This window comes from Helianthus annuus, chromosome 8 (genome assembly GCF_002127325.2).
Source record: "Helianthus annuus cultivar XRQ/B chromosome 8, HanXRQr2.0-SUNRISE, whole genome shotgun sequence".
Classification (NCBI taxonomy): domain Eukaryota; kingdom Viridiplantae; phylum Streptophyta; class Magnoliopsida; order Asterales; family Asteraceae; genus Helianthus; species Helianthus annuus.
This window is the reverse complement of record NC_035440.2, coordinates 19,682,615-19,826,793: the sequence shown is the minus strand read 5'-3', so window position 1 is coordinate 19,826,793 and position 144,179 is coordinate 19,682,615. Positions and strand designations below refer to the sequence as shown.

The 144,179-nt window shown below is 38.8% G+C and overlaps 3 protein-coding genes across 5 annotated transcripts; 1 reads left to right on the top strand and 2 right to left on the bottom strand.

The window, feature by feature from the left end:
• Window positions 1–51,991: 51,991 nt before the first annotated feature.
• On the bottom strand, window positions 51,992–54,248 carry LOC118481196 (1,4-alpha-glucan-branching enzyme 1, chloroplastic/amyloplastic-like). The gene is made up of 6 exons (XM_035976487.1): window positions 54,186–54,248; window positions 53,996–54,103; window positions 53,747–53,916; window positions 52,943–53,024; window positions 52,447–52,563; window positions 51,992–52,359 (listed from the first exon to the last, which is right to left on the bottom strand). Exons 1-6 carry the CDS (start codon window positions 54,246–54,248, stop codon window positions 52,192–52,194), a joined length of 708 nt encoding a protein of 235 aa, XP_035832380.1. The 3' UTR covers window positions 51,992–52,191.
• Window positions 54,249–75,645: 21,397 nt separating this feature from the next.
• LOC110899111 (1,4-alpha-glucan-branching enzyme 1, chloroplastic/amyloplastic) lies at window positions 75,646–107,449 on the bottom strand. Of its 3 annotated transcripts, none has more exons than XM_022145989.2 (13): window positions 107,106–107,293; window positions 106,332–106,454; window positions 105,889–106,090; window positions 104,989–105,058; window positions 104,619–104,888; window positions 103,133–104,039; window positions 102,542–102,658; window positions 101,649–101,711; window positions 77,734–77,841; window positions 77,485–77,654; window positions 76,663–76,744; window positions 76,167–76,283; window positions 75,646–76,094 (listed from the first exon to the last, which is right to left on the bottom strand). In XM_022145989.2, exons 1-13 carry the CDS (start codon window positions 107,175–107,177, stop codon window positions 75,924–75,926), a joined length of 2,472 nt encoding a protein of 823 aa, XP_022001681.2. In that variant the 5' UTR covers window positions 107,178–107,293; the 3' UTR covers window positions 75,646–75,923. The 3 variants fall into 3 exon arrangements, with proteins under 3 accessions (XP_022001681.2, XP_022001682.1, XP_022001680.1); XM_022145990.2 differs by lacking the exons at window positions 75,646–76,094; window positions 76,167–76,283; window positions 76,663–76,744; window positions 77,485–77,654; window positions 77,734–77,841 and adding exons at window positions 99,371–99,819; window positions 99,892–100,008; window positions 100,388–100,469; window positions 101,210–101,379; window positions 101,459–101,566 and having other exon boundaries at window positions 107,288–107,449; XM_022145988.2 differs by lacking the exons at window positions 75,646–76,094; window positions 76,167–76,283; window positions 76,663–76,744; window positions 77,485–77,654; window positions 77,734–77,841 and adding exons at window positions 99,371–99,819; window positions 99,892–100,008; window positions 100,388–100,469; window positions 101,210–101,379; window positions 101,459–101,566.
• A 20,193-nt stretch (window positions 107,450–127,642) lies between these two features.
• On the top strand, window positions 127,643–132,398 carry LOC110899112 (small nuclear ribonucleoprotein SmD3b). The gene is made up of 5 exons (XM_022145991.2): window positions 127,643–127,888; window positions 129,271–129,323; window positions 129,767–129,833; window positions 129,914–129,970; window positions 132,177–132,398. Exons 1-5 carry the CDS (start codon window positions 127,730–127,732, stop codon window positions 132,222–132,224), a joined length of 384 nt encoding a protein of 127 aa, XP_022001683.1. The 5' UTR covers window positions 127,643–127,729; the 3' UTR covers window positions 132,225–132,398.
• Window positions 132,399–144,179: the final 11,781 nt, after the last annotated feature.

The following is a 144,179-nucleotide window of genomic DNA, read 5'->3' as shown; positions in this document are numbered from 1 at the left end:
CTACCACGTATGGGTCGGCATCATAGTTATAGTTGTAGTGCGTGTGAGTCGGCTGCTCAAATGGATTGTACGCGGTTGATGTGTGTAAAATGCAACATATAAATAACATCAATTAAGGCATAAAACTAACCCTTTTTAAGTACTAATGTTGGAAAAAGAGTGTTTTTGTCTTCCTTTTGTATTTTCAGGATGAAATGAGCTCAAATTCACAAAAGAAGCAAAAAGACAGCTAATTCTAACAAAAAAACAAGAAAAGGAATAAAAGTAGACTGCCCGAACCCTCAACGGCATCTTCCCAAGCAAAGAAGAGAAAACAGAAGCCTGAACACGCCCCGTGCTCAGCCAGCACGGGGCCGTGCCCAAGAAGCAGCAGAAAAGACAAACCTGTAGAAGCTTCTATTGCCCACCACGGGGCCGTGTCCAGTGAGCACGGGGGCGTGGCGAAAGTACAGCAGGCGCATTAATTGTAATTGCGAATTACAATTAATGAAGAGAGAGAGTGTCAGACGGGCACGGGGGCGTGTCCAGCGGACACGGGGCCGTGCCCAGCCTTCTGTTCAGCCTATAAATAGGAGTGCTTGGTTTCATTCCAATCCATCCCTTGGCACACCACCTCTCTCAGACTTCATCCACCACCCACCACCACCATAACACCATCATCCACCACCATCATCCATTGTCCATCGTAGAGTGTGTGAGTCGTCTCGGGATCCAAGATTGATAGTAAGAGTTCTTGACAATCAAGGCCATGTTTGCCTAAGTCTCTTACATCACTTGGTGAAGACAAGTGTTTAGTATAATACTTTTTATTTTTAATCTTTTGCACTTTTTATTTGGTTTTGTATTAATGACTTTAATAACTAGTTGCTTATGTTGAAGGTGATCTTTCCTTATCGTTTGTCCGTGGTGTCTTGGCATTATTTTACTGTCTATATAAAATAAAAGATTTTCACCATTCATATCTCCACGGTCTATATGGAGGTATGTTGGCTACCTGGTCGGGGGTTAAGGGAACGGTTTGGTAAGGGTCTTGCCCTTGTTCAGCGTTTAGAGGTCCTGCAAGGGACCTGGGTCAAATTTAGTAGGATCTCCTTCAATGCCCATAGGTATTGGATGGCGGGGATCCAAACTCTTTGACCCCCTCATAAGTTAACTACTATTAATACTATAACCCGGCTATTTAGGACTGTGTCCCTGCTGACTCAGACTACTTAGCCGAGGGTAACGTCACCGCCAAAAGCGGGGCCTACCACAATTTGCATTAATAACTTAATTCATTATCTTCCAATAATCCAACCCTTTAGGATTGTATCCTTGCTGACTCAAACTACTGGGTTGAGGGTAACGTCGCCTTCAAAAGAGGGGCCTACTACAATAACTAAGATAATCTCTTAAACAAGTGCAAAAGTGCGAAAATAATCAAAGGTTATGCTAATACACGAGTCGGATCCAAGTGATTCATCTTGTCTATCTGTTTTTATTTTATTTTTATTTTTCAGCATTTAGTTAGTTTTTATTTTCTTAGTTTAAAAAAACATTTTTCTAACTTTTTGATTTGATTAGACGTTGAGGATAAACCGGTACTAAAAGCTCTTGTGTCCTTGGACGACCTCGGTATCTTACCAACACTATACTACGTCCACGATGGGTGCACTTGCCCATATGTGTGTTTAGTGTTAGTAAATATCGTGTTTTATAAATTTAAAACTTGGCTAAAGGTGTAAAAAGGGCTTAATAATATATCTAAATTATATACACACTACACACGCATCAAGTTTTTGGCGCCGTTTCCGGGGACACAAGGATTTTAAGAAAGATTAAAATCAACGGCCTAATCAGTTTTTCAAAACCTTTTCAAAACGCGCGCAAATTTTTCTGCATTTTAGCTTAGTTTGCATTTACAGTAGCCTGAACACGGGGCCGTGCTCGCTGAACACGCCCCCGTGCTGCATATTTTTAGTTAGATACCCAGATACAGAGTCTGAACACGGGGCCGTGCTCACTCAACACGCCCTCGTGTCCAACGTGACCAGTAACTTTAATTAAAACGCCCAGATACAGACCCTGACCACGGGGCCGTGTTCACCAGACACGGGGCCTTGTCCAGCTTCTGTTTCCGTCTTTATTTTATTTTCTGGTCCCGAGACTCAGTTGTGGTCTGCTGAGTGATTCTTATGGATCAATACTCAGGAGGTTACAACTGCACCTATGATGAGGATGATTATAGGAGTAATTATTGCACTAATTGTCGTAACGCACGCTCGGTTCAATATAATAACTCATATCAACCATCCAATTCATACAACTATTATGAGGAGCCCAGGTACGAGCCATCAACTTCATACACACCCTATGAAGACCAAAGGTATGAACCTCCTCCCTCATACTCATATTTTGATGAACCAAGGTATGAACCTTCATACTCATACTTTGAAGATTCAAGATATGAGCCACCACCTTCATACTCTTATTATGAGGAACCATGGCGTGAACAACCCACCTCATATGAGTACTATGAAGAATAAAGTTTCGACCCTTATCCATCATATACTTACAATGAAGAACAATGGTGTGAACCATCTACTTCATATGAGTACTATGAGGAGCCAAGGATCGAACAACCGGATTCAAGCTTTGAGGATCCAAATTCGTTTTCTCTCACCGAAGTGACCAATAGGATATTAGAACACATTAAAACTATCGAACGTTACATGAAAGAATCTCGCGCAAGGGAAGAGGAGTCCCGCGCAAGAGAAGAATTAAATTGTAATAATAACGTAGAGATAGTTGAAAATGTAAAAATGGAAGAACAAGAAAGTGAAAAACCGACACATGAGTTAAACAATGAAAAAGGTGAGTCCAATAACGTTAAATTACAAGAAGAGTCTAATTTTGAAGAAATTAATCTCTTGTCACCTACTTTCGAGAATCATTGTTTAGTAACCCCTCATGCCAAGTTTTTAAAAGAGTTAAACACTAGTGCTAAAATCAAAGAAATAGTGAGTGTTAAGTTAACTAATGATCAAACTTCGCTAATAAAAGAAGATCCTTTTGAAATTAACATTACACCGGTTCCATGTTTCTTTCAAAATTCATTTATTAGTAATATCACCATTGATAAAGATCTTTGTGTTAACATAATGCCTAACTACATTTTTGAAAAATTAAGTATTAGTGACTTTACTCCACTTCAAATACCCATTTTTCTATCCGATCGAAAAGTAATAAAATCAATCGGTGTAGTTGAGGATGTTTTGGTTCAAACAAATCAAATGGTAATCCCAACCGACTTTGTCATCCTTGATGACGCCCCTCTAGTCTTGGGAAAACCTTTTGTACAAACTCATAAGGCTTTGAAAAACCGGAAATTCAACAATCTACCTGTTTTGGTCAAAAATCACACAAGGATAATGTAACCAAACTTTATGTAAACGGGGTATGATGCTTGGTTAATTATAAAAGTAAAGGATCACTTTCGTGATAGAGATGCAAAGACACAATGATTTATACGAGGAAAAAGCCCTTGATCAATATATGATCTCCGGCATAAAAAACCTCGGGTGATGGCAACTACCGATCACCAAACTTCAATATAAGAACAAAATGGTTACAACTTCGGATGATAATGAGCTGAGTACAAGGATCACTATTGTTTCGAGTGTCTAAGTGGGTGAGAGTTGCGTTGTATGTCGTGTGTTCTTCCAAATGAGGAAGATTGGTATTTATACAAGTGTAGGTGACCTGTTTTAGGTAAAAAGACTAATAATCAGCTCATTACCCCTTTAGAAATAAAAGACAATCTAGCCTAAATTTCCGCCCTTAAATCAAGCTAAGTTTCCATATCCTTTGCAACGTCTATCTTTGATTAAGCTCGTGCTATAATTGTGAAGACGCGTCCCTTGATTATGATGCTAAGAGCGTATCCTGCTAGATGTTCCTGCAAAATAATGTTGTATTACACGAAGGTAACTATTAGCATGAGGATCCTTTCAATGGTCCATGATCCTGATCCTGAAGTCCTGCTGAGGATCACTGTCTGCCAAAGAAACAAGGATCACTGGTTAGGATCACGTATAAGGATCACATATGATAAAAATCCAGCCCTAACAATTGCCCCCAAAATATAAGGAGTTTGTTGTAAATAAACGAATTATATTTTGCTCTGATCTTTATCTTCAACGGACTACTCGGATAACTAGCCGTTAATATCGAACTAGCCGTTGCAACCCTTACGTCATAGATGTGACAATCCCTGCAAATCATGATTATAAATAGGAGATAGGGTTAGGATCACTCTGCATTTAAATTCGAGATATCTTCCCTTTATAATCGCTACCGAAGATTGATCAGGTATTCTCCTCTTCTCTCTTTTCTTTCTTTCTTCTCTTGCTCTGTTTTCTGCTTTTATTCTGTTTCTGTTCCGTCACAAGCATGTTGCTCCGGAATTCTCCACACAAGGATTCCAAGAAGAGTAGTCCCCTAAAAAGCCAAGGGATCATCAAGGATTCTCCTACGGAGAGGTGTTGCTTTACTGACGCTCACGTAGACAGAATTCGTCATTGCTTTCCGGCGAACGCAGTTTTCAAATCCTTCACACCTACCGCTTTGAGCGACTTTGTTTCAGACGTCAGGGTGGCTTTTCCTGCTACTCCGTTTGCCATAGGGTACTCGTATCCTTTTCCAACCTTCACCCAATCTTTCTTTTCCTTAACCGGCATCTCCTATATCCAAGCCATGCCGATGATCTGGAGGGTCCTGTATACCTTCGAGAGGATCATCGAGCAGAAGGGAATTGATTTGGGGATGGCAGAGTTGGCTGCACTTTATGATCTTACCACGTTTGGTTCTTGCCGATATCTGCTAAAACGGAAAGCTGGGGAGGATCACCCTGTCTTCAAGGTTACTAAGAATGACACAAACTGGAAGCGTCGCTTTTTCTTTGTTAGAAGGGATACCATCCCAGATGGGAAGGATCTGCCCAAGGAATGGGCCACTCATGGTAGGGTAGAGGATCCTGGAAGGATCACTATCAGACTTGTCTCATACGATGAGGATCACTAACGTCTTTTTTTTTATTTTTTGTGCAGCTATATCCATTGCTTATCTTAAGTTAACCCCTGCTACAAGAGAAAGAGTCTTAGCTTTTAAAAAGCTTAATCCTGAGGTCAGAAGTTTCCAAGTCTCCGTCCAAGATTCACAGGAAGTATCCTCCGCATCTGCCACTATGTCAAGTAAGTATCCTTGTAAAAAGTAAGTTATATGCTAGATTGTTTAATTAGTAAGGGAACTTATCTTGTTTTGATTGTGTAGGTGTTGGGAAGTCTGCCAAATCTGCCAAGTCTGCCTCCAAGTTCGGGATTGATGAACTTGCCAACGTCAAGTCTTCACGAAAGAAGGCTTCTGTTGCCAGTCCCTCTGCTTCAGCTCCTAAAGCACCTGTTAGAGGTAAGGGGAAAAAGAGGAAGGCTCCTGAGGATCTTCAAGGATTTCCCCTGATCCGCCAACAGTTTCTTGACTATGTCAATGAGGTAAGGATCGTTGCCCCTGTTGGTTATCCTTCTTGAATATCCTGCTTGTATATCCTGCTTTTTTGAGGATCACCTGATCCTGAAGTTACCTTTTTTCTCTTTTGCAGAAACTTGCTGAGATTGAGACCTACCTTGGCCACGTCGAGGATCAGGAGAGCCAAATCGCCGACCTCCAACAAATGGGCGTGTTAAAGGATCTCAAGATAGCCGACCTTGAGAAGGAGCTCCGGGCTACAAAGGATGAGGCTGCTCAAAGGCTAATTGACATGGATGGCGAGAAGCAGGAGATTATCCAGGATGCCAAGGTCTCTGCCGCAACTGCTATGTACAAGATACAACTACAAATGGCTGCGGAGGCTCAGGATCCTGCCTTTGACAAGAGCTCATGGGACGTGGAGGGTTGGAAGGCAAGATTGGCGGAGCTGGAGGATGAGGATGAGGCTGATGAGATCCCCATGCTGGAAGGTGGTGATGCTGAGAAGGATCAGGATGGAGAAGCTGGTGGTGATGGAGCAGCAAAGGTGTGAGCTGCTGGATTGGGCGATGATGGATATTTCGAGACTAGGCCGGAGCCCAATTTTTTAGGATTGGTAGTGGTTTTTTTGTGGTTGTTGATGGTTTGTGAACAATTTCTGGTCTGTAATCTTTGAACAATAGTTTTTAGGGTAAAGGATCCTGGATCCTTCGAACAATAGGTAGGATTACGAAAGGTGGAGGGATCCTCTGTTTGGGGGATGAAGCCTTTGTGATCCTGCCGCTTTTACTTTCCTGTACCTGCTAAGACCGCATAGACAATGGACACCTTTTGCCAACCCATGTGGACGGGCTACGTTTTGCTGGTAGAAACGTGGGTTGGCAATTTTGACAACTTTTGAAGGGGTTAAAGATCCTTCTGTTAATAATATAACCTTCATTTTTCTGGCTTATCTCGTGTTGTTATCCTTTAATTATCTTCTTATTTTCCAGTTTGTTTTAGAAACATATTTGTTAGAGTAACGAGAGTTGAGCAAACCATGTTCAAGAAATTTAGGATATGATCCTGGATCAAATATCCTATAATCGAAAATTTTCAAGGTAGTTTATTTTAAGGATCATAGGTTCAGTTGTCAAGGTCTAAGGGTTACTCAAATGAATAATGAAATTAAAAAATAGTTAAGGATCATACCTGAGGATCCAAGTTAGGATCCTAACCTTTAATCGGGACAACCATAAGTAAGACTTTAACGGATAATAAGGATTAAGGATCCTTAATTGTTTAATCTACGAAAACCTGAAAAATGGAACATATCTTGGGACTAAGCCAATGTAAAAGATAAATTAGTAGCTGGGGACATGCCCAAAGGATAACTGAGGATGATCCCGGAGGATCACTGGGGACAAGCCCAAAGGATAACTGGGGACAAGCCCAAAGGATCGTATGTAAACTGGAGTATGGCCCTTACTGGCGACTATCCAAACTTAGTGACATGAAAATGTCAAAACCTTAGCTAACGTGAAAACGTTAGAAACCTTAGGAACGGATGTATGGTACGTCTACCATTATACGTAGGATCCTAGATATAGCCAGTACGATGAGGTTGTCAGCCCCGGAAGTGGGTACTGGTCCCAAAGACGTGAACTATATCAGGATCATCGTGCGCTGCTGGCGGAAACTGGGGATAATCCCAAGGATAACTGGGGTTGGACCCAAGGATCTGCGGTGCTTTTGAAGATCTTTGACGATATGCTGAAGATACCTGAACTATCATAACTCAAATGGTTTGTGAGTAGAGGACGAAGGATACATGATCCTTATCCTTGGGTAAAAAGTAAGAAAATGTAATAGTTGTAGGATAAGCACGTTACCAGAGTAAGGATCACTGATATCACGGGGATCCTTTAAGGATACTTCAATATATGGGTCACATGCCTGAAGGATCATGGTCACATGAAATATTTCTTTAAGTGAACAGCATTCCAGGCTCTTGGTAACAAGTTTCCTTCCATGGTTAACAACCTGTATGCCCCCTTTCCTGCTTCAGCTTCAATCAAGTAGGGGCCTTCCCATTTTGGTGCTAACTTCCCGTCAGCAGGATTGATAGTATTTTGAAATGCTTTTCTCAACACCATATCTCCGACTTGGAACTTCCTGATTCTTACATTTTTGTTGTAAGCACCAGCCATTCTTTGTTGGTAGCTTGCCATCCTTATCCTAGCCAGATCCCTGATTTCCTCAATAGTATCCAAATCCTGAGCCAGGATTGTAGCATTTTCTTCAGGATCACGTGCACTTGTTCTAGCAGTTGGGATCACCATTTCTGTTGGGATCACTGCTTCTGCCCCAAATACTAAAGAAAAGGTGTTTGACCAGTGGCATTCTTAGGAGTTGTTCTATCAGCCCATAGCACATAAGGTAATTCCTCTGCCCATTTTCCTTTCTTGGATCCCAGCTTCTTCTTCAGATTGTTGATGATGATCTTGTTGGATGATTCTGCTTGGCCATTGGCTTGTGGATGAACTGGTGTTGATGTTATCATCTTGATTCCCCAACTGTCACAAAAGTTAGTAGTTCTGCTTCCAATGAATTGGGAACCATTATCACATACAATTTCAGAGGGAATGCCAAATCTAGTTATAATGTTTCTTTTGATAAAGGATATAACTTCTTTTTCTCTGACTTGAGCAAAAGCTTCAGCTTCTATCCACTTAGAGAAGTAGTCAGTCATAGCAAGCATAAACACTTTTCCACCAGGTGCTTTAGGGAGCTTGCCAACTATATCCATCCCCCATCTCATGAATGGCCAAGAGGATGGTATAGGGTGTAGCAGTTCAGCTGGTTGATGAAGGATATTGCTGTGTCTTTGACAAGGATCACATTTCCTAGCATATTCTATAGCATCCCTTTTCATGGTTGGCCAGTAGTATCCTGTTCTAAGGATCCTTGAGAACAATGCCCTGCCCCCAGTGTGGTTTCCACAATCTCCTTCATGGAAGTCTCTCAATACTTCTTTAATTTCAGGATCCTCGATACATCTTAAATATGGTCCTGCAAGAGATCGTTTATACAATACATTATTTAAGATTGTGAATTGAGATACCTTAATCCTGAAAGCTTTAGGATTTTCTCCCATCGGAATCTCCCCGTATTGCAAGTATCTCATGATTGGTGAGATCCATGATCCTGAATAAGATTGAGCTTCTTCACTAGGGATTACTGCAGTATCCTCTTCTATTTCCATGGCCACCTGATTTTCAATAGCAGGAGCCAGGACATGGATGATAGGGATACTTATGTCTTCTGGAATTTTTAAGGATGATCCTAAGTTGGCCAATGCATCAGCTTCCGTGTTATCCTCCCTTGGTACCTGTGTTAAGCTGAAAGAAACAAAAGAGAGTGCCAATTCTTTGACTATCTCTAAATATTTGGTTAGTTTTTCACCTTTAACAGCATAGGATCCATTAAAGTGATTGGTGATCAATAATGAGTCTACATATACTTTAAGATATTTTACCCCCATATCCTTAGCAATTTGCAAGCCAGCAATTAAGGCTTCATATTCAGCCTCATTGTTAGTTGCTTGGAATTCACAGGCTATGGAGTGGGGTATTATGTCCCCCTGTGGCGATTTTAGTAGTATCCCGAGCCCTGTGCCCTTGACATTTGAGGATCCATCAGTGTGTAGTATCCAAGGATCCTTGGTCTCATCCAGCTGTTGGACCTCCAATTCTGCTTCTTTTTGTAGATCACTACTGAAATCAGCCACAAAGTCAGCTAGTGCTTGGGATTTAATGGCTGTTCTTGGCTCATATCTTATATCATGGGCACTAAGCTTTACTGCCCACTTAGCCATTCTTCCTGACATCTCTGGTTTCCTGAGGACATTCTTAATTGGAAAGTTAGTTCTAACAACAATAGTATGGGTTTCAAAATAATGCCTTAGCTTAGTTGATGCCATGATTAATGCAAGAATAAGTTTTTCGAGGTGTGAGTACCTGGATTCGGCATCAAGTAAACTCTTACTTACGTAGTAGATAGGATATTGTGTACCTTCATGATCCTTAATAAGGACAGCACTTACAGCGGTTGAGGATACCGCCAAATATAAGGATAACACATCTCCTTTTTCAGGCTTTGTTAATGCTGGTGCTGAGGACATATATTCTTTAAGGGCTTGTAAGGCATTCTCATGTTTCTCAGTCCATTCAAACTTCTTGTTCTTCCTTAGGATATCGTAAAATTCTTTACATTTTTCTGAGGATTTTGATATGAACCTGTTCAGAGCTGCTATCCTGCCTGTTAGCCTTTGCACATCCTTAGCATTGGCAGGGGACTTGATGTTCACTAGTGCTTTAATTTGCTCCGGACTTGCTTCAATGCCTCTCTGAGTTACCATATATCCTAGGAATTTTCCTGCCTTAACACCAAAGTGGCATTTTGAAGGATTAAGCTTCATGTTATATTTATCAAGGATATCAAATGCTTCTTCCAAATCCCTTAGGTGATCCTCAGCTTTCTTTGATTTGACTACCATATCATCTATGTATACTTCCATAGTTTGTCCAATTTGATCTTTGAACATCATATTCACCAGCCTTTGATATGTTGCACCTGCATTTCTTAATCCAAAAGGCATGGCAATATAACAATACAAACATGTTGGGGTCATAAAGGTTGTATCCTCTTGGTCAGATGGTTCCATCTGAATTTGTTGGAATCCAGATGATGCATCCATAAAGGTTAACAGTTCATGCCCCGCTGTTGCATCCACCATGGAGTCAATGTGGGGTAATGGGAAAGGATCCTTGGGACATGCCTTATTCAGATCGGTGAAATCGACACATACCCTCCACTTTCCATTTTTCTTTTGGACAACAACCACATTGGCTAACCATTTTGGATATTTTACCTCTCTAATCATACCTGTTTTGGTCAAAAATCACACAAGGATAATGTAACCAAACTTTATGTAAACGGGGTATGATGCTTGGTTAATTATGAAAGTAAAGGATCACTTCTGTGATAAAAGATGCAAAGACACGATGATTTATACGAGGAAAAAGCCCTTGATCAATGTATGATCTCCGGCATAAAAAACCTCGGGTGATGGCAACTACCGATCACCAACTTCAATATATGAAAAATATGATTACAACTTTGGATGATAATGAGCTGAGTACAAGGATCGCTATTGCTTTTGGTGTCTAAGTGTGTGAGAGTTGCGTCGTATGTCGTGTGTGTCCTTCCGAATGAGGAAGAGGGGTATTTATACAAGTGTAGGTGACTTATTTTAGGTAAAATGACTAATTATCAGCTCATTACCCCTTTAGAAATAAAGACAATCTAGCCTAAATTGCTGCCCATGAATCAAGCCATGTTTCCATATCCTGTGCAACGTCTTTCTTCAATTAAGCTCTTGCCATAATTGTGAAGACGCGTCCCTGGATCATGATGCCTAGAGCATATCCTGCTAGATATTCCTGCAAAAATAACATTGCATTAAGCGAAGATGATCGTTAGTATGAGGATCCTATAATGTCCCATGATCCTGATCCTGAAGTCCTGCTGAGGATCACTGTCTGCCAAAGAAACAAGGATCACTGGTTAGGATCACGTATAAGGATCACCTATAATGAAAATCCAGCCCTAACAATTGCCCCCAAAATATAAGGAGTTAATTGTAAATAGACGAGTTATATTTTGTTTTGATCTTATCTCTAACGGGCGATTCCGAATAACTAGCCGTTACACATGGACTAGCCGTTGTGATAATTACGTCACAGATGTGACAATCCCTGCAAATCATGATTATAAATAGGAGATAGGGTGAGGATCAGTTTGTATTTAAATTCGAGATACACTCCCTTTATATTCTACACCGAAGATCGATCAGGTACTCTCCTCTTCTCTTTTTCTTCTCTCTACTCTCTTTGCTCTGTTTTCCGTTTCTACTTTGTTTCTGTTCCAAACATGTTGCTCCGGAATTCTCCGCACAAGGATTCCAAGAAGGATAGTCCCTTAAAAAGCCAGGGGATTATCAAGGATTCTCCTACGGAGAGGTGTTGCTTTACTGATGCTCACGTAGACAGAATTCGTCATTGCTTTCCGGCGAATGCCGTTTTTAAATCCTTTGATCCTACTGCTCTGAGTGACTCTGTTTCGAATACCTGGGTGGCTTTTCCTGCTACTCCATTCACTGTAGGGTATTCATATCCTTTTCCATCGTTCACCCAATCTTTCTTTTCCTTAACCGGCATTTCTTATATCCAAGCTATGCCGATGATCTGGAGGGTTCTGTATACTTTTGAGAGGATCATCGAGCAGGAAGGGATTGATCTGGGGATGGCGGAGTTAGCTGAGTTTTACGATCTTACCACCTTCGGTTCTCACCGATATTTGTTGAAACGGAAAGCTGGGGAGGATCACCCAATCTTCAAAGTTACTAAGAATGATACAAACTGGAAACGTCGGTTTTTCTTTGTTAAGAGGGATTCCATCCCGGATGGGAAGGATCTGCCCAAGGAATGGGCCACTCATGGTAGGGTAGAGGATCCTCGAAGGATCACTATCAGTCCTGTCTCATATGATGAGGATCACTGATGTCTTTTTTCCTTTGTCTTTTATGCAGCTATTTCCATTGCTCGTCTGAAATTAACCCCCGCTGCAAAAGAGAGAGTGTTAGCTTTTAAAAAGCTTGATCCTGAAGTTAGAAGCTTCCAAATCACTATCCAAGATTCTCAAGAGATATCCTCTGCATCTGCCACAATGTCAAGTAAGTATCCTCATAGAAAGTAAGTTTTATGTAAAAGTATTTAATTTAACAAGGGAACTTATCTTGTTTTTGAATTGTGTAGGTGCTGGAAAATCTGCCAGGTCTGTTAAATCTGCCTCCAAATTTGGGATAAGTGATCTTGCCAATGTCACGTCTTCAAAGAAGAAGGCTCCTGCTGCCAGTCCTTCAGCATCAGCTCCTAAAGCGTCTATCCGGGGCAAGGGAAAAAAGAGGAAAACCTCTGAAGATCTCCAAGGATTTCCCCTCCTCCGTCAGCAATTCCTTGACTACGTGAATGAGGTAAGGATCACTGCCCCTGTTGGTCATCCGTTTCGAATATCCTGTTTGTGTATCCTGTTTCTTCGAGGATCATCCGGTTCTGAACTTACCTTATTTCCCTCTTTGCAGAAACTTGCCGAGATCGAGACCTATCTTGGCCATGTTGAGGATCAAGAGAGCCAGATTGCTGACCTTCAACAAATGGGCGTGCTTAAGGATCTCAAGATAGCAGATCTTGAGAAGGAACTCCGGGCCACGAAGGCTGAGGCTGCTCAGAGGTTGATTGATATGGATAACGAGAAGCAGGAGATCACCCAAGATGCCAAGGTCTCCGCGGCAATTGCTATGTACAAGATACAACTTCAGATGGCCGAGGAGGCTCAGGATCCTACCTTTGACAAAAGCTCGTGGGACGTTGAAGGTTGGAAGGCAAGGCTGGCAGACCTGGAGGACGAGGATGAGGCTGAGGAGATCCCCATGCTGGAAGGTGGTGATGCTGACAAGGATCAAGGTGGAGCAGCCGGTGGTGATGGAGCAGCAAAGGAGTAGGCTGCATGATTGGGCAATGATGGATATTGTTGACTAGGCCGGAGCCCAATTTTTTTAGGTTTGGTGGTAGTTTTTGTGGTTGTTGATGGTTTGAGACAATTATGGTTTGTAATCTTCGAACAATAGTCTTTAGGGTTAAGGATCCTGGATCCTTAGAACAATAGGTAGGATTGCAAAAGGTGGAGGGATCCTCTGTTTGGGGGATGAAGCCTTTGTGATCCTGCCGCTTTTAATTTCCTGCAAAATGCTAAGACCGCATAGACAATGGACACCCTTTGCCAACCCATGTGGACGGGCCACGTTTTGCTGGTAGAAATGTGGGTTGGCAATTTTGACAATTTTCTTGAAAGGGTTAATGATCCTTTTGTTTAATAATATAACTTTAACTTTCTGGCTTATCTTGTGTTGTTATCCTTTAGTTATCTTCTTATTTCTCAATCTTTTGTAGTGTATTTTAAAGTAGCAAGAGTTGAAAATATGTTATCCAAACTTAGGATATGATCCTAGATCAAATATCCTGATATTGAAAGTTTTCCAAGTACTTTAGTTCAAGGATCATAGGTTTGGTTGTCAAAGTATAAGGGTCGGTTAGGATAATGAATATAATCAAAATAGTCAAGGATCATACCTGAGGACCCAAGTTAGGATCCTTACCTTCAATCAAGGCAATCATAGATAAGACTTTGATAATTAATAAGGATTAAGGACCCTTATGTGTTTAGACTTCCAAAACCTGAAAAGTGAGATATAACTTGGGACTAAGCCAATGTAAAAGATAAATTAGTAACTGGGGACATGCCCAAAGGATAACCGAGAATGATCCCGGAGGATCACTGGGGACAAGCCCAAAGGATAACTGGGGATGATCCCGGAGGATCACTGGGGACAAGCCCAAAGGATCGTATGTAAACTGGAGTATGGCCCTTACTGGCGACTATCCAAACTTAGTGACATGAAAATGTCAAAACCTTGGCTAACGTGAAAACGTTAGAAACCTTAGGAACGGATGTATGGTACGTCTACCATTATACGGAGGATCCTAAATATAGCCAGTACGATGAGGTTGTCAGCCCCGAAAGTGGGTACTGGTCCCAAAGACGTGAACTATACCAGGATCATCGTGCGCTGCTGGCGGAAACTGGGGATAATCCCAAGGATAACTGGGGTTGGACCCAAGGATCTGTGGTGCTTTTGGAGATCTTTGACGATTTGCTGAAGATACCTGAACTATCATAACTCAAATGGTTTGTGAGTAGAGGATGAAGGATACATGATCCTTATCCTTAGGTAAAAAGTAAGAAAGTGCAATAGTTTTAGGATAAGCATATTACCAGAGTAAGGATCACTGATATCTCCGGGATCCTTCAAGGATACTTCAATGTAAGGATCACATGCATGAAGGATCATGTTCACATGAAATATTTCTTTAAGTGAACAGCATTCCAGGCTCTTGGTAACAAGTTTCCTTCCATGGTTAGCAACCTGTATGCCCCCTTTCCTGCTTCAGCTTCAATCAAGTAGGGACCTTCCCATTTTGGTGCTAGCTTCCCGTCAGCAGGATTGATAGTATTTTGAAATGCTTTTCTCAACACCATATCTCCGACTTGGAACTTCCTTATCCTGACATTTTTGTTGTAGGTACCAGCCATTCTTTGTTGGTAGCTTGCCATCCTTATTCTAGCTAGATCCCTGATTTCCTCAATAGTATCCAAATCCTGAGCTAGGATAGCAGCATTTTCTTCAGGATTACGAGCGATTGTTCTAGCAGTTGGGATCACCATCTCTGTTGGGATCACTGCTTCTGCCCCAAATACTAAAGAGAAAGGTGTTTGACCAGTGGCATTCTTGGGAGTTGTTCTATCAGCCCATAGCACATAAGGTAACTCCTCTGCCCATTTCCCCTTCTTGGATCCTAGCTTCTTCTTCAGATTGTTGATGATGATCTTGTTGGATGATTCTGCTTGACCATTGGCTTGTGGATGAACTGGTGTTGATGTTATCATCTTGATTCCCCAACTGTCACAAAAGTTAGTTGTTCTGCTTCCAATGAATTGGGAGCCATTATCACATACAATTTCAGAGGGAATGCCAAATCTAGTTATAATGTTTCTTTTAATGAAGGATATGACTTCCTTTTCTCTGACTTGAGCGAAGGCTTCAGCTTCTATCCACTTGGAAAAATAGTCAGTCATGGCAAGCATAAATACTTTTCCACCAGGTGCTTTAGGGAGCTTGCCAACTATATCCATTCCCCATCTCATGAATGGCCAAGAGGATGGTATTGGGTGTAAAAATTCAGCTGGCTGATGGAGGATATTGCTATGCCTTTGGCAAGGATAACATTTCTTAGCATACTCTACAGCATCCCTTTTCATGGTTGGCCAGTAGTATCCTGTTCTAAGGATCCTTGAGAATAATGCCCTGCCCCCAGTGTGGTTTCCGCAATCTCCTTCATGGAAATCTTTCAACACTTCCTCGATTTCAGGATCCTCGATACATCTCAAATATGGTCCTGCAAGAGATCGCTTATATAATACATTATTCAAAGTTGTAAATTGAGATACCTTAATCCTGAAAGCTCTAGGATTTTCTCCCGTCGGAATCTCCCCATGTTGCAAGTATCTCATGATTGGTGAGATCCATGATCCTGAATAAGATTGGGCTTCTTCACTAGGGATCATTGCAGTATCCTCTTCTATTTCCATGGCCACCTGATTTTCAATAGCAGGAGCCAGGATATGGATGATAGGGATACTTATATCTTCTGGAATCTTCAAGGATGATCCTAGGTTGGCCAATGCATCAGCCCCTGTGTTCTCCTCCCTTGGTACCTGTGTCAAGCTGAAGGAAACAAAAGAGAGTGCCAATTCTTTGACTATCTCTAAATATTTGGTTAGTTTTTCACTTTTAACAGCATAGGATCCGTTAAAGTGATTAGTGATCAATAATGAGTCTACATATACTTTAAGATACTTTACCCCCATATCCTTAGCAATTTGTAAGCCAGCAATTAAGGCTTCATATTCAGCCTCATTGTTAGTTGCTTGGAACTCACAGGCTATGGAGTGGGGTATTATGTCCCCCTGTGGCGATTTTAGTAGGATTCCTAGCCCTGTGCCTTTGATATTTGAGGATCCGTCAGTGTGTAGTATCCAAGGATCCTTGGTCTCATCCAGCTGCTGGACCTCCAGTTCCGCTTCTTTTTGTAGATCACTACTGAAATCAGCCACAAAGTCAGCTAGTGCTTGAGATTTAATGGCTGTTCTTGGTTCATATCTTATATCATGGGCACTAAGCTTCACTGCCCACTTAGCCATCCTCCCTGACATCTCCGGTTTCCTGAGGACATTCTTAATTGGAAAATTAGTTTTAACAACAATAGTATGGGTTTCAAAATAATGCCTTAACTTAGTGGATGCCATGATCAATGCAAGAATAAGTTTTTCGAGGTGTGAGTACCTGGATTCGGCATCAAGCAAACTTTTACTTACATAGTAGATAGGATATTGTGTACCTTCATGATCCTTGACAAGGACTGCACTTACAGCGGTTGAGGATACCGCCAGGTATAAGGATAACACATCTCCTTTTTCCGGTTTTGCTAATGCTGGTGCTGAGGACATATATTCTTTAAGGGCTTGTAAAGCGTTCTCATGCTTCTCAGTCCATTCAAACTTCTTATTCTTCCTTAGGATATCGTAGAATTCTTTGCATTTTTCTGAGGATTTCGATATGAACCTGTTCAAAGCTGCTATCCTGCCTGTCAGTCTTTGAACATCCTTGGCATTGGCAGGAGATTTGATATTTATTAATGCTTTGATTTGTTCCGGGCTTGCTTCAATGCCCCTCTGGGTTACCATGTATCCTAAGAACTTTCCTGCCTTAACACCAAAATGGCATTTTGAAGGATTAAGTTTCATGTTGTAATTATCAAGGATATCGAATGCTTCTTCTAAGTCCCTTAGGTGATCCTCAGCTTTCTTTGACTTGACCACCATATCATCTATGTACACCTCCATAGTTTTTCCAATTTGATCTTTGAACATCATATTTACCAACCTTTGATATGTTGCACCTGCATTTCTTAGTCCAAAAGGCATGGCAATATAACAATATAAACCGGTTGGGGTCATAAAGGCTGTATCCTCTTGGTCAGATGGTTCCATCTGGATTTGTTGGAACCCAGATGATGCATCCATAAAGGTCAACAGTTCATGCCCCACTGTTGCATCCACCATGGAGTCAATGTGGGGTAATGGGAAAGGATCCTTGGGACATGCCTTGTTCAGATCAGTGAAGTCGACACATACCCTCCACTTTCCGTTTTTCTTTTGGACAACAACCACATTGGCTAACCATTTTGGATACTTTACCTCTCTGATCATACCTGCTCGAAGTAGTCTCTCTACTTCTTCTTGGATAATTGTATTCCTTTCTGGTGCAAACTTCCTCCTTTTTTGATGGATTGGTTTAATAGACCTGTCAATGCCAAGTTTGTGAGTAATAATATCCTTAGATATACCTGTCATGTCTTCATGTTTCCAAGCAAAGGTAGATTTTCTTCTTTTGAGGAAGGATATCATGTCTTCTTTCATCTTGCCAAGGATCCCTGATCCGATATAGATTTTTGATTCAGGATCACTAGGATCCAAGAGGATTTCATCTACATCTTGTTCCCTTGCCTCCAAGACATTCCTTAGAGGATACTGTAATTGCTATTGCTCCCTTGGCTTCGAGGTTGGCTTCATAGATGAGGTATAACAATCCTTAGCCTCCTGCTGGTCACTATCGATCTTGATTATTCCCCATGGGCTAGGGAGCTTCACACATTGATGGTAGGTAGATGGGACTGCTTTCATATCATGTATCCAAGGCCTGCCAAGGATAACGTTGCAACAAGATAAACAGTCAATAACACAAAATTTTTGGTAATTATGTAATCCTTCCACGTAGATTGGGAGTTTGATGTCCCCCAGAGTTTTCTTCGTTTCCCCACTGAATCCTACAAGCACGGAGGATCTTGGTGTGATGTCTGATTCTGGGATTCCCATCTTCTTCAAGACATCAAGCTGGATAATGTTCACTGAGCTCCCTCCGTCAATAAGGATCCTGCGGACAAAATGGTTAGAGATAAAGAGAGTGATAACTAAACTATCATGGTGAGGATCCTGAATGTTAATGCGGTCATCCTCATCAAATGTTATCATCTTCCCTTCTGAGACACTTGAGGTTCTAATAGGCCTTTCTCCATTATCCATTTTTGATTCTTTTGCATGTCTTTTGGCCGCTGAAAAGGATGTACCACAGATGTCTGATCCTCCGGATATAAAGTTAATCACTTGTGCGTTTGCCGGAGGTGCTGGAGCCTTTTCAGGGATCCTTTCAGGATCCTGGGTCCTTTGCTTTTTTCTCCCCAACAATTCTTTTAGATGCCCCTTGCTTAGCAGGTATCCAATTTCTTTTCTTAAGGCTATGCAATCTTCAGTTAGATGCCCGAAATCCTCATGGTATGCACACCATTTGGACTTGTCTTTAGTCCCGGATGGTTTATCATTCTTCCTGGGCCACCTAGCTTTTTCACCGAGATTCTGCATTGCAAGGATTAGTTCATGATTATCAACGGAAAAACAATATTCTGAGATTGGAGGATATTCTTCATCATCCTCTTCTTGGTCAACAGCATGCACATTCTTGTTCTCATTTCTATGGTAGGATTTGAACTTGTTGCTTTTGAAGGAGGATCCTTGCTTGTCTTGTTTTGAGGATCCTACTTGTCTTTCCTGGATCCTCTTGTCATCCTCTAGCCGGATAAACCTGAGTGCTCGAGTTCTTACTTCATCTAAATTCCTGCATGGTGTCATAACAAGATCATCATAGAATAATGAATCCTTAAGCAGTCCCATTTTGAAGGCTTCAACAGCCGTAGCCATATCCAAGTTGGGAATGTCCAAGGATTCTTTACTAAATTTAGTTATATAATCCCTTAATGATTCATTATGATTTTGAGTTATCCTGTACAAATCACTAGTTAATTTTTCAAATTTTCTACTACAAGAGAATTGGTTATTGAATAAATTAACTAAATTGGCAAATGAAGTAATAGAGTAAGGGGGAAGACTTAGCAGCCACTTAAGAGCTGATCCAGTAAGAGTGGATCCAAATCCTTTACATAGGCATGCTTCCTTCAACTTTTCTGGGATAGGATTGATTTCCATCCTTTCCCTGTATTGTGCTATATGCTCCTCTGGATCCGTTGTGCCATCATACAGCTTCATGGTAGGGATATGGAACCTTTTGGGTACCTCTGCATCACAAATTGGTGGCGCAAAGCGAGATACCTTGTGGCTTCCATCTGCAATCTCTGGGATAGGCTTGACTACCCCTGGAACACTTGAGATCATGTCCTTTAGTTTCTGTAATTCCCTGGCCATAGTATGATTGGTACCTGCATCCTGCATGAATCCATGGTTAGTGGTAGGATAATTATTTAAAGTGTTACCTCCCATTGGGTTCAAGTTAGGGAATCCATATTGCTGGGTTTCTAGAATAACGGAGTCTGGGATGATCCTGGAACAAAGGAGGATCTGTGAACCTGGGATGATCCTGGAACAAAGGAGGATCCTTGGCCCTGGAATGATCCTGGAACAAAGTAGGATCCTCGAAACTGCTGTGCCCCCGGATAGGCTTGCGGATTCATGAAGGATCCCATGTATTGAGGATAGGATCCTACAGGCTGAAAATGTGAGTCTGATGTCTGAGTCATTGCTGCCGAGTTGAGATGTGATCCTCTTGACTCCCCTATGATTTGCACGTCCGGGATCCCTGATGGCTGGGAAGTGATCATTGGAGTATCAAAGCTCAAGGATTTGGGCATCAGTGGAGAATGATCCTCTGCCGCTTTCTTTTGTCTTTTGAGATCTCCAATTTCCCTGAGGATCCTTTCGTTAGTTTCATCTTGCCGCTGCATACGATCCTTCATCTGCAAAATTAAAGCAAATACATCACTAGTACTGGGAATAGAAGAATTCATAGCAGAAGAAGATAGAGGTTTAGAGAAAGTGGGAGTTGATCTCTTCTCAGTATTTTTCTCAGATCCTGCCGGTGGAGGAGGCAAGGTGATCTGTGATGAAGTGACCGCAGACATCGCCGTGGACGTGTTCTTCAATGATGAAGCCATGTAACTCTTTGAAGTGATTTCGAACAAAAGGTTTTCTTATGAATGAAGCACCAATTGCCCCACGGTGGGCGCCAAACTGTTTTGGTCAAAAATCACACAAGGATAATGTAACCAAACTTTATGTAAACGGGGTATGATGCTTGGTTAATTATGAAAGTAAAGGATCACTTCTGTGATAAAAGATGCAAAGACACGATGATTTATACGAGGAAAAAGCCCTTGATCAATGTATGATCTCCGGCATAAAAAACCTCGGGTGATGGCAACTACCGATCACCAACTTCAATATATGAAAAATATGATTACAACTTTGGATGATAATGAGCTGAGTACAAGGATCGCTATTGCTTTTGGTGTCTAAGTGTGTGAGAGTTGCGTCGTATGTCGTGTGTGTCCTTCCGAATGAGGAAGAGGGGTATTTATACAAGTGTAGGTGACTTATTTTAGGTAAAATGACTAATTATCAGCTCATTACCCCTTTAGAAATAAAGACAATCTAGCCTAAATTGCTGCCCATGAATCAAGCCATGTTTCCATATCCTGTGCAACGTCTTTCTTCAATTAAGCTCTTGCCATAATTGTGAAGACGCGTCCCTGGATCATGATGCCTAGAGCATATCCTGCTAGATATTCCTGCAAAAATAACATTGCATTAAGCGAAGATGATCGTTAGTATGAGGATCCTATAATGTCCCATGATCCTGATCCTGAAGTCCTGCTGAGGATCACTGTCTGCCAAAGAAACAAGGATCACTGGTTAGGATCACGTATAAGGATCACCTATAATGAAAATCCAGCCCTAACAATACCTGCTCGAAGTAGTCTCTCTACTTCTTCTTGGATAATGGCATTCCTCTCTGGTGCAAACTTCCTCCTTTTTTGATGGATTGGTTTGATGGACCTGTCAATGCCGAGTTTATGAGTTATGATATCCTTAGATATACCTGTCATATCTTCGTGCTTCCATGCAAAGGTAGACTTTCTTCTCTTGAGGAAGGATATCATGTCTTCTTTCATCTTGCCAAGGATCCCTGATCCGATATAGATTTTTGATTCAGGATCACTAGGATCCAAGAGGATTTCGTCCACATCTTGTTCCCTTGCCTCCAAGACATTCCTCGGAGGATACTGTAATTGCTATTGCTCCCTTGGCTTCGAGGTTGGCTTCATGGATGAGGTATAACAATCCTTAGCCTCCTGCTGATCACTGTCGATCTTGATTATTCCCCATGGGCTAGGGAGCTTCACACATTGATGGTAGGTGGATGGGACTGCTTTCATATCATGTATCCAAGGCCTGCCAAGGATAACATTGCAACAAGACAAACAGTCAATAACGCAAAATTTCTGGTAATTATGTAATTCTTCCACGTAGATTGGGAGTTTGATGTCCCCCAGAGTTTTCTTCGTTTCCCCACTGAATCCTACAAGCACGGAGGATCTTGGTGTGATGTCTGATTCTGGGATTCCCATCTTCTTCAGAACATCAAGCTGGATAATGTTCACTGAGCTTCCTCCATCAATAAGGATCCTGCGGACAAAATGGTTAGAGATAAAGAGAGTGATAACTAAACTATCATGATGAGGATCCTGAATGTTAATGCGATCATCCTCATCAAACGTTATCATCTTCCCTTCTGAGACACTTGATGTTCTAATAGGCTTTTCTCCATTATCCATTTTTGACTCCTTTGCATGTCTTTTGGCCGCCGAGAAGGATGTACCACAGATGTCTGATCCTCCGGAAATAAAGTTGATCACTTGTGCATTTGCCGGAGGTGCTGGAGCCTTTTCAGGGATCCTTTCAGGATCCTGAGTCCTTTGCTTTTTTCTTCCCAACAATTCTTTTAGGTGCCCCTTGCTTAGCAGATATCCAATCTCTTTTCTTAAAGCTATGCATTCTTCAGTTAGATGCCCGAAATCCTCATGGTATGCACACCATTTTGACTTGTCTTTAGTCCCGGATGGTTTATCGTTCTTCCTGGGCCATCTAGCCTTTTCACCTAGATTCTGCATTGCAAGGATCAGTTCATGATTATCAACGGAAAAACAGTATTCTGAGATTGGAGGATAATCTTCATCATCCTCTTCTTGGTCAACAGCATGCACATTCTGGTTATCGTTTCTATGGTAGGATTTGAACTTATTGCTCTTGAAGGAGGATCCATGCTTCTCCTGTTTTGAGGATCCTACTTGTCTCTCCTGGATCCTCTTGTCATCCTCTAGCCGGATGAACCTGAGTGCTCGAGTTCTTACTTCATCTAGATTCCTGCATGGTGTCATAACAAGATCATCATAGAATAATGAATCCTTAAGCAGTCCCATTTTGAAGGCTTCAACAGCCGTAGCCATATCCACGTTGGGGATGTCCAAGGATTCCTTACTAAATTTAGTTATATAATCCCTTAATGATTCATTATGATTTTGAGTTATTCTGTACAAATCACTAGTTAATCTTTCAAATTTTCTACTACAAGAGAATTGGTTATTGAATAAATTAACTAAATTAGCAAATGAAGTAATAGAGTAAGGGGGAAGACTTAGCAGCCACTTAAGAGCTGATCCAGTAAGAGTGGATCCAAATCCTTTACATAGGCATGCTTCCTTCAACTTTTCTGGGATAGGGTTGATCTCCATCCTTTCCCTGTATTGTGCTATGTGTTCCTCTGGATCCGTTGTACCATCATACAGCTTCATAGTAGGGATATGGAACCTTCCATCTGCAATCTCTGGGATAGGTTTGACTACCCCTGGAACACTTGAGATCATATCTTTTAGCTTCTGCAACTCCCTGGCCATAGCATGATTGGTACCTGTATCCTGCATGAATCCATGGTTAGTGGTAGGATAATTATTTAAAGTGTTACCTCCCATTGGGTTCAAGTTAGGGAATCCATATTGCTGGGATTCTGGAACAACGGAGGGACCAGTGGAAGCAATGGTCTGCATTGGAATGAAGTCCCCTTGATGGACATCTAGACTTCCTGTTTGCAAACTTTTTAGGGATCCTGGCATCTGGAAGGATCCTGGTGTCTGGGATGATCCTGGAACGAAGGAGGATCCTTGAACCTGGGATGATCCTGGAACAAAGGAGGATCCTTGGCCCTGGAATGATCCTGGAACAAAGTAGGATCCTTGAAACTGCTGTGCCCCCGGATAGGCTCCCGGATTCATGAAGGATCCCAAATGCTGGGGGTAGGATCCTGCCGGCTGGAAGTGTGAGCCTAATGCCTGAGTCATTGCTGTCGATCCGTGGTGCAATCCTCTTGATTCTCCCATGATTTGCACGTGTGGAATTCCTGATGGCTGAGAAGTAATCATTGGAGTATCAAAGCTCAAGGATTTGGGCATCAGTGGAGAATGATCCTCTGCCGTTTTCTTCTGTCTTTTGAGATCTCCAATTTCCCTGAGGATCCTTTCATTAGTTTCATCCTGCCGCTGCATACGATCCTTCATCTGCAAAATCAAAGTAAATACATCACTAGTACTGGGAATATAAGAATTCATAGCAGAAGGAGATGGAGTTTTAGAAGTAGTAGGAGTTTGTCTCTTCTCAGCATTCTTCTGGGATCCTGCCGGTGGTGGAGGCAGAATGTTCTGGGACGAGGTGACTGCAGACATTGCCGTGGACATGTTTTTCAATGATGAAGCCATGTAGTTCTTTGAAATGATTTCGAACAAAAGGTTTTCTTATGAATGAAGCACCAATTGCCCCACGGTGGGCGCCAAACTGTTTTGGTCAAAAATCACACAAGGATAATGTAACCAAACTTTATGTAAACGGGGTATGATGCTTGGTTAATTATAAAAGTAAAGGATCACTTTCGTGATAGAGATGCAAAGACACAATGATTTATACGAGGAAAAAGCCCTTGATCAATATATGATCTCCGGCATAAAAAACCTCGGGTGATGGCAACTACCGATCACCAAACTTCAATATAAGAACAAAATGGTTACAACTTCGGATGATAATGAGCTGAGTACAAGGATCACTATTGTTTCGAGTGTCTAAGTGTGTGAGAGTTGCGTTGTATGTCGTGTGTTCTTCCAAATGAGGAAGAGTGGTATTTATACAAGTGTAGGTGACCTATTTTAGGTAAAAAGACTAATAATCAGCTCATTACCCCTTTAGAAATAAAAGACAATCTAGCCTAAATTGCCGCCCTTAAATCAAGCTAAGTTTCCATATCCTTTGCAACGTCTATCTTTGATTAAGCTCGTGCTATAATTGTGAAGACGCGTCCCTTGATTATGATGCTAAGAGCGTATCCTGCTAGATGTTCCTGCAAAATAATGTTGTATTACACGAAGGTAACTATTAGCATGAGGATCCTTTCAATGGTCCATGATCCTGATCCTGAAGTCCTGCTGAGGATCACTGTCTGCCAAAGAAACAAGGATCACTGGTTAGGATCACGTATAAGGATCACATATGATAAAAATCCAACCCTAACACTACCTCTTCAGTTAGGGGCAATCAAAAGGAGCATAGATCTTGAGCGTTCAATGAAATATCCTTTTGGCAATAATTACCCCCTAATTGAAGATGAAGCTGAACCACCCGGTACAACTAAAGAAGATGACCACTTTGTCGAAGAAGAGATCGCCATAGAACAAACCTTTAAGGTTCTTGATCTAGATGAGCCACAAAATAAGGTGTCTTCTAAAGACCCACCAATTGAGCTCAAAGAACTTCCTAAAGGTTTGGAATATGCTTTTCTAGACAAAGATGGTGGTTTACCTGTAATTATTTCTTCTAAATTAAGTAACATAGAAAAAGAGAAATTAGTTAATCTCCTTAAAAAACACAAAAACGCGATCGCTTGGAAGCTTGTAGATATTAAAGGAATAAGTCCTTCCATGTGCACGCACAAAATTTTAATGAATGATGACTACAAAACAGTAATTCAACCACAACGAAGAGTGAATCCTAATGTTCAAGAAGTGGTTAAAAATGAAGTCATCAAGCTGCTTGACGCCGGACTAATCTACCCTATCTCCGATAGTCCGTGGGTAAGTCCCGTCCAAGTAGTCCCAAAGAAAGGAGGTATGACAGTAATAACTAATGAGAAAAATGAATTAATACCAACAAGAACCGTCACAGGATGGAGAGTTTATATAGATTATAGGCGATTAAATGAAGCGACAAGGAAAGACCACTTTCCTTTGCCTTTCATTGATCAAATGTTAGAACGACTATCCGATCATAAATTTTATTGTTTCTTAGATGGTTTTTCAGGTTACTTTCAAATACCGATAGCACCAGAAGACCAAGAGAAAACAACTTTCACATGCCCCTACGGAACTTTCGCATATCGTCGCATGCCATTCGGTCTATGTAATGCACCTGCAACATTCCAACGTTGTATGGTAGCCATTTTCCATGATATGATAGAAAAGACAATGGAAGTCTTCATGGACGACTTTTCCATCTTTGGAGACTCATATGACCAATGCCTCGATAATCTTGAACGAATGCTATCCCGATGTGAGGAAACAAACCTCGCCCTTAACTGGGAAAAATGCCATTTCATGGTAACAGAGGGAATAGTACTCGGTCACAAAATCTCAAGCGAAGAAATGGAAGTTGATCGAGCAAAAATAGAAACTATTTCTCGATTACCTCCACCATCCTCCGTAAGAGCAATCAGAAGTTTCTTAGGGCATGCTGGATTTTATAGAAGATTTATCAAGGACTTTTCAAAAATTTCAAGACCTCTAACAAAATTACTTGAAAAAGATGCACCTTTCATCTTTGACAAGGAATGCAATCAAGCATTTCTAACCCTCAAAGAAATGCTAGTCAATGCACCTATCACGATAGCGCCCGATTGGAAATTTCCTTTCGAAATCATGTGTGATGCAAGTGACTTTGCCGTTGGAGCAGTCTTGGGACAAAGAAAAGAAAAGCATTTCCACCCAATCTATTATGCTAGTAAAACGCTTAATGATGCACAAGAAAATTATACAACTACAGAAAAAGAATTACTAGCAGTGGTATTTGCTTTTGATAAATTCCGTTCTTATCTTGTTCTTTCTAAAACTGTAGTCTATACAGACCATGCAGCCATCAGGTACCTCTTCAAGAAACAAGATGCAAAACCCCGTTTGATCAGATGGATTCTACTCCTCCAAGAATTCGACATCGAAATCAAGGACAAAAGAGGAGCAGAAAACACTGCTGCAGATCATCTCTCACGCCTAGAAGACCCAGCTTTGGAAGCGACCAGGGATGAGCAAATCAATGAAAAATTTCCCACCGAGTCCTTGGAAATGATGGAGAGTAGACAAGAGCCATGGTATGCCGATTATGCTAATTATCTAGCTAGCGGTATAGTCACCAAAGGGTGGCCGCATCATCAAAGAAAGAAATTCTTTGCTGATGTAAAGCATTACTTTTGGGAAGACCCTTATCTTGTCAAAATGTGTGCCGACCAGCTCATCCAAAGGTGTGTCCATGGTAATGAAGCACGAAGAATTCTCCGTCACTGTCATGAAGGTCCATACGGAGGACATCATGGTGCCGCGAGTACCGCACGAAAGGTATTTGATTCAGGGTTTTATTGGCCAACCATTTACAAGGATGCACAAAACCTTGTAAAGACATGTGATGCTTGCCAAAGATCAAGTAATATTTCTTCCAAAAACGAAATGCCTCAAAATGGCATTCTCGTTTGTGAAATCTTTGATGTGTGGGGACTCGATTTCATGGGACCTTTCCTACTGTCAAGAGGAAACAAATATATACTTGTGGCAGTCGATTATTTGTCTAAATGGGCGGAGGCTGAAGCTCTTCCAACAAATGATGGAAGAGTAGTGGTAAAATTTCTGAAAAAATTATTTTCTCGTTTCGGGACACCAAAAGCTTTGATAAGTGATAGAGGTACCCATTTTTGCAATCATCAACTCGAAAAAAATATTAACAAGGTATGGGGTCTATCACCGGGTCTCAACAGCATATCACCCTCAAACAAATGGGCAAGCCAAAGTGACTAATCGAGGTTTAAAACGAATACTTGAAAAAACCGTAGGACTAAATAAAAAGGAATGGGCCGACAAATTAGACGATGCTTTATGGGCCTTTCGAACTGCTTATAAAACCACTATAGGCACGACCCCATATAAGCTCGTCTATGGAAAAAGTTGTCACTTGCCAGTAGAAATAGCTCACAGAGCCTACTGGGCAATAAAAAATGTAAACTTAGACTTAGAAACTGCCGGTAAAAATCGATTTTGTCAAATGAATGAATTAGACGAACTAAGGAATTATGCATATTCTAACTCCGAAATTTATAAGGAAAGAATGAAAAATTTACATGATAAATATATTAAGTCTAATGAATTTCGGGTAGGAGATCAAGTTCTATTGTTTAATTCACGACTTCGATTATTTCCTGGTAACCTAAAATCTAGGTGGTCAGGACCTTTTTCCGTCACCCATGTTTTTCCTCACGGTGCTTGTAACACCTCGAATTTTTGTGTCCAATGATGTGTTAACACGTGTCATTTGTTTACACGTGGCACCTATAATAAATAAAGGACTAATTTTGACAAACCTTGAAAATATATAAATTCGAGGGTTATAAATGTCAACAAGGGTAATATACTGTATAGCAACCCTAAATAAATGCTTGTACCTTCAAACGAATAAATCATAAAACGTACGGAAGCGAAACGCGGAAGAAAGTGAGAGATTACGAACTACAGGGGTTAACTGTGTCAACATGTTTAATATTACCTCTGAGTGACCCTTTAACGTTCCCAAGACTTCGTAACAATATTATACGCTCACTAGAATATACCGTATAAATTCCGCGAAGTTCTGTTTTAAAACGAAAGAGTTATACTCAAATTCGTATAAGAAGGGTTAAAAGCGTCAACAGTGAAAGTTAAGGCTTTCCAATATAATTAATAAATAAACCGGGGACTTAATAATGCGGGTAAATAACACGAGGCCCCTATCGGTAAATAACCGAGGGCCAAACCGCAAAGTTACCCCTTCAAACCCGAAAGGTCAGGTAAATCATTACGAAAGATTTCGTTATTAATGGCCAGATTCTGTAATCATAACAAAAGATTTAAAAATTCTGAAATCTTAACCTCTCGCGACCCGCGTGAAGGTTATGTTTAAGTTGAGGCGGGCCGCGAGCCACCTCAATTACGCATCTGATTTATTAAACTCAGGCGACCCGCGTTATAGTGCATGGGAACTCCCATGCGGGCCGCGTAAAGTGCCCAGATGCAGAATGTTGATGTTTTCTTGACTTTTGGAGCCTTGAACGATCAATAACCAACAAATGGGGCATGGGCACCCTATGCTCAACCCATAACACTTAGGGGACACCTACCATCACCTCTGGTCTGATTGTAAGTGTTGTAATGATCATGTTTGCTTGGCATTGGCTATAAATAGCATGCCTTAAGCTCATAACAATTCACACAACTCAAACTCACATCCTTGATCATTCTAAGTGCTCTCAAGTCCTCATCTCTGCTCCATAAGCAAGAACACAACCTCTGTAAGTGATCTAACCCTTTGTGGTTCCACATTTGCTTAGTATTTAGCTAAAAACCGAACCGTCGTAAATACGGTTTGACATTTAAATAACTCAGTGATGGTTCAGTCTTATGACGAATCAAAAGTGGTTATGAGTTGGTATTTATGTGGGTAATAAACCTCTAAAATGGTTCCCCCTGATCACCACTCTAACTATGTCAAATGTCGAGTCAAACGTGCGGTTAAAAAAGTCAACAGAAAGCTATTTTAGCGATTTATGCATAATCTGTAATGTATATGTTATGGAACCTGTTTTGACAATCATAAAACATGATAATAAGCATGTAAACTTGTTTGCGCTCGTTTGAATCGATCATTTACTATATTGAACCGGTTCAGAGCCGAAAGTCGCAAAAGTTTGACTTTTGCTTTGACTTCAGTTCTGACCCGTTTTAGTGAGGTATAAATATACCTTAGGACTCTCTTAGGACCAGGTCACATGTTGGTATAAACCTCTGTGGTCGGTTCATGAGTTATCCGAGTCTTTTGCGCAATTCCGTCATTTACCTAAAAGTGACCGTAACGGCCTTTTAAAATTAAAACGAGTATTTCGGACACGTGAATGGACCAAAACCTTGCTTATTAAATTATAAGCATGTCCGTAAAGTTTCACGTCAATCCGAGGTCTAGAATGAGAGTTATGCTAAAAGGCGCACCTGTAAGAAAGTTTTGTAATTAACGGCGCAATTAGCAAAACGCCCATCTAACCCAAGTTTTCGTCACCAAAACTTTTACCCACTGTGGTAAAATAATATTTTGGGAATTTTAAAGATTTTTAATAACTTTTACCTTGCTCATAACCTGCGGTTATGGCTACGGTTCGGTAAATACCGAATATGCCCTTTTTGGCCAAAACGGGAGTTCTACAAGGTCTTTTGACCCGATTCCAGTTGCCACTGGTTTTAAATAATAAATAAAGTATTTTAAGCTTTATAAGCTGTTCGGGAAACTCAGATTTCCTGTAGAACTCGAAAAGCCCTTATAAAGTCTTTAAAATGACCGAAAAGCCCCTACGGGGCATAATATAAACTTAAACTCGTTACGGGCATTACGGAAGGTATCCTACTGATACCAAAATACTTTTAAGGCATATTGACTTAGGAAATAAGCGTAGGACACTTATGGTTAACCGTTTCGCCTATTTGCGCACACGGTACGGCTCATGGAACTAGTTTTCGTGCAATAGCCGATATGGGTCAAATTATATCATTTGAACCCCAAAATCCAGAGTATGAACTATAAACCCTTATAAAACAAGTCTCTGAACTTGTTGGGTCCAAATCATACTCCATTCTCGGTTTTCGCCTTTTTCGTGCGAATTAACCATATCTATGTATCGGAACCAACCGGTCTAGGCTACGGCCATTATAACGACCCGTAGGATTCTAAGAGGTTAATTAAAACCTTCGTTCCAGATTAGGAGCCCCAGTAAAAGCTATCGGTGACTTGATCTAAATTAAGGATTTATACTTGCAAAGGTAAATACTTTAACTTATTTCCCCTATATGGGCTTGGGTTACGGTATACTAATACCGCTTGATTGAGCATTATATAATTCCATCGCTTAGGTGGTAAATTGATTAAATATGATCGGCTCATTTAAACAGTTTTGTTGCTTATAAGCCTTTGGGGGGTTTAATGACCGTTGTCCCGGATATCCTTGGCATCATTTTACGAAATGGCCACGACCATCGACATCCCGGTGTAGGCGTACACCCGGTATAAAGTGTCGACATTAAAATTAAAAGACGTAGCCGTTGGTTTTTATACTACGGTTTTACGCAAACGTGGTGTGTCTATAAATCTTTAACCCGGCACGACCCGGGCTACTGAACGCATAAAAGAACATGTAAAACGTTCACAAGATCATTATGAATTTTCCCAAGTTATAAAAGAGTTTGTGCCTTGTGCATTCAAATCAATTTTAATAAACATTTTCAAATGTGTCAGTTGAATGTATTTACCAGTGTAAACTGACGTATTTTCCCCAAAAAGATTAAGTGCAGGTACCTAAACGTAAATTGGCTGGTATTAGCTCCCTAGCGTCGGGATAAGTCTCGCAAGCTTGATTGCAGTATCTGATGGAACAATACTTTATGTTTATTTACGATCCACTGTGGATATATCCAACCCCTGTAATACATTTTGATATTACAATCAGAGGTTGAAATTATATATTTATCTTATGCTTCCGCTGTGCATTATATAATTGTGTGGTTTGACTATATTGTTGCCAACATCGTCACGGTAATCCCCCACCGGGCCCACCGGTGAGACACGTGGAAATCGGGGTGTGACAGGTTGGTATCAGAGCCAACATTGAGTGAATTAAACACTATCCTATTGTGTTTAATCTCAATGACACAATTGCACATACTTGAGTCTAGACAAGAACTTAGGACAAATTCGGATTATTACTCCTTTTTGTCTTTATTTTCGATTTGATTTTTAATAAGTTTTGGAGCAGGAAAATGCCACCTGTTATCTTCCGAGGAAGAGGAAGGGGAAGAAGAGGCCGAGGAGAAATCGTGACACATCACGATACCGAAGCTGGACCATCTGGTACAAGACATCCTTCGATGACAAGGAGCGAAGAGCCACAACGACGAAGAGATCTTTACGAACCCGCGAGGCATTCCACTTCGCACAGCTCGACGCCATCCTACCGGCACTCCTTTGGGCCAGATTCAGAAAATGATCCCAACAACCCACAACCTTCCTTCATACCTCTACAACGTTCGGTATCGCACCGAAATTACGACGACCCTACTCCATACTACATAGGTCAGTTTAATCCGGCTGACTACATACAGGAACCTTCAGGTTTTGTTCCACTAGGGCCACAAGACCATTTTTCTGAAGATCCCATGGAGGAGGATGAGGATCCTACTGAACCAGCTCGTGGTACGCCCACGCATCCGATAGAAGTTTCTGATGGGTCATCCTTCCATGGAACGCCCTATCAAGGACCTGACAGTTTCCAAGCGATGTTTGACCGACATGAATGGTACTACACGCCATCTCGACAGACATCTCAACAACCGAGACATCCACAGGATCCCTCTGAGGATTCACGCTTTGAGGCAGTTACGCCACCACCTCCGCCACCGGCACAACCAGTAATACCTGATCCGCCAAGGCGTAGGAGGACAAATGCTCGTATGTCTACACGAGGAGGAGGGGGTATCCACTTCAGCACTCCTCGACACTCTAGTAGTAGCCACTATCCGCCACTACAAGAAGAAAGACCTTCAAGTCCTATACAGGAGGCGAACTCCGCACCAGCTGCACCAAATTCGCCACCATTTGGGTATGACCAACCCATACCTGCTTATACGGGTCCGACGGCTTACAACCCGTTCGAACCGTCACAAGCACAATACAACTACGGCTATGAGCGCGACCCATATGTGGTGTCGGCAAGATATAATGCGCGCTACCCTGACGGAGCACATGGAAACATGGGACCACCGGACTACTCAACTCATGGGTATCCAATACCTCCCAGACCTCCAGTTCCGCATCAAGCGCCACAACCACGTTTCTCTCCTCCTGAACAGGAAGAAATACTCCATCGACTAGATCGTGTGGAGAGAGAGTTCGAGGAAGAGAAGAAAAGCCACCGAGGATTTCTCAAAGGCTTGGCGAATCTACTAAAGGGCAAAAAGAAGAAACGTGACCATTAGCCCTTAATAGTTGTACGAATGTAATTTCTACTATAGAATAAGTCCCTGTGTGGACAACCTATCATATTTCGGTCCCTACGTGGACTTATCTTTAGTCCTTGCATGGACACCCACCTTGTATTAGTCCCTGCGTGGACTTGTCACTTATTTTAAAAACCTCTATGGAGGTATGTACTATTTGAAAGACCCGTTTAGGGCAATATGTAATTGTATTTGAGATTTTGGAATGTATGTTATGAGTTTTGTTTTAATATATAAAAATAAATCAAAACCATTCCTTTTATATTGATCTGCCTAAATAAAGAATCTTAAAAGGTGAAACCTAGCTTGGTGTCTGTTAAGATCCAGCCAAGATGGTACGGCCTAATTGAAAAGATTCTGATTCCCTGTTAACCTCTGTACGCATGTTAACATTCATGGCAGATGTGATTCGTTAAAATCACGCACGTCATTCTTATACAATAATCCTTTAAGGATTTCAAACCCCACTAAATGATTATAAATCGTGGGTTAAATCACCAATAAAGGTGATCAATACTATTAAAACATCCGTTAGCGATGCAGTGCCTACGGGCCAGTATTATAAAGACATCCATTAGTGATGCAGTGCCTACGGGCCAGTATTATAAAGACATCCATTAGTGATGCAGTGCCTACGGGCCAGTATTATAAAGACATCCATTAGTGATGCAGTGCCTACGGGCCAATATTATTAAAACATCCATTAGTGATGTAGTGCCTACGGGCCAGTATTATAAAGACATCCATTAGTGATGCAGTGCCTACGGGCCAATATTATTAAAACATCCGTTAGTGATGTAGTGCCTACGGGCCAACCTTATTAAACACATCCAATTGAGATGTAGTGCCTACGGGCCAATATTATTAAAACATCCATTAAGAGATGTAGTGTCTACGGGCCAACCATACTAAAACATCCATTAGAGGTGTAGCGCCTATGGGCCGAAATAATTGTCTTATAACGACAAAAGACAGTGGTGGTCTATGACTCCCTGTCAAGAAGAGATAAAAGAACTACGGTTCAATTCTCTATGCCTTGGATTCTCTGAAATCTCGGCTAATATTATAAAACATCATCATGATTAGGCTTTATGCCGCCAATATTATCTATATAGCTGAAATAGGATATATTCAGATCCTAATATTTAATGACATAAAAAGTTAACCAAATATGGTCTCTGTACCATGGTTGACGAATTGTCATAAAAGACAATTATATAATAATCTTCTAAATAAAATTTTGTTATCTTCTGTAACAGAATCAAGTTACAATGGCGGATCCCAATGGAGAGAACAGCCACACAAATGAAGATGACTATGACAATGCGTCAGTGCATTTGACAGGCGCACAACTGAAGGCTCTGATTGACAATGCTGTCCAGGCAGCTATTGATCGTCAACATACTGAGTCTCAAGGCAGAACTGTGTCAAAACCACCCTTTAAACCAAAGACACACTCCAAACCACCCTCTGAACCCAAGAAAGATGACGACAAACATTCGTCTACTGAGCACAGCGTTCATCGCGATAGAGAATATACTGATGCGTCCAGTGCTAAGGGTTGCACCTACAAATACTTTGTATCATGTAAGCCCCGTGAATTTACAGGGGAGAAAGGTGCGGTTGACTGTATCACCTGGCTAGACGAGATGGACACGATTGTGGACATCAGCGGGTGCGCTGAGAGGGACGTGGTTAAGTTTGTGTCCCAGTCATTCAAGGGCGAGGCCCTGGCATGGTGGAGAGCTCTGGTGCAGGCTTCAGGTAAGTCTGCCTTATACAAAATGTCATGGGGGGAGTTTATTACCCTCATAAAAGAAAACTACTGCCCTCAACACGAGGTTGAGAAGATTGAGGCGGATTTTGTCTCACTGGTGATGACAAACCTGGATTGTCAAGCATATCTGACAAGTTTTAACACTATGTCACGCCTGGTGCCATATCTTGTGACACCAGAACCTCGAAGGATTGCCCGTTTCATTGGGGGCTTAGAGCCGGCGATCAAGGCCAGTGTGAAGGCCTCTAGGCCGACGACCTTCAGGTCAGTTACTGACCTCTCCTTGTCTCTTACACTTGATGCTGTCCGTCTGAGGGCACAAAGGAGCAAGGAGGCTGAAAAGCGAAAACGTGAGGATGATACCTCATGAAAGTCTGGGAAAAAGCACCGTGGAAACGGTGAGGGCAAGAGAGGGTCGGAAGCAAAGAAGGAGGGGCAAGCTGATGGAAGACCTCACTGCAAGATCTGCAAGAAACCTCACTCCGGGAAGTGTAGGTTTGCGTCTGGTTCACAGTCGCAACAAAAGACTCCATCCTGTGGGCTATGCAAGTCCAAGGATCATAAGACAGTGGAGTGCAAAAAGATAAAAGATGCAACCTGCTATAATTGTAATGAAAAGGGGCATATAAAGAGTAATTGCCCAAAATATGCCAAGAAGGCGGAGGAGACTAAGAAATCAAATGCGAGAATTTTCCGCTTGGATGCAAAGGAAGCGGTTAAGGACGACAATGTGCTTACAGGTACTTTTCTCGTAAACAATATATTTGCAAGAGTACTATTCGATTCTGGCGCTGATAAGTCCTTTGTAGACCAGAAATTTTGCCAACTACTAAATATGCCAATCAAAACCCTTGACGTGAAATACGAAGTAGAGTTAGCAGACGGCACGATGGAAACCGTCTCTACTGTTCTAGAAGGATGTGAAATATCCATTAGGAACCATTCTTTTCCTTTATCTCTACTTCCTTTCAAACTGGCGGGTTTTGACATCGTGCTAGGCATGGACTGGTTATCCCATAATCAGGCCCAAATCATCTGCGGCAAAAGGCAGATAGTTTTAAAGACTCCGAGTGGTGAATCTCTTACCATTCGAGGAGATACACATTACGGATTGCCCGAAGACGTATCAATGCTGAAAGCTTCAAGGTGTTTGAACAGAGGCTGTGTAATTTACATGGCTCAGGTAATAATAGAAGAACCAAAGCCGAAGATCGAGGATCTTCCTGTCATTTCTGAATACCCCGAGGTTTTTCCTGAAGAACTACCTGGTTTGCCACCAGATAGACAAGTGGAGTTCAGAATAGACATCATTCCTGGAGCAGCTCCGATAGCCAGAGCACCTTACAGATTAGCTCCAACGGAAATGAAAGAACTGAGGACCCAGTTGGATGAACTGCTGGCGAAAGGTTTTATCAGACCTAGTTCATCTCCCTGGGGAGCGCCAGTTCTGTTTGTAAAGAAGAAAGACGGATCAATGCGGTTGTGCATTGATTACCGTGAGCTGAACAAAGTTACTATAAAGAACAGATATCCTTTGCCAAGGATCGATGATCTGTTCGATCAGCTGCAAGGAGCGAGCTACTTCTCAAAGATCGACTTAAGGTCGGGTTATCATCAACTAAGGGTCAGAGATGAAGATGTACACAAGACTGCATTTAGGACTCGCTATGGTCATTACGAGTTCCTAGTGATGCCTTTTGGGCTCACAAATGCACCGGCTGCGTTCATGGACCTCATGAACCGCGTTTGCAAGCCGTATTTAGATAAATTCGTCATAGTCTTCATAGACGATATCCTGATCTATTCTAAAAACCAAGATGACCACGAGAAGCACCTCCGTTGCATTCTCGAATTACTACAGCGTGAGAAACTCTACGCCAAATTCTCGAAATGTGAATTCTGGCTACGAGAAGTTCAGTTTTTAGGGCACGTTGTGAGTGAGCGTGGTATCCAAGTGGATCCCGCTAAGGTAGAGGCAGTCATGAACTGGCAAGAGCCAAAGACGCCTACCGAAATCCGTAGTTTCCTAGGATTAGCAGGATACTACCGGAGGTTTATTGAAAATTTTTCGAGGATTACTGCGCCCTTGACTTCTTTGACTAAGAAGAAAGAAAAGTACATTTGGGGCCCAAAGCAGCAAGAGTCCTTCGAAATACTGAAGCAAAAGCTAAGCAATGCACCTGTGCTGACATTACCAGAAGGTACAGATGAATTCGTAGTCTACTGCGATGCATCACACACGGGCATGGGGTGTGTGCTTATGCAGAAGGGCAAGGTGATTGCCTATGCTTCAAGGCAATTAAAGGTGCATGAAAAGAATTACACCACCCATGATTTGGAGTTGGGTGCCGTTGTATTTGCACTTAAGTTGTGGAGGCACTACCTTTATGGTATTAAATTTGTGATTTATTCTGATCACAAAAGCCTCCAGCACCTGTTCAACCAGAAAGAGTTGAACATGAGGCAACGCCGTTGGATGGAGACCCTGAATGATTATGACTGTGAAATCAGGTACCATCCCGGCAAGGCGAATGTGGTCGCCGATGCCTTGAGCAGGAAGGAAAGGGTAAAACCCATTCGAATCAATGCCAAGAGCATTGAGGTTAAGAATAATTTGATGGAAAGGATATTAGCTGCGCAGCGTGAGGCTGTGTTGGAAGCTAATTATCCTAATGAAAAGCTGGGAGTAACTGAGGAGCAGTTGACTCTTAGCAAGGATGGAATTCTTAGGCTGAACGGACGTATATGGGTTCCGATTTTTGGAGGACTACGAGATGTTGTTCTCCAGGAAGCCCATAGTTCCAAATACTCAGTCCATCCTGGTGCTGACAAAATGTACCAAGACTTAAAGGCAAATTATTGGTGGATAGGCTTGAAAAAGTCTGTAGCCGCCCACGTAGCAAAGTGTTTGACTTGTGCTCAAGTCAAGGCCGAGCACCAAAAGCCGTCTGGCTTGCTACAACAGCCTGAACTTCCCGAGTGGAAGTGGGAATGTGTAACTATGGACTTCATAACCAAGTTACCCAAAACCAGGAAAGGAAACGATACAATATGGGTCATAGTCGATAGGCTGACTAAATCAGCTCATTTTCTACCCATCAAGGAGACGTATAGCTCCGATATGTTAGCCCAACTTTATGTTGATAAGATTGTAGCCTTGCACGGCATACCTGTGTCTATTATCTCTGACAGGGATACTAGATACACATCTCACTTCTGGAAAAGTTTCCAGCAATCTTTGGGCACGCGTCTAAACTTTAGTACGGCTTACCATCCACAGACGGACGGTCAAAGTGAGCGTACTATCCAAACGCTAGAAGACATGCTTCGTGCATGTGCGATCGATTTAGGTGGTAACTGGGATAAAAACCTACCCCTGATCGAATTCTCCTACAATAATAGCTACCACACCAGCATAAAGGCTGCGCCTTTTGAGGCATTATATGGTAGGAAATGTAGATCGCCTGTTTGTTGGGCGGAAGTAGGAGAGGTCCAATTATCGGGACCAGAGATTGTTTTCCAGACAACGGACAAGATTGTCCAGATCCGGGAACGTCTCAAGGCTGCCCGCGATAGGCAGAAAAGCTACGCTGATCCAAAGCGTAAGGATTTTCACTTCGAAGTGGGTGAAAAGGTATTACTTAAGGTATCACCCTGGAAGGGGGTGATGCGTTTCGGCAAGAAGGGCAAACTGAGTCCGAGATACATAGGACCATTTGAGGTCATTGAACGGGTCGGATCAGTTGCCTATAAGTTGAACTTGCCTGAAGAGCTCAATGGAATTCACAATGTGTTCCACATCTGCAATCTCAAAAAGTGCTTCGCCGACGAATCGTTGGTGATTCCACACACAGATGTGCATATAGATGAGAGCTTAAAGTTCATAGAAAAACCTTTGTCGATTGAAGATCGACAGGTAAAGAAGCTTCGCAGAAAGCACGTACCGATTGTAAAAGTCAAATGGGATGCTCGTAGAGGTCCTGAATATACGTGGGAAGTCGAAGCTACAATGAAAGAAAAGTACCCCTATTTATTTGAGTAAATCTCGGGTCGAGATTTATTTTAAGGGGGTGAGGATGTAACACCTCGAATTTTTGTGTCCAATGATGTGTTAACACGTGTCATTTGTTTACACGTGGCACCTATAATAAATAAAGGACTAATTTTGACAAACCTTGAAAATATATAAATTCGAGGGTTATAAATGTCAACAAGGGTAATATACTGTATAGCAACCCTAAATAAATGCTTGTACCTTCAAACGAATAAATCATAAAACGTACGGAAGCGAAACGCGGAAGAAAGTGAGAGATTACGAACTACAGGGGTTAACTGTGTCAACATGTTTAATATTACCTCTGAGTGACCCTTTAACGTTCCCAAGACTTCGTAACAATATTATACGCTCACTAGAATATACCGTATAAATTCCGCGAAGTTCCGTTTTAAAACGAAAGAGTTATACTCAAATTCGTATAAGAAGGGTTAAAAGCGTCAACAGTGAAAGTTAAGGCTTTCCAATATAATTAATAAATAAACCGGGGACTTAATAATGCGGGTAAATAACACGAGGCCCCTATCGGTAAATAACCGAGGGCCAAACCGCAAAGTTACCCCTTCAAACCCGAAAGGTCAGGTAAATCATTACGAAAGATTTCGTTATTAATGGCCAGATTCTGTAATCATAACAAAAGATTTAAAAATTCTGAAATCTTAACCTCTCGCGACCCGCGTGAAGGTTATGTTTAAGTTGAGGCGGGCCGCGAGCCACCTCAATTACGCATCTGATTTATTAAACTCAGGCGACCCGCGTTATAGGGCATGGGAACTCCCATGCGGGCCGCGTAAAGTGCCCAGATGCAGAATGTTGATGTTTTCTTGACTTTTGGAGCCTTGAACGATCAATAACCAACAAATGGGGCATGGGCACCCTATGCTCAACCCATAACACTTAGGGGACACCTACCATCACCTCTGGTCTGATTGTAAGTGTTGTAATGATCATGTTTGCTTGGCATTGGCTATAAATAGCATGCCTTAAGCTCATAACAATTCACACAACTCAAACTCACATCCTTGATCATTCTAAGTGCTCTCAAGTCCTCATCTCTGCTCCATAAGCAAGAACACAACCTCTGTAAGTGATCTAACCCTTTGTGGTTCCACATTTGCTTAGTATTTAGCTAAAAACCGAACCGTCGTAAATACGGTTTGACATTTAAATAACTCAGTGATGGTTCAGTCTTATGACGAATCAAAAGTGGTTATGAGTTGGTATTTATGTGGGTAATAAACCTCTAAAATGGTTCCCCCTGATCACCACTCTAACTATGTCAAATGTCGAGTCAAACGTGCGGTTAAAAAAGTCAACAGAAAGCTATTTTAGCGATTTATGCATAATCTGTAATGTATATGTTATGGAACTTGTTTTGACAATCATAAAACATGATAATAAGCATGTAAACTTGTTTGCGCTCGTTTGAATCGATCATTTACTATATTGAACCGGTTCGGAGCCGAAAGTCGCAAAAGTTTGACTTTTGCTTTGACTTCAGTTCTGACCCGTTTTAGTGAGGTATAAATATACCTTAGGACTCTCTTAGGACCAGGTCACATGTTGGTATAAACCTCTGTGGTCGGTTCATGAGTTATCCGAGTCTTTTGTTCAATTCCGTCATTTACCTAAAAGTGACCGTAACGGCCTTTTAAAATTAAAACGAGTATTTCGGACACGTGAACGGACCAAAACCTTGCTTATTAAATTATAAGCATGTCCGTAAAGTTTCACGTCAATCCGAGGTCTAGAATGAGAGTTATGCTAAAAGGCGCACCTGTAAGAAAGTTTTGTAATTAACGGCGCAATTAGCATAACGCCCATCTAACCCAAGTTTTCGTCACCAAAACTTTTACCCACTGTGGTAAAATAATATTTTGGGAATTTTAAAGATTTTTAATAATTTTTACCTTGCTCATAACCTGCGGTTATGGCTACGGTTCGGTAAATACCGAATATGCCCTTTTTGGCCAAAACGGGAGTTCTACAAGGTCTTTTGACCCGATTCCAGTTGCCACTGGTTTTAAATAATAAATAAAGTATTTTAAGCTTTATAAGCTGTTCGGGAAACTCAGATTTCCTGTAGAACTCGAAAAGCCCTTATAAAGTCTTTAAAATGACCGAAAAGCCCCTACGGGGCATAATATAAACTTAAACTCGTTACGGGCATTACGGAAGGTATCCTACTGATACCAAAATACTTTTAAGGCATATTGACTTAGGAAATAAGCGTAGGACACTTATGGTTAACCGTTTCGCCTATTTGCGCACACGGTACGGCTCATGGAACTAGTTTTCGTGCAATAGCCGATATGGGTCAAATTATATCATTTGAACCCCAAAATCCAGAGTATGAACTATAAACCCTTATAAAACAAGTCTCTGAACTTGTTGGGTCCAAATCATACTCCATTCTTGGTTTTCGCCTTTTTCGTGCGAATTAACCATATCTATGTATCGGAACCAACCGGTCTAGGCTACGGCCATTATAACGACCCGTAGGATTCTAAGAGGTTAATTAAAACCTTCGTTCCAGATTAGGAGCCCCAGTAAAAGCTATCGGTGACTTGATCTAAATTAAGGATTTATACTTGCAAAGGTAAATACTTTAACTTATTTCCCCTATATGGGCTTGGGTTACGGTATACTAATACCGCTTGATTGAGCATTATATAATTCCATCGCTTAGGTGGTAAATTGATTAAATATGATCGGCTCATTTAAACAGTTTTGTTGCTTATAAGCCTTTGGGGGGTTTAATGACCGTTGTCCCGGATATCCTTGGCATCATTTTACGAAATGGCCACGACCATCGACATCCCGGTGTAGGCGTACACCCGGTATAAAGTGTCGACATTAAAATTAAAAGACGTAGCCGTTGGTTTTTATACTACGGTTTTACGCAAACGTGGTGTGTCTATAAATCTTTAACCCGGCACGACCCGGGCTACTGAACGCATAAAAGAACATGTAAAACGTTCACAAGATCATTATGAATTTTCCCAAGTTATAAAAGAGTTTGTGCCTTGTGCATTCAAATCAATTTTAATAAACATTTTCAAATGTGTCAGTTGAATGTATTTACCAGTGTAAACTGACGTATTTTCCCCAAAAAGATTAAGTGCAGGTACCTAAACGTAAATTGGCTGGTATTAGCTCCCTAGCGTCGGGATAAGTCTCGCAAGCTTGATTGCAGTATCTGATGGAACAATACTTTATGTTTATTTACGATCCACTGTGGATATATCCAACCCCTGTAATACATTTTGATATTACAATCAGAGGTTGAAATTATATATTTATCTTATGCTTCCGCTGTGCATTATATAATTGTGTGGTTTGACTATATTGTTGCCAACATCGTCACGGTAATCCCCCACCGGGCCCACCGGTGAGACACGTGGAAATCGGGGTGTGACAGTGCTGTAGAAATTAAAACTCGAAATGGGATACCATTTAAAGTCAATGGCCAACGGCTGAAACTCTACCGAGGATCCATTGAGGATGAGGAAGAGGAGATCTCGCTTCAAACGGTTAACGAATAAACTCAACATCATACCCGACATGTTACGAACATATGTCAAAGTTCACAAGGTTCAACGCAAGCGAACTCGATGGGCGCGATATGAAATACTCCAAACAAGACCCGAGGAGTACCCTAGGCGAGCATGTACGGACTTGTTAACCATGGTGAACCAACTAGACCGATTCAACAACATCGTGACAGGGCCACTAGCAGTTGCATTGAACACTCGGCTTCGGTCGGTGCATCAATGCACAATGGAGTTTTATAGTACTTTCGCTTTCAATTCAAGGTGTGACCCATTTGACAATGAAGGGGTCACATTTCGGTGTGGCGGGACAACGTACTCAATCTCCATGGCACAGTTTGGATCTATAATAGGACTATACGGTGAAGAGGAATCGGGAAATGAGGAGAACACTGGGGGATTACGAGACTTGGATGAGACCAAACGTCAAGCCGCATGGACTCAAATCGGTGAAGGAATCTACAACCCTAGCAGCACTAAGAGTACCAAACTGAGGGACCCGCTATACCGCTACATTCACAGGCTCCTCACCTACTCGCTGAACCAGCGTCACGACAGTAGTGGCGTTGTGGGGTTGAAAGATTTGGTTGTCCTTCACTGCATCCACAACCGGAAGCCTCTCGATGTTCCATATCTCCTGTTGCGAAACATGCATCTCAATCGCCTTGCTCGAGCTCCAACACCTATCTTCTTTGGGGGATGGGTGTACCGTCTTTTCAAGCACTTCACGAACATTCCAAGGTCCTTTGAAAGAAGTCTGTGGTCGGGACGAGTTGACTACCACATTTGCCGAGCCATGAACTTGCTTTATGAGGCGGAAGACGGGACCGTGAGCTTCCAAAGAATGCAAGGCTATGCATGGAACCCACAGGAGGCCCTAGTTCTTCATGCACCACCTCCCCAATACCAGTACCAACCCCATGGCGATCCGGGTCAATCCTCCTCACAAGGAGGCGGTTTTCCTAACTTTCAAAGTTTACATGATCTTTTGTAGGAAAACCTCATGTGTACCAGGAACACATACAATCTCGCCAACAACACATACCACCGGGTCGGAGCTATTGAGCGCAACATCAACGATATACAAGATGATATCGGTAGCATCCGGGAGTATATGGCGGGGCATGGGGGTGGAGGTGAGGATAGCGATGAAGACATGGAGTAGGAGGCTTGAAGGAACAAGGAGCGGGTTGGTGGTGAGCCCACAGGTTTAAGTACCCTTTTCTATCGAACAATTTATGGCCTGTGTGCCACTTGTTGAACAATTTACTTTCCTGAACTACTTTTTATTTCCGTTTCATTTTTCTACTTTATGCTTGGAGACAATTAACTGTGGTAATGTAGGATGTTTTATGTTTGCTTGGTGTGGTATTGAGTGATGAAACAGGTACAATGCAAGGGTTAGAGTGCTAAACCTTAGCACTTACAGGCCCAAAATGGAGAAACCGGGAGATGAAACCTGTTTTTCAGGCTCACAGACTTTCCACACGGGGACGTGTCCAGCCGACACGCCCCCGTGTTCATCTCCCAGACCTGTTGTTTGGTTACTGACCTGCAATTATTTGCCAGACACAGGGCCGTGTCTAACCAACACGCCCCCGTGTTCATCTTCTGTAAGTTTTCGATACTGGCAGTTCACCACGGGGTCGTGTCCAGCGGACACGGGGCCGTGTCCAGACTGCCAGTAACATAAATCTTTGCTTTTTAACACCACATTACACATCCAATCAACCTAAAAATTTATTTTTGGGACACATTGAGGACAATGTGTAATTTAAGTGTGGGGGGGAAGCTAACACTTTGAAATTTTGCAAGTCCTAACAACAAGCCTTACACAAAACTCTATTGGAACCGCTAAACACCCCAAATTTTTTACAAAAATTTTTATTTCTTTTACTTCTCTGAAGTTTAAGTTAGGAATCCCAAGATTAATAAGGTTATATTTTTATAAAATTTACAACCGAGAGCGTCGTGATAACAAGAACCAACATAAGAAAATTATGAAATGGCATAACAAGTCTAGTTAAAATTTGATTATATATGCTTGATCACATTAAAAAAAACCCATTCCCACAAAAGTGAGTTTTGAGCCTTTATTGAGCATACAAATTTACATCTTTAGACTAAATGCACATTTTTCGTTTCTTGTGTGAATAGCCGCTTGGTTCTTACAACTCTAGAACTTGCCACGACGATTCATTCCCGGTCCTTACCAACTTAAACCCAAGTAAGTAAATGATGGAGGCATTAGGACTAACCATTTTTTTTCTACACCATTATTTTTCATTTTTTTTACCACTTACCCAAAATCCCCCTAGTTAACCCCTTTGAGCCTAAACCTTTCGTTTCTTTACCCTAAACTCTTTTTACCCACCAAAAACCCTTTTTATTTTTCATCCTTTATTTTAGTAACAAGCTCGGTTTTTCGCAAAGCTCGTTCTTTTATGTGACTAAATATATATATATATATATATATATATATATATATATATATATATATGATGAAGTTAAAAACAAACAAGGTATGCAAACAAAAGCTTGTTTGAAGAAATACTTCAAAATAAAAAGTCACTAAAAACAAAGTGTGTTACGAAAACCGACGCTTTTTACGCTTTTCGCCCTTTTACTAACCACTAACCCAACCACCTACCTTTAGCCCAAGCCTAACCCTTCACCCAAAAAGTCCTCTTGATATTTTACAAAGGTATAAAAGTTAAAAAGGAGGAGGATTGATTGCTTGGCAAGCCTATGGAAGGCGTAAGTTCCATGCCGCTCTCGAGTGATTCACTAAAAAAATACACCTTCGACGAGTGTTGAGTGATTTCTCCCGTGAGGTATGTGAACTTGTATATAAATGGAATTTTAAAAAGGCATGTTATGCCCAAATAAGTAATTTATCCTATGAAGCGTTCTAAATAAATCATAACGAATAGGATTGCAAATAAATAAAAATAAAACCCAAAAAGATCTTGGATTCCCGACACTCTATGACAAGCCAAAAACCTTCTCTTCTACCCATTCCATTTGGGAGTGTAAGCCACATTTAAAGAGTTTTGCTTGAGGACAAGCAAAAGTTCAAGTGTGGGGGTATTTGATGTGTGTAAAATGCAACATATAAATAACATCAATTAAGGCATAAAACTAACCCTTTTTAAGTACTAATGTTGGAAAAAGAGTGTTTTTGTCTTCCTTTTGTATTTTCAGGATGAAATGAGCTCAAATTCACAAAAGAAGCAAAAAGACAGCTAATTCTAACAAAAATACAAGAAAAGGAATAAAAGTAGACTGCCCGAACCCTCAACGGCATCTTCCCAAGCAAAGAAGAGAAAACAGAAGCCTGAACACGCCCCGTGCTCAGCCAGCACGGGGCCGTGCCCAAGAAGCAGCAGAAAAGACAAACCTGTAGAAGCTTCTATTGCCCACCACGGGGCCGTGTCCAGTGAGCACGGGGGCGTGGCGAAAGTACAGCAGGCGCATTAATTGTAATTGCGAATTACAATTAATGAAGAGAGAGAGTGTCAGACGGGCACGGGGGCGTGTCCAGCGGACACGGGGCCGTGCCCAGCCTTCTGTTCAGCCTATAAATAGGAGTGCTTGGTTTCATTCCAATCCATCCCTTGGCACACCACCTCTCTCACACTTCATCCACCACCCACCACCACCATAACACCATCATCCACCACCATCATCCATTGTCCATCGTAGAGTGTGTGAGTCGTCTCGGGATCCAAGATTGATAGTAAGAGTTCTTGACAATCAAGGCCATGTTTGCCTAAGTCTCTTACATCACTTGGTGAAGACAAGTGTTTAGTATAATACTTTTTATTTTTAATCTTTTGCACTTTTTATTTGGTTTTGTATTAATGACTTTAATAACTAGTTGCTTATGTTGAAGGTGATCTTTCCTTATCGTTTGTCCGTGGTGTCTTGGCATTATTTTACTGTCTATTTTAAAATAAAAGATTTTCACCATTCATATCTCCACGGTCTATATGGAGGTATGTTGGCTACCTGGTCGGGGGTTAAGGGAACGGTTTGGTACGGGTCTTGCCCTTGTTCAGCGTTTAGAGGTCCTGCATTTAGTCTTTTTGGGAAAATACGTCAGTTTACACTGGTAAATACATTCAACCGACACTTTTGTAAAATGTTTATTAAAATTGATTTGAATGCACAAGGCACAAACTCTTTTATAACTTGGGAGAATTATTTAAATTTATAATCTTGTGAATGGATTACATGTTCCTTATGCGTTCAGTAGCCCGGATCAAGTCCGGGTTAAAGATAAATAGACACACCACATCGACTATTTATGCACTGCCGAGTGTACGCCTACACTCCGCGCTTAGGTCGTGGCCATTTCGTAAAATGATGCCAGGGATATCCGGGATATGGTCATTAACCCCCCAAAGGCTTTTAAGTAACAAGACTGTTTAAACGAGCCGATCAAATTTATTCAATTACCCACTCAATCGATGGAGAATTTGATGCCCGATCAAGCGGTATACTATGTACCGTAACCCAAGCCCATATAACGGAAAATAAGTTAAAAGTATTTACCTTTGCAAGTATAAATCCTTAATCGAATAAATTGTAGATAGCTTTTACTGGTCTCCTATTCTGGAGTGAAGGTTTTAAAATAACCTATTAGAATCCTAACGGGTCTTTAATTTAGCCGTAGCTTAGACCGGTCAGTTTCAAGGGTAGTTACGGTTTAATCGCGTGAAAGGCGAAAACCGTGAATGGAATGTGATTTGGACCCAACAAGTTTGAAGACTTGTTTTATATGGGTATAATAACCACACTCTGGATTTTGGGGTCAAAACAATATGGTTTGACCCGTTTCGGCTAGTTTATGTAAACTAGTTACATAAGCCAAACCGTGCGCGCAAAAGGCGCAACGGGTAACCGTAAGAGTCCTACACTGGTTTCCTAAGTCAATATGCTTTAAAGAGGTTGTGGTATCAGTAGGATACCTTCCATAATGCCCGTAACGAGTTTAAATCCATTTTATGCCCCGTAGGGGTATTTCGGTCTTTTTAAAGATTATAAAAGAGGTTTCTGAGTTCTACAGGAAATCTGAGTTTCCCGAACAGTTTATAAAGTATAAAATACTTTATTTATTATTTAAAATCAGTAGCAACTGGAATCGGGTCAAAAGACCTTGTAGAACTCACGTTATGGCCGAAAAGGTTATATTCGGTATTTACCGAACCGTTGCCATAACCGCAGGTTATGAGCAGGTTAAAAATAATTAAAAATCTTTAAAAATCCCAAAATATTATTTTACATCAGTGTGTAAAAGGTTTGGTGTCGAAATCTGGGTTTAGATAGGCGTTATGCTAATTGCGCTACTTAATTACTAAAGTTTCCGTAATTTGCGCTATTTAGCATAACTCCTATTCTGGACCTCGGATTGACGTGAAATTTTAGGGACATGTTTAGAAATCAGTAACTAAGGTTATGGTTCTTTCACATGTCCAAAATTCTCGTTTTAAATTAAAAAGGGCGTTACAGTCAACTTTTAAGCATTTAACGGAAATGTGTAAGAGACTCGGACAAACAACGAACCGGTCACAGAGGGTTATACCATCATGTAACCTGGTCCTAAGAGAGTCCTAAGGCATATCTAAATCATACTTTAACGGGTCAGAACTGAAGTCAAAGCAAAAGTCAAAGTTTTGCGACTTTCGGCTCCGAACCGGGTCAAAACAGTAAATGGTCGGATCAAACAAGCTTAGACTAGTTAATATACTTATTATCATGTTTTATGAGTGTTTAAACAGGTTACACACCATCTACATTACTGATTATGCATTAAATCGCAAAATAGCATTTCTGTTGACTTTTTCTAAGCACGTTTGACTCGACATTCGGACTAGTTAGAGTGGTAATCAGAGGGTGCCCTTTTAGGGGTTTAAAGCCCACATGATTACCAACATATAACTACCTTTGATATGACAAACCACTGGACCATTTGTGATTTATCGTAAAGTCAATCGTTAGTTACGACGGATTGACTTTTAAGCTAAACTAAGCATAAACTAAGCCACAAAAGGGTAGGCATACTTACAGAAGCTTGGTGCACGACTAGGGATGTTAGAAGAATGCTTTGGAGCTCCTGAGATGAACTAGATGGCAGGTTTGAGGTGTGTTTCAATTGTGTGCAAGGCATTGCCTTTTATAGTGAAAATTTTGGCATAAGATCATTACAACTCACTCTACAATGGCTCATGGATGATCAGCAGGTGTCCTATAGTGCTAGGGGACATGTAGAGGGCGCCCATGCATCAATTAATGCACACAAGATCGTTCACAAGCTCAAACATTGAATCTGTCCAAGAATTCTGCATCTGGGACTCGTACGCGGCCCGCATTAGGATTCAAGCAACTCGGACGCGGGCCGCATGAATCCTAAAGTCAGTAAACGAATCCTCAACTGGCGCGCGGCCCGCATTAGCTCAACCATATCCTTAACGCGGCCCGCCTGAGGGTTGATTTCCAAGATTTTCAAATCTTTTGTAATCATTAACCTGACCTTTCGGTTTCGAAGGGGTAACTTTGTGATTTGGCCCTCGATTATTTACAATTAAGGGCCTCATTACTTTTACCCGCATTGTTAAATCCCCGGTTAGTTTAATTACTATCCGAAAAGCCTTAACTTTTACTGTTGACGCTTTTAACCCCTCGCATACGAATTTGATCATAACTTTCTCGTTTTAAAACGGAACTTCGCGAAATTTATGTCGTATATTCTAGTGAGCGTATTTTACTGTTACAAAGCCTCGGGTTCGTCAAAGGGTCACTCAGAGGTATAAATTAAACATGTTGACACAATTAACCCCTGTAGCTTGTAATCTCTCACTTTCTTCCGCGTTTCGCTCCGTACGATCCATGATTTATTCGTTTGAAGGTACGAGCATCATTTATGGTTACTATACAGTATATTTACCCCTCGTTGACATTTTTAACCCTCGAATTTACATACTTTCAAGGTTTGTCAACTTTAGTCCTTTATTTAGTATTTAATGCCACGTGTAAACTCATGACACGTGTCAACACTTTATTGGACACAAAATTTCGAGGTGTTACACTATGCGAAGGTTTGTGGAGTGGTAGGGTGGCGGTGGTGGCCGACCGCTCCTCTGGTGGTTGTACTTAAAAGCTCTGATACCAAGTTAAACTTTGTAATCAGACTTGTATTAGATTATAATTGTGTGATTAGGGTTAGATGAGGTCGGTGTTTATATAGAACACATTACACATCTAGTCCCTATACTATAATACTTTGTCTAATAAGTTAAACTTTGTAATCAGACTTGTATTAGATTGTAATTGTGTGATTAGGGTTACATGAGGTGGGTGTTTATATAGAACACCATATTACACATCTAGGCCCCATACTATGACACTTTGTCTAATACTCCCCCACAAACAAAGCAAGGGATCAACTTTGTTTGAAAAATGAAAACATAAAACATAAAGATAGTGGTCTTCATTCTTCTCCGCCTTGCTTTATTTTGCTTTTCATGAACCCCACCATTTTTTTCGGTGACACCTCGGTGTTCGCTACCGGTGACACTAACTAGGGTTTGTTCCCCTTCTTTAAACGACACATTTCCTTGGGCTTTTGTTTCCCTTTGTCGTTCTTCTCTCGGATTGTATAAACAGCCACCGTTGTATGGTGGTAGGGAGGAAAATAGTATGGCTACTTGTTTGTAGCAGCGACGACTGAAACCGGATCTAGGGTTTCGTATTTGCTAGGGTTTGCAGTGGCGGCGGCTAGGGTTTGTGGTGATGGTTGTAGGTAGAGGTGTACAAATCGGTTTTTTTTCAAAAAACGGTTTCAGTTATTAACCAAACCGGTTTTTTTCACCTAAAACGAAAACCGGTTTTTTTTTATAACCGGTTTCGGTTACTAACCGGTTTTTCAAATCCAAAACAATAACCGGTGTAACCGGTTAGGACCGGTTTTTAACCGGTTTTTCCCAAAAAAAAAAACGGTTTTTTCCGGTTTTAACCGGTTTTTTTAAAACCGGTTTCGGTTATTAACCGGTTTTTCAGATCAAGATTAGTAACCGGTCACAAACCGACGGTTCGGTTATAAAACCGGTCCGGTTATAAAAAAACCGGTTAAAAAAAAACCGGTTTCGGTTTTTTTCCCGGTTTCGGTTCTAAAACCGGTTTTTTTGTACACCTCTAGTTGTAGGTGTGGCGGCTATGGTTTGGGGTGGTGGTTGTAGGTAGGGATGAGCAAAATGAACCCGGTACCGGTACCGAACCGGGTACCTTTTCGGAACCGACTTTTAACATTTTCGGTACCGGTCCGGTACGGTACCGGTTCAGTACCGGTTTTTACCCTCAAATACCGGTACCGAACCGGTACCGGTACCGAACAGTACCGAACCGGGTATATTCGGTACCGGTACCCACTTTTGAGGTCTTTGGTACCGGTTCTTTCGGTACCGGACGGTACCGAGCTCATCCCTAGTTGTAGGTGCGGTAACGACTAGGATTTGGGTTGTGGTTGTTGAAGATGGTATTTGGTGGTGGCCACAGGCAGTAATAGAAAGGAAGAAGAAGAAAAAAACGAACGGCGTTGTTTGTGGTGGTGGTGGGGCGGTCGGCCCTAACCTCTGGTACCAAGTTAAATCAGAGAAGTGTATTGTATAAGTTGTGATTAGGGTTATATTAGATGGTTTATATAGACCACGGAGACTTCAGCATTCCGGGCATGCCAAATCCTCCAAGTTGTTGCCGATGCCACTGTGTACACGAGCCGCCTCCATATTTTGTTGCAATGGTTGTTTTTCACCGCATCCAGAACATCCTTAAGGTTATCGTAATGCTCGGGAGGTTTTAGCCAAAGCCACACAAAGACGTTCCACCATAGGCTTTTCGCCAATACACAGGAGACAAAAATATGGTTAGGGTCTTCATCCATGATGCCGCATCTCGGACATAAAGTGTCCGGAAGTCCAACTCCTCTCGAAACAAGGCCTTTTTTAGCTGTCACTTTTCCCATAATGGTCCGCCATTGTTGTTTGCCTAGCACCAATCATCCTTTCCGCTTGTTAAACTTTGATGTCACTGACCTGCCCCCACTCAGGTGCAGAACCCGGAGGTTTACTCCACTCCCACCCCCACTGACTAATCACCTGCGAGCCCAAACAACAGTCTGCAACAGTAATGTTTCTGTTCTTAGCGATATTGTAAATATCCTGGTACACTTCTAAAAGCGGAACTGATCCAACCAAATATCTTTCCGGAATTTTGTGTTTGCCCCATTGCCCAATTTGACACGCATCTTCTCTTTAACATTGACTCCATACTTGAGCAATTCCACATCCATGTTACCGATGTCTTTCCAAATGCCTGTAATTGTTTTCTTTAGCGGGATCAATTTATTATCCTATTTGGTCATATGTATGGCGGCCACCAACTCCGCCCAAAGTTGTTTCGGGTTGTCTTTGTATCTCCACCACCTTTTCGAGAGCATGGCCAGGTTGAAATCCTTCATACACCCATCCCTATGCCATCCGCTCTTGGGTTTTGTTATCAAGTCCCACAGAATCCACCAAATTTTGTGCCCATTGCCGTGTTTCCCCAAACAAAATTGCCTCTTTTTTTCGAGCTTATTAATTCTCACTTTGGGAGCCATGAAAAGTGATAAATAATAGGGATGGTAAACTACCCAAAATAGTTTTCGCCAGTGTTACTCTTCCGGCGAATGAAAGGTGTTTGGCCTTCCACTTAGAAAGCTTGTTATTGAATCCATCAAATCACCGGTTGCCAATGCCTAGCTCACTTCATGTTAACACCGATCGGGATTCCAAGATATGTAAAAGGGAACGTTCCTGCTTCACATTTTAGCATATTTGCAAACCGGTCGATCTGATGTTGCTCCACACCGACTCCAAATAATTGACATTTTTTGTGATTTAGACCCATAACGAGATTTACCCACCTTAGGAGCCGTGAGAGACTAACCCGGCTTTATTATCAACATTACAATAAGATTAATCATGGTTAGCGTTAATTGACTCGATAATATACATTGAGCTCGGGTTGAGTCGACTCGAATAGATAGCAAGGAAATTATGCAAATATGCATGTACACCAGGGTAAAAAAATGAAAAGGTTCCATCTAAATAAGGCTAGAGAAAGCTTTATGAGACTTTTAAGTGTTTTAAACTCGAGCTTAAGCCGATTTTGAACCATAAACTCCTAGTATTCTCCAAAAGCAACCATAATATTCACTATTCAGATCAATCTCTCGTCCTCGTCGTCTTCTTCCTCGGGTATTTCTGAACTTTGCGCTTTGCCTTCAGTGGCAGGAGTTACTTCATGGATTTTCATGGTTTCTACAAGAATTTCTTCTTCAACCCCGGATTCTACAAGAATGTCTTCTTCTTCAACCCGGTAATAAACCTTGCATAGATCAAAAATTAATTAACGAGAGGTGAACATATCATGAAAAATAGGCGTATATACAAAGAATGTGAATGGATGTTTTACCACACAAGTCCGTGGCGGTGAGAGAACTTTGAACGAGTTAGGACGGTTATTGAAGTTTGTTTCCGGAACTCCTGGTAGTCCTTCGGGCGAAGTGAAATGATCAACATCATGACCAACCTAACCAAGAATAGTGAAACGTCTAGTTAACTTAGACTGCGTTTTATTTAAATGGGGTGCAAGATTGACTTTTCAAAGTTAACGGGCTTTCGTTCAAAGTTCAAAATCCCCAAAACCGTATTACCTACCAAGAAAGTTTTTGACTTTTGATTGTTACAATATTATATCACAAGTATCTAGTGGTGGTCATAAAATGTTGAAACCGACTGAACCGAAGCAAATCGACTAGTTCCGACGGTTTGGGATATATACAGTTCGGCCCACGGTTTACAATTTGAAAAACCGGGTTTAACGAGTCAGCCGACAGTTAATGTTTTCGGGACAAAGTAATGAAAACAACTGAGTTAACTATGTATCTAAAAATAATAGATTTGCTTACTCTTCCATGCCCACCGAATTCCCACGCATCGCTGTCCAGAGCAACTCTATATTTCCCCGGTAAATCGCAACCAACTTTGTACCTGTTGTATCATATACTTTTAAATTACCAATTTACCCACGGTATTGATTCTGTAAGTTTGGTCAACAAGAATTCCCTATATTGTTAAAGGTAGGGGTGTGAATTTCTGACATGAACCTAACACGAAATTCGTGGGTTTGGATTTAGTCTAAACGGGTTCGGGTCAGTTTCAGGTTGAAACCGTTTAGTTAAACGGGTCAGGTTCGGGTCAACCCGGTCGGGTTGGCAGGTTGACCCGTTTAACCCATTTATATTAAAATTATATTTTTACAATATGTTTTATTTCATAAGTTGATTAGGTGTGTAATTTTATGTCATAAATATAACTTAAAAAGGGAAATTGACATAATATTTCATAATTTTAATGTAATTTTATTATATAAATTTGTGTTTTCTCGTAGTAGATGTTAATTTTAATATATTAATTTTCTGAAAAAAATTAAAAAATAAAAAATTTCGGGTCGAATGGGTCGGGTTCGGGTCAGACTGAGAATATTCGGGTCGGGTTCGGGCTCATATGTATGACACAATTTTCGGGTTCGGGTCAGGTTCAGGTTCGTCTAAAATTTTCGGGTTTGGGTCGGGTTAAACCCGCCAACCCACGAACACGACCTGTTTAACACCCCTAGTTAAAGGGACGTTTTTGACATTTGACTAACGATCAAACCCTTTATTAAACTACAAATATTGCAATATGCATGCATAGGGTAAAGATGTACATACCCGTCATACGTGTTATCGGGATGGAAATTGAAAACAAACACTAGATCTCCCCTTTCAAACACGATAACCTTGTCTTCTTCATCCGCGCTGCTCACGATCTGTTTGGTTGATGCGAGGAAGGAAAACTTGTCATCGAGCAAGTTCATAGCTCTATCAAATTCGTTCATAAACTGCATTTGAAAACTCACGGGATGGATTTATAAATGTGATCAACTTTAATCATACAATTAGATAAAGAAAAATACAAACCTTGTATCTTAAGTGCTCTGTATCAACAAGTTCCCATTGGCGTCTGCACTTATCGTAGCTCCAATCATTTCCTACTCTCGGGAAATCGATCCACTCGGGATGACCAAACTGTAACAAAACTCGAAAATATTAATACGTTACACATGAGCAAGAAATACATAAATATATACATATATGTTTGTAAATTTACCTCATTTCCCATGAAATTAAGGTAGCCTTCTCCTCCCAGTGCCATTGTTAAAAAATGAACCATCTGCAACACACAATCTAGATATGAATTAGTTCGAATATATATATATATATATATATATATATATATATATATATATATATATATATATATATATATATATAGAGAGAGAGAGAGAGAGAGAGACCGGTTATTGTACAAATTGCCTTAACGTACGCTGCGTACGAGACACAGTATCAACATGCGCTTTTTTTTGAACATGCGATTTTGGTTTTGCGATATTTTCTTTAACATACAAATTTTTTTAACATGCGAACTTTTTTTATAACATGCGATCTTTGGTTTTTTACAACATGCGAGATTTCCTTTCTGGGTTTGTAACGTGCGAACTTGCCATAGTGTACGCCAAGTTCTCGAAGTGTGAATTTTGGCTACAAGAAGTGCAATTCTTAGGACATATGGTGAATCATGAAGGTATTCACGTAGATCCTGCTAAGATAGAAGCAATTACCAATTGGAAGGTTCCGCAAACCGCAATGGAAATTAGAAGTTTTATAGGTTTAGCTGGATACTATAGACGGTTTATTAAAGATTTTTCCAAAATAGCTGTACCATTAACTAAGCTAACCTGTAAAGCCATTAAGTTTGAATGGGGACCTAAACAAGAAGAAGCCTTTAGAATCTTGAAGCAAAAATTAACAAATGCTCCAATCTTAGCCTTACCAGAAGGAACTGAAGATTTTGAAATATATTGCGATGCTTCAAAACTAGGATATGGATGTGTGCTTATGCAACGCAAAAAGGTCATTGCATATGCTTCAAGACAATTGAAAAAGCACGAAGAAAATTACACGACTCATGATTTAGAATTAGGAGCTATAATTTTTGCCCTTAAGATATGGAGACATTATCTGTATGGAAGTAAGTTTACTGTTTATACAGATCATAAAAGTTTAAGGTATATATTTGGGCAAAAAGAGTTAAATATGAGGCAAAGAAGATGCATGGAAATCCTGAGTGATTACGACTGTGATATTCAATATCACGAAGGAAAGGCAAACATAGTCGCAGATGCCTTAAGTCGTAAGTATCATGAGAAGCAAAAGCGAGTCCGTGCTCTTAGAATAAATCTACAAGTAGATTTAATGGAACAATTGAAGGAGATTCAGGAAACAGCAATCAAAGATGATGATGAAGGAATGAAAGGTTACATAAAAGAATTGGAACAAGGAAATGATGGAATTTGGAAATTCCACAAAAGCAGAATTTGGGTACCTAAGCAGGGAAATTTAAGATCTAAGATTTTAGAGGAAGCTCATAAATCTAGGTATACTATACACCCAGGAAACAATAAGATGTACCAAGATTTAAGAAAGAATTTCTGGTGGATTGGAATGAAAAAGGATATAGCTAGATATGTTTCTAAATGTTTTACTTGTTCACAAGTTAAAGCAGAACATCAGAAACCTTCAGGTCTACTACAACAATTAGAAATTCCAGTATGGAAGTGGGAACTTATAACAATGGATTTTGTTACTAAGTTACCCAAAACCAGAAAAGGTAACGATGCGATTTGGGTAATTGTGAATCGATTAACCAAATCTGCTCACTTTTTACCTATGAAAGAAACCTTTAGCATGGAAAGATTGGCAAAGTTGTATGTAGATAAGGTCGTATCTTTACATGGAGTTCCACTCTCCATTGTATCAGATAGAGATAGTCGGTTCACTTCCCATTTTTGGAAAAGCTTCCAAGAAGCAATGGGAACTCGACTAAACCTCAGTACTGCATATCATCCACAAACAGACGGGCAAAGTGAAAGGACGATCCAAACTCTAGAAGACATGCTCCGAGCATGTGTAATTGATTTTGGTGGTAATTGGGATAACCATTTACCCTTAATTGAATTCTCCTATAATAATAGTTATCACTCAAGCATCGAAGTTGCTCCATTCGAAGCACTGTATGGACGCAAGTGCAGAACTCCAGTTTGTTGAGCAGAAACAGGAGAAAGTCAATTATCAGGTCCAGAGATTGTACAAGAAACCACAGACAAGATAACTCGAATCAAAGAAAGACTGAAGACGGCTCGAGATCGCCAGAAAAGCTATGCAGACAATCGCCGCAAGCCACTAGAATTCCAGATAGGAGACAAAGTACTTTTGAAAGTCTCTCCTTGGAAAGGAGTAGTACGATTCGGTAAGAAAGGAAAACTAAGCCCAAGATACGTAGGACCATTTCCAGTAATCCAACGTATAGGACCAGTTGCTTATCGATTACAACTACCAGAAGAATTAGCTGGAGTACATGATATATTTCATGTATCCAACCTCAAGAAATGTTTATCAGACGAATCCCTCGTAGTACCTCTTCAAGATATAGAGGTAAATGAAAAGCTGAAATTTGTAGATAAACCACTGCAAATAGAAGACAAGAAAATCAAGTTTCTCAAACACAAACGACTAGTGCTAGTCAAAGTCAAATGGGATTCAAAGAGAGGGCCAGAATACACTTGGGAGTTAGAATCAGAAATGAAGCGGAAATACCCTCATCTATTCCAATAAATCTCGAGGACGAGATTTTTCTTAAAGGTGGGGAGGATGTAACAACTCTCACAAAAAGTAATAATTAGGATATAATTAGTTAATAAGAAAACCCTAATTGAGACCCCCAAGTGATTCTGTATAAACCCTAAAATTTTCAGAACAATCGGAATCAGGATCAGGGCCCCTAAAACTCAGGGGGGGATAAACCTAGTGATAATTATCAATAAAAATTCGTTGTCCAAATTGAATTTCGTTTAAGAGTTGAGTCAGCAAGGCTAGTCCCGAACCCAGCTAGCCTATATAATTAGACTGCTTCCCTTACGGACCGTAAGGGAAATGGCATACGGTCCGTAAGCGTGTCCAAAAATCAGTATAAATAGCAGACATTGGCACTTGCTTTCTGAAGTTAAAACGACGTAAGAATTCTCTGTGTACGTCGAATTATAGCAACAACAGTCCACACCACACACTAATTTACGAAGTGCTGCCACAAAACAGGGTAATAACTCGATCGCTATTACGATTCATTTTCCGACCGATCAATATATCCAATGGATGTTTAAGTGCCGCCCACATTAGGGTTATACTTTGTCGTTTGTCGTTAATTCGATGAATGTTTAAGTATCGCACTTTGTCGTTCGTTGTGAGAATTTGATCTCGTGAGTTATCGTAAATGCTGTATTGATCACTAACCCGGTTTTGTGTGCATTGTTATTTAAATTAGGTTAACAAGGCTAATCCATACTCTGTCCGTGTTAAATCTGCAATGTGAGTCATTCTCTTTTTATTAAATGTTTTACAATACTCCAAATTATTTTCAGAATTATAATTACAGTGATTAAGTTTATGTAATCACCAAATTACAGCCGGTATGTGGGGTATTGTGCACAATACTACTGTTGTTATCACTTTAGGTGGGCGAACCTAAAATTTAGTGATATTTGTCATTCATTGGGGCAGCCAATGGTGATATGACCACAGTCACAGATTCTGTCAAGTGACAAATATTGTGGGTAGTTGGTTGATATCAGAAACATTGTAATCTCTCTTAATACTGTAAATTATAATAAACGAGTCATTTTAAATAGGATGATTCACTCAGTATTTCCCGCTGACAAAATCTTTTTCAAACATGTTTCAGGTGATCTATTGTAATGCAGGAAAAATGCTGGGGAGCATTTCAAGCTTAAGAAAGTGGCTCATAATAAAATAAAGAAATATGTTTTGTAAAAATAAAGATTTCTCAGTGAAATCCTGTTATTGTAAATTACCGGGTTTATATCCCGAGTTGTGAAATAAAATAATCAGGAAAAGTTTTTAGCTTTAAAAAGATCCTGATGATAAACTTCCGCTGCTAAAATCAATTAAATGGATATCACGGGATTTCTGTCCCGCGACTCCTGAAACGGGTCAAACCGGGTCGGGGCCGTGACAGAAAAAAGGTGGTATCAGAACCACTGAGTTAAGCTAATTAAGTATTTAGAAATACTTAATTTTCCTGATTACTATTATGTGATTATGTGTTTTATTAAACTGACTATTTGTTAGTTACAGTATGGGTAAGCAAAAACTGCTAAATATCTATCTTAAATTAGATAGGTCAGTCAACGAAGAGGGAAGTTCATCCCAAACCAAATCTTCAAAACTCCCTGCAATTTCTGAAGAAGGAATATTTATGCGAAAAGCACAATATGAGAAACCACTTTCTCCTAGAAAAAAGAGTATGATTATTAAGAAAAGTAAAGAGCAAATCCGAGAAAAGAAGATTAAAAAGGAAACCCAGGAATTAATCAATAAATCACCTTGGGAAGACAAGCTAGATGAGAAATGGGCAAATTTGTATATGCTAGCCACTGTAGCAGAACATGCAGATCTTTAAACACCCTAAGTCTAGTAATAACATTTCCCAGTAAATAAATAAATAAATCTGAGTGTGTTCTTTCCTGTTATTTTGTACAAATAGTGTGCAATAAAACTTTAGTGTTTATTTGTTAAACTTTGTTCCAAAATTTTGCCTTAGCATTTTTGTGCATTTTGTATATATGCTACACAGCATGAGTGGGATATCTGAAGCCTTTCAGAACCTCAATCTTTACCCGGTGAATATAGAAGTTTCCAAAGAAATTACTGAATATTTTCCTGATGTGGAACAACCTGTAGAATTCAATGCTCCACCTTTGACAAAGCCAAAACGAAAGAAAAGAAAGAATTATGTATGGGGGAGTTGTATACGTAGGAAAAAGCCAGCTACAAAACTTCCTAAAATAAACAATCCTTTGGAAAAAGGAAAAGAAACTGTAACTAAGGAAAATTCTAAACAGCAGGAGATGGAAACTGAAGTCAAGGAAGATTCTAGGCAAATGGGAATGCAGTTTGAGGAATATTCTAAGGAAATAGAAATGGAAGTTGGACAAGGTTCTAGACTAACTCAGATGGAAATTGGAGAGAGCTCCAATCAAAACCAGGGAATAACTTTTCAGGAGGAAATAGATTTTCTATTAGCAAGCTGTGAGACTATTCAGCCTGTTAATACTAATATTTTTACCTATCCTATTGAAAATCAACTCCCTATGAATTTTGAACCAGCAATCCCAGAACCAATAATTCATTCCCAACCTGTAGGAATGGACGAATGGTGGACGAATGATTGGCAATTTCAAAATATTATCAACGATCCTTATTCCTTTCTTCCACAATTCGATCCAGAACCCCTACTAATCCACCAATGAGTAATGAAAATATGGCTGAACTTCGCCATTATGGTGAAGAATTGATGGATGCAGGAAATAGAATCAGGGAGATAGGGGGACAAATTGCCTGGAAGTATGATGAAAGGGAATTTCGTTTTTAGGACGACAAGTGATGAAAGATAGTAGGATGGTAAAACTATAGTTATGTAGCGAAAGTAATAGTAAAATCAGTCTGTAAATAACTACGAATAAAACTTTGTAAGATATGGGTGTGTAGTGATGCATATTATAACCGATATAAAATGGAACCGAGAAATCGATAGTTTTGACTATACGTGTATTGTAAATTATTTGATTGTTTTTTTTATAATTGCTATTTATTATCTGATTGTTTTCTTTATAGTTGCTATTTATCAGATACTAATAAAAAAATTATATATATTATCAGATGGCAAATATTGGTAATGAATCGGTAAATGAGGTTAATCAATTAGAGCAACATCCAGGGGATCAATATATGACTAGGCAAGATATTGAAAATATTGTTGCTCAAGGGATAGCCAATGCTATTCCAACAATCGTTGCTGCTGTGAAAAGTCCAATCGAACCGCAACACATCGTTCCTAGTAAACGTATTTCTGAAGATAACTTCAGTAATAGTATAAACGGGGGCAATAATCATGTTAATCATGATAATGAATCCCAGCACACGCCGCTCCCTAAGAAACTGAAAGCTGCAACACCTGGTTGCACTTTCAAAGAATTCCTTGCTTGTAAACCCACTGAATTTGCAGGCAATGAAGGGGCAACTGCCTCACTGCGTTGGTTAGAGAAAACCGAAGCAGTAATTGCAATAAGTAAGTGTGCCAAAAATGATCAGGTTATGTACGCATCAAATCTTTTTAAAGAAGGAGCACTCGAATGGTGGAACACTGTGTTACAAGCTAAAGGAAGAAATAGGGCTTATGCTATGACTTGGGAAGAATTTAAGAATCTGGTAGAAAGAAAATTCTGTCCTGAGTATGAAAAGGAACAAATGGCAAATAAGTTCCTAAATCATCGGATGATAGGTGTAGATTGTCGCGGTTATACTTCGACATTCTTTGAATATGCTAGAGTGGTACCAACACTGGCTTCGCCAGAACCGGTACTCATTTCTCGCTATATTTGGGGATTAATTAGCGAAATTCGCAATATCGTTAAAGCTGCGAGACCTCGCACTATTGACGATGCAGTAGAATTAGCTAACACCCTAACTGATGAACTGGTACGCACAAGAGATGAAGACAGGAAAAAGGAACTAGCTCAGAAAATTACCCAAGGATTTCGGGTGGGTAATAGTGGTAATTTCAAGAAAAGAGGAGCAGGGCAATCTTCAACTCTGCCATTCTGCAAAACTTGCAAAAAGAAACATTTCGGAAGATGTAATATAACTTGCAATTTTTGCAAAACTATAGGACATCGTGAAGAAAACTGCAGAAAGAAATCCATAATTTGTTACAATTGTGGAGAAGCCGGACATTTCAAAACAGAATGTCCTAAATTAGTCAAACCAGTAGACAACAAACCCAAGGCAACCGAAGGAGTTACTAAGAAGAATGTCAGGGCATTCCAGCTAACCACTCAAGAAGCCGAGCTCATTCCAGATGTGATAGCTGGTACATTCCTAGTTCACAACGTATACGCAAAAGTATTATTTGACTCGGGTACAAATCAAAGTTTTATAAATACTTTATTCTGCCAAGCTCTTAAGTTACCATTAACATACATTAGGCAGATTTTTACAGTCGAAACCGCAGATGGGAATTCAGTAAAAATCAATCAGGTTTTGCAAAAAGTAGAAATAGAACTTTCAGGTCATAAATTTGCTGCAAACCTATTACCTATGAAATTAGCTGAATTTGATGTTGTGTTAGGAATAGATTGGTTAATAGCCAACCATGCTCAAATCATTTGTGATAAAAACTCTATAGAAATTCAAACACCTACTGGAGAAGTAATCATGATTACAGGAGATAAACCGCGTAAACCCATGAAGTTCATATCAGTAATGAAAGTTGCTAATTATGAACGAAAACAAGGAATAGTATATATGATTTCAGTAATCATTAGTACTAAGGGTAAAGAACTTAAGGAAATTCCTGTAGTCTCAGAATACCTAGATATATTCCCAGAAGATTTACCTGGATTACCACCAGATAGGGAAGTAGAATTTAGGATTCATCTAATTCCAGGAACTACACCGATAGCCAAGGCACCTTATCGGTTAGCTCCTACCGAAATGTTAGAACTAAAGAAGCAATTAGATGAATTATTAAGCAAAGGATTCATACAACCTAGCTCATCCCCTTGGGGAGCTCCAGTGTTGTTTGTGAAAAAGAAAGATGGATCAATGAGAATGTGTATCGATTATAGAGAGCTAAATAAGGTTACAATTAAGAATCGATACCCATTACCTAGGATTGATGATCTTTTCGATCAATTGCAAGGCGCTAGGTACTTTTCTAAGATAGACTTGCGCTCCGGATATCATCAATTAAAGGTTCAAGAAGAAGACATACCTAAAACTGCTTTTAGAACTAGGTATGGACATTATGAGTTTACAGTCATGCCCTTCGGCTTAACTAATGCACCTGCAGCATTTATGGACATGATGAACAGGATCTGTAAACCATATTTGGATAAATTTGTAATTGTTTTCATAGACGATATACTTATTTATTCAAAAAGTCAGGACGAACATTGTCAGCACATGCATGCACTCTTAACTTTGTTAAGAAAAGAAAAGTTGTACGCCAAGTTCTCGAAGTGTGAATTTTGGCTACAAGAAGTGCAATTCTTAGGACATATGGTGAATCATGAAGGTATTCACGTAGATCCTGCTAAGATAGAAGCAATTACCAATTGGAAGGTTCCGCAAACCGCAATAGAAATTAGAAGTTTTATAGGTTTAGCTGGATACTATAGACGGTTTATTAAGGATTTTTCCAAAATAGTTGTACCATTAACTAAGCTAACCTGTAAAGCCATTAAGTTTGAATGGGGACCTAAACAAGAAGAAGCCTTTAGAATCTTGAAGCAGAAATTAACAAATGCTCCAATCTTAGCCTTACCAGAAGGAACTGAAGATTTTGAAATATATTGTGATGCTTCAAAACTAGGATATGGATGTGTGCTTATGCAACGCAAAAAGGTCATTGCATATGCTTCAAGACAATTGAAAAAGCATGAAGAAAATTATACGACTCATGATTTAGAATTAGGAGCTATAATTTTTGCCCTTAAGATATGGAGACATTATCTGTATGGAAGTAAGTTTACTGTTTATACAGATCATAAAAGTTTAAGGTATATATTTGGGCAAAAAGAGTTAAATATGAGGCAAAGAAGATGCATGGAAATCCTGAGTGATTACGACTGTGATATTCAATATCACGAAGGAAAGGCAAACATAGTCGCAGATGCCTTAAGTCGTAAGTATCATGAGAAGCAAAAGCGAGTCCGTGCTCTTAGAATAAATCTACAAGTAGATTTAATGGAACAATTGAAGGAGATTCAGGAAACAGCAATCAAAGATGATGATGAAGGAATGAAATGTTACATAAAAGAATTGGAACAAGGAAATGATGGAATTTGGAAATTCCACAAAAGCAGAATTTGGGTACCTAAGCAGGGAAATTTAAGATCTAAGATTTTAGAGGAAGCTCATAAATCTAGGTATACTATACACCCAGGAAACAATAAGATGTACCAAGATTTAAGAAAGAATTTCTGGTGGATTGGAATGAAAAAGGATATAGCTAGATATGTTTCTAAATGTTTTACTTGTTCACAAGTTAAAGCAGAACATCAGAAACCTTCAGGTCTACTACAACAATTAGAAATGCCAGTATGGAAGTGGGAACTTATAACAATGGATTTTGTTACTAAGTTACCCAAAACCAGAAAAGGTAACGATGCGATTTGGGTAATTGTGGACCGATTAACCAAATCTGCTCACTTTTTACCTATGAAAGAAACCTTTAGCATGGAAAGATTGGCAAAGTTGTATGTAGATAAGGTCGTATCTTTACATGGAGTTCCACTCTCCATTGTATCAGATAGAGATAGTCGGTTCACTTCCCATTTTTGGAAAAGCTTCCAAGAAGCAATGGGAACTCGACTAAACCTCAGTACTGCATATCATCCACAAACAGACGGGCAAAGTGAAAGGACGATCCAAACTCTAGAAGACATGCTCCGAGCATGTGTAATTGATTTTGGTGGTAATTGGGATAACCATTTACCCTTAATTGAATTCTCCTATAATAATAGTTATCACTCAAGCATCGAAGCTGCTCCATTCGAAGCACTGTATGGGCGCAAGTGCAGAACTCCAGTTTGTTGAGCAGAAACAGGAGAAAGTCAATTATCAGGTCCAGAGATTGTACAAGAAACCACAGACAAGATAACTCGAATCAAAGAAAGACTGAAGACGGCTCGAGATCGCCAGAAAAGCTATGCAGACAATCGCCGCAAGCCACTAGAATTCCAGATAGGAGACAAAGTACTTTTGAAAGTCTCTCCTTGGAAAGGAGTAGTACGATTCGGTAAGAAAGGAAAACTAAGCCCAAGATACGTAGGACCATTTCCAGTAATCCAACGTATAGGACCAGTTGCTTATCGATTACAACTACCAGAAGAATTAGCTGGAGTACATGATATATTTCATGTATCCAACCTCAAGAAATGTTTATCAGACGAATCCCTCGTAGTACCTCTTCAAGATATAGAGGTAAATGAAAAGCTGAAATTTGTAGAGAAACCACTGCAAATAGAAGACAAGAAAATCAAGTTTCTCAAACACAAACGACTAGTGCTAGTCAAAGTCAAATGGGATTCAAAGAGAGGGCCAGAATACACTTGGGAGTTAGAATCAGAAATGAAGCGGAAATACCCTCATCTATTCCAATAAATCTCGAGGACGAGATTTTTCTTAAAGGTGGGGAGGATGTAACAACTCTCACAAAAAGTAATAATTAGGATATAATTAGTTAATAAGAAAACCCTAATTGAGACCCCCAAGTGATTCTGTATAAACCCTAAAATTTTCAGAACAATCGGAATCAGGATCAGGGCCCCTAAAACTCAGGGGGGGATAAACCTAGTGATAATTATCAATAAAAATTCGTTGTCCAAATTGAATTTCGTTTAAGAGTTGAGTCAGCAAGGCTAGTCCCGAACCCAGCTAGCCTATATAATTAGACTGCTTCCCTTACGGACCGTAAGGGAAATGGCATACGGTCCGTAAGCGTGTCCAAAAATCAGTATAAATAGCAGACATTGGCACTTGCTTTCTGAAGTTAAAACGACGTAAGAATTCTCTGTGTACGTCGAATTATAGCAACAACAGTCCACACCACACACTAATTTACGAAGTGCTGCCACAAAACAGGGTAATAACTCGATCGCTATTACGATTCATTTTCCGACCGATCAATATATCCAATGGACGTTTAAGTGCCGCCCACATTAGGGTTATACTTTGTCATTTGTCGTTAATTCGATGAATGTTTAAGTATCGCACTTTGTCGTTCGTTGTGAGAATTTGATCTCGTGAGTTATCGTAAATGCTGTATTGATCACTAACCCGGTTTTGTGTGCATTGTTATTTAAATTAGGTTAACAAGGCTAATCCATATTCTGTCCGTGTTAAATCTGCAATGTGAGTCATTCTCTTTTTATTAAATGTTTTACAATACTCCAAATTATTTTCAGAATTATAATTACAGTGATTAAGTTTATGTAATCACCAAATTACAGCCGGTATGTGGGGTATTGTGCACAATACTACTGTTGTTATCACTTTAGGTGGGCGAACCTAAAATTTAGTGATATTCGTCATTCATTGGGGCAGCCAATGGTGATATGACCACAGTCACAGATTCGGTCAAGTTTCAAATATTGTGGGTAGCTGGTTGATGTCAGAAACATTGTAATCTCTATTAATACTGTAAATTATAATAAACGAGTCATTTTAAATAGGATGATTCACTCAGTATTTCCCGCTGACAAAATCTTTTTCAAACATGTTTCAGGTGATCTATTGTAATGCAGGAAAAATGCTGGGGAGCATTTCAAGCTTAAGAAAGTGGCTCATAATAAAATAAAGAAATATGTTTTGTAAAAATAAAGATTTCTCAGTGAAATCCTGTTATTATAAATTACCGGGTTTATATCCCGAGTTGTGAAATAAAATAATCAGGAAAAGTTTTTAGCTTTAAAAAGATCCTGATGATAAACTTCCGCTGCTAAAATCAATTAAATGGATATCACGGGATTTCTGTCCCGCGACTCCTGAAACGAGTCAAACCGGGTCGGGGCCGTGACAGAAAAAAGGTGGTATCAGAGCCACTGAGTTAAGCTAATTAAGTATTTAGAAATACTTAATTTTCCTGATTACTATTATGTGATTATGTGTTTTATTAAACTGACTATTTGTTAGTTACAGTATGGGTAAGCAAAAACTGCTAAATATCTATCTTAAATTAGATAGGTCAGTCAACGAAGAGGGAAGTTCATCCCAAACCAAATCTTCAAAACTCCCTGCAATTCCTGAAGAAGGGATATTTATGCGAAAAGCGCAATATGAGAAACCACTTTCTCCTAGAAAAATGAGTATGATTATTAAGAAAAGTAAAGAGCAAATCCGAGAAATGAAAATTAAAAAGGAAACCCAGGAATTAATCAATAAATCACCTTGGGAAGACAAGCTAGATGAGAAATGGGCAAATTTGTATATGCTAGCCACTGTAGCAGAACATGCAGATCTTTAAACACCCTAAGTCTAGTAATAACATTTCCCAGTAAATAAATAAATAAATCTGAGTGTGTTCTTTCCTGTTATTTTGTACAAATAGTGTGCAATAAAACTTTAGTGTTTATTTGTTAAACTTTGTTCCAAAATTTTGCCTTAGCATTTTTGTGCATTTTGTATATATGCTACACAGCATGAGTGGGATATCTGAAGCCTTTCAGAACCTCAATCTTTACCCGGTGAATATAGAAGTTTCCAAAGAAATTACTGAATATTTTCCTGATGTGGAACAACCTGTAGAATTCAATGCTCCACCTTTGACAAAGCCAAAACGAAAGAAAAGAAAGAATTATATATGGGGGAGTCGTATACGTAGGAAAAAGCCAGCTACAAAACTTCCTAAAATAAACAATCCTTTGGAAAAAGGAAAAGAAACTGTAACTAAGGAAAATTCTAAACAGCAGGAGATGGAAACTGAAGTCAAGGAAGATTCTAGGCAAATGGGAATGCAGTTTGAGGAATATTCTAAGGAAATAGAAATGGAAGTTGGACAAGGTTCTAGACTAACTCAGATGGAAATTGGGGAGAGCTCCAATCAAAACCAGGGAATAACTTTTCAGGAGGAAATAGATTTTCTATTAGCAAGCTGTGAGACTATTCAGCCTGTTAATACTAATATTTTTACCTATCCTATTGAAAATCAACTCCCTATGAATTTTGAACCAGCAATCCCAGAACCAATAATTCATTCCCAACCTGTAGGAATGGACGAATGGTGGACGAATGATTGGCAATTTCAAAATATTGTCAACGATCCTTATTCCTTTCTTCCACAATTCGATCCAGAACCCCTACCTAATCCACCAATGAGTAATGAAAATATGGCTGAACTTCGCCATTTTGGTGAAGAATTGATGGATGCAGGAAATAGAATCAGGGAGATAGGGGGACAAATTGCCTGGAAGTATGATGAAAGGGAATTTCGTTTTTAGGACGACAAGTGATGAAAGATAGTAGGATGGTAAAACTATAGTTATGTAGCAAAAGTAATAGTAAAATCAGTCTGTAAATAACTACGAATAAAACTTTGTAAGATATGGGTGTGTAGTGATGCATATTATAACCGATATAAAATGGAACCGAGAAATCGATAGTTTTGACTATACGTGTATTGTAAATTATTTGATTGTTTTTTTTATAATTGCTATTTATTATCTGATTGTTTTCTTTATAGTTGCTATTTATCAGATACTAATAAAAAAATTATATATATTATCAGATGGCAAACATTGGTAATGAATCGGTAAATGAGGTTAATCAATTAGAGCAACATCCAGGGGATCAATATATGACTAGGCAAGATATTGAAAATATTGTTGCTCAAGGGATAGCCAATGCTATTCCAACAATCGTTGCTGCTGTGAAAAGTCCAATCGAACCGCAACACATCGTTCCTAGTAAACGTATTTCTGAAGATAACTTCAGTAATAGTATAAACGGGGGCAATAATCATGTTAATCATGATAATGAATCCCAGCACACGCCGCTCCCTAAGAAACTGAAAGCTGCAACACCTGGTTGCACTTTCAAAGAATTCCTTGCTTGTAAACCCACTGAATTTGCAGGCAATGAAGGGGCAACTGCCTCACTGCGTTGGTTAGAGAAAACCGAAGCAGTAATTGCAATAAGTAAGTGTGCCAAAAATGATCAGGTTATGTACGCATCAAATCTTTTTAAAGAAGGAGCACTCGAATGGTGGAACACTGTGTTACAAGCTAAAGGAAGAAATAGGGCTTATGCTATGACTTGGGAAGAATTTAAGAATCTGGTAGAAAGAAAATTCTGTCCTGAGTATGAAAAGGAACAAATGGCAAATAAGTTCCTAAATCATCGGATGATAGGTGTAGATTGTCGCGGTTATACTTCGACATTCTTTGAATATGCTAGAGTGGTACCAACACTGGCTTCGCCAGAACCGGTACTCATTTCTCGCTATATTTGGGGATTAATTAGCGAAATTCGCAATATCGTTAAAGCTGCGAGACCTCGCACTATTGACGATGCAGTAGAATTAGCTAACACCCTAACTGATGAACTGGTACGCACAAGAGATGAAGACAGGAAAAAGGAACTAGCTCAGAAAATTACCCAAGGATTTCGGGTGGGTAATAGTGGTAATTTCAAGAAAAGAGGAGCAGGGCAATCTTCAACTCTGCCATTCTGCAAAACTTGCAAAAAGAAACATTTCGGAAGATGTAATATAACTTGCAATTTTTGCAAAACTATAGGACATCGTGAAGAAAACTGCAGAAAGAAATCCATAATTTGTTACAATTGTGGAGAAGCCGGACATTTCAAAACAGAATGTCCTAAATTAGTCAAACCAGTAGACAACAAACCCAAGGCAACCGAAGGAGTTACTAAGAAGAATGTCAGGGCATTCCAGCTAACCACTCAAGAAGCCGAGCTCATTCCAGATGTGATAGCTGGTACATTCCTAGTTCACAACGTATACGCAAAAGTATTATTTGACTCGGGTACAAATCAAAGTTTTATAAATACTTTATTCTGCCAAGCTCTTAAGTTACCATTAACATACATTAGGCAGATTTTTACAGTCGAAACCGCAGATGGGAATTCAGTAAAAATCAATCAGGTTTTGCAAAAAGTAGAAATAGAACTTTCAGGTCATAAATTTGCTGCAAACCTATTACCTATGAAATTAGCTGAATTTGATGTTGTGTTAGGAATAGATTGGTTAATAGCCAACCATGCTCAAATCATTTGTGATAAAAACTCTATAGAAATTCAAACACCTACTGGAGAAGTAATCATGATTACAGGAGATAAACCGCGTAAACCCATGAAGTTCATATCAGTAATGAAAGTTGCTAATTATGAACGAAAACAAGGAATAGTATATATGATTTCAGTAATCATTAGTACTAAGGGTAAAGAACTTAAGGAAATTCCTGTAGTCTCAGAATACCTAGATATATTCCCAGAAGATTTACCTGGATTACCACCAGATAGGGAAGTAGAATTTAGGATTCATCTAATTCCAGGAACTACACCGATAGCCAAGGCACCTTATCGGTTAGCTCCTACCGAAATGTTAGAACTAAAGAAGCAATTAGATGAATTATTAAGCAAAGGATTCATACAACCTAGCTCATCCCCTTGGGGAGCTCCAGTGTTGTTTGTGAAAAAGAAAGATGGATCAATGAGAATGTGTATCGATTATAGAGAGCTAAATAAGGTTACAATTAAGAATCGATACCCATTACCTAGGATTGATGATCTTTTCGATCAATTGCAAGGCGCTAGGTACTTTTCTAAGATAGACTTGCGCTCCGGATATCATCAATTAAAGGTTCAAGAAGAAGACATACCTAAAACTGCTTTTAGAACTAGGTATGGACATTATGAGTTTACAGTCATGCCCTTCGGCTTAACTAATGCACCTGCAGCATTTATGGACATGATGAACAGGATCTGTAAACCATATTTGGATAAATTTGTAATTGTTTTCATAGACGATATACTTATTTATTCAAAAAGTCAGGACGAACATTGTCAGCACTTGCATGCACTCTTAACTTTGTTAAGAAAAGAAAAGTTGTACGCCAAGTTCTCGAAGTGTGAATTTTGGCTACAAGAAGTGCAATTCTTAGGACATATGGTGAATCATGAAGGTATTCACGTAGATCCTGCTAAGATAGAAGCAATTACCAATTGGAAGGTTCCGCAAACCGCAATAGAAATTAGAAGTTTTATAGGTTTAGCTGGATACTATAGACGGTTTATTAAGGATTTTTCCAAAATAGCTGTACCATTAACTAAGCTAACCTGTAAAGCCATTAAGTTTGAATGGGGGACCTAAACAAGAAGAAGCCTTTAGAATCTTGAAGCAGAAATTAACAAATGCTCCAATCTTAGCCTTACCAGAAGGAACTGAAGATTTTGAAATATATTGTGATGCTTCAAAACTAGGATATGGATGTGTGCTTATGCAACGCAAAAAGGTCATTGCATATGCTTCAAGACAATTGAAAAAGCACGAAGAAAATTATACGACTCATGATTTAGAATTAGGAGCTATAATTTTTGCCCTTAAGATATGGAGACATTATCTGTATGGAAGTAAGTTTACTGTTTATACAGATCATAAAAGTTTAAGGTATATATTTGGGCAAAAAGAGTTAAATATGAGGCAAAGAAGATGCATGGAAATCCTGAGTGATTACGACTGTGATATTCAATATCACGAAGGAAAGGCAAACATAGTCGCAGATGCCTTAAGTCGTAAGTATCATGAGAAGCAAAAGCGAGTCCGTGCTCTTAGAATAAATCTACAAGTAGATTTAATGGAACAATTGAAGGAGATTCAGGAAACAGCAATCAAAGATGATGATGAAGGAATGAAAGGTTACATAAAAGAATTGGAACAAGGAAATGATGGAATTTGGAAATTCCACAAAAGCAGAATTTGGGTACCTAAGCAGGGAAATTTAAGATCTAAGATTTTAGAGGAAGCTCATAAATCTAGGTATACTATACACCCAGGAAATAATAAGATGTACCAAGATTTAAGAAAGAATTTCTGGTGGATTGGAATGAAAAAGGATATAGCTAGATATGTTTCTAAATGTTTTACTTGTTCACAAGTTAAAGCAGAACATCAGAAACCTTCAGGTCTACTACAACAATTAGAAATTCCAGTATGGAAGTGGGAACTTATAACAATGGATTTTGTTACTAAGTTACCCAAAACCAGAAAAGGTAACGATGCTATTTGGGTAATTGTGGATCGATTAACCAAATCTGCTCACTTTTTACCTATGAAAGAAACCTTTAGCATGGAAAGATTGGCAAAGTTGTATGTAGATAAGGTCGTATCTTTACATGGAGTTCCACTCTCCATTGTATCAGATAGAGATAGTCGGTTCACTTCCCATTTTTGGAAAAGCTTCCAAGAAGCAATGGGAACTCGACTAAACCTCAGTACTGCATATCATCCACAAACAGACGGGCAAAGTGAAAGGACGATCCAAACTCTAGAAGACATGCTCCGAGCATGTGTAATTGATTTTGGTGGTAATTGGGATAACCATTTACCCTTAATTGAATTCTCCTATAATAATAGTTATCACTCAAGCATCGAAGCTGCTCCATTCGAAGCACTGTATGGACGCAAGTGCAGAACTCCAGTTTGTTGAGCAGAAACAGGAGAAAGTCAATTATCAGGTCCAGAGATTGTACAAGAAACCACAGACAAGATAACTCGAATCAAAGAAAGACTGAAGACGGCTCGAGATCGCCAGAAAAGCTATGCAGACAATCGCCGCAAGCCACTAGAATTCCAGATAGGAGACAAAGTACTTTTGAAAGTCTCTCCTTGGAAAGGAGTAGTACGATTCGGTAAGAAAGGAAAACTAAGCCCAAGATACGTAGGACCATTTCCAGTAATCCAACGTATAGGACCAGTTGCTTATCGATTACAACTACCAGAAGAATTAGCTGGAGTACATGATATATTTCATGTATCCAACCTCAAGAAATGTTTATCAGACGAATCCCTCGTAGTACCTCTTCAAGATATAGAGGTAAATGAAAAGCTGAAATTTGTAGAGAAACCACTGCAAATAGAAGACAAGAAAATCAAGTTTCTCAAACACAAACGACTAGTGCTAGTCAAAGTCAAATGGGATTCAAAGAGAGGGCCAGAATACACTTGGGAGTTAGAATCAGAAATGAAGCGGAAATACCCTCATCTATTCCAATAAATCTCGAGGACGAGATTTTTCTTAAAGGTGGGGAGGATGTAACAACTCTCACAAAAAGTAATAATTAGGATATAATTAGTTAATAAGAAAACCCTAATTGAGACCCCCAAGTGATTCTGTATAAACCCTAAAATTTTCAGAACAATCGGAATCAGGATCAGGGCCCCTAAAACTCAGGGGGGGATAAACCTAGTGATAATTATCAATAAAAATTCATTGTCCAAATTGAATTTCGTTTAAGAGTTGAGTCAGCAAGGCTAGTCCCGAACCCAGCTAGCCTATATAATTAGACTGCTTCCCTTACGGACCGTAAGGGAAATGGCATACGGTCCGTAAGCGTGTCCAAAAATCAGTATAAATAGCAGACATTGGCACTTGCTTTCTGAAGTTAAAACGACGTAAGAATTCTCTGTGTACGTCGAATTATAGCAACAACAGTCCACACCACACACTAATTTACGAAGTGCTGCCACAAAACAGGGTAATAACTCGATCGCTATTACGATTCATTTTCCGACCGATCAATATATCCAATGGACGTTTAAGTGCCGCCCACATTAGGGTTATACTTTGTCGTTTGTCGTTAATTCGATGAATGTTTAAGTATCGCACTTTGTCGTTCGTTGTGAGAATTTGATCTCATGAGTTATCGTAAATGCTGTATTGATCACTAACCCGGTTTTGTGTGCATTGTTATTTAAATTAGGTTAACAAGGCTAATCCATATTCTGTCCGTGTTAAATCTGCAATGTGAGTCATTCTCTTTTTATTAAATGTTTTACAATACTCCAAATTATTTTCAGAATTATAATTACAGTGATTAAGTTTATGTAATCACCAAATTACAGCCGGTATGTGGGGTATTGTGCACAATACTACTGTTGTTATCACTTTAGGTGGGCGAACCTAAAATTTAGTGATATTCGTCATTCATTGGGGCAGCCAATGGTGATATGACCACAGTCACAGATTCGGTCAAGTGACAAATATTGTGGGTAGTTGGTTGATATCAGAAACATTGTAATCTCTCTTAATACTGTAAATTATAATAAACGAGTCATTTTAAATAGGATGATTCACTCAGTATTTCCCGCTGACAAAATCTTTTTCAAACATGTTTCAGGTGATCTATTGTAATGCAGGAAAAATGCTGGGGAGCATTTCAAGCTTAAGAAAGTGGCTCATAATAAAATAAAGAAATATGTTTTGTAAAAATAAAGATTTCTCAGTGAAATCCTGTTATTGTAAATTACCGGGTTTATATCCCGAGTTGTGAAATAAAATAATCAGGAAAAGTTTTTAGCTTTAAAAAGATCCTGATGATAAACTTCCGCTGCTAAAATCAATTAAATGGATATCACGGGATTTCTGTCCCGCGGCTCCTAAAACGGGTCAAACCGGGTCGGGGCCGTGACACCCTATACTATAACACTATGTCTAATATCCCCCCACAAACAAAGTGCATGAGCAACTTTGTTTGAAAATTAAAAACAGATAGTGGTCTTCATTCTTCTTCGCCTTGCTTCAGCCCGTCATAGGGCTGTTCATGAGCCGAGCCAGGGTAAGCTCGGACTCGGCTCGATTATAAACCGAGCTGGCTCGGCTCGGATTTGAAACCGAGCTGAAAATCTAAGCTCGGGCTCGGCTTGGTTTGGCTCGATTTTATAAAGAAAAATATAATATATATAACTCTCAAAATTAGCCTAAAATATTATTCAATACTTCAAAAAAACATATTGAAAATAAGTTTATCATAATACATTACAAGTTAAAATCATATTTAACAACGAAAAATAAGTTTTACAATTTCAATAAAATACAATATTAGTTCATTAGTAAGGTAATTACAAGCCTAAATATATATAAATAATAACAAGTTTTTTTGTAATATATTATAATGTATATAAAAATAAATATATTATGAAGAAAATAATCCGAACTAAGCCGAGCTGAGCTACCAAGCAAGCCAAACCGAGCCGAGCTGGCTCACTTTCTAACCGAGCCGAGCTGGCTCGGCTCACTTTTAAACCGAGCCATATGAACAAGCTTTTTCCGAGCTAAATCCGAGCGAGCTTCGAGCGAGCTGCGAGCTTTTTGAACAGCCCTAGCCCGTCACACGCCACATCCTATCATCGGTTCATTTTATCTTCACCCTTTTATTTTGCTTTTCATGAACCCCGCAATTTTTTTTCGGTGACACCTCGGTGTTCCCTACCGGTGACACTAACTAGGGGTTGTTCCGCTTCTTTAAACAACGCATTTCCTTGGGGTTTTGTTTCCCCTTGTCATTCTTCTCTCGGATTGTAGAAACAGCCCCGTTCTATGGTGTCAGGGAGGAAACTAGTAGGGCTACTTGTTTGTAGCAGCGACGACTGAAACCGGATCTAGGGTTTCATATTTGCTAGGGTTTGCAGTGGCGGCGGCTAGGGTTTGTGGTGATGGTTGTAGGCGTGGCGGCTATGGTTTGGGGTGGTGGTTGTAGGTCCGGCACTGACTAGGATTTGGGTTGTGGTTGTATTAGATGGTATTTGGTGGTGGCCACAGGCAGTAATAGAAAGGAAGAAGAGGAAAAAAAACGAACGCTTGTTGTTTGTGGTGGTGGTGGGGCGATCGGCCCTAAGCTCTGATACCAAGTTAAATCAGAGAAGTGTATTGTATAAGTTGTGATTACTGATTAGGGTTACATTAGATGGTTTATATAGACCATAGTGTTACCCTTCTAACCCTATACTAACACGTTATTATATATTGTCTAATAGCAGACTACCTTGAAAAGACATTTGCATTACATATCTTCAAAGACTTTAGCATTCCGGGCATGCCAAATCCTCCAAGTTGTTGCCACTGCCACTGTGTACATGAGCCGCCTCCATATTTTGCTGCCCGGGTTGTTTTTCACCGCATCCAGAACATCCTTAAGGTTATCATAATGCTTGGGAGGTTTTAGCCAAAGCCACACAAAGACGTTCCACCATAGGCTTTTCTCCAATATACAGGAGACAAAAATATGTTTAGGGTCTTCATCCATGATGCCGCATCTCGGACATAAAGTGTCTGGAAGTCCAACTCCTCTCGAAACAAGGCCTTTTTTGGATGTCACTTTTCCATAGTGGCTCGCCATAACAGGAAGTTACACTTGGGCGGAGCGAAAATCCAGAGACTACTTTCAAGAAATCCTTCATACCCCCATCCCTATGCCATCCGCTCTTGGGTTTTGTTATCAAGTCCCACCGAATCCACCTAATTTGCGCCCATTGCCGTGTTTCCCCCAAACAAAATTGCGTCTTTTTTTTCGAGCTTATTAATTCTCACTTTGGGAGTCATGAAAAGTGATAAATAATAGAATGGTAAACTACCCAAAACAGTTTTGCCAGTGTTACTCTTCCGGCGAATGAAAGGTGTTTCGCCTTCCACTTAGAAACCAGTTGCCAATGCCTAGCTCGCTTCATGTTAACACCGATCAGGATTCCAAGATATGTAAAAGGGAACGTTCCTGCTTCACATTTTAGCATATTTGCAACCCGGTCGATCTGATGTGGCTCCACACCGACTCCAAATAATTGACTTTTTTTTGTGATTTAACTTAAGACCCGTAACAAGATTTACCCACCTTAGGAGCCGTGAGAGACTAACTCGGCTTTATTATCAACATTATAATAAGATTAATCATGGTTAGCATTAATTGACTCGATAATATACATTGAGCTCGGGTTGAGTCGACTCGAATAGATAGTAAGGTAATTATGTAAATATGCATGTACACTAGGGTAAAAAAATAATAAGTTTCCATCTCAATAAGGCTAGAAAAAGCTTTATGAGACTTTTAAGTGTTTAAACTCGAGCTTGACTCGACTTAAATGAAGCCGATTGTGAACCATAAACTCCTAGCATTCTCCAAAAGCAACCATGATATTCACTATTCAGATCAATCTCTCGTCCTCATCGTCTTCTTCCTCGGGTATTTCTGAACTTTGCGCTTTGCCTTCAGTGGCAGGAGTTGCTTCATGGATTTTCATGGTTTCTACAAGAGTTTCTTCTTCTTCAACCCCGGTTTCAACAAGAATGTCTTCTTCTTCAACCCGGTAATAAACCTTGCATAGATCAAAAAATTAATTAACATGAAAAATAGGTGTGTATACAAAGAATGTGGGTGGATGTTTTACCACACAAGTCCGTGGCGGTGAGAGAACTTTGAACGAGTTAGGACGGTTATTGAAGTTTGTTTCCGGAACTCCTGGTAGTCCTTCGGGCGAAGTGAAATGATCAACATCATGACCAACCTAACCAAGAATAGTGAAACGTCTAGTTAACTTAGACTGCGTTTTATTTAAATGGGGTGCAAGATTGACTTTTCAAAGTTAACGGGCTTTCGTTCAAAGTTCAAAATCCCCAAAACCGTATTACCTACCAAGAAAGTTTTTGACTTTTGATTGTTACAATATTATATCACAAGTATCTAGTGGTGGTCATAAAATGTTGAAACCGACTGAACCGAAGCAAATCGACTAGTTCCGACGGTTTGGGATATATACAGTTCGGCCCACGGTTTACAATTTGAAAAACCGGGTTTAACGAGTCAGCCGACAGTTAATGTTTTCGGGACAAAGTAATGAAAACAACTGAGTTAACTATGTATCTAAAAATAATAGATTTGCTTACTCTTCCATGCCCACCGAATTCCCACGCATCGCTGTCCAGAGCAACTCTATATTTCCCCGGTAAATCGCAACCAACTTTGTACCTGTTGTATCATATACTTTTAAATTACCAATTTACCCACGGTATTGATTTTGTAAGTTTGGTCAACAAGAATTCCCTATATTGTTAAAGGTAGGGGTGTGAATTTCTGACACGACCCGAAAACACGACACGAACCTAACACGAAATTCGTGGGTTTGGATTTAGTCTAAACGGGTTCGGGTCAGTTTCAGGTTGAACCCGTTTAGTTAAACGGGTCAGGTTCGGGTCAACCCGGTCGGGTTGGCAGATTGACCCGTTTAACCCATTTATATTAAAATTATATTTTTACAATATGTTTTATTTCATAAGTTGATTAGGTGTGTAATTTTATGTCATAAATATAACTTAAAAAGGGAAATTGACATAATATTTCATAATTTTAATGTAATTTTATTATATAAATTTGTGTTTTTTCGTAGTAGATGTTAATTTTAATATATTAATTTTCTGAAAAAAATTAAAAAATAAAAAATTTCGGGTCGAATGGGTCGGGTTCGGGTCAGACTGAGAATATTCGGGTCGGGTTCGGGTTCATATGTATGACACAATTTTCGGGTTCGGGTCAGGTTCAGGTTCGTCTAAAATTTTCGGGTTTGGGTCGGGTTAAACCCGCCAACCCACGAACACGACCTGTTTAACACCCCTAGTTAAAGGGACGTTTTTGACATTTGACTAACGATCAAACCCTTTATTAAACTACAAATATTGCAATATGCATGCATAGGGTAAAGATGTACATACCCGTCATACGTGTTATCGGGATGGAAATTGAAAACAAACACTAGATCTCCCCTTTCAAACACGATAACCTTGTCTTCTTCATCCGCGCTGCTCACGATCTGTTTGGTTGATGCGAGGAAGGAAAACTTGTCATCGAGCAAGTTCATAGCTCTATCAAATTCGTTCATAAACTGCATTTGAAAACTCACGGGATGGATTTATAAATGTGATCAACTTTAATCATACAATTAGATAAAGAAAAATACAAACCTTGTATCTTAAGTGCTCTGTATCAACAAGTTCCCATTGGCGTCTGCACTTATCGTAGCTCCAATCATTTCCTACTCTCGGGAAATCGATCCACTCGGGATGACCAAACTGTAACAAAACTCGAAAATATTAATACGTTACACATGAGCAAGAAATACATAAATATATACATATATGTTTGTAAATTTACCTCATTTCCCATGAAATTAAGGTAGCCTTCTCCTCCCAGTGCCATTGTTAAAAAATGAACCATCTGCAACACACAATCTAGATATGAATTAGTTCGAATATATATATATATATATATATATATATATATATATATATATATATATATATATATATATAGAGAGAGAGAGAGACCGGTTATTGTACAAATTGCCTTAACGTACGCTGCGTACGAGACACAGTATCAACATGCGCTTTTTTTTGAACATGCGATTTTGGTTTTGCGATATTTTCTTTAACATACAAATTTTTTTAACATGCGAACTTTTTTTTATAACATGCGATCTTTGGTTTTTTACAACATGCGAGATTTCCTTTCTGGGTTTGTAACGTGCGAACTTGCCATAGTGTACGCCAAGTTCTCGAAGTGTGAATTTTGGCTACAAGAAGTGCAATTCTTAGGACATATGGTGAATCATGAAGGTATTCACGTAGATCCTGCTAAGATAGAAGCAATTACCAATTGGAAGGTTCCGCAAACCGCAATGGAAATTAGAAGTTTTATAGGTTTAGCTGGATACTATAGACGGTTTATTAAAGATTTTTCCAAAATAGCTGTACCATTAACTAAGCTAACCTGTAAAGCCATTAAGTTTGAATGGGGACCTAAACAAGAAGAAGCCTTTAGAATCTTGAAGCAAAAATTAACAAATGCTCCAATCTTAGCCTTACCAGAAGGAACTGAAGATTTTGAAATATATTGCGATGCTTCAAAACTAGGATATGGATGTGTGCTTATGCAACGCAAAAAGGTCATTGCATATGCTTCAAGACAATTGAAAAAGCACGAAGAAAATTACACGACTCATGATTTAGAATTAGGAGCTATAATTTTTGCCCTTAAGATATGGAGACATTATCTGTATGGAAGTAAGTTTACTGTTTATACAGATCATAAAAGTTTAAGGTATATATTTGGGCAAAAAGAGTTAAATATGAGGCAAAGAAGATGCATGGAAATCCTGAGTGATTACGACTGTGATATTCAATATCACGAAGGAAAGGCAAACATAGTCGCAGATGCCTTAAGTCGTAAGTATCATGAGAAGCAAAAGCGAGTCCGTGCTCTTAGAATAAATCTACAAGTAGATTTAATGGAACAATTGAAGGAGATTCAGGAAACAGCAATCAAAGATGATGATGAAGGAATGAAAGGTTACATAAAAGAATTGGAACAAGGAAATGATGGAATTTGGAAATTCCACAAAAGCAGAATTTGGGTACCTAAGCAGGGAAATTTAAGATCTAAGATTTTAGAGGAAGCTCATAAATCTAGGTATACTATACACCCAGGAAACAATAAGATGTACCAAGATTTAAGAAAGAATTTCTGGTGGATTGGAATGAAAAAGGATATAGCTAGATATGTTTCTAAATGTTTTACTTGTTCACAAGTTAAAGCAGAACATCAGAAACCTTCAGGTCTACTACAACAATTAGAAATTCCAGTATGGAAGTGGGAACTTATAACAATGGATTTTGTTACTAAGTTACCCAAAACCAGAAAAGGTAACGATGCGATTTGGGTAATTGTGAATCGATTAACCAAATCTGCTCACTTTTTACCTATGAAAGAAACCTTTAGCATGGAAAGATTGGCAAAGTTGTATGTAGATAAGGTCGTATCTTTACATGGAGTTCCACTCTCCATTGTATCAGATAGAGATAGTCGGTTCACTTCCCATTTTTGGAAAAGCTTCCAAGAAGCAATGGGAACTCGACTAAACCTCAGTACTGCATATCATCCACAAACAGACGGGCAAAGTGAAAGGACGATCCAAACTCTAGAAGACATGCTCCGAGCATGTGTAATTGATTTTGGTGGTAATTGGGATAACCATTTACCCTTAATTGAATTCTCCTATAATAATAGTTATCACTCAAGCATCGAAGTTGCTCCATTCGAAGCACTGTATGGACGCAAGTGCAGAACTCCAGTTTGTTGAGCAGAAACAGGAGAAAGTCAATTATCAGGTCCAGAGATTGTACAAGAAACCACAGACAAGATAACTCGAATCAAAGAAAGACTGAAGACGGCTCGAGATCGCCAGAAAAGCTATGCAGACAATCGCCGCAAGCCACTAGAATTCCAGATAGGAGACAAAGTACTTTTGAAAGTCTCTCCTTGGAAAGGAGTAGTACGATTCGGTAAGAAAGGAAAACTAAGCCCAAGATACGTAGGACCATTTCCAGTAATCCAACGTATAGGACCAGTTGCTTATCGATTACAACTACCAGAAGAATTAGCTGGAGTACATGATATATTTCATGTATCCAACCTCAAGAAATGTTTATCAGACGAATCCCTCGTAGTACCTCTTCAAGATATAGAGGTAAATGAAAAGCTGAAATTTGTAGATAAACCACTGCAAATAGAAGACAAGAAAATCAAGTTTCTCAAACACAAACGACTAGTGCTAGTCAAAGTCAAATGGGATTCAAAGAGAGGGCCAGAATACACTTGGGAGTTAGAATCAGAAATGAAGCGGAAATACCCTCATCTATTCCAATAAATCTCGAGGACGAGATTTTTCTTAAAGGTGGGGAGGATGTAACAACTCTCACAAAAAGTAATAATTAGGATATAATTAGTTAATAAGAAAACCCTAATTGAGACCCCCAAGTGATTCTGTATAAACCCTAAAATTTTCAGAACAATCGGAATCAGGATCAGGGCCCCTAAAACTCAGGGGGGGATAAACCTAGTGATAATTATCAATAAAAATTCGTTGTCCAAATTGAATTTCGTTTAAGAGTTGAGTCAGCAAGGCTAGTCCCGAACCCAGCTAGCCTATATAATTAGACTGCTTCCCTTACGGACCGTAAGGGAAATGGCATACGGTCCGTAAGCGTGTCCAAAAATCAGTATAAATAGCAGACATTGGCACTTGCTTTCTGAAGTTAAAACGACGTAAGAATTCTCTGTGTACGTCGAATTATAGCAACAACAGTCCACACCACACACTAATTTACGAAGTGCTGCCACAAAACAGGGGTAATAACTCGATCGCTATTACGATTCATTTTCCGACCGATCAATATATCCAATGGATGTTTAAGTGCCGCCCACATTAGGGTTATACTTTGTCGTTTGTCGTTAATTCGATGAATGTTTAAGTATCGCACTTTGTCGTTCGTTGTGAGAATTTGATCTCGTGAGTTATCGTAAATGCTGTATTGATCACTAACCCGGTTTTGTGTGCATTGTTATTTAAATTAGGTTAACAAGGCTAATCCATACTCTGTCCGTGTTAAATCTGCAATGTGAGTCATTCTCTTTTTATTAAATGTTTTACAATACTCCAAATTATTTTCAGAATTATAATTACAGTGATTAAGTTTATGTAATCACCAAATTACAGCCGGTATGTGGGGTATTGTGCACAATACTACTGTTGTTATCACTTTAGGTGGGCGAACCTAAAATTTAGTGATATTTGTCATTCATTGGGGCAGCCAATGGTGATATGACCACAGTCACAGATTCGGTCAAGTGACAAATATTGTGGGTAGTTGGTTGATATCAGAAACATTGTAATCTCTCTTAATACTGTAAATTATAATAAACGAGTCATTTTAAATAGGATGATTCACTCAGTATTTCCCGCTGACAAAATCTTTTTCAAACATGTTTCAGGTGATCTATTGTAATGCAGGAAAAATGCTGGGGAGCATTTCAAGCTTAAGAAAGTGGCTCATAATAAAATAAAGAAATATGTTTTGTAAAAATAAAGATTTCTCAGTGAAATCCTGTTATTGTAAATTACCGGGTTTATATCCCGAGTTGTGAAATAAAATAATCAGGAAAAGTTTTTAGCTTTAAAAAGATCCTGATGATAAACTTCCGCTGCTAAAATCAATTAAATGGATATCACGGGATTTCTGTCCCGCGACTCCTGAAACGGGTCAAACCGGGTCGGGGCCGTGACAGAAAAAAGGTGGTATCAGAACCACTTAGTTAAGCTAATTAAGTATTTAGAAATACTTAATTTTCCTGATTACTATTATGTGATTATGTGTTTTATTAAACTGACTATTTGTTAGTTACAGTATGGGTAAGCAAAAACTGCTAAATATCTATCTTAAATTAGATAGGTCAGTCAACGAAGAGGGAAGTTCATCCCAAACCAAATCTTCAAAACTCCCTGCAATTTCTGAAGAAGGAATATTTATGCGAAAAGCACAATATGAGAAACCACTTTCTCCTAGAAAAAAGAGTATGATTATTAAGAAAAGTAAAGAGCAAATCCGAGAAAAGAAGATTAAAAAGGAAACCCAGGAATTAATCAATAAATCACCTTGGGAAGACAAGCTAGATGAGAAATGGGCAAATTTGTATATGCTAGCCACTGTAGCAGAACATGCAGATCTTTAAACACCCTAAGTCTAGTAATAACATTTCCCAGTAAATAAATAAATAAATCTGAGTGTGTTCTTTCCTGTTATTTTGTACAAATAGTGTGCAATAAAACTTTAGTGTTTATTTGTTAAACTTTGTTCCAAAATTTTGCCTTAGCATTTTTGTGCATTTTGTATATATGCTACACAGCATGAGTGGGATATCTGAAGCCTTTCAGAACCTCAATCTTTACCCGGTGAATATAGAAGTTTCCAAAGAAATTACTGAATATTTTCCTGATGTGGAACAACCTGTAGAATTCAATGCTCCACCTTTGACAAAGCCAAAACGAAAGAAAAGAAAGAATTATGTATGGGGGAGTTGTATACGTAGGAAAAAGCCAGCTACAAAACTTCCTAAAATAAACAATCCTTTGGAAAAAGGAAAAGAAACTGTAACTAAGGAAAATTCTAAACAGCAGGAGATGGAAACTGAAGTCAAGGAAGATTCTAGGCAAATGGGAATGCAGTTTGAGGAATATTCTAAGGAAATAGAAATGGAAGTTGGACAAGGTTCTAGACTAACTCAGATGGAAATTGGAGAGAGCTCCAATCAAAACCAGGGAATAACTTTTCAGGAGGAAATAGATTTTCTATTAGCAAGCTGTGAGACTATTCAGCCTGTTAATACTAATATTTTTACCTATCCTATTGAAAATCAACTCCCTATGAATTTTGAACCAGCAATCCCAGAACCAATAATTCATTCCCAACCTGTAGGAATGGACGAATGGTGGACGAATGATTGGCAATTTCAAAATATTATCAACGATCCTTATTCCTTTCTTCCACAATTCGATCCAGAACCCCTACTAATCCACCAATGAGTAATGAAAATATGGCTGAACTTCGCCATTATGGTGAAGAATTGATGGATGCAGGAAATAGAATCAGGGAGATAGGGGGACAAATTGCCTGGAAGTATGATGAAAGGGAATTTCGTTTTTAGGACGACAAGTGATGAAAGATAGTAGGATGGTAAAACTATAGTTATGTAGCGAAAGTAATAGTAAAATCAGTCTGTAAATAACTACGAATAAAACTTTGTAAGATATGGGTGTGTAGTGATGCATATTATAACCGATATAAAATGGAACCGAGAAATCGATAGTTTTGACTATACGTGTATTGTAAATTATTTGATTGTTTTTTTTATAATTGCTATTTATTATCTGATTGTTTTCTTTATAGTTGCTATTTATCAGATACTAATAAAAAAATTATATATATTATCAGATGGCAAATATTGGTAATGAATCGGTAAATGAGGTTAATCAATTAGAGCAACATCCAGGGGATCAATATATGACTAGGCAAGATATTGAAAATATTGTTGCTCAAGGGATAGCCAATGCTATTCCAACAATCGTTGCTGCTGTGAAAAGTCCAATCGAACCGCAACACATCGTTCCTAGTAAACGTATTTCTGAAGATAACTTCAGTAATAGTATAAACGGGGGCAATAATCATGTTAATCATGATAATGAATCCCAGCACACGCCGCTCCCTAAGAAACTGAAAGCTGCAACACCTGGTTGCACTTTCAAAGAATTCCTTGCTTGTAAACCCACTGAATTTGCAGGCAATGAAGGGGCAACTGCCTCACTGCGTTGGTTAGAGAAAACCGAAGCAGTAATTGCAATAAGTAAGTGTGCCAAAAATGATCAGGTTATGTACGCATCAAATCTTTTTAAAGAAGGAGCACTCGAATGGTGGAACACTGTGTTACAAGCTAAAGGAAGAAATAGGGCTTATGCTATGACTTGGGAAGAATTTAAGAATCTGGTAGAAAGAAAATTCTGTCCTGAGTATGAAAAGGAACAAATGGCAAATAAGTTCCTAAATCATCGGATGATAGGTGTAGATTGTCGCGGTTATACTTCGACATTCTTTGAATATGCTAGAGTGGTACCAACACTGGCTTCGCCAGAACCGGTACTCATTTCTCGCTATATTTGGGGATTAATTAGCGAAATTCGCAATATCGTTAAAGCTGCGAGACCTCGCACTATTGACGATGCAGTAGAATTAGCTAACACCCTAACTGATGAACTGGTACGCACAAGAGATGAAGACAGGAAAAAGGAACTAGCTCAGAAAATTACCCAAGGATTTCGGGTGGGTAATAGTGGTAATTTCAAGAAAAGAGGAGCAGGGCAATCTTCAACTCTGCCATTCTGCAAAACTTGCAAAAAGAAACATTTCGGAAGATGTAATATAACTTGCAATTTTTGCAAAACTATAGGACATCGTGAAGAAAACTGCAGAAAGAAATCCATAATTTGTTACAATTGTGGAGAAGCCGGACATTTCAAAACAGAATGTCCTAAATTAGTCAAACCAGTAGACAACAAACCCAAGGCAACCGAAGGAGTTACTAAGAAGAATGTCAGGGCATTCCAGCTAACCACTCAAGAAGCCGAGCTCATTCCAGATGTGATAGCTGGTACATTCCTAGTTCACAACGTATACGCAAAAGTATTATTTGACTCGGGTACAAATCAAAGTTTTATAAATACTTTTATTCTGCCAAGCTCTTAAGTTACCATTAACATACATTAGGCAGATTTTTACAGTCGAAACCGCAGATGGGAATTCAGTAAAAATCAATCAGGTTTTGCAAAAAGTAGAAATAGAACTTTCAGGTCATAAATTTGCTGCAAACCTATTACCTATGAAATTAGCTGAATTTGATGTTGTGTTAGGAATAGATTGGTTAATAGCCAACCATGCTCAAATCATTTGTGATAAAAACTCTATAGAAATTCAAACACCTACTGGAGAAGTAATCATGATTACAGGAGATAAACCGCGTAAACCCATGAAGTTCATATCAGTAATGAAAGTTGCTAATTATGAACGAAAACAAGGAATAGTATATATGATTTCAGTAATCATTAGTACTAAGGGTAAAGAACTTAAGGAAATTCCTGTAGTCTCAGAATACCTAGATATATTCCCAGAAGATTTACCTGGATTACCACCAGATAGGGAAGTAGAATTTAGGATTCATCTAATTCCAGGAACTACACCGATAGCCAAGGCACCTTATCGGTTAGCTCCTACCGAAATGTTAGAACTAAAGAAGCAATTAGATGAATTATTAAGCAAAGGATTCATACAACCTAGCTCATCCCCTTGGGGAGCTCCAGTGTTGTTTGTGAAAAAGAAAGATGGATCAATGAGAATGTGTATCGATTATAGAGAGCTAAATAAGGTTACAATTAAGAATCGATACCCATTACCTAGGATTGATGATCTTTTCGATCAATTGCAAGGCGCTAGGTACTTTTCTAAGATAGACTTGCGCTCCGGATATCATCAATTAAAGGTTCAAGAAGAAGACATACCTAAAACTGCTTTTAGAACTAGGTATGGACATTATGAGTTTACAGTCATGCCCTTCGGCTTAACTAATGCACCTGCAGCATTTATGGACATGATGAACAGGATCTGTAAACCATATTTGGATAAATTTGTAATTGTTTTTCATAGACGATATACTTATTTATTCAAAAAGTCAGGACGAACATTGTCAGCACATGCATGCACTCTTAACTTTGTTAAGAAAAGAAAAGTTGTACGCCAAGTTCTCGAAGTGTGAATTTTGGCTACAAGAAGTGCAATTCTTAGGACATATGGTGAATCATGAAGGTATTCACGTAGATCCTGCTAAGATAGAAGCAATTACCAATTGGAAGGTTCCGCAAACCGCAATAGAAATTAGAAGTTTTATAGGTTTAGCTGGATACTATAGACGGTTTATTAAGGATTTTTCCAAAATAGTTGTACCATTAACTAAGCTAACCTGTAAAGCCATTAAGTTTGAATGGGGACCTAAACAAGAAGAAGCCTTTAGAATCTTGAAGCAGAAATTAACAAATGCTCCAATCTTAGCCTTACCAGAAGGAACTGAAGATTTTGAAATATATTGTGATGCTTCAAAACTAGGATATGGATGTGTGCTTATGCAACGCAAAAAGGTCATTGCATATGCTTCAAGACAATTGAAAAAGCATGAAGAAAATTATACGACTCATGATTTAGAATTAGGAGCTATAATTTTTGCCCTTAAGATATGGAGACATTATCTGTATGGAAGTAAGTTTACTGTTTATACAGATCATAAAAGTTTAAGGTATATATTTGGGCAAAAAGAGTTAAATATGAGGCAAAGAAGATGCATGGAAATCCTGAGTGATTACGACTGTGATATTCAATATCACGAAGGAAAGGCAAACATAGTCGCAGATGCCTTAAGTCGTAAGTATCATGAGAAGCAAAAGCGAGTCCGTGCTCTTAGAATAAATCTACAAGTAGATTTAATGGAACAATTGAAGGAGATTCAGGAAACAGCAATCAAAGATGATGATGAAGGAATGAAATGTTACATAAAAGAATTGGAACAAGGAAATGATGGAATTTGGAAATTCCACAAAAGCAGAATTTGGGTACCTAAGCAGGGAAATTTAAGATCTAAGATTTTAGAGGAAGCTCATAAATCTAGGTATACTATACACCCAGGAAACAATAAGATGTACCAAGATTTAAGAAAGAATTTCTGGTGGATTGGAATGAAAAAGGATATAGCTAGATATGTTTCTAAATGTTTTTACTTGTTCACAAGTTAAAGCAGAACATCAGAAACCTTCAGGTCTACTACAACAATTAGAAATGCCAGTATGGAAGTGGGAACTTATAACAATGGATTTTGTTACTAAGTTACCCAAAACCAGAAAAGGTAACGATGCGATTTGGGTAATTGTGGACCGATTAACCAAATCTGCTCACTTTTTACCTATGAAAGAAACCTTTAGCATGGAAAGATTGGCAAAGTTGTATGTAGATAAGGTCGTATCTTTACATGGAGTTCCACTCTCCATTGTATCAGATAGAGATAGTCGGTTCACTTCCCATTTTTGGAAAAGCTTCCAAGAAGCAATGGGAACTCGACTAAACCTCAGTACTGCATATCATCCACAAACAGACGGGCAAAGTGAAAGGACGATCCAAACTCTAGAAGACATGCTCCGAGCATGTGTAATTGATTTTGGTGGTAATTGGGATAACCATTTACCCTTAATTGAATTCTCCTATAATAATAGTTATCACTCAAGCATCGAAGCTGCTCCATTCGAAGCACTGTATGGGCGCAAGTGCAGAACTCCAGTTTGTTGAGCAGAAACAGGAGAAAGTCAATTATCAGGTCCAGAGATTGTACAAGAAACCACAGACAAGATAACTCGAATCAAAGAAAGACTGAAGACGGCTCGAGATCGCCAGAAAAGCTATGCAGACAATCGCCGCAAGCCACTAGAATTCCAGATAGGAGACAAAGTACTTTTGAAAGTCTCTCCTTGGAAAGGAGTAGTACGATTCGGTAAGAAAGGAAAACTAAGCCCAAGATACGTAGGACCATTTCCAGTAATCCAACGTATAGGACCAGTTGCTTATCGATTACAACTACCAGAAGAATTAGCTGGAGTACATGATATATTTCATGTATCCAACCTCAAGAAATGTTTATCAGACGAATCCCTCGTAGTACCTCTTCAAGATATAGAGGTAAATGAAAAGCTGAAATTTGTAGAGAAACCACTGCAAATAGAAGACAAGAAAATCAAGTTTCTCAAACACAAACGACTAGTGCTAGTCAAAGTCAAATGGGATTCAAAGAGAGGGCCAGAATACACTTGGGAGTTAGAATCAGAAATGAAGCGGAAATACCCTCATCTATTCCAATAAATCTCGAGGACGAGATTTTTCTTAAAGGTGGGGAGGATGTAACAACTCTCACAAAAAGTAATAATTAGGATATAATTAGTTAATAAGAAAACCCTAATTGAGACCCCCAAGTGATTCTGTATAAACCCTAAAATTTTCAGAACAATCGGAATCAGGATCAGGGCCCCTAAAACTCAGGGGGGGATAAACCTAGTGATAATTATCAATAAAAATTCGTTGTCCAAATTGAATTTCGTTTAAGAGTTGAGTCAGCAAGGCTAGTCCCGAACCCAGCTAGCCTATATAATTAGACTGCTTCCCTTACGGACCGTAAGGGAAATGGCATACGGTCCGTAAGCGTGTCCAAAAATCAGTATAAATAGCAGACATTGGCACTTGCTTTCTGAAGTTAAAACGACGTAAGAATTCTCTGTGTACGTCGAATTATAGCAACAACAGTCCACACCACACACTAATTTACGAAGTGCTGCCACAAACAGGGTAATAACTCGATCGCTATTACGATTCATTTTCCGACCGATCAATATATCCAATGGACGTTTAAGTGCCGCCCACATTAGGGTTATACTTTGTCATTTGTCGTTAATTCGATGAATGTTTAAGTATCGCACTTTGTCGTTCGTTGTGAGAATTTGATCTCGTGAGTTATCGTAAATGCTGTATTGATCACTAACCCGGTTTTGTGTGCATTGTTATTTAAATTAGGTTAACAAGGCTAATCCATATTCTGTCCGTGTTAAATCTGCAATGTGAGTCATTCTCTTTTTATTAAATGTTTTACAATACTCCAAATTATTTTCAGAATTATAATTACAGTGATTAAGTTTATGTAATCACCAAATTACAGCCGGTATGTGGGGTATTGTGCACAATACTACTGTTGTTATCACTTTAGGTGGGCGAACCTAAAATTTAGTGATATTCGTCATTCATTGGGGCAGCCAATGGTGATATGACCACAGTCACAGATTCGGTCAAGTTTCAAATATTGTGGGTAGCTGGTTGATGTCAGAAACATTGTAATCTCTATTAATACTGTAAATTATAATAAACGAGTCATTTTAAATAGGATGATTCACTCAGTATTTCCCGCTGACAAAATCTTTTTCAAACATGTTTCAGGTGATCTATTGTAATGCAGGAAAAATGCTGGGGAGCATTTCAAGCTTAAGAAAGTGGCTCATAATAAAATAAAGAAATATGTTTTGTAAAAATAAAGATTTCTCAGTGAAATCCTGTTATTATAAATTACCGGGTTTATATCCCGAGTTGTGAAATAAAATAATCAGGAAAAGTTTTTAGCTTTAAAAAGATCCTGATGATAAACTTCCGCTGCTAAAATCAATTAAATGGATATCACGGGATTTCTGTCCCGCGACTCCTGAAACGAGTCAAACCGGGTCGGGGCCGTGACAGAAAAAAGGTGGTATCAGAGCCACTGAGTTAAGCTAATTAAGTATTTAGAAATACTTAATTTTCCTGATTACTATTATGTGATTATGTGTTTTATTAAACTGACTATTTGTTAGTTACAGTATGGGTAAGCAAAAACTGCTAAATATCTATCTTAAATTAGATAGGTCAGTCAACGAAGAGGGAAGTTCATCCCAAACCAAATCTTCAAAACTCCCTGCAATTTCTGAAGAAGGAATATTTATGCGAAAAGCACAATATGAGAAACCACTTTCTCCTAGAAAAAAGAGTATGATTATTAAGAAAAGTAAAGAGCAAATCCGAGAAAAGAAGATTAAAAAGGAAACCCAGGAATTAATCAATAAATCACCTTGGGAAGACAAGCTAGATGAGAAATGGGCAAATTTGTATATGCTAGCCACTGTAGCAGAACATGCAGATCTTTAAACACCCTAAGTCTAGTAATAACATTTCCCAGTAAATAAATAAATAAATCTGAGTGTGTTCTTTCCTGTTATTTTGTACAAATAGTGTGCAATAAAACTTTAGTGTTTATTTGTTAAACTTTGTTCCAAAATTTTGCCTTAGCATTTTTGTGCATTTTGTATATATGCTACACAGCATGAGTGGGATATCTGAAGCCTTTCAGAACCTCAATCTTTACCCGGTGAATATAGAAGTTTCCAAAGAAATTACTGAATATTTTCCTGATGTGGAACAACCTGTAGAATTCAATGCTCCACCTTTGACAAAGCCAAAACGAAAGAAAAGAAAGAATTATATATGGGGGAGTCGTATACGTAGGAAAAAGCCAGCTACAAAACTTCCTAAATAAACAATCCTTTGGAAAAGGAAAAGAAACTGTAACTAAGGAAAATTCTAAACAGCAGGAGATGGAAACTGAAGTCAAGGAAGATTCTAGGCAAATGGGAATGCAGTTTGAGGAATATTCTAAGGAAATAGAAATGGAAGTTGGACAAGGTTCTAGACTAACTCAGATGGAAATTGGGGAGAGCTCCAATCAAAACCAGGGAATAACTTTTCAGGAGGAAATAGATTTTCTATTAGCAAGCTGTGAGACTATTCAGCCTGTTAATACTAATATTTTTACCTATCCTATTGAAAATCAACTCCCTATGAATTTTGAACCAGCAATCCCAGAACCAATAATTCATTCCCAACCTGTAGGAATGGACGAATGGTGGACGAATGATTGGCAATTTCAAAATATTGTCAACGATCCTTATTCCTTTCTTCCACAATTCGATCCAGAACCCCTACCTAATCCACCAATGAGTAATGAAAATATGGCTGAACTTCGCCATTTTGGTGAAGAATTGATGGATGCAGGAAATAGAATCAGGGAGATAGGGGGACAAATTGCCTGGAAGTATGATGAAAGGGAATTTCGTTTTTAGGACGACAAGTGATGAAAGATAGTAGGATGGTAAAACTATAGTTATGTAGCAAAAGTAATAGTAAAATCAGTCTGTAAATAACTACGAATAAAACTTTGTAAGATATGGGTGTGTAGTGATGCATATTATAACCGATATAAAATGGAACCGAGAAATCGATAGTTTTGACTATACGTGTATTGTAAATTATTTGATTGTTTTTTTTATAATTGCTATTTATTATCTGATTGTTTTCTTTATAGTTGCTATTTATCAGATACTAATAAAAAATTATATATATTATCAGATGGCAAACATTGGTAATGAATCGGTAAATGAGGTTAATCAATTAGAGCAACATCCAGGGGATCAATATATGACTAGGCAAGATATTGAAAATATTGTTGCTCAAGGGATAGCCAATGCTATTCCAACAATCGTTGCTGCTGTGAAAAGTCCAATCGAACCGCAACACATCGTTCCTAGTAAACGTATTTCTGAAGATAACTTCAGTAATAGTATAAACGGGGGCAATAATCATGTTAATCATGATAATGAATCCCAGCACACGCCGCTCCCTAAGAAACTGAAAGCTGCAACACCTGGTTGCACTTTCAAAGAATTCCTTGCTTGTAAACCCACTGAATTTGCAGGCAATGAAGGGGCAACTGCCTCACTGCGTTGGTTAGAGAAAACCGAAGCAGTAATTGCAATAAGTAAGTGTGCCAAAAATGATCAGGTTATGTACGCATCAAATCTTTTTAAAGAAGGAGCACTCGAATGGTGGAACACTGTGTTACAAGCTAAAGGAAGAAATAGGGCTTATGCTATGACTTGGGAAGAATTTAAGAATCTGGTAGAAAGAAAATTCTGTCCTGAGTATGAAAAGGAACAAATGGCAAATAAGTTCCTAAATCATCGGATGATAGGTGTAGATTGTCGCGGTTATACTTCGACATTCTTTGAATATGCTAGAGTGGTACCAACACTGGCTTCGCCAGAACCGGTACTCATTTCTCGCTATATTTGGGGATTAATTAGCGAAATTCGCAATATCGTTAAAGCTGCGAGACCTCGCACTATTGACGATGCAGTAGAATTAGCTAACACCCTAACTGATGAACTGGTACGCACAAGAGATGAAGACAGGAAAAAGGAACTAGCTCAGAAAATTACCCAAGGATTTCGGGTGGGTAATAGTGGTAATTTCAAGAAAAGAGGAGCAGGGCAATCTTCAACTCTGCCATTCTGCAAAACTTGCAAAAAGAAACATTTCGGAAGATGTAATATAACTTGCAATTTTTGCAAAACTATAGGACATCGTGAAGAAAACTGCAGAAAGAAATCCATAATTTGTTACAATTGTGGAGAAGCCGGACATTTCAAAACAGAATGTCCTAAATTAGTCAAACCAGTAGACAACAAACCCAAGGCAACCGAAGGAGTTACTAAGAAGAATGTCAGGGCATTCCAGCTAACCACTCAAGAAGCCGAGCTCATTCCAGATGTGATAGCTGGTACATTCCTAGTTCACAACGTATACGCAAAAGTATTATTTGACTCGGGTACAAATCAAAGTTTTATAAATACTTTATTCTGCCAAGCTCTTAAGTTACCATTAACCTACATTAGGCAGATTTTTACAGTCGAAACCGCAGATGGGAATTCAGTAAAAATCAATCAGGTTTTGCAAAAAGTAGAAATAGAACTTTCAGGTCATAAATTTGCTGCAAACCTATTACCTATGAAATTAGCTGAATTTGATGTTGTGTTAGGAATAGATTGGTTAATAGCCAACCATGCTCAAATCATTTGTGATAAAAACTCTATAGAAATTCAAACACCTACTGGAGAAGTAATCATGATTACAGGAGATAAACCGCGTAAACCCATGAAGTTCATATCAGTAATGAAAGTTGCTAATTATGAACGAAAACAAGGAATAGTATATATGATTTCAGTAATCATTAGTACTAAGGGTAAAGAACTTAAGGAAATTCCTGTAGTCTCAGAATACCTAGATATATTCCCAGAAGATTTACCTGGATTACCACCAGATAGGGAAGTAGAATTTAGGATTCATCTAATTCCAGGAACTACACCGATAGCCAAGGCACCTTATCGGTTAGCTCCTACCGAAATGTTAGAACTAAAGAAGCAATTAGATGAATTATTAAGCAAAGGATTCATACAACCTAGCTCATCCCCTTGGGGAGCTCCAGTGTTGTTTGTGAAAAAGAAAGATGGATCAATGAGAATGTGTATCGATTATAGAGAGCTAAATAAGGTTACAATTAAGAATCGATACCCATTACCTAGGATTGATGATCTTTTCGATCAATTGCAAGGCGCTAGGTACTTTTCTAAGATAGACTTGCGCTCCGGATATCATCAATTAAAGGTTCAAGAAGAAGACATACCTAAAACTGCTTTTAGAACTAGGTATGGACATTATGAGTTTACAGTCATGCCCTTCGGCTTAACTAATGCACCTGCAGCATTTATGGACATGATGAACAGGATCTGTAAACCATATTTGGATAAATTTGTAATTGTTTTCATAGACGATATACTTATTTATTCAAAAAGTCAGGACGAACATTGTCAGCACTTGCATGCACTCTTAACTTTGTTAAGAAAAGAAAAGTTGTACGCCAAGTTCTCGAAGTGTGAATTTTGGCTACAAGAAGTGCAATTCTTAGGACATATGGTGAATCATGAAGGTATTCACGTAGATCCTGCTAAGATAGAAGCAATTACCAATTGGAAGGTTCCGCAAACCGCAATAGAAATTAGAAGTTTTATAGGTTTAGCTGGATACTATAGACGGTTTATTAAGGATTTTTCCAAAATAGCTGTACCATTAACTAAGCTAACCTGTAAAGCCATTAAGTTTGAATGGGGGACCTAAACAAGAAGAAGCCTTTAGAATCTTGAAGCAGAAATTAACAAATGCTCCAATCTTAGCCTTACCAGAAGGAACTGAAGATTTTGAAATATATTGTGATGCTTCAAAACTAGGATATGGATGTGTGCTTATGCAACGCAAAAAGGTCATTGCATATGCTTCAAGACAATTGAAAAAGCACGAAGAAAATTATACGACTCATGATTTAGAATTAGGAGCTATAATTTTTGCCCTTAAGATATGGAGACATTATCTGTATGGAAGTAAGTTTACTGTTTATACAGATCATAAAAGTTTAAGGTATATATTTGGGCAAAAAGAGTTAAATATGAGGCAAAGAAGATGCATGGAAATCCTGAGTGATTACGACTGTGATATTCAATATCACGAAGGAAAGGCAAACATAGTCGCAGATGCCTTAAGTCGTAAGTATCATGAGAAGCAAAAGCGAGTCCGTGCTCTTAGAATAAATCTACAAGTAGATTTAATGGAACAATTGAAGGAGATTCAGGAAACAGCAATCAAAGATGATGATGAAGGAATGAAAGGTTACATAAAAGAATTGGAACAAGGAAATGATGGAATTTGGAAATTCCACAAAAGCAGAATTTGGGTACCTAAGCAGGGAAATTTAAGATCTAAGATTTTAGAGGAAGCTCATAAATCTAGGTATACTATACACCCAGGAAATAATAAGATGTACCAAGATTTAAGAAAGAATTTCTGGTGGATTGGAATGAAAAAGGATATAGCTAGATATGTTTCTAAATGTTTTACTTGTTCACAAGTTAAAGCAGAACATCAGAAACCTTCAGGTCTACTACAACAATTAGAAATTCCAGTATGGAAGTGGGAACTTATAACAATGGATTTTGTTACTAAGTTACCCAAAACCAGAAAAGGTAACGATGCTATTTGGGTAATTGTGGATCGATTAACCAAATCTGCTCACTTTTTACCTATGAAAGAAACCTTTAGCATGGAAAGATTGGCAAAGTTGTATGTAGATAAGGTCGTATCTTTACATGGAGTTCCACTCTCCATTGTATCAGATAGAGATAGTCGGTTCACTTCCCATTTTTGGAAAAGCTTCCAAGAAGCAATGGGAACTCGACTAAACCTCAGTACTGCATATCATCCACAAACAGACGGGCAAAGTGAAAGGACGATCCAAACTCTAGAAGACATGCTCCGAGCATGTGTAATTGATTTTGGTGGTAATTGGGATAACCATTTACCCTTAATTGAATTCTCCTATAATAATAGTTATCACTCAAGCATCGAAGCTGCTCCATTCGAAGCACTGTATGGACGCAAGTGCAGAACTCCAGTTTGTTGAGCAGAAACAGGAGAAAGTCAATTATCAGGTCCAGAGATTGTACAAGAAACCACAGACAAGATAACTCGAATCAAAGAAAGACTGAAGACGGCTCGAGATCGCCAGAAAAGCTATGCAGACAATCGCCGCAAGCCACTAAAATTCCAGATAGGAGACAAAGTACTTTTGAAAGTCTCTCCTTGGAAAGGAGTAGTACGATTCGGTAAGAAAGGAAAACTAAGCCCAAGATACGTAGGACCATTTCCAGTAATCCAACGTATAGGACCAGTTGCTTATCGATTACAACTACCAGAAGAATTAGCTGGAGTACATGATATATTTCATGTATCCAACCTCAAGAAATGTTTATCAGACGAATCCCTCGTAGTACCTCTTCAAGATATAGAGGTAAATGAAAAGCTGAAATTTGTAGAGAAACCACTGCAAATAGAAGACAAGAAAATCAAGTTTCTCAAACACAAACGACTAGTGCTAGTCAAAGTCAAATGGGATTCAAAGAGAGGGCCAGAATACACTTGGGAGTTAGAATCAGAAATGAAGCGGAAATACCCTCATCTATTCCAATAAATCTCGAGGACGAGATTTTTCTTAAAGGTGGGGAGGATGTAACAACTCTCACAAAAAGTAATAATTAGGATATAATTAGTTAATAAGAAAACCCTAATTGAGACCCCCAAGTGATTCTGTATAAACCCTAAAATTTTCAGAACAATCGGAATCAGGATCAGGGCCCCTAAAACTCAGGGGGGGATAAACCTAGTGATAATTATCAATAAAAATTCATTGTCCAAATTGAATTTCGTTTAAGAGTTGAGTCAGCAAGGCTAGTCCCGAACCCAGCTAGCCTATATAATTAGACTGCTTCCCTTACGGACCGTAAGGGAAATGGCATACGGTCCGTAAGCGTGTCCAAAAATCAGTATAAATAGCAGACATTGGCACTTGCTTTCTGAAGTTAAAACGACGTAAGAATTCTCTGTGTACGTCGAATTATAGCAACAACAGTCCACACCACACACTAATTTACGAAGTGCTGCCACAAAACAGGGTAATAACTCGATCGCTATTACGATTCATTTTCCGACCGATCAATATATCCAATGGACGTTTAAGTGCCGCCCACATTAGGGTTATACTTTGTCGTTTGTCGTTAATTCGATGAATGTTTAAGTATCGCACTTTGTCGTTCGTTGTGAGAATTTGATCTCATGAGTTATCGTAAATGCTGTATTGATCACTAACCCGGTTTTGTGTGCATTGTTATTTAAATTAGGTTAACAAGGCTAATCCATATTCTGTCCGTGTTAAATCTGCAATGTGAGTCATTCTCTTTTTATTAAATGTTTTACAATACTCCAAATTATTTTCAGAATTATAATTACAGTGATTAAGTTTATGTAATCACCAAATTACAGCCGGTATGTGGGGTATTGTGCACAATACTACTGTTGTTATCACTTTAGGTGGGCGAACCTAAAATTTAGTGATATTCGTCATTCATTGGGGCAGCCAATGGTGATATGACCACAGTCACAGATTCGGTCAAGTGACAAATATTGTGGGTAGTTGGTTGATATCAGAAACATTGTAATCTCTCTTAATACTGTAAATTATAATAAACGAGTCATTTTAAATAGGATGATTCACTCAGTATTTCCCGCTGACAAAATCTTTTTCAAACATGTTTCAGGTGATCTATTGTAATGCAGGAAAAATGCTGGGGAGCATTTCAAGCTTAAGAAAGTGGCTCATAATAAAATAAAGAAATATGTTTTGTAAAAATAAAGATTTCTCAGTGAAATCCTGTTATTGTAAATTACCGGGTTTATATCCCGAGTTGTGAAATAAAATAATCAGGAAAAGTTTTCAGCTTTAAAAAGATCCTGATGATAAACTTCCGCTGCTAAAATCAATTAAATGGATATCACGGGATTTCTGTCCCGCGGCTCCTAAAACGGGTCAAACCGGGTCGGGGCCGTGACACCCTATACTATAACACTATGTCTAATATCCCCCCACAAACAAAGTGCATGAGCAACTTTGTTTGAAAATTAAAAACAGATAGTGGTCTTCATTCTTCTTCGCCTTGCTTCAGCCCGTCATAGGGCTGTTCATGAGCCGAGCCAGGGTAAGCTCGGACTCGGCTCGATTATAAACCGAGCTGGCTCGGCTCGGATTTGAAACCGAGCTGAAAATCTAAGCTCGGGCTCGGCTTGGTTTGGCTCGATTTTATAAAGAAAAATATAATATATATAACTCTCAAAATTAGCCTAAAATATTATTCAATACTTCAAAAAAACATATTGAAAATAAGTTTATCATAATACATTACAAGTTAAAATCATATTTAACAACGAAAAATAAGTTTTACAATTTCAATAAAATACAATATTAGTTCATTAGTAAGGTAATTACAAGCCTAAATATATATAAATAATAACAAGTTTTTTTGTAATATATTATAATGTATATAAAAATAAATATATTATGAAGAAAATAATCCGAACTAAGCCGAGCTGAGCTACCAAGCAAGCCAAACCGAGCCGAGCTGGCTCACTTTCTAACCGAGCCGAGCTGGCTCGGCTCACTTTTAAACCGAGCCATATGAACAAGCTTTTTCCGAGCTAAATCCGAGCGAGCTTCGAGCGAGCTGCGAGCTTTTTGAACAGCCCTAGCCCGTCACACGCCACATCCTATCATCGGTTCATTTTATCTTCACCCTTTTATTTTGCTTTTCATGAACCCCGCAATTTTTTTTCGGTGACACCTCGGTGTTCCCTACCGGTGACACTAACTAGGGGTTGTTCCGCTTCTTTAAACAACGCATTTCCTTGGGGTTTTGTTTCCCCTTGTCATTCTTCTCTCGGATTGTAGAAACAGCCCCGTTCTATGGTGTCAGGGAGGAAACTAGTAGGGCTACTTGTTTGTAGCAGCGACGACTGAAACCGGATCTAGGGTTTCATATTTGCTAGGGTTTGCAGTGGCGGCGGCTAGGGTTTGTGGTGATGGTTGTAGGCGTGGCGGCTATGGTTTGGGGTGGTGGTTGTAGGTCCGGCACTGACTAGGATTTGGGTTGTGGTTGTATTAGATGGTATTTGGTGGTGGCCACAGGCAGTAATAGAAAGGAAGAAGAGGAAAAAAAACGAACGCTTGTTGTTTGTGGTGGTGGTGGGGCGATCGGCCCTAAGCTCTGATACCAAGTTAAATCAGAGAAGTGTATTGTATAAGTTGTGATTACTGATTAGGGTTACATTAGATGGTTTATATAGACCATAGTGTTACCCTTCTAACCCTATACTAACACGTTATTATATATTGTCTAATAGCAGACTACCTTGAAAAGACATTTGCATTACATATCTTCAAAGACTTTAGCATTCCGGGCATGCCAAATCCTCCAAGTTGTTGCCACTGCCACTGTGTACATGAGCCGCCTCCATATTTTGCTGCCCGGGTTGTTTTTCACCGCATCCAGAACATCCTTAAGGTTATCATAATGCTTGGGAGGTTTTAGCCAAAGCCACACAAAGACGTTCCACCATAGGCTTTTCTCCAATATACAGGAGACAAAAATATGTTTAGGGTCTTCATCCATGATGCCGCATCTCGGACATAAAGTGTCTGGAAGTCCAACTCCTCTCGAAACAAGGCCTTTTTTGGATGTCACTTTCCCATAGTGGCTCGCCATAACAGGAAGTTACACTTGGGCGGAGCGAAAATCCAGAGACTACTTTCAAGAAATCCTTCATACCCCCATCCCTATGCCATCCGCTCTTGGGTTTTGTTATCAAGTCCCACCGAATCCACCTAATTTGCGCCCATTGCCGTGTTTCCCCCAAACAAAATTGCGTCTTTTTTTTCGAGCTTATTAATTCTCACTTTGGGAGTCATGAAAAGTGATAAATAATAGAATGGTAAACTACCCAAAACAGTTTTGCCAGTGTTACTCTTCCGGCGAATGAAAGGTGTTTCGCCTTCCACTTAGAAACCAGTTGCCAATGCCTAGCTCGCTTCATGTTAACACCGATCAGGATTCCAAGATATGTAAAAGGGAACGTTCCTGCTTCACATTTTAGCATATTTGCAACCCGGTCGATCTGATGTGGCTCCACACCGACTCCAAATAATTGACTTTTTTTTGTGATTTAACTTAAGACCCGTAACAAGATTTACCCACCTTAGGAGCCGTGAGAGACTAACTCGGCTTTATTATCAACATTATAATAAGATTAATCATGGTTAGCATTAATTGACTCGATAATATACATTGAGCTCGGGTTGAGTCGACTCGAATAGATAGTAAGGTAATTATGTAAATATGCATGTACACTAGGGTAAAAAAATAATAAGTTTCCATCTCAATAAGGCTAGAAAAAGCTTTATGAGACTTTTAAGTGTTTAAACTCGAGCTTGACTCGACTTAAATGAAGCCGATTGTGAACCATAAACTCCTAGCATTCTCCAAAAGCAACCATGATATTCACTATTCAGATCAATCTCTCGTCCTCATCGTCTTCTTCCTCGGGTATTTCTGAACTTTGCGCTTTGCCTTCAGTGGCAGGAGTTGCTTCATGGATTTTCATGGTTTCTACAAGAGTTTCTTCTTCTTCAACCCCGGTTTCAACAAGAATGTCTTCTTCTTCAACCCGGTAATAAACCTTGCATAGATCAAAAAATTAATTAACATGAAAAATAGGTGTGTATACAAAGAATGTGGGTGGATGTTTTACCACACAAGTCCGTGGCGGTGAGAGAACTTTGAACGAGTTAGGACGGTTATTGAAGTTTGTTTCCGGAACTCCTGGTAGTCCTTCGGGCGAAGTGAAATGATCAACATCATGACCAACCTAACCAAGAATAGTGAAACGTCTAGTTAACTTAGACTGCGTTTTATTTAAATGGGGTGCAAGATTGACTTTTCAAAGTTAACGGGCTTTCGTTCAAAGTTCAAAATCCCCAAAACCGTATTACCTACCAAGAAAGTTTTTGACTTTTGATTGTTACAATATTATATCACAAGTATCTAGTGGTGGTCATAAAATGTTGAAACCGACTGAACCGAAGCAAATCGACTAGTTCCGACGGTTTGGGATATATACAGTTCGGCCCACGGTTTACAATTTGAAAAACCGGGTTTAACGAGTCAGCCGACAGTTAATGTTTTCGGGACAAAGTAATGAAAACAACTGAGTTAACTATGTATCTAAAAATAATAGATTTGCTTACTCTTCCATGCCCACCGAATTCCCACGCATCGCTGTCCAGAGCAACTCTATATTTCCCCGGTAAATCGCAACCAACTTTGTACCTGTTGTATCATATACTTTTAAATTACCAATTTACCCACGGTATTGATTTTGTAAGTTTGGTCAACAAGAATTCCCTATATTGTTAAAGGTAGGGGTGTGAATTTCTGACACGACCCGAAAACACGACACGAACCTAACACGAAATTCGTGGGTTTGGATTTAGTCTAAACGGGTTCGGGTCAGTTTCAGGTTGAACCCGTTTAGTTAAACGGGTCAGGTTCGGGTCAACCCGGTCGGGTTGGCAGATTGACCCGTTTAACCCATTTATATTAAAATTATATTTTTACAATATGTTTTATTTCATAAGTTGATTAGGTGTGTAATTTTATGTCATAAATATAACTTAAAAAGGGAAATTGACATAATATTTCATAATTTTAATGTAATTTTATTATATAAATTTGTGTTTTTTCGTAGTAGATGTTAATTTTAATATATTAATTTTCTGAAAAAAATTAAAAAATAAAAAATTTCGGGTCGAATGGGTCGGGTTCGGGTCAGACTGAGAATATTCGGGTCGGGTTCGGGTTCATATGTATGACACAATTTTCGGGTTCGGGTCGGGTTCAGGTTCGTCTAAAATTTTCGGGTTCGGGTCGGGTTAAACCCGCCAACCCACGAACACGACCTGTTTAACACCCCTAGTTAAAGGGACGTTTTTGACATTTGACTAACGATCAAACCCTTTATTAAACTACAAATATTGCAATTTGCATGCATAGGGTAAAGATGTACATACCCGTCATACGTGTTATCGGGATGGAAATTGAAAACAAACACTAGATCTCCCCTTTCAAACACGATAACCTTGTCTTCTTCATCCGCGCTGCTCACGATCTGTTTGGTTGATGCGAGGAAGGAAAACTTTTCATCGAGCAAGTTCATAGCTCTATCAAATTCGTTCATGAACTGCATTTGAAAACTCACGGGATCGATTTATAAATGTGATCAACTTTAATCATACAATTAGATAAAGAAAAATACAAACCTTGTATCTTAAGTGCTCTGTATCAACAAGTTCCCATTGGCGTCTGCACTTATCGTAGCTCCAATCGTTTCCTACTCTCGGGAAATCGATCCACTCAGGATGGCCAAACTGTAACAAAACTCGAAAATATTAATACGTTACACATGAGCAAGAAATACATAAATATATACATATATGTTTGTAAGTTTACCTCGTTTCCCATGAAATTAAGGTAGCCTTCTCCTCCCAGTGCCATCGTTAAAAAATGAATCATCTGCAACACACAATCTTGATATGAATTAGTTCAAATATATATGTGTATATATATATATAGGAAAAGTGTAAAATACATTACTGCTTAACGTACATCACGTACGACAGCGTGCGTGATTATGTGTATAACGTGCGTGATTAATGTTTTCCAACATGCGTGATTTGGGTTTTTTAGTTTATAACGTGCGTGATTTTCAAATGAACGTGCGTAATTATCTGTCGTACGTGATGTACGTTAACTGGCCTCTATATATATATATATAGAGGCCGGTTATTGTACAAATTGCCTTAATGTACGCTGCATAGTATCAATATGCGCTTTTTTTTTGAACATGCGATTTTGGTTTTTTTTAACATGCGATATTTTTTTAACATGCAATTTTTTTTTTAATGCGAACTTTTTTTTATAACATGTGATCTTTGGTTTTTTACAACATGAGAGATTTCCTTTCTAGGTTTATAACGTGCGAACTTGCCATAGTGTACGCTCGTACGTTAAGGCATTTTGTACGATATACTTTCTATATATGTATATGTAGATATGAACATTTGTATTCTTTGTACATCGAGTCTTTTACTTTACGTACTCAAAAAAGTTTATTTTCAGTTTCAAAATCAACATGCGCTTTTAAGATATTTTGATGAGTATAATAAAACTTATAAGAAATAAAGCATGTAGATCGATTTAGTCTTATAGGTAATAGGTTTGACCCAAAAAAGTCAAAGTGGCCTTCTTGTCCTTAGAACACATGGATGACAAATTATAGTGTAACGTCATCAATGGTGGACCGAGTGTTTACAACATGTAAAACAAAAATGAGGAAAACAAACCTTGTGAAGCGCAATCCCACGGTCAATAGTTGGTGAAGCCTCTTTCAAACAAGACATCCCAAAATACATTTCATTGTCCATAAGCAAAAATGCAATTGTCTTGTCTCCTACAATCGACTGCAACCCACAACAATTAAATACACAATCGACCGTAAGGAAACGGGTCAAAAGTTACCCAAATTGTATTTTAGCGCATAGAACTTCCCATTTATTCAAAAAAAAAATAGATTATTACCGAAATAATAGTTTTTGTTATCATATATGACACATGAACCATTTATAAACTAAACCAACTGGGGTGGCCCAGTTGGCCACCGACACCCACCTCTTCCCAGAGGTACCGGGTTCGAGTCTTGGGAGTGGCATATGTCGCCCAGGGTAAGAACTCGGCAAGGGGAATTCATCGCGGAGCTAGCTTGGTCGGGTAGCGGTTCCCGGAGTGGGATCACTCCGGCGGTTGGGAGGACCGTGCACTACCCCCCCCCCCCCCATTTATAAACTAAATAAAAAGTTGACTTTTTGAGCATAAAGTGTTTAGGGTCAATCCAACATCGAACCGACCCATTTCGACCGTTAAGTAATTCTTATTACCTGATCATGACTCTCTGCATAAGCAACGCATTTCTCAGTGTACCTTCGATTAGTCAAAGTTCTCGTTATGTCATTCATTGACCACTCGTCATCACTCTTGTTCTTCAAGTAATCAATCCATTTATCAGGAATCGCCATAGCCAACCGAAAGTCAAACCCGATTCCACCCTCGTCAACAGGCCTACCAAGGCCTGGCATCCCGGAAACATCTTCCGCAATCACCATTGCTTCCGGCAACAACGAATGAATCAAACAATTCGCAAGCATCATATACACAACAGCATCGACATCAGTCGATTCCGAAAAGTACTCATTGTAATCCCCACTAAACGCCATGTTGATTCCGTGATGATGATATAACATGGAAGTTATCCCATCAAACCGAAACCCGTCAAATTTGAACTCGTCAAGCCACCATCGTAAATTAGATAAAAGGAAACGAAGAACTTCCCAGTTCGAATAATTGAAAAGTCTACTATCCCAAAGGGAATGATACCCGCGTTCCCCAGTATGAAAGTAGGAATCTTGTGTGGGCTGGCCCACGTCAAAACCGTTGAGCCCGTCTGTGACGTTGTTACTTGTATGGCTATGAACAACATCCATTAACACCCGTAAACCTAAACTATGTGCTTTATCGATTAAGTATTTTAGGTCTTCGGGTGTTCCTGATCTACTACTAACGGCAAAAAAGTTTGTAACGTGATAACCGAATGAACCGTAATAAGAATGCTCCATTATGGCCATTAATTGGATTGTGTTATAGTTGTTAGCCCGAATACGAGGTAAAACATCGTCTGCGAATTCACGATATGAATTCACTCGGGGTTCAGAACTACTCATCCCGACATGAGCCTCATATATTCTTGGGGCCTCCGGTTTTGGTGGACGGGGAAACTTAAATTCATACCTGCACGAAATATTTCAATAACACGTTTAAAATTTCCACCTCAAGTCAACATGGTCAAATCCAGTATTAGTAGGGCTGCAAACGAACCGAAAGAACATCGTTTGTTAATAAATATATATGTTCAGGAACTGTGCATGAACACTTACCGAACGAGATTGTTTGTGTTTGTTTGTTAATTTTAGGCAATGAACATTGATGAACACAAATGGAAACAAACGAACACAAACAAGCGTTCTTGAACAGAATATATAGTACACTGACACTTACTAAATATTTTATTTGTCAGAATCTTGAAGTATTTAAATAAAATATAAAAACTAAAAACACTAATGAGTTATCGAACACAAACGAACACGTTACCGAACGTTCACGAACATAAATGAACGAACGCAGTCTTTGTTCATGTTCGTTCATTTAACTAAACGAAAGGAATTTCTTGTTCGTGTTCGGTTGTTTAATAAACGAACGAACACAAACGAACTTCCCGTCAAACGGTTCACGAACTGTTCGCCGAACATTTGGTTCGTTTATACTAATATTGTAATGGTATAAATGTATAATATGAGCAAGACTTTTTACCTTTCTGAAGGTGGTGGGTCCCAGTAAACGCCGTCATAAGGGGCAGCAAATCTGGTAGAGTCAACAGTGGCATACTTTATCCAAGCTGGAAGCCGATCAACCCAAACTCCATTGCTGTGCTTGAATCGGAACTTAACCCTTGAATTGTGAGGAATTACCGAACTGCCATTGACATCGGGAATCTTGATAGTCCATACTCCAAACTGATCTTTTTCCATCTTGTGGTTCCATCCATCCCACCCGTTAAAATCCCCGATCAGCTGTGCTTCCCTGCTCATTCATACAGCAAACGTATATATCAGAATCTTGAACGAATAATTTACGGCTGAAAGATTATATGAGGACGTTTAACGTTATGTGAATAACATACTCGGCAGCTGGGGCCCATTCACGGTAGATAATGCTCCCGTTTTCTCTATTGAGCCCGAACTTTAAATAACCTAAGGCATGTCAGTGATTAGTAAAAAGACTTACGAGTGCTGGAACTGAATATATAACTTAACAGTAATAGGTGTGTCGGGCGGGTTGAGTAACGGGTCAAAATGGTAACTTTTGTTTTGTACTTTTGTGTTGGGTTGGATTGTCCCGAAACACTTTTTGTCCAAAAACTTACAAGCGATTAGAGTGTCAAATAAGTATATAATCATAATAACTATACAGTTTTAATAAGAGTGAATTTCAAGAATTGTCCTTTATCTTTATACCCATTTTCAGGCGTTGTCCTTTATGTTCAAAATTGACGAGTTTTGTCCTTTATGTTTTCATATCATACACGTTTTGTCCTTTAGGCCTTACCCAGTTAGTTTTTTCAGTTAAATTTGGTCATGTGCATTGCACATGAGGACATTTTTGTCAATTCAAAGGTTGCAGAAGCTTTGCGCTGCAAATCTGCCATTGAACTTACCTTTGAATTGACAAAAATGCCCTCATGTGTAAAGCATATGACAAAATTTAACTGAAAAAACTAACTGGGTTAGGCCTAAAGGACAAAACGTGTATGATATGAAAACATAAAGGACAAAACTCGTCAATTTTGAACATAAAGGACAACGCCTGAAAATGGGTATAAAGATTAAGGACAATCCTTGAAATTCACTCTTTTAATAATATATAGTTCTTTTTTAAATGTTGGAAGTTTTACGCTTTAAAATACACTTTGGGTGATGTTCAAACCATTTGATCATGTTTCCTGTAAAGCTAATCCCCCCCCCCCCCCCCTATTGTCATCAATTAAAGTGTAGCTTAGACATTTAGAATTCTGCATTCTTACCCTTAGCAAAATCTTCAAGACCTCCTTCATATTGATCAATAAGCATTTTCTGTTCAGAAAATCTTTTCATCCTATACTCAAAGTGATCTTTGTACGGTTCTAAACCAGGATCTAGATCCAAAATTTTTAAATTTTTCATGTCTGATTTGATGTTTTTCGTTGCTGAAAGGTCATCAGTCATGACCGTGTGATCATGCTTTGCCTGAGAACAAATAAACCAAGTTAAGCTCAAGGGTTTTTCAACTTGACGAACAACTTGATCAAATGTCACTTATACCCTTTGATAAAGACAAAGTAAGGAAATATTGCAGGCCAGAGTTGATAGCATTAATTAAGTTGTAGCAATGACAATGGGCTAATGAGTCATTTTAGCTAAAAATAAGTGCAAATCCTAAACAATTTCAACGAAAAAGGTAGGGAAATACAGTGGACCGAAATCATACCCTAGTTCGACTTAATAATAATCTTCGGGTATGAATATGTCTTGAACTGACCAGCAGTTTTCCGGGTCCCACACTAAGTTTCGGAAGCTGTTGTGAACTGATAAACAAGTTACTTCCAGTAGCCTGTAACGGGATTAGACATTGTTATGCAAATACAGGTAACAAACATATTAAGTTATACTATCGGCAGTGAGAAATATTTGACTATCGTGGTCAAACCAGTGACTGTATAATCCAGAATTTAACAAATTTTTGCTTTCATTTGGAGAAAAAGAAGCGCGTTAATGAAAACTTATGAAAATGAACCTAAGAACAAAGTTTTTTACATTTGAATTTCAGGTAAAAACACATGTTATGTGAATTTGAAAAATAACCAGTTTGACTGCAACAGTCAAAGTATAGACACCTCAATTGCACACTAACCATTTGCAGCAAAAACATATGCAGTGAGAAAAATCAACCCAAATGCCAAAAACTAGAAAAAAAAAGTTCAAGAAACCAAAAAAAGAATCTTGAAAATAATAAGGAATCTTGACTGAAACCCTAGAAAACTTTTTGACTAAAAGAAAAGGACAAATTATATATTAATCACTTGCATCAACAATGAGCAAACATGAGCCTTGATTAAACCCTAAATCACATAACCAATGATCAAATTCAAAACCATTCAAAAGCCCAAGAAAATCTTGAGAAACCAATAAAGAATCTTGATTTAAAACCCTAAACAAAGCAAAACCCAATTCAGAAATCAAGAAATTAAAGAACTTTCTTTACCAGTGAAGAATCTTTACTAGAGAATTGTGTTAAACTTCCAAGATCAAGCATACCCAAAGAAGCATACATCATGGCACAATTTCACACACACACACACAGTAACAGAGGTTTTAATTTTAAAGGGTGATATGATCATATGATTTGAGTGAAGATTTAATGAGGGCCGTTAAAAAAGCACTGACCTGGTTGAATAAATCCAGATGATTTGGTTGTTAAGAGACATTGGGAAAAATACATATTTTACAGGGATTTGCAGTAGTGACCCACATCGAATTCTGAAAGGAAAGCATATGCTGTTTTTCTTACTTTTGATATTTTCATGATGGTTTTATTTGTTTGGTACGAGAAGAGAAGGGAAGCAAGGCATATGCTATAATTATAAAATGGCAAAAGAAAAAATCTAATATTTAGTCACTTATAGAATGTTTTTATGTGTGTTGTTTGTCTGTGAAGCTGTCGAGTATTATTAAAGTGTAATGTAATAATTTAACTTTGATGTTCTGATGACAGACTTTATAGAGTGACAAGTGTCTAAGAATCTAAAATCTAAACCCACACCCACCACCACTAATAACTGAGGGTGATAGCAATTGCTATCAATAGTAAGTGTGCATCAGCCGTAACTTGCCCCATAAGTGACTTAGATTAAAATGATGGTTTTTTCGTTTGATGAAATTGTTGATATAACTGAAAACTTATTAACAATTGTAACTGTCAATTGATACACTATTTCGTGAAGAGTTAGATCATTCCAACAAAACGTTTTATAGATTTCCTAACTATAAAATGAAGTTTTTGGCATGTTTTTGTAAATGTTTTCACACAAATATACATTATTGTTCTTGTTGAACTTTAAGACTCGTGTGGTTAAAACTGTATACCCACAAAATACTTTAATTTGAAAATGAGTTATACACGGTTCAAAAAGTTATCTAATGTAACACCCATCCCAAACCGTCACACTACAACAAGCGATGTAACATGACAATTAAGATAGGAAAGACCCAAACTTCAAATGGACATATCTTGTACTAAGAAATAAGTTACCGGAGCTATAACACGTGAAACTAGGGTGTCTCGGTGAGCATAATGTGAAATAGGACTTAATGAATTGCTACCCCATGCTTAGCAGTTTGCTATGTGGTGAGAAAAGCAATAATGTGACGCAAATACATGTATGCTAACTAATTAGCAGTGGGGACCACTACCATATCCTTAGCAGCCCGCTAAGGGTGCCGAACCCAACCTGTGAAAAGGTGACCTTAGCTCTTATTTAGTACGTTGAATTGAACGGGAACGCTTCTTTGGTAGGAGATTCCTAAGCTTGCGATACTTAGGTGTTGCGAGCTAGTTATCTTTGGTGCACAAGTCGAGGGAACTCTGCATCAATTTTCGTAGATAGTTAACTAGGTATGGTTTTGTCTGATAGTCTAGGATTGTTTACTATAGGCAGGATCTTAGGGTCATGATCAGGTTAGGTATTGGGTAGCCTAACCTTAGCTAGGCATAGGCTGATCAACCATGCCTAAATAATGTAACGTTACTCGATATTAGCCATGGTGATTAGGGGTAATATAATCACCTCTTACCTAACCTAGGATTACTTAAACCCTTGATAGGAATTCAAACCATTACGGGTAATATAACCACATGTTACCTAACCCAGGATTACTTAAACTCTTGACATGAATTCAAACCATGTTCATAGAACATAGACACACGCTACAACTAAGGTGAGTCTATTGGTGTCAATTGTGAGTCATCATTACAAATTGTATGTGAGTCTCGTGGTGTCAAATGTGAGTTGTCATTACAAATTGTATATGAGTTTCATAGTGTCAATCGTGAGTCATTGCTACAAATTATATGTGAGTATCATGATTGTTTTCCCAATATGGTATACCTATGTGAGTCTCATGGTGTCGATTTTGAGTCATCATTACAGATTGTATATCAGTATAATGTGGTACATTGTGAATTGTTTTTCAAAACTATGATATTTGCTTGTAACACCAGTACAAGTAAATGTGGAGGTTGTTACTAAGGAACTAGCGATAAGCCCTCCAATGACCGAGGATGCCTCAGTGGTGCAACACGTTCCTATTTTTTTTAAATCATAATGAGATATTGAGCACTGGGAACTAGTGTTGAGCACTCCTAATTTAGGGAGGCCCAATAGTGAGACATGTGCATACCTATACAAGCGTTGGTTTTGTAAATTAACTTTATGTAAAGCATAATATGAAAATTATAAAGGGTCGTGTTATGAAATGATTGTTATTGTGAAACTATGCATGAGTTCACAAGCATAAGTCAACGTCGAAACTTTACACACATATGTCACATAATTAGCAAGTCGTTCAGAACGGTTGGATTTCCGTTGCTATTAGGTACCAACGGTGTATCACATCTATCCCATGGGCCATTACACATTTGGGAAAAAGACACCTACATGGTGGTGGTGTGAGCAGTATCGATTGAGATTGTTGATTGTGATAGTTCTGATGTTGGCGGCGTCGACGACTATGACGTTGACCATGAGTGTGGTGGTCCGGTGGACGAGTGCAATATTGTGATTCCTTTTGGTGAAATCGATAAACTTTTAGAAGGTGTTGAATTCTTTTACTTGAATACGTGTTTTGAATTTTATATATTTGAAGAAATTTAATCAATTCATCACAATTCTTTTACTATTGGGTAAAAGGTAATTTATAAAAGTAGGTTAATACTCATACGTGTTTTGAAGTTATTAAAATTTAATCATCTAAAGATTAATCTTATATATTTAATAATAGACTTATATAAATAAGAAATTAAAATGTAACTAATTTCTTATATAAAAGTAAAACAAAAGAAGTTTCTTAATGACTTGATGAAAAATCAAGGTATATTTAAGAACTAATACAAAAAAATATGCTAAATAGTGACCCTTTAAACAATGATTGGCAAATTACTTTGCAATTTTTAATGTTAATAATAATCAGTTTAAAAGAATAAAACAATGATTAAGAAGTTACTTTGCAATATTTTATGTTTACTAATTATCGGTTGAAAAGAATAACAAATTAACTAAAAAGAAAAAAACTTAAAAGAAAAGGAATAATAGCATTTATATCCCTTTCATTATCTTAGCAACTATTTGTTTATCTCTTAATGGTTCAGACTCTGTAAGACCCTAACACGCTTTAACTGAAAAGACGCAGCGGAAATACGTACCATAAAATTTCTTTCATTATAAATGTTTTTATTTACTTGAAAGTTCATTTTAAAATAACTCTTTTACAATATATGCATCCTTCGTACTCATTTAATAAAATAAAAGCATAACTTATGTTTATCAAATTACATAATCAAGCATTCCCGTACAATCTATCCTGTGACTCGGTCTTTGATCGCTACTCCTTGTAATGATAATCTGCGATTCGTACAACCTGAACCCACCACATACATTCGCAACATTAGAATACATTATATACAAACAAGATTCTTAATCATGTAGTCTCGTTACGTTCTATCCACATATACTTTCCATCCCGTTATCTTTCTAGATTTAATCATCCATCCAGGTGTCTAATCCTTGGCGAAACTTCAATAATGTACCTGCATTACATTTCATTCTCGAGGCACACTGTTAATAACGTCAATACTTAAATGTATTGAAACCACGTATACAATACATACATAACTACGCACATACATACATACCTTTACTTGCATACATACGCATCTACTTACATACACACATAGTTACGTCTTCACATACGTACTCACATACCTACATGCATACATACCTGCATACATACATACCTACTCACATACATACATTCCTAGACGCGTTTGCCTATGGATTCCCTTTTTACTAATCATGTAGATAAATCCATACTTATACTTACACATGCCTCTATACTTAATTCGTTCCATTTTATGCTTGCGTACACGCTCATCGCATCTCATAAACACTCTACAATGAGTTTAGAATACATTTTGGGACTCCTTATAGGTTACGGGACTGATTCGAATGAATTCTGCACCTTTAATTTAACTTGCAGCTGACGCATGGCCGTGCGTCCAAAGCGCACGACCGTGCGGTACCTACGACGTCAGGAGCGCTGGCAGTGCACAAGCCAATGCATTGATTTACTCGGAAATGCACGACCGTGCGGCCCAAGTGCACGACCGTGCGATACCTCGCGTCGGTTCACTTCGCGTAGACAGTGCATTAGGGCGTCGGACAAAAACTGAAAATGCACAGGGCGTCGGCGACGGCCATAGGGGCGTCGGCGACGACCCCTAATTTTGCCATTTTTCTGCAGATCCGTTTCGTCGTCCGAAAACGCTAAAACTTGCGTAACTTTTAAACCGTTTACCCGTTTAACCTCCCGTTTCTTTCTACATGCTTGTAAATTTACATTTTATCATATGAACTTGAAATCCAACATCCGGTTTAAGGAAAATCTTAACTTAAAGCTCTCGGATTTATATACCCGTTTTCACTTATTCGACCCGTTCATGTTTTAATCCACAAACTTGTGTGATTACTATCAATTTTCGTACTAACTTCATAACCATGAATGTCCCCTAATACCCGGGCATCATGAAGTTTATGCGCCCATTATCAATTTCTACGTGTAAACGTATTGTAACCCGCTAAAGGATTCAAGCACTTTAAACTTAAATCTTGCTTTCCTTTCCTTACATCTTATGTCCACATTATCACATCTAACTATCATTCACCACAACCATATTTGTAAAACCTTACTTGAATTCAATTATCATGTTGATATAACTAATTCCTAACCTTACTTAAATAACATGAGAAGTGATTCCAGAATTCACTTACCTTAGCGTCCGTATTCGCATCCGTTATCTTGCCTCCTTTTGATCCGTTAACCTTCCATGCTTCCATCCGTCTTGATATGATCCCTATACTTTCACATCATCGCAATCACATTCTTATTAGCATACATGATTAAGCATGTTAACGATCATATCAAATGCATATTTCCCATTTGACTTTCATTAGTCGATTCTAGCAAGCATAAGACATATACCCAAATTCACATCCTTTCAAACTCATATAATTCACCATGTCATTCCATATAACGCGTATTGATGTAACATGTACCGTACTACATCCTAATATCCTACCTTTACAACAACAAGTTAAATTATGCTTCCTATGATTAGTTGACTTTCAGAAGTCAACGGTTTATCATATGAACTTCCGACTTATCGACATATATCCGTAACGTCATTTATGTTATATCAATGACACTCTATACATCTCTTACTCACGATGCAAATGTGCTTACCATCACATAATCACCTAGTGATATTAAACACAACGTACAAGTCCCTAATGCATAGTCTTGACTAAGACATACATTCAACCCGAATTCTTGTATGAGTTCTATCTAAAGCACATTTTCCAAGTTAGTATACTACTAATTACATCATTTCCTCATCTCATTCATATATATCAAGCCATTTCATACAATCTTACATCTTAACTACACTTAGACATTTCATCATACATTTGGTGTGCGTACACCATTTAGTGCACATTGTACAACTAATTAAAGCACATTCTTCCTAGTTCATCCATAGATTAACATAATCTTTCACAAATCATTATCATAACCAAGCATCATATGTTTTATATCAAATTATCTATCTAACTACTTTCTATAACACAACTCTAACATTAACATTACACAATTCATCATAAATCTTCACTAAACTTCATCTTCCTACACATTCTAAGTGGGTTTTATCCCAACTCATCAATATAATCAAAATTAAGCATATTACAACTTCCACACGTTGATATTAACTAACATTTAAGTTCAATTTCATAATACATTCACGGATTACACATAACCCACTTCATCAAACATCACCAAAACATTAGATTCAACTTACTTGGTGTCAAGAACGCTTGAGTGATCATAAATCTTAGTTCATGCATCCATTTAACCCTCAAATCCCTTTCCAATTTGATGATTTCTTGTGGGTTAGGGTTCACACCACTTACCCTTTCTCCTGTTCAATCGCACGCACACACCTAGTGTGTGTGTGTGGTTTTTGTTTTAATAAATTAAGCTTTCCAAGTTTGGCACCCTAAGTCTCTCAAGTTTAACTTATCATCATAAATGCTACAAACTTCATTCCCTAACTTATTTATTATGCATTTAATTAAGTTTAATAACTTAGTTATTGTATCTCATTTTATTAAACATGGTAACATGCTAACGAATTTAATAATTCGAATTTTGGGGTGTTACAGACTCATTATTAGTTTAGCACTTAATGGTTTAGACTGTTTGTTTTGCGAGCAGATGTCTGAATGGTTAAGCATTATAATGAGTCTGAATAGTCAAAACCTCTAATCTGAATTGGTCAGACATTTGCCTCTAAACGGTTAAGCATTATACTGGCTCTTAATGGTTCAGACCTTTTACTAGTTCAACACTTAATGGTTCAGACTTTTTATTAGTTCAACACTTAATTGATGTTATCATAATAAGATTTCTAAAATTATATAACATATATATTTGTTAGAAGTAGGAAGCTAGATTTTAAAAAAAATCGACATAACTTTTCTTTTTTACGTTAATGTTTATGTTTTAGTATATATTTGTAGTTTAATCTTTTTTTACTTCTACTTTTTGTTTGGTTTAAAAGTTTCGCCGCAACGCGCGGGTCTAAGTTCTAGTTAGTTCAACCAATTCATAACTTCATGATCTTAAGTTTTTTTTACCACTTTTATTTAAAGGATTATTGGATTTTATCACCCGCAACTATCGGCCTTTGGCCGTTGCCACCCGCAACTAACACTTTGACACCCGGCACCCCCAACTTGACTTTTTGTTTGCACTGGCACCACTCAGTTAAATATTGTTGATGCACGAAATGTCTGTTGACTGCGTCTACAAAAAGTCTGAAGTCAATATTGGTCAATAGGGGGTCAAAGTGTAAATATTAGGTTAGACAAGGTTAGGATCGCTTATATGGTAGTGTATTGTCTTGGACCGCTTTTATGTCATCACCCTGGATCGCTTTTAGGACAAGTGATCTGGATCGCTCATTAGGCCTGTCTTATGAGCGACCCAAGATTAGTATATATATAGGGTGGAGCGGTTCATTAGTGGTAACGATGTATGTGTGTGCTACGGTGCTGAAACTCTGCCTAAATTTCATCAGAAAGCAATAGAAAGATAAGGAATTGAAAGGATAAGCTGTTGTAACTTCATAAATGTTGATTCCGCCTTCATACATGAAGATGAACTACTTCGACTGACTTTTAGGGTCATAGAACGGTCCAACAAGTGGTATCAGAGCTCAGGACGAGGAGTTCATACTACGACAGCATAGATCTGCAGAAATCTCTCTTTTCTACTCACTTTCTCTCATACTTTTTCAGTTTCTAGTGGTTCCAACGGTCAAAATTGTCTGAATTTCGAGTATAACGTGTAAAACTCACTATTAACAAACCCTAGAAAGAATCAGGTGAAAATACGGACTAAAAATGATAAAAACTGGTTAAAAATAGTCGATCGCTTTTTCGGACATTAGGATCGCTTATTTGGACAATCGGTTTGGATCGCTCGAAATTCAGCCTTAGGATCGCTCGAAATAACAATTTGGATCGCTTTTTCGGACAATTTTACCATTAGGATCGCTCGAACGGACGTATCTTGGACCGCTCGAACGATCATATTCTGAACCGCTCGAACGATCACGCTTTGGATCGCTTATTTGACATTGCTGAACCGCTCGAACGGACACATTCTGGTCCGCTCGAACGAACATAGTAGGATCGCTTTTCTGACAAATTGTAGTTCGCTCGAACTTACACTTTGTGGTCCGCTCGAAAGGACATTGTGGTCTGGACCGCGTATTCGGACATTTATTGATCTGCTTTTCTGTCAAGCTGTACAAACAGGATCGCTTTTGTGGTTCTGTTATTTTTTTAAATCAAAGCTTTTCTAAGTGTTGTCTGATTTTGCAGGTACGTTCACGATGGATGATATGTTCTTGAATCCATTTAGTGATATGTACGCATTCACGGGAAGTTCAGGAAACAACGATTCGACATCGAACAATACAAACGAGAATCAACCTAAAGAAAAAAAGAAAGAAGCTTGGGAGTCCGAAAGTGCATTTGGAACGTTTAACAAACCTCCTAAGCTGATGGCTATAGAAGATTACAGCAGGTGGGCAACAAAGTTTGAAGATTGGTTGATGGCATTCGCCTTTCCAAGCTGGAAAAGTATGAAAACTGGATATGCTAATGGAAAGAAGAATGGTGAAGCATTGAGATCAGCTGAAGAAATTGAAGGTTTTGTCGCCGAGCAAAAGTGTGTGGCATTATTGTTTCAATCGGTGCGGGAAGATATCATTTCGTTGATAGACTACTCCAATGCTAAAGACTTATGGGAAAAACTCAAGAAAAAAGTGTATAGGGAGTAACGAGATTATAAAAAATAAGACGAAATTGCTTAAAAAAAGAGTTTGACATGTTTAGTTGTCTTAAGAATGAATCGGTGTGCAAAATGATTGAACGGTTCGGTCATCTAAAGCTGGAGCTTGCACGACATGACATCACTTATCCAAATGAAGAACTTGTTGACAAGTTATTTGATTCATTACCTGATGATATGGATTGGAGGTATTATGCGTTGATGTTAAAGAACACTATTGCTCCAGCAAATCTGACTCCAGATGTGGTGATTGAAAGACTTGAGAGTCATGAGCTAGAGTTGAAAAAGACGTATAAAGTCAATCACTCATCCTATCAGCAGAATCTGGATCTGTATTATCCAAAAAGCTTGATCCCGAAAGCTACCTCTCCGAAAACTGCATTTTCTGCTGAGAATGTTTCTTCAGCAAACAAAGAAAGTCAAAGCAGTTCAAGCAGCGGAAGCCACAGTGGTTATCACAGTGGATCTACGTCTTCTGCAAATCATTCTGATGCGAAGTTTTCTTGTAACATCGCGATAGATCTAAAGAACGCACAGAATTTTGATGAAGAGTCGGCCAAGCAACAAATGGTTTTTCTGGCATCTGTGCTAGAGTCCTATGAAGGTTTGGTGGCTGGAAAGATCGGGAATACAAATCTGACAAAAGAAGACTATGATCAGATAGACCCCGAGGAAATGGAGCTTATTGACATTCGTTGGGCAATGGCAAGTGCTGTTCGACGTGCTCAACGTTTCATGGAAATTACTGGGAGAAAAACGATTGGTGGTCCGTCCACAAAGTTGGGGTTCGACAAATCAAAGGTGACATGCTTCAAGTGTAAGCAGAAGGGTCACTTCAAACGGGAATGTAGAAATGCGTATGCTGATGAGTCAGAGAATCCATTTCGAGACGACTACTACAAAAAGGCAATCTACCATCAGAATAAATCCGAGCCGCCTAGATTGAAGCAGTCTGATGATAACAGAGATAAATCAAGGGCTTTGGCAGTGATTTATGATGACGAGGGGTATGATTGGAGTAAAGAAGTGTTACCGGAAGAAGATGCGGTTGGTTACGCATTCATGGCAAATGATGATGAACCAATTCCATGGAAAGAAGATAGAACAGAAGAGCAAAAATATTGTTATCGAAAGATGATTGCTGAAAACAGAATTTTGAGGATATCTGGAAGCAAGACGAGCAAATAGATGGGATCCAGATAGGGAATGTTATCTTGATTGTTATGGAAACATTGCGATTGATGACAGCACACTTGATATGGAAGCTATAATCAAGGAGATTAAAGAAGATGATGAGTATTGGCAGCACAAGTGGTGGGGAACACCAACATCAAAGATGATTGAAGAAGAAAAAGAGAAAGAGAGAAAGGAGAAAGAAGAGAAAGAGAGGAAAGAAAAAGAAGAGTTTGAGAAAGTAAAGAAGGTTGATACTGGTTTGATCGATACTACACAGGAATTGACAGCTGAGAACCTGGGAAATATGGCTGACAAGGTGCTAGCTGCAAAAGCACTTGAGGTAGATCCTGTTTCTGTTACTAAGTCAAAGGATCAGGTCAGTCAAAATGTGTCAATGAATGTGTCAAGTAACAAAATAGATGGAAATGCTGATTGCAAAAATTGCACTAAACAATGCAATTTTTGTAGCACTGTCACGTATCTGAACAGTGAGAAAATTAAGAATCTGACAACGAAGGTTAGAAATGTTGAGGATCAGATTCTCGGTCGTGACAGAACAGTAAAAGCTTCAACTGAACGAATCAAAGAATTAACAACTCAAATTAAAAATGATAAAACTGAACGAGAGAAAATTAAATGTGAAAATGAAAAGTTAATTCTTGAGAATCGACAAATTTCTGAAAAGTTTGAAAAATTAAAAAGCATTGTCAAAGATAGTGATGATCGAAATGGTAAAACGTATAAAGAAAATGAACATCTGAGAGCTGTTTTGAGGATAAAAGAAGAATCAATTAACAAACAACTGGATGAAATTGCTAAACTAAAACTTAAAGTTCAAGAAATTGAAATTGAAAATGAAAGAATTCAGTTGAAATTAAACAGCTATAGCTCAGCTAGCTTTGTTTTGCAGCATATTGTTCCCAAACCTATAGGGAAAAACAAAGCTGGTGAGGATGTGTTTTCTGATGGAACGGGTGTAGGGTTTCACAAAGTTCCACCGCCAATTTTAGACAACTACACGAAAAAGCAGTCTAGTTTGGTGGAAATTGAGGAAGAAAGTGATGTTACACTTACTGAGAACATTGATGTCACGTTCACGTCTTCCAATGAAGAGGGTGTCCAAAATGATGTGGTGAAAAGTGTGGTAGACAAAGTGCTTAAACCGGATTGTGACACTTCTGAGGAGGATGGGTGTTTTCTAGATAAATACATTCCGAAGCAAAAGTCCAAAAACAACTTACATGATGAATCTGATCTTGTCATGTACAAGATGTCGGGATCGGATAAGTTGTTTTCGGATTCTGAGTTTCCATTAGAGAATGTTAATTTGAACAAATTGACAAATGTTTTCAAACTGGTCGAAGTCGAGTTGTCAGCGGTGAACAATCTGAGTCGAAAGAAAGAGAGGGTTTACAACAAGAAAACTGTTTATCCACCACGTTTTTACAATAACAACAGAAACAACTGGTCGGGTGGTTATCAGGGGGGTAAATCATATCAGAAAAGAAATGTTTCAAACAAAAGATTTGTCGAAAAGAAAGAGTTTGTGAACAGTTCAAGTTCACTTGCTGATGAAGAAAAGGAAATTTTTATAAAATCAAACAAAGAATTTTTTGAGAAGAGAGCGTCACAGGCTCAGTCTGAAGGCACGAGTCGGGTAGCTGATCCTCGTACTTGTTTTAGATGTGAACAGGTTGGTCATATTGCACGAAAGTGTACATATGTGAAGCCTAAGACTGAAGCTGTGAAGGTTCAACAAAAGAAAGTTGATGTGAAGGGTAAAACACCGATGTATGTTGAGAAGATAGTTGTTGGGAAGAAAAATGTTCAAACTGACAACTTGACAGTAAAAACTGAACCCGTAAAGAAGTTGGTAAATCAAAATGATAAATTTTATAAGAGGGTTGCAGTAGCTCAACAGGTGTGGAAACCTAAAATTGAACCTAAAGTTGAGAAGAAAGTTTCAACTTCTGAGGTGAAAAATGCTGAAGAATCAATTACGGTTGATTATGATGCACAATTTCCACCTCTTAAGTCTAAGAATTTCAAAATTCAAATTGCCAAAGTCACGGTTACACCTAAGGCTGATGAGGCCTGGGTGGACACCATGTTTGACTAAACAGTTTGAATTGCCGGAGCTTCCTGGATCGCGAAGCATGAATCGGCATCTTTCTTGAAGTTGTTTAAATGATGATTTGTTATGTGCAGGATCTTCCAAAACTTGTCTCCAGGTGGATAATGGATAGTGGAGCGTCAAGGCATATGACAGGGAAGACCGCATTGCTGTATGATGTGAATAACATTAATGGTGGTTATGTGGGTTTTGCGGGTAATCAAGGAGGAAGGATCATAGGTGAAGGAACGCTGTCAAATGGCGTTATAACGTTTGAGAGAGTTCACTACATCGCTGAGCTGGAGAACAACCTGCTGAGTATCTCCCAGATCTGTGACAGGATGTATACTACTCATTTCACCGACAAAGAATGTTTGATCTTGAAACCGGGATTTGTGATACCTGAAGAGTGGATCATCATGAGGGCACCAAGAGTCAACGATCTGTACGTGTTGGACATGAGCGTTGCTACTACAACCACGGGTCAGGCTCATTGTTTTGTGTCCAGAGCAACGGAAAAAGAGTCAAGGTTATGGCACCGAAAGATGGGGCATATTCACCTAAGGAAAATGAATCACTTAGTGCATAACGACTTGGTCACTGGAGTGAATATTAAAGGTTTTCATCTGGAAGGGGAGTGCATAAGCTGTGTTAAAGGCAAACAGAAGAAAAAGTCACACACTACAAAACAAGTCAATTCAGTTTCAAGACCTTTGGAAAGACTTCATATGGATTTATTTGGTCCAGTGAACGTCAAAAGTATAACAGGAGATTCCTATTGTCTGGTTGTGACTGATGACTACTCCAGATTTTCGTGGGTCATGTTTTTGAAAACAAAAGACGAAACCTTTGATAGCTTGATTGTATTGTTTAAGAAAATTGAGAATCTGTACCAGAGACCGATTTGTAGAATTCGAAGTGACAATGGTACTGAGTTCAAAAACAGTAAGATGAAGGAATACTGTGATGAAAGAGGTATACTGCATGAGTTTAGTGCTCCGTACACTCCTCAGCAAAATGGAGTTGCAGAACGCAAGAACCGAACGCTAATCGAGACAGCCAGAACGATGCTTGCAGATTCCAAGTTACCAATTAATTTCTGGGCTAAAGCTGTTTCTGCTGCATGCTATATTCTCAATAGAGTTCTTACTGTGAAGAAGTTCAACAAGACGTGTTTTGAGCTAATCAATAAACGCAAGCCGAATTTGAAGTATCTAGAACCATTTGGGTCACCTTGTACGGTAATAGAGCCGAATGGCAAGTTTGGTTCAAAGAACTTTGAAGGAATATTTGTTGGATATTCAGGTCCTACACGGCGTGTCTTTGTTCCAAGTGAAAAGCGTATTATTGAAGCAGCGAATGTTGAATGTCAGGGTTACACTATGCCGCCTCAGAATCCTGGTGATTCATGGCGTTATCATTATGACAAACTTTGGGAATCGTTTGACATGAGAGAAGAATCAGAGGAAGAGGAAGATTTCTTTGATGAGCTGGATATTTTACGAGAGTATGAATCGTCGCTCAGGTTTCCAGCAGAGTATTCTAGAAGACCTCGGGAGACTTCAAATGATGATGAAGCAGGTCCTAGTAACGCTGGTGAACATGATGATGAAGTTGCTCCTGGTAATCAGTCGGAGGTGAATGATGATCAAGAAGCTGAAAATAGGCCAGTTTTTTACCATGGTGATTCAGATCTTGAGGGGGAGCAGATCCAGTTGTCAAGTCAAACAAACCAAGTTGGTGAACAAGATGCAGAGCAGAATGTTACTAATCTGGAGGGAAATGTAGAAGTTCCAAGCGAAGTGATGCCGCGAACTCTTTCTTATCATCCAGAGGAGTTGATAATAGGAGAATTGCAATCGGGCGTTCGCACGAGACGTCAAATTGACCAGGGCTTAACATGTTTTTATTCTACAGTAGCACCTTTACAAACTGAATTTTCATTAAGTTGTTTTATCTCGCAGGTCGAACCGAGAACTTACAAAGAGGCGCTTACTGAAGACTCTTGGGTCATAGCGATGCAAGAAGAATTAAGTCAGTTTGAGAAGTTAGGTGTGTGGAAGTTGGTTGATTTACCGGATGGTCAAAGAAAAATCAATACAAAATGGGTTTTCAAATGTAATAGGGACGATAGAGGAGTGGTTGTAAGAAACAAAGCTCGACTCGTTGTTCAGGGCTTTAGTCAACAGGAGGGGATTGATTTTACCGAAGTCTATGCTCCTGTCGCACGACTAGAGGCTATCAGAATTTTCCTAGCATTTGCGTCTTGGAAGTATTTCAAAGTATTTCACTTAGATGTTAAATCAGCGTTTCTTTATGGGAAGGTCAAAGAGGAGGTTTATGTTGGTCAGCCGCCGGGCTTTACTGACCCAATCCACAAAAACAAAGTTTATCTGCTGGACAAAGCGTTGTATGGTCTACATCAGGCGCCGAGAGCCTGGTACGAGACTTTGTCTCAACACCTACTCGCTAACCAGTTCATACGTGGAAAAGTGGATGCCACTCTCTTCACTAAAGTCGTTGATGGTCATCTTCTGATAGTACAAATTTATGTAGACGATATAATTTTTGGGTCAACAAATGAGAAATTACGCAAAGATTTCGAACATGTGATGAAGCAGAAATTTAAAATGTCATCAATGGGGGAGATGAAATTCTTTCTGGGATTACAAGTTGAACAACTTCCTGAGGGAATTTTCATTCATCAAACGAAGTACGTGCATGATATTCTGAAGAAATTTGGAATGTCAAGTTCTACTCCAGCTGCTACCCCACTTGCGTCTAATCATGGGATTCACCCAGATCTCACTGGAGACAGGGTTGATGAGACACTTTATCGATCCATGATAGGTTCTTTGATGTACCTAACTGCTTCACGTCCTGACATCATGTACCCAACGTGCCTCGCAGCAAGATTTCAGTCTAACCCGAGAGAATCGCACATGATTATTGTCAAGAGGATTTTACGATACTTGAAAGGCATACCCACATTGGGGTTGTGGTATCCTCGCAAAGGCGATTTTACACTCGAAGGGTTTTCCGATTCGGATTTCGGATGCTGCAAAATCAACGCAAAATCAACAACTGCAGGATGCCAGTTCTTTGGTCCGAGATTGGTTACTTGGCAGTGTAAGAAACAAACATCTGTGGCGCTATCTACATGTGAAGCGGATATGTTTCTGCTAGCAGTTGCTGCTCTCAGATCCTGTGGATACAGCAACAGATGCGCGACTACGGTTTGCAGTTTCTTAACACACCTCTGTTTGTTTATAATGAGGCCGCAATTAATATAACTAAAAATCCAGTACATCACGCTAAAACTAAACATATTGAGATTCGTCATCACTTTATTCGCGATTGCTTCGAGAAAAAATTGATACGAATTGAGAAAATCCACACTGACGAACAAAAAGCTGATTTGCATACCAAAGCTTTTGATAAAAATCGGTTTCACTATTTGTTAAAACTTAATGGTATGAAATTGCTTTCGGTGTCGGATGGGGTTGTGAGCGTTGATGAGAATACTGTTGCGGATGAAGATGAGAAACAATCTGCGATGGTTTGTCGATTTTTTTCGTGTTTTGGTATTTAGGGGGAGATAGATAGATAGTTGTACATAGTTTATTTTGAGATAAATACAAAAACAGTAAAAAATGCGAAAATCCAAAAACATGATAAAATTGAAAAAAAAGAGCTTGTGTATATAGGGAAAATGATACTACATCAGCTAGACAATTACAGTATGCTAAAGATTTGGAAAGACAAAATGAGTTAAACAGTCTCACTAACGATGTGTCGATAGGTTTTCGTACATTTAGTAGATTTATTCGGGATATAAACCTAAAATTTCAAACTTGTGAAATTCGTGGGGAACACTACTTGGATATATAGGTAACCCCTGAAATCTCGTTTGAAAGGTCTCGTATTCTGATATACTAGGTGGTTATACTCTATGATGTCTGGGGTATTATTCCGGGACTTCTGCTGAACGGTGGTTCTGACCTAGTCCTTGGCTAATACTTTATCCAAGATGCTTGAAATATAGCATGAAGCCCTCAGCTGGTTAGACAATAAAATTGATAATCAGTTGTTGTAGCTGAAAAGATCCTCTAAAGGGGACACACTGCAAAGTCGAAACTGATATCTCTCTGCTGAACGGAAGTTCTGACCTGAGATCACTCAGTTCTCGCATTTAACCCCTAATTTATGTACAGACATCATTGTAGTATTCTTGCATGTAAGATTGAATATTGAGATTCTGGATACGGGAGTATATTCAAGAGGTGGGACACATGAATTGATCTATGTTATTAAAACACTTAAACAATATCCTGAATAGATTGAAGTTTGTATGAGAATTTAAGATGGATCAGTATATCGACAATCGAGGTGAATTGTTTAAGTCTGAATATGTAATGTAGCTTAACGGTACTTGTAATCTGTCTGAAAAGCTGATATGATTCCCTGACACGCTCACCAAAAATAATTTTTGTAAATAGTTTATTTTCCGCAATTTAAGTTTTCTGTTATTTCATTTCTTAGTTTAGATCATCTTAAAATCCAAAAAGATTTTATTTCTGCTTTATTTTAGACAAACCAGAGTAGAAAGTTGATTGTCGGATTCTAGCAAGATGAAGCAGATGCAGGAGATTCTGAGCTGAAGAATGAGGAGAGCTTACATTGATGGAAGTTTGTTTGTTTTCAAAGTTACAAACAAGTTCATTAAGTTGATACTTGTTATTTTAAGAAAATTGGAAAATTGTTTTACTAAATCAGTTTGTTCCGTCAACAGATCAACCAGGGTCATTAAATTGAACTTGGTAGATTAATCAAGTATTCAGGGTCATTAAATTGAACTTGAAAACTTGAGTGGAGTTCTAAAAGCTGATTGAATTAGTGTTCATTGTTTGAAAAGATAGATTGTAATGTTATTGGTTGAGTAACAGGTTTGGACGATATTTCCCAACGGAGGCAAACTGCAAAAGCTTGAACCAGATATCTCAAGATTCCAGCAAACTGAGAGGGGGAGTCTGTGAAAGGGGGAGTCTGGATCAACTGCTATTGGGAAGCTGAAGTTAGAGCAAGGTGTTAATGCTGAAACCTGTAAAGAATGCGTGTGAAGATAGACAGAGTTGGTGAAAAGACAAAGACTAAAGACTATGGATCTGAAGATGCTAAAAGACTACGTCAACATCCAAGGGGGAGTCTGTTGATGCACGGAATGCCTGCTGACTGCGTCTACAAAAAGTCTGAAGTCAATATTGGTCAATAGGGGGTCAAAGTGTAAATATTAGGTTAGACAAGGTTAGGATCGCTTATATGGTAGTGTATTGTCTTGGACCGCTTTTATGTCATCACCCTGGATCGCTTTTAGGACAAGTGATCTGGATCGCTCATTAGGCCTGTCTTATGAGCGACCCAAGATTAGTATATATAGGGTGGAGCGGTTCATTAGTGGTAACGATGTATGTGTGTGCTACGGTGCTGAAACTCTGCCAAAATTTCATCAGAAAGCAATAGAAAGATAAGGAATTGAAAGGATAAGCTGTTGTAACTTCATATATGTTGATTCCGCCTTCATACATGAAGATGAACTACTTCGACTGACTTTTAGGGTCATAGAACGGTCCAACAAATATTCTCTAACTGGGTTTGTTTTTTAGGCTGACATGGCATATTTTGATGACGTGTCTGATGAGGTGTCATTATGAGGTATGAGGTGGCCACTTATATATATAACAATATGTATAGGTAAATCTCCCAAATCAAAAACCCTGCTCAATATAAAAAATCAAATCATCATCATCATCTTCATCGTTCTTCATCTTCACCCCAAAATCAAATCATCATCATCTTCATCTTCAACGGTTCATCATCATCTTCAACGGTTCACCATACAAAATCGAATCAGCATCATCTTCATTGGTTTATCATTACACACAACCACCGATTTACAGCCACCACCCTCGAATCATCATCATTTTCATCGGTTCAACAACAACCACCTCCCGCCACCACCCTCCAAACCCACAACCACCGATTTACAGCCTCACAAATAAAACCTAAATTAACGTCCGATTCAAGCCTTCAAACAGATCTGCAAATCGGAAAAAAAACCCACTGCTCGTTTCCGTTTCGAAGAACCCAAAACCGAATATAATGGTGGTCGGAGATAATGGTTTTAGGGTTTCATGTTTTGTTTCTGTTTCTATATTGACGTATTTGTGATTTAGGGTTTCGTGTTTTGTTGTTGTTCACCGGAGATGATGGTGGTTAGTGGGTCTATTTCGATGGCGGAAGGTGGGGCAGTGGTGGGCGGTGGTAGTTGGTGGAGTGGTTTTTGATGGTTGACGGTGGTGGTGTAGAGGGGTAGAGAGAGATGTAGAGAAAGGGGCGGTGGTGGTTGGTGGAGACAATGGTGGTTCTTGATGGTTACAGGTGTCGGTTCTTGGTGGTGGTGGAGAGGGGTTTAGAGAGAGATGTAGAGTGGGGGTTGTGGTGGTGGTGGCTGGTTGTATATGAAGGTGTTTGTACATATACATACACATATTGTTATATATATATTATATTATATTAATTATAGTAATTAAAATATACACATAAGCCCCCTATAGTAATTAAAATATACACATAAGCCCCCAAATATCCACCTCATCTTGCCACACAGGAAATAAAGTGCCACGTCGGAAAAATGACTAACCAAGTTAGAGGATATTTAACTGAGTGGTGCCGGTGCAAACAAAAAGTCAAGTTGGGGGTGCCGGGTGTCAAAGTGTTAGTTGTGGGTGGCAACGGCCAAAGGCCGATAGTTGCGGGTGATAAAATCCAATAACCCTTACTTAAACCCTATCGAACAAGGTAAAACATTTGGTCCCTTATCAAGTCTACTATTTTACTAAACATTCAAAGAACTAATATTACGCTACCGTGTTTAAAAAAAGGTGTCTTGATGTGTTATGGTTGGATGGTCTAATTTGTCATGATTTTGTATGTTTTCACTTGGGATTATGCTTGGAATATGGTCACTTTGTGTGTATTTTGGTTGTGTAGGTTTGCAGCAAAGATATCATGATTTGTTGGAGCTTTACATCTACACAAGGATGGAAATAAAGCAAAGACAAGCATGGACGTAGCCCTACTCTTACTCAAATTTGATATTTGGGTGTATTGCATGGGAATTTTAAAGATATATGAAAGTTGACTTTAGAGAAGCCGTTGCCCTACTCTCCTGTGCGTAGCCCTACTCTCCTAGGCGTAGCCCTACTCCTGCAAACGAACAAAAAACAGTTCTGGACGATTTTTGATGTTTTTCTATGAAGTTTTGACCAAGGAACTCGATATTCAACACAAGGAGGTGCCAAGGGACGACCAAGGAAGAAGAATCTTGAGTGAAAAAGCCTTTCTATCATCCTAATCATGTCTTTCACTTCCGAATTACACACTTCATCATCATTTCACACCATCATGAGTAACTAAATCATTCATGGTTGCATCAAGGTCTAGGGTTTGATTTCATATGGTATTCAATCTGAATCGTAAGTACATTTGACATGGATTTGCTTTGATTTGTTAAGGACTTGACATTTTCTTTGTGATTTCATGTGTTTATCATGTTTCAATGTTGAACAAGTTACTATTTTGAACTTCACAACATTGTTTCTTCTATTTGGTGTTTATCATTAGAGAACAAGGTGTTTTGATTGATAGCGTTGGATAGTGTTTTGATAATTGATAATAACCTCATCCTACAACATAAATTATTCGGTCTAGAATCGTTAAAAAGAGTTGTTGTTTGATTGAAGAGTCCATTGATTATCCAATGTGTGAATGTGGTAAACTTCACTATGTCTATGTAGTGATTAACATGCTATTGAATTAGATTGTTTATTGAATGTGCAACCCGATCCTTGGTGTGACCATCTTTTAATTACTTGTGATAAAATCAATCACTTTAGGTTTTACTTTTGCGAATTACTTAATCTAAACAACTCAATCAAAGAATCAAGTTTATATTATGTTCATGAATCAATTGAGTCTAAACACTAACCAGAAGCTCTTCGTGGTTCGACACCCTACTTGCCCTAACTAAATTAAGGTATTTAGGAACACAATTTTCTCTATCTTTGATCGGTACATCGACGCCGATCATGTCCAAACACCAATCCGTCAAACCGAAGTGTTTTAGCCGATCTGGTCAACCAAGCAACCCCACCGGTTCGATTTAGTTTCTTCAAAAACCATAGTTACCAAAAAGCCTAGAAATCCTATAAAAAAACCCGACCAGACCAGACCGTAAATACACAAGGAAAGAAAGAAATTGGTTGGTGTTGACGATATTACCCTTGACCTTATTTCACTATTTACGAATAATAGTAAGACCCACTCGCAACACTCCTTTCAAAACCCTTGGACTAAAACCCTCCTACCGATTTCATCTTACAAAAAACGCCCAAAAGCCAGAACAACAAACAATTAAAATTGAACCGTGGATGTAAGTCCAATCAACCCAACTAACCCGCTTGGTTCAATTCATTGAAATCCCGTAAAAACCGGTCGAACCAAACCATAAACACTCTAACAAGAAACAATTAAAATTGAACCGTGGTGGTCAGTCCGATCAACCCAACTAACCCGCTCGGTTCAATTCCTAAAAACCCGTAAAAACCGGCCGAACCAAACCATAAACACTCTAACAAGAAATTGGTTTGTGTTGACGAAACTACCCTTACCTTATTTTAGTATTTTCTACTACTACTAATAAGACCCAATCGCGGCACTCTCCTCTTTCAAAACCCTTGCGAGACTGAAACCCTCGCCGCCGACCACCACACACTCACCGATAATAAGCCAGAATGAGTCGGAGCTTAGGTATTCCGGTGAAGCTTCTCCACGAGGCCGCCGGTCACATAGTCACCGTAGAACTCAAGAGCGGAGAAGTTTACAGAGGAAGCATGATCGAATGCGAAGACAACTGGAATTGCCAGCTGGAAAACATCACTTTCACCGCTAAGGTTACCTTTCTCAAACTCAATGCATTCTATCTATTGTTGTGTTTCATCTTTATTTGTTTCTTTTTTTCAAGCACTTACTGAAACCCTAATTTTTTTGGTCGGTGGTTCTGCAACTGTAAGGGCGTAATTCTATGATTACTGATAAAGGATGAATGGCCATTGAACACTGAAATAGTTTATAGTTGTTTTTTAAACCCTAACAGTGATTTGAGTAACGTGCGGAATCTATAACATAGTGATTTAGTGATGAAATGTGTGTCACATTAGTAAAATTGTAAAGATTATATATGAAATTTGAGAGTAGGATCAAATACAAAACAATCTTAATCTAAGAAACATAGGAAACCGGGTCAAACGAACTTGCGTTGGAACTGCTCGTCGAACCCTATTCATATATATAGTTAGGGTTTAGTTTTGGATTTCAGCTTTAGGGATTAGTTTTAGGGGTTAGCATTAGGATTTAAGGTTTAGCTTTAGGGTTTATAGTTTGGATTTTAGGGTTTGATCGTCTAGTTCCAATGTCGCTGGAATGGGCTCAATCAGAGTTTGTTTGACTGGATTTCCTGCATTTTATAGGTTATGGAGGTAGGACATTCTGTACTGGAACCAATTTCTGAAATTTGAAAAGAGTGATTTGACATTTGGGATCATTATAACTGACTCATTAATATTAGTTAGTGTTGTTGCAGCAATGTAATCTTTCTTTTGTACCTGGCTATGGCTTTTCAAGAGCCATGAATGTAAAATGTATGTTACTTGGAAATTTTGTTACTACAATGGTATTTTTGAAATTTTAAAGCCAAGTATGGTGCTTGGTTTCTTACATATTTAGTCATCCTTGAAGTTCAGTAATCAAGGTACACTAGTTTAAAATATAACCCCATTATTGTGCTCCTGCTCTTATGTTATTGAGGTTGGTTTGTTTTAATTTTTATGGTGAGAAGTTTGTTTTGAGTATTTGTGGAATGGCAGTTTGAATTCTGTCGAAAGGTTGCATGCTTTCTATCATATAATGTTCAGTTAAATGGCTGTTTATTTAGACGAGTTGTGCCTTTTTATCCCCTCTTTGATCTGTATTTCTTAATTATATTTGTCGAAGGTGTTTTCTTTTGTCTTCTGCTGGTTATGCTTTTTTTTTTGTCTGTACTTTTGGATAACGGTTTTACTAAATAGTGACGACGAAGACAATAGCGCTAGTGCAGTAGAATTTCATATTGTTTATATGTATACAGAATATCTATGTGGTTATCCAGCATCCACAAACTTATTTGGAAAACATTTCTGTTTTTACTTAATGCATTAATTAACTTCAACTCTGTTTTTTATTATCGAATCAAGTTTTTTTAACAAATGTATTCTAATTTTGGTCTGCATGTCTGCAGGATGGAAAGGTGGCTCAACTTGAGCATGTCTTTATTCGGGGAAGCAAAGTCAGGTGAGTATTCGTTATCTGATGTGTGTATGTATGTGTGTGTATATATATTGATTTTTTAGAAAGTGTGAACCAGAAGCCAGTTTTTGACGAACGCTTAAGTTTTCAGAAACTCAAAGTTGCTTTAGGCTTTTACCGTTTTTGTAAAAATAGCTACAGAATCTCAACAAGGGATTATCAATCAACTTGTGTAATCAGTTGACTCTTGTCAACTACTAAACGTCGGAACAGCCAAACAGTAAAATTACTCGTTTAGAAAAGTTACATTTGCACCAATGTGCATACTATCCGATATGTAATTAAATTCTCATGTGCACATACTCTAAAGAATAACATTTGCTTTCATATATATTTAATTGGGCCACTTATACGTCTTGTTTTTTCTTACACGATAAAGTGAAATGCTAAATTTCTCTAACTGAATTGAGCTTAACATATATTTGCAGGTTCATGATCATACCAGACATGCTTAAGAATGCACCAATGTTCAAACGCTTAGAAGCTAGAATTAAGGTACTTTTTTCGCTCTCTCAATGTGTGCATATCTTCAACTATATATTCATCGCTAAATCATACTTTTTTTAATCTTGAAGGGCAAAGGTTCAGCACTTGGTGTTGGCCGGGGACGTGCTGTGGCTATGCGTGCTAGGGTAAGTATCATGATAATCTCTCACAATATATATATTTCCTTTTATGTTGTTACCTTTTTAAATAAAGGGTAAATTACTTTTTGAGTCCCTGTGTTTTAAGGGTTTTAACCACTTGAGTCCAAAATCAAAATGTTTAACACCCTGAGTCCCTATAGCCACTTTTCTTAACCATTTGAGTCCAAATTTCTAACACCATCCAAAATGTCTGTTAATTCAAAGGGCATTTTGGTCAATTACACCAAATGTACAAGTCAATAACGCACAATGTATTTACAAGTTAATTTTACCAATATATATACACACAAACAAACACATAAACCTCTGTTTCTTTCTCTCCGCCTTAACCACACACCACCACCACCACCACCACCGCACTAGCCACCACAACCGCCGCCATCACCAATATCAACCACCACCCACACTATCAACGCCACCACCAACCGCCACAATCATAAACCCCCATCATCAACGCCATCACCTCTGACCACTACCCACATAACCCCTGTTTCTCCTGCTAAACTTCACAGGTTTGTCATCAACGCCATCACTATTAGATTCAAAATTCATAGCAGAAACCAAAACCCCTTATCAGTACAAAACCCCTCTATCTACACAAACACAAAAAGTAGCATCAGAAATTATCACAGTACAAAACCCCTCTATCCTTCAACCCGACCCATGCCCTAGACAGAACAAAACCCCCTTATCCTTCAACCCGACCCATGCCCTAGACTGAACAACATTTACAGAGCACCTGGAAGCCAAACGAGGGGAATTTGAGCAGGTGTTACTAGTGGCAAAAGGGTTTCTGCAGGTTGTAGATTCGGTTGCTCCGACGACCGTACACGGTGCATCTCCAAATGCGTCTCTGGCTCACCGGATCTCTGTTCCCGGTGCACATGGGCATCATCAGCCGGAGAAGAACACATGAGATCTGTTCCCGGTGCACACATGTATCATCAGCCGGAGAAGAACACACGGGTATCATCAGCCCTAGACTGAACAACATTTACAGCAACCAGTGATTATATCTGAATCGGTTACTCAACCGAAAGAAGAACACATGAGATCTGAGTTGATTTCAGAGAAGATACATGATGTTTCACTGGCTAGGAGAGCGATTGGTAGTGCCGTACAGGAATTTATTCAGGTGGATGATAAGATGAATGATTCTTCTATTGAAGAGGACGATGATGAGAGAGAAAGAAATACGAGAGAGAAAGTTGAAGAGTTTTTAGAGAGATACAGATAATGAGAGAGAGATGTAAAATAAATTAGTTTTTTTTTTAATTATAGGGGTAATTTGGTCATTTAACAAAAGTTAACAACAAAACTCTAACTTTGTTAGAAATTTGGACTCAAATGGTTAAGAAAAGTGGCTATAAGGACTCAGGGCGTTAAACATTTTGATTTTGGACTCAAGTGGTTAAAACCAATGTTTTAAAAACCGGTTTTTAGATCAAACCGGATTAGGCTAAAAAATGGTTCAACCGGTTGAACCAGGTTGTACCGAGCGGTTCAACCGGGTTGACTAGCTAACTCTATAATTTCATAAGTTACAACATAAACTCAAAAGTTAATCCAAAAATGAATGATTATGTATTAAAAGATGAACCAAAAGTAAATCCATAATAAAAACTAATGCAAAAGATAATCGAAAATCATTCAATTTTCCAACAAGCTCTTTTAAATGAATGTGTACAATATGTTTAAGCCATTTGAGTGTTGAATACATCAACTATTTTCGTTTATACAATATTAAATAAGAACTTTTAGTTACCAATAATCATAATATATAAAAATTACATAAGATAAGTATAACATATATATTGAAAATAAGTATCAACTCAAACTAAAATAACCCTGTGCCGGTACCGGTATTATGTTTCAAACCGGTATACCGGATTTTACCTCCGGTACAAACCTTATGCCGTTTCACTTATTTACCGGGGTGTTTCGTATCGGATTTACATATGGAAACGGTAATACCGGTATAACCGGCCGGTATTTACCGGTTTTTAAAACATTGGTTAAAACCACTAAAACACAGAGCCTTAAAAAGTAATTTACCCTTAAATAAATAATTGACATGTTAGTTATAATTACAATAATTGTGGTTTGCTGTCATGTAAAGTTATGCCCATTGGTTTATTTTTTCTAACTTGTTCCAAGTGCTGCTTACTAATTGTGATTTGCTGTTATGCAGGCTCAGGCGGCGGGTCGTGGAGCCGCGGGTCCTGGTAGAGGGAGGTGATTTTTTTCTAAATCAAAGTTAAATGTATCATCACTTGAAAGATGGCTTCTAAGCCAGTTAGGTTTTTGTTTTGGCTTGTAAGATTCGGATTTATCTTTACTTTTATTCTCTAATTCTGTTCTAGATGTGGAGTTGTGTTGCACTTTGTTGAAAGCTCAAATATGTTTCATCCTATTGTTTAACTGCACTAGGATTTGAACCCTAGTCTTCTTCCCAAATGACAGAGTCTCTACCATCTAGCCAAAGCTAGAATAACATTATATTAAATTATTAATAATTTTTTTATAGGTGTGAACAAAGAAAGACGCGTCCCTCAACTAAAATCTTTTAACATAAGACTGTCTCTAGCATGTCCGTTCCCCTGTCCCTTCACCCCTAACCGATGCCACGTTTTAATGGAGAGTCTCCTCCTCTCTCATCTCCCTCTCATAGCGACCTCACAGACGTGCCCTTGTGCAAGGGTTGCCCCTACACTCTCTTTTTCACGCTCTCTAGCCGCTATCTCTTTCCTCCACCTCCTTTGCTACTAGGGTTGTAAACGAACTGAACGAACATGGGCAAGGCCTTGTTCGTGTTCGTTCGTTAAGGATAGAATGTGTTTGCGAACGGTTCATGAACACTTACTGAACAAGATTTTATGTCCGTGTTCGTTCATTAAGGAAAGGAACGTGTTCATGAACGGTTCACAAACAAAAACGAACATAGATAAAATTGGAAAGACGGCAGTGGCTATAGGTGGATGATGAGAGGGACCGACAGTAGACCTTGAAGCCCTAATCGTTGAAGGAAAGTGGAATGGCGCATAAACAAGGTGGATATAGGGTTTTTCTGTTTTATCTGTTCGAGTAATGAGATAAATAAAAAATTAAAGAATATAAAAAGTTTAGATAAAATATGTAAATGCTAAAAAATCTTTAATGAACATGAACGAATGCTAACGAACAGATTACCGAACATTCACGAACACAACTGAACGAAGGAGACATTTGTTCATGTTCGTTCATTTAACCAACCGAACGGAATTTCTTGTTCATGTTCATTCATTAACTAAACGAACAAACTTAAACGAATTTTTCGCCGAACGATTCACGAGCTGTTCGTTGAACGTTCAGTTCGTTTACAGTCTTATTTGCTACATCTAAAGCGGGTGAGGACGAGCCTCCCTTCTCCTCAAGCGTTGGAGATAATCTTAAAGAACAAAAGCAAGTGATATTATCCACAACAAGCATGGGTGTCATCTAGATTATGTACACAAAACTAGTTTTTGCCCCGCCCGCGTTGCGGGGCAATAAACCGAATATTTCTCGCTCATAACATGTATATCTGTGTTTCGGTTACTTGTACATACTACTCATAACACGATCTCAAAAAAATTACATCGAGTCAACCAATTAAAACAAAAACACTACCATACTTTTACTAAAAAAAAAAAAAAAACTAAAACGATGGAAAAACTATAATTTTAAACTGCGAGCAAATTTGTAATTTTTCAGGACAAATGAGCATGTACCAGGCATGAAGGCATGACTGGACGAATAAAAATTACACTTATGCCCGCCCGCGTTGCAGGGCGTTAAATCAAATATTTCTTAGTTTCATAACATGTATGCATGTATCTAGGTTACTTGTACATACTACTTATAACACGATCTAAAAAAATACATCAAGACAACCAATTAAATGAAAACACTACCATAGTTTTGCTAAAAAAATTAAAACAATAACAGGTCTGTAACTTTGAGTTGTGGGTAAAATACTAATTTGTTAGGACTAATGAGCGAGTGTTAGACAACTGCTTGACACAATAAAAGTTACACTGAGTCAACCAAGCAAAATAAAACAGTATTATAGTTTTGCAAAAAAAAAAGTAAAACGATGGCAATATCATAATTTTTAACTGGGGGAGAAATCGTAATTTTTGAAATGGGAGCAAATCATAATTTTGAACAGGGGCAAAATCGTAAAAATATTTTGAACTGGGGGCGAAATCATAATTTTAAACTGAGGGCAAACTCATAATTTTGAACTATGGCGAAAACATAATTTTATTTTGAACTGTGGCCAAAAACGTAATTTTGAGTTGGGGGAAAATCGTAATTTTTAGCTAGGGGCAAAAGCATATTTTTATTTTGCATGGGGGGCAAAAGCGTAATTTTAAACGGAGGGCGAAACCATAAATTTAAACTGGGAGTATAATTAGAAATGGGTTTTTGAACTGAGGGCAAAAGCGTAAATTTTGAGCCAGACCAAAAATATAATTTTATTTTGAATTAGGGGCAAAAACGTAATTTTAAACAAAGTATGAAACCGTAATTTTAAGCTGAGAAAAAATTAAATTAAAAATGGGTTGGTCCAATAGGAAAGTGCCAGACAAGCTGTCTGACACTATTCCCTCAACCTCAAAATGTATATGTAGTAAATTTTGTATTATTTATTATATATGAGATTCTCTGATTATAAAACTTTTTTTTTTCAAGAAAACAATGTTGAATTATTGAACAAAGTAATATGAAAGTAGGGTTAAGTTCCCGTAAAAATAAAATAAACGTATGAAACGTACGAATTGGGGGAAAAAGCAAAAGATGGCGGTGGCAATCTGGTAATTATCAGCAACTTCAAAATTGTAGGGTAATTTTGTAAATGTTCATGTAGAGTAATTTTGTAAATGTTCATGTAGAGTAATTTTGGTCGTGTAGGGTAATTATCAAAATTACACTACCCCCCCCCCCCCCGAAAAAAAAAAAAAAAAAAACCTAAACCACCCCTATTCCCCCAAAAACCTAACCCCCCAACTAAAAGCTAAAAACTAAACCATAAAGCTAAACCCCATAACTAAATGCTAACAAAATTACTCTACAAGACATTTTCCAAAATTACTCTACAGAAGTCAAAATTACTCTAGTAGAGTAATTTGATAATTACCCTACATTTCCTAAAATTTCTCTACAGATGCTCAATTACTCTACTAGAGTAATTTTGAAGTTGCTGATAATTACCAGATTGCCACCGCCACTTTTTGCTTTTTCCCTAGTAATTTTGAAGTTGCTGATAATTACCAGATTGCCACCGCCACTTTTTGCTTTTCCCCCAATTCGTACGTTTCATACGTTTATTTTATTTTTATTTGATCTTTATCCTATGAATGTAATCAAAGAAAAGTCAAATTAGTAAAAAATCAAAAACAATCTCTTTTAATATTATTTAAACAAAGACGGTTACAGACTAAAGACTAATGACAAGTAGACGAGCAACATGCTGCGTCGCTACCTCCTTCTGAATAGCAAACCCTACCCTGCTAAACACAAAATTCTGTCCCTTAACATGCGCGGTGTTACTGCTTACCACCTGCTGAACCCGCTTGAGGAACCGCACCTCGTTAGGGGCGAGAGCGCCAAAGATATCGAAAGCGAACGGGACGAACACGTACTGATTCTCGATGCAAGCTTTTTCGTGCTTAGCTACTTTGTCCGCCTCCACGTTGGTTATCGTCTGGCCAGCCATAAACTCGTGGTCTCTTAGCCCAACGAGGCGGGACACACCTGTTAAATCGATGCACGCGTGTTTCTCTTCTTCCCATCCAAAAAGTTTATATAAAAAATAAGAGTAGCTAAATCACAACTGTATGAATGAATCTAATATAGATATTAGTCAAAACACAAATGTATTAATGAATCTACTATACATATTACGGATAATTATAAGTTTATAACATTTTAATTAATGTGTATTAAATGCATTAATTGCGATGATAATAATCTTTTAATTATTCTCAACACAAATATCGAATGTATGGTGGGTGGTATTTTTTTTTTATAATTAACTTCATTCACAAACCGGCCGATCGAAACCGGGCCAACCAAAAAACAACAACCAAACAACCAATTACATATCTACAAAAGAAATCCACTCTCCCCAATCTATCCCCTTGAATTTAGACCTATTCGAGAACCATAAAAAAACCCGTAGCCTTAATCTCACTAATGATTCTATCTATCCTGAAGGGAGTGTTAGAAAAAACCAAATTATTTCTAGCTCTCCATAAACTCCAGCACGTAATCCTGATTATGCCTTGGACCGCATCCTTCTTTTTCTCCGAGACCTTGAGGACCTTGTGAAGATCAAGAAGATCCTTAATCGAGAAAGCAAAAATATCAGGGATTTTACACCAAGAGCTAATTCCGTTCCACACGTTCGACGCCACAAAACACGCAATAAAGAGGTGCTCAAAAGACTCTTCGTCCGTACCACAAAAAGGACACATAAAGTTACCGACTGGGACGTTTCTTCTCCTTAATGCTACACCGGTAGGAATCCTATCCATTTCCAGCCTCCACGCGTGAATATTACATTTTGAAGGGATCCATTTGCACCGCTCCATTATGTATCCGTTGTTTCCCCCACTATCTGAAAGAAGAAGATGTTTAACCGCTTTCACGGAGAAAACGCCGGCTGGATCAGACGCCCAAAGCCACCTATCGACCTCATCAGACAGCTGAACCTGATCGAGAATGGACATAAGCTGCTGCAGGTTATCCAACAGTCCTTGATCGGATAGAACCGACTTCCAGTTCCACTCGAAAACACGAACTGAATCTTGAACTTTAATCCTGTCCGCTACTAAACTCTTCTTTTCCATTTCCATCCTAAACAAATCCGAGAATAGATGCTTAAGCGGCTCATTGGAGACCCACGGATCGAGCCAGGATGCAATTTCTTTTCCGTTTCCCACTTTTCCTTTCATAAAGTTCCGAAGCGAAACTCCTCCAACCTTCGTGTTGATAAAAACTTTAGCAATATTGTTCCAAACACCACTAAACGACTTCTTGAAAGGAATGCATTCCCATCCAACTCTGCTAAAATGAAACGCATCAATAATTCTTTTCCATAGGAAGTTTTTTTCCGTTTTATATCGCCATCCCCATTTCGAAAGAAGCGACGTGTTAACCTCTTTGAGTTTATTCAACCCAAGACCACCATCTTTCTTATGACGAGAAACCTTGTCCCAATTCACCCAATGCATCTTCCTTTCCTCGATTGAGCCTCCCCATAAAAATTTTTAATCATAGCTTCCAAATCCGCAATCACCTTCTTAGGAGCTTTGTAAAGCGAAAAATAATATCGCAAACTTTCCAATACCGATTTAATAACTACCACCCTACCCCCAATCGATAGAAGGTGAGACTTCCATTTTGCAAGATGGGTACGAAATGTATCATACACCGGTTGCCAATTGTTGACCCGATTCATATTGGCTCCCACTTTAAGCCCAAGATACTTAAAAGAAGGAGAGTCCGGCTTACAACCCACCTCATTGGCCATAACCCCAATTTCTTCATTATCCACACCTATGCCATAGAGATTTGATTTTTGAGAAAAATGCTCGGATAGTCCCTGTGGTTTGCTCTATTTTCACCTTTAGTCCCTAACTTTCTAAAATTACACATATAGTCCCCAAGTTTTGCAATTTCGTTCCCGAATAGTCCCTCACGTGGATGGAGGTAAGTTTTTGATGTTAAATAGGTGTAAAATTACTAACATGCCCTTAGTGTTAAATTAATAATAAAAAAATTAAAATAAATATAACTTATATTTAAAGTTTTATATGAGACTCACCACCCACCACTTCATCTTCTTCAACCTTCACTACCACCACCACCATAACTAACCCCTATCCCCTTTCCCTCCTCTGTAGTCAAACCTATGACCACCTAAGTTAAAGTTGCTGCACCAGGTGGTTCAATTGAAAGGTGAATCTTAACTTATAATTATATGTTTTACATAATTTCTTGAATATTTATTTGTCAAAGCTGAAATAGAACTATAAAGAGCATGCTTATGATGAATCTTGATCTAGAGAAGACGGTAAAATAATGAGAGTTGGATAATTAGCTGCAACGATACCAGGTGCAACAAATTTAACTTGTGGGTTTTAATCACAATCGATTGATCTAAGTCAGAGGAGGTAACTGAACCGGAAGGGTTCTAGTCCCATATTCGTTTTTTTATTTCAAGGATCAGAGGTAGAACTGTTGTTTGGATACAAAACAATAAAAGGGCAAAAGTAGAAAAACAAAAATTGAGAAATAATTGATTTTAGAAATCAATTACACGTACTTTTTTATGTTGATTTGCAAGTTGTTTTGGATGGTGGGGGTGGTGGTGAAATGTCGGGATGGTGGTGAAGGGTGGTGGAGGATAGGAAAGATGAAGTGATGGTGGTTTGATTCTTGCAGACAGAAAAAGAGAAAGAGGAAGAGAGAAAGGGGGAGGGGGGTGGGGGTGGGGTATGTTGGAAATTTAGTGAAAATGAGTTTTTTACTAAATATTTGGACATCAATAATATTTATATATGTGTTGTGTAAATAATTATTTATGGGTTTGTGTTCAAACTATGTCCAAATAGAGCTAAGATGAATGATATATCGAAGCTTGAAGTTGTATGTTTGGAACAAACAAAGATGAGAAAAAAATGGATTGAGATTTGTCACATTGTCCCACACAGGTGGGATGACAAAACTCAAAGTGGTATATAAGGAGGAGCACTCCTTGAAAATTGTTTTTCTTAAAGGCAAACACTAGTGGGGTCCAAAGGGTGCGACGCACCCGCACATATGCGCGCATGACATGGGCTATAGGCCCAATGTGGTGCGCTTTGAACTTCGCACACCGCCGTTGTATTTTTGCCCATGAGCGCACGGTCAGATACATGGCGGGTCCGCTTATGGCGCACCCTTGGGTGGCGTAGGCGGATGCCTTGGCATGGCGCATGGCGCACGTCATTGGCTATGGCGAAGACTGCAAGTGGCACGCGAGTATGGATGGCGCATAACCAGGTGGCGTCCTAGTATGCGTAGTGGCATCCAATTAGTGCGTGGCGCAAGAAAGCGTGTCTCCGCGGAAGCGTAGTGCAGGCTCAACTAAGGCACGCCTGCATGCGCGTTCGACCGGTCAAACCAGTCTACTTACTAGAGAGTTAATGTTAGACGGTTTCCACTAGTGCCATAAGTTGAATGGCAGTTTCTTTTTACTACCACTTAATATCCATTAAGTTAGAGTTTAACCCTTTAATTACAAGATTAATTATCTTGTTAATTACAAGATTAATGATCTTGTTTATGTCATCATTAAGAGGGTTGACTAAGTCTATGCATCTTATTATAAAATGAATATGGTTTATTCATTTGAGAAAAAGAAAAAAAAATAGACACAACAAGTTGGTGTATTGTTCCATGGAAATTTAGAGAGGAGCACTCTCTAAATTATTCTTTTCTCAACTTCATATTTTCCTAATTGTGTGAACACCAAATTATACCCGGTGTTATCTCGGGCATGAGAGTCATCTCCGGCAGTACACATACTGTTCCGGTTGTTGTACCCTGGGAGACAGAACCGTCTGAGAGGAGGCGCAGAATCTGTTTTAAGGGAAGCGTGTTGAACACGTGCCTCAACCAAAACCGTCAACAATTTTGTTTGTCTTGCAGCGGAGTTTCGATCTCGTAGGTGTTGTTGAAGTTTTCAAAGACATTGGCTTTGAATAAAGTTTGGTACAATTTAGTTGTATTTTATATTCGTTTATTTAGTTTTGTAACCGGTATTGTACTAGTCGAATTTCCCACAAATAACGAGAGTCTCGTTATTATATATATTTTATTAATATTTTAATAAAATGTGAACCTAGTTCCTACAGGGTATGGGTAGGATAAAGGTGGGCTCACTTTTTTTAACCAGTAAGGGCATTGTAGTCATTTCACACCTACTTAACATTAAAAACTAACCTCCATCCACGTCAGGGACTATTCGGGAACGAAATTGTAAAAGTTGGGGACTATATGTGTAATTTTAGAAAGTTATGGACTAAATGTGAAAATAGAGCAAACCACAGGGACTATCCGAGCATTTTTCTCTTGATTTTTCGATGTTAATTCTAAGACCTGAACACGCGTAAAAACATCGAATAATTCTCACAATATTAGCCACTTCAATATTAGACCATTCTCCCATTACTATAGCATCGTCTGCAAACAAGAGATGGGTGATGAACGGGCCGTTGTTCAGAGTGGCAATCCCTTTAATCAACCCCGCTTCTCTAGCACGGTTTATCATGCAAGAAAAAGCCTCCATAACCACCAAGAAGAGAAAAGGCAATAACGGGTCCCCTTGTCTCATACCTTTTTCACAACTAAACTTGAAAGTTGGAGCTCCATTCACCAAAACGGACGAACTAGCCGACGAAAGAATGCCCGATATCCAATTGCACCATTCACCAAAATGGTGGGTGGTAATTGATTTAAACATTCGTTTGCAAAAAAACTTGTTCTTGAGGAAAAGTGATTTAGAAGAAAATCATAGTTCGTTTTAGGATTCACTATAAATTAGCGACGAGCATGGTATCTATTCGGTACCGAAAATCTCCAAAAGTGGGTACCGGTACCAGTATCGAATATACTCGGTACGGTACCTGTATTTTAGTGTAAAAACCGGTACCGTACCAGACCAGCACTGAAAATATCAAAAGCTGGTACTGAATCGGTACTGAAAATGTACCCGGTTCGGTAAATTCATTACCGGTATCGGTACCTGATACCATTTACTCATCCCTACTTTAAAATCATATGGTTTTAAGATCGCGGCCAATTTAGGCCGTGGGGTATGGGGCTTGGGTTGGGGCGTGCGTTGGGGGAAAACGCCCAAGGCACCACCCCAGGTGGGCTTGGGTTGGGGCGTGGCCCCTTGGGGCTTGGCTTTCAAGCCGGGCGTGGGGCGGGGGAGCAAGGTGACATGGCGGTTTGTGAATGGCCAAAAGAAAAGATCCGTTGGGCTAGCCGTTGGCCAACGGCTATATTTAAAAAAAATAATAATTTTTTCTTCCATTTTTTCACTATAAAACTCACATTTTACTTCCATTTTTTACCACATTCAACCACATCTTCTATACATCTTCAATTCTCCTTCTACAAAACGAAAAAATGCATCCTTACAACCGTGTTTATGACCCGAGCAACCCGTATGGATTCCAAGAAAATAATCCTAGCCCACCACCCACTCGTCCAATAGCTCGTCCATTTTTTCATACACTCTCCTATGCCCGACATGGCAAGTTATGCATCGTATATCGGGAATCGTGTATTTACTAACTTCCCACATACCGAAGATTCAATACCTACCCCGTTTTCACAATCGCCCATCAACCTTTCACCAACCTCCATCGACCTTTCACAAAACGAATCCGTTCCCGAAATTCAACCACCCAAAGAGGGTCCTTCCGCATCGAAACCCATCAAAAAAAAAGAAGTCATAAGAAAAAAACCGAGGAGGATAAAGTAGTTGAAACCGCCAAACGAAAACAACAAAAATGGGTCTATGCTAAAGAAGTTGCATTGGCGAGGGCTTGGTGTGAACAATCTCAACATTCAACTTTAGGTATTCTTAACCTTTGTTTATATTAATGGAATGGTTATTTTTTATATGAGTTTGTAATATATTAATATTTTTTTATTAAAATAGGAAATTCGCAACATCGAACCGCCCTGTGGGAATCGGTTTGTAGGAAATTCCATGAAGAAATGGGTAAGGAGACTTATCGTGAAAACGATAGCTTATCCTCAAAGTGGAGCGAGATAAGCTCCCAACTTACAAAATTTAGTGAGTTTTTAAATAAAGCAAAGCAAAACCCTAAAAGTGGTGAAACCGAAGCCAGCATTTTGACAAATGCAGTGGTCGCATTCAAATCAAATATGAAGACCGACTTCCGTTTCATGCATTGTTGGGAGATTTGTAAATTTCATTCAAAGTGGGCGAATATCCCCAATGGTAGCGAAACTAACTCGTCTTCCAAAAGGTCAAGCGCCTCGTCCCAAGCCCAATCTGATGCACGAGATCAAAAGTTTGAGGACCTTTTGGATGATTCGCCAAGCCCAAACCGGCCTGAGCATGGAAGAAATGCCGCAAGAAGGCGTGCTAAAAAACAAACGGCATCGCCTTCAGCTGGGAGTTCTGGCTCGCGTAGGGGAATATACAGCGACCAGTTGGATGACATTTCATGCAAGTTGGATACATTCAACGTATTCCAACAACAAAGGTGTCACACCCCGATTTCCACGTGTTTCACCGGTGGGCCCGGTGGGGGATTACCGTGACGTAGTTGACAACAATATAGTCAAACCACACAATATTTAAATGCACAGCGGAAGCATAAAGATAGATATATTTCAACTATCGAATGTAATATCCAAGTATCACAAGTAGTCGAAATAAATCCATAGGGGATCAAAATAAAATAGGAATAATGTTCAACAGATAATGGCATCCCAAGCTTGCGAGACTCTAACGATGCTAAGGAGTGGCCAGCCTATTTCGTACAGAACCTACATTTAATCTTTTTGAGGAAAATACGTCAGTTTACACTAGTAAATACATTCAACCGACACTTTTGTAAAAGGTTTATTAAAATTGATTTGAATGCACAAGGCACAAACTCTTTATAACTTGGGATAATTTATCAATTAAATCTTGTAAAAGAATTACATGTTCACTATACGTTCAGTCGCCCGGGTCGTGCCGGGTTTAAGGTTAATAGACACGCCACAAAGCATAAAGCCGTGGCGGGAAAACCAACGGTTATACCTTTATAAATATAGACACATTGTCGGGTGTACGCCTACACCCGCGTGTCGAGGTCGTGGCCATTTCGTAAAATGATGCCAAGGATATCCGGGACATGGTCATTAAGCTCCCAAAGGCGTAAAGCCAACAAAACAAATTTTTAAACGGGTCACATTGATCATACCCACCTACTAATGAGTTGGGGTCAATTGCCCGACCAAGCGGTATTTTATATACCGTAACCCAAGCCCGTATAACGGAAAATAAGTTAAAAGTATTTACCTGAGCAAGTAATAACCTCAATAAACAAATGCAAGTATCTTTTACTGGTCTCCTATTCTGGAACGAAGGTTTATAACAACCTATTAGAATCCTAACGGGTCTTTAATTTAGCCTTAGCTTAGACCGATCAGTTTCAAAGGATAATTACGGTTTAATCGCGTGAAAGGCGAAAACCGGGAATGGAATGTGGTTTGGACCCAACAAGTTTGAAGACTTGTTTTATATGGGTATAATAACTACACTCTGGATTTTGAAGTAAAAACAATAAGGTTTGACCCGTTTCGGCTAGTTTATGTAAACTAGTTACATAAACCGAACCGTGCGCGCAAATGGCTTAACAGGTAACCGTAAGAGTCTTACACAAGTTTCCTAAGTTAATATGCTTTAAAGAGGTTGTGGTATCAGTAGGATACCTTCCATTATGCCCATAATAAGTTTAATCCCAAAATACGCCCTGTAGGGGTATTTCGGTCTATTTAAAGATTATAAAAGAGGTTTCCGAGTTCTACAGGAAATCTGAGTTTTCCGAACAGTTTATAAAGTCCAAAATACTCTATTTATTATTTAAAATCAGTAGCAACTGGAATCGGGTCAAAATACCATGTAGAACTCAAGTTATGTCCGAAAAGGGTATATTCGGTAATTACCGAATCGATGCCATAACCGCAGGTTATGAGCAGGTTAAAAATAATTAAAGATTTTTAAAAATCTCAAAATATTGTTTTACATCAGTGTGTAAAAGGTTTGGTGTCGAAATTTGGGTTTAGATAGGCTTTATGCTAATTGCGCCGTTTAATTTCTAAAGTTTCCGTAATTGCGCTATTTAGCATATCTCCTATTCTAGACCTCGGATTGACGTGAAATTTTAGGGACATGCTTAGAAATCAGTAACTAAGGTTATTGTCCTTTCACATATCCAAAATTCTCGTTTTAAAGTAAAAAGGGCGTTATGGTCAACTTTTGAGCTTTTAACGGAAATGTGTGAAAGACTCGGACAAACAATGAACCGGTCACAGAGGGTTATACCATCATGTAACCTGGTCCTAAGAGAGTCCTAAGGCATATCTAAAT

Coding starts and splice junctions, on each gene's coding strand:
- LOC118481196 (XM_035976487.1), bottom strand. CDS start 54,248: ATGGTTCATTTTTTAACAATGGCACTGGGAGGAGAAGGCTACCTTAAT. Junction 53,025..53,746: donor CCCGATAACACGTATGACGG/GTATGTACATCT, acceptor ATGATACAACAG/GTACAAAGTTGGTTGCGATT. Junction 52,360..52,446: donor CACCGCCACGGACTTGTGTG/GTAAAACATCCA, acceptor GATCTATGCAAG/GTTTATTACCGGGTTGAAGA.
- LOC110899111 (XM_022145989.2), bottom strand. CDS start 107,177: ATGATGTATGCTTCTTTGGGTATGCTTGATCTTGGAAGTTTAACACAA. Junction 105,059..105,888: donor TCTTGAAGATTTTGCTAAGG/GTAAGAATGCAG, acceptor GACATGCCTTAG/GTTATTTAAAGTTCGGGCTC. Junction 104,889..104,988: donor GAATGGGCCCCAGCTGCCGA/GTATGTTATTCA, acceptor ATGAATGAGCAG/GGAAGCACAGCTGATCGGGG.
- LOC110899112 (XM_022145991.2), top strand. CDS start 127,730: ATGAGTCGGAGCTTAGGTATTCCGGTGAAGCTTCTCCACGAGGCCGCC. Junction 129,324..129,766: donor ATTCGGGGAAGCAAAGTCAG/GTGAGTATTCGT, acceptor ATATATTTGCAG/GTTCATGATCATACCAGACA. Junction 129,834..129,913: donor GCTTAGAAGCTAGAATTAAG/GTACTTTTTTCG, acceptor TTAATCTTGAAG/GGCAAAGGTTCAGCACTTGG.